The sequence below is a fragment of the Tenrec ecaudatus genome, chromosome 4 (assembly GCF_050624435.1).
Source record: "Tenrec ecaudatus isolate mTenEca1 chromosome 4, mTenEca1.hap1, whole genome shotgun sequence".
In the NCBI taxonomy this organism is placed as follows: Eukaryota; Metazoa; Chordata; class Mammalia; order Afrosoricida; family Tenrecidae; genus Tenrec; species Tenrec ecaudatus.
Genome location: NC_134533.1, coordinates 146,825,510 through 146,969,688, shown reverse-complemented (window position 1 = coordinate 146,969,688; position 144,179 = coordinate 146,825,510). Strand labels below are relative to the sequence as shown.

At 43.1% G+C, this 144,179-nt stretch overlaps 2 protein-coding genes and 1 pseudogene across 3 annotated transcripts; all 3 read right to left on the bottom strand.

The window, feature by feature from the left end:
• Positions 1–25,387: 25,387 nt before the first annotated feature.
• Positions 25,388–133,704, bottom strand: RYK (receptor like tyrosine kinase). Of its 2 annotated transcripts, none has more exons than XM_075546904.1 (15): positions 133,340–133,704; positions 100,308–100,429; positions 88,506–88,605; positions 85,285–85,419; positions 82,853–82,906; positions 78,189–78,333; positions 72,317–72,417; positions 64,742–64,876; positions 62,214–62,300; positions 44,546–44,615; positions 41,319–41,451; positions 39,712–39,821; positions 39,399–39,558; positions 27,587–27,723; positions 25,388–25,831 (listed from the first exon to the last, which is right to left on the bottom strand). In XM_075546904.1, exons 1-15 carry the CDS (start codon positions 133,569–133,571, stop codon positions 25,720–25,722), a joined length of 1,833 nt encoding a protein of 610 aa, XP_075403019.1. In that variant the 5' UTR covers positions 133,572–133,704; the 3' UTR covers positions 25,388–25,719. The 2 variants fall into 2 exon arrangements, with proteins under 2 accessions (XP_075403019.1, XP_075403020.1); XM_075546905.1 differs by having other exon boundaries at positions 64,742–64,867.
• On the bottom strand, positions 55,697–56,370 carry LOC142445248 (myosin light polypeptide 6 pseudogene; annotated as a pseudogene).
• Positions 125,670–126,159, bottom strand: LOC142445247 (large ribosomal subunit protein eL32). Its single transcript, XM_075546903.1, has one exon. The coding sequence runs from the start codon at positions 126,137–126,139 to the stop codon at positions 125,732–125,734; it is 408 nt and encodes a 135-aa protein (XP_075403018.1). The 5' UTR covers positions 126,140–126,159; the 3' UTR covers positions 125,670–125,731.
• Positions 133,705–144,179: the final 10,475 nt, after the last annotated feature.

Here is a 144,179-nt window from a genome sequence, read left to right as displayed (position 1 = left end):
CTGTGCATTTTCAAACTGCCCTGGGCGAGGGATGTTCTGTCCTAACATCCCTTGGCGGATGCTGGTGCGCCCTGCCAGCCAACAGTGTCAGCGCTTCGGAATGACGTTCAGAGGATGTTTGTACTGGTGAACTGGAGCAGGGAGCTGAAACCTACCCAGGTCATGGGCCATTTCCTACCTGAGTCATGGACCATTTCCTTAGTGGCTCACAGCCACGGTTGGCTGCTCAACCCAGAAGCTAGCTGCCCTGTAGGTTCAGGTTTGGGCAGTTGGAGGTCAAGGGTATGGGGGAAATCCTCTCCCCTCCTCGGAAAGGAACGCTGGTGCCTTTGGATAGATCATGCCCGGGCAGAATGTCAGTCGAGTGGACACATGAACATCAAGAAGCAGACGCTGTCTGCTGTGGGGTCACAGGGTGGGAGACACCTCAGGGTCTGCTCACAACGAGGCTCCCCACATGGCAGTCTCCCCCTGAGAGAATGCGATGGGTTGAATAACTCTCCCCTCTCCCCAAGTTCTCCCTCTCTTCCTCTCGGGAGCATGGACGCGCTTATTAGAAGCCAGCCTGCTCTCCTGTGGGAAATTAACACTGAAGGAAATATGACTGGGACTTATTTCCTGACAGTACAGAGGGAATCTGGAAAGCTAGCATTCCACGGTAGGAAAGCTATCACTTTGGAAAGTTAGATAGTCCAGGTACATGTTCCTGCATTAACTATCTTTTCCCTGGTTTCTCCCCTTAGAGCTCGGCTGCTTTAAAGTGAGCACATGATTGAGTCCATCTCCCTGTAGAAGCAGGCATTCTTATTTGCTCTACCTCTCCCGGCCGCGACATCTCACCCCCCTCAGGACTTCCCCCAATAGTAAATAGGCATGGGGGGGGGGCGCTTTATCCCCGACCCTGGATTCAAAATGCTTGCCATAAGCCTGAATTTTTGCCTTGGCTACTTTAATAGTGTCACCAATTTTGTCTTGACGGCTTTCAATGTATAGAAAATAACCATGTAGCCCCTGTAGCTCTTTTGAATTTAATACATAAAACAAAAGACGGAAGTGTGGGATACAGAACGATTTCTCCCAAGTTGTCTCCCCCAAATATATGCCAAACCTAAGACACTGCTTGCTACACCTGGTAAATGACTGTATACTCGGAGGTCATCGAAAGTATGTCACAGGTTATTCTCCATAAGGGTATCAGCCATTTAGAGCAACAAGACTGTATAATCTGACTCACCCTCAGTAGGGCCCCCTCCCTTCTGATAGTGCTCCCTTGAAGAAGTGCCCGAAGGCAAGCCCGGGACCACTCGAGGATGACTCAGGTTAGGCTACTAGATTGAATCTGGGGTCTCCCATCTTGCCACATACGTACTCCTAGTCCCTCCCTTTACTATTGTGTGTACCCCCCTAGGTCATCCCCCTCCTATTGCTTGTATTGCCTATGTTACAACCCCTTCCTATGACGTAGGTCATTACCTGTAATCAGGTAGCTTGCATGCCCCCAAGGATATGCTAAGCTTTGGTTGGAAATAAAACCTCATGACAGCTCTCTCCTCTCCGCTCGTCCCCCACCTCCATGTGCACCACCAAGGGGAGCTGAGGTGGGCATGCTACCATGAAATGTGTCTGACTTCTTTATTTTACTCTCCTATTTCTCTATGACTTTACTATAATCTTTGTATATGTTAACCGTACAATTGCGCCTAGCGAACCAGGGATTAGTTGTGGGGGTTGGTTGCCCCCACCCCTTCCTGCAGGAAATTCTCCAAGTATTTTGAATTTAGTAAGGTTTTCTACCAGGAAGGCCGCATAGAAAAATGAATTCCATATGTGTGTGTTTCTCAGTAGAATTATTTCTTGGTCGGTATATGTCCCTTCTCTCTCCAAGAAATCCTTCTATTGAACACAGCCTGGTTGCCCGAGGGAGCTGCAGGGATGCGGGGCGGGGTGGGCCTTCTCTGCTCCGGTGGCTCACCATCCAAAGGAGGAAGACGTCAGGCCCCCACAAACAAACATGGACCAAATAGTCCATTCGTCTCTGACACCAGCACCATTTCAAGCAGTCACCCTTCTGGGAGGGAAACATTTCTCATGACAAATCTTCAGTGTTTGAAATAAATGCTCGAGTGATTTTTTAAAAGGGTCACAAAAAGAAGGTGAGTCTGGCAGCCAGTATAGGCCCGGGAAGGAGGAGGTCTGGAGCCTTAACCAGGACCTTCTGGCCAGCAGCTGGGAAGCAGCAGAAAGGAAGTGCTGTCACCACCCCCACCCCCACCCCACCCCCCCTGCAGAGGCAGCCTGGTGCAGACACTCCCAGAAGGGTGGGGTTGGGCACTGGGAAGGTTCTGCCAGCAGCTCTTGTGTGGGCCTCCTGTGGGGCTGGAAGGGAAGGGGGAGGAGTTAGGGGTTAGTCACACTGGGTTAGGGAAGGCTGTGTGGTACCCAGATGGGGCTGTCCATGAAGAGGGTCTGGACCAGAGGCAGGGAGTGGGGTACAGGTGGGCCACAAGGTGGTCAGGAGGAAAGAGGATGGTGACAGGGTCCTTTGGGACCCCCACACTGGGGGGAGCTTGCGCAGCACTTGTGAGGAAGAGGACTGTGGAGGAGAGTAGTGTTGAGTTCCAAGCAGGGTGGGGTGGGCGGGTGGCAGGGCTGGAGGCTGAGGGCCGAGGAAGGGCCACTGCATCTGGTGGCCGTGGGGATCTCGGGGCCAACAAACAGGGGCAGGAGTGACACCTTCAGCAATTAGAGGAAGCGGGTCCTGAGAGGAGGGTGGAGAGAAGGCACAGCCCCAGCACGTGGCTGGGGAGGGGGTCAGGGGGCCCTCTCTTCTGGGCACGCTCAGCCCCTTCTTTGGGTGAGTCTGACTACCCAAGAGAGCGGTGTGCTTCCTGCAGCTTCCTCCCTGAGCCACAGCTTCCAGGGGAAGGTCCAGGCCAGGGGGGTCTCCAGCTGTTCTGGAGAATGAAGCGGGGACATACTTGGTCACTGGAAGGACCGGGCAGGCCCTAGGTCAGTAGGGCCCATGATGAAGAAGTCATGGTATGCAGGCCGGGGTGGCCACAGGGTTGGTTGCGGACTGCAGAGAAGTGGGAGGGGCAGGGCATGTTTTGGCCTGAGGATGGGGGTGAGAAGAATCAAGGCTGGCCCCTCCCACCCAATGGCCCTGAGCTCCCCCGCCCTTGGAGCAAGTGACTCTTGAGTAAGGCATGTACAAAATGAGCCTGTGGTGGGCTTTCACCAAGCCTGGGAAGCCTCAGAGCAGTGGGTGGACACCTGTGTGCCTGTGGGATGGAAGCATGAGAGGGGCCATGCTTGTGGCCACTCTGCAGGGCCTTCCCTGAGAGATTCAGGGTCAAAGTCCCGGAGCGCAGCTCTGGGCTGGGGGCGGTCTGCCTTGCTACTACCACCTCAGTACCACCAAGCCCCGCCTTTTTCCCAGAGCGACCAGAGCAGTCCCAGACTGGAGGCTTGGCCAGACTCCCTCATCCTCCTGAGAAGAGAAATCCCCCTTGACCTAATGTGATAGAAGGACAAGTTTGTTTTGCCTTCTTTCATTTTACCTCTGGGAAACAGAGCATTTGTTTTCCAAGAAAGGACAGAAAGAACTGGATTTTGCAATAGAAGTTTCAATAAAAGTAGGGGTATGGGCAGGCTGCCACAGTGGTTTCTTTACTTCCCAGATAAAATTGGGGTGCACGCAGCACTCCCATCACACCCTGTGACTAGTCACCGGGTATAGACTGATAAGGGGAAAAGATGAAGGTCCAGAGGTCTGCACCCTTGGGACCATCAGGAAAACAAACTCAAGAACAGAAGTGACCTACTCTCAGAGAAGGCACCTTGACTTTCAAGGCAGCACACACTCACTAGCACCCTCCTCCTTAGAGCCGGGGGCCAGGCTCCTTCAGGGCCCCTGCCTCTCACGTGCTCCAGCTGCATGTGGGTCACGAGGCCTCTGGGGAGCAATGCAGGCGGGAAGCACAACTTCACCTCTCCTTTCCACATGGGGGCCAAGGCCAGTGTCGGACCAGCCAATGAGCAAGATAAGAGTGGGCTCACTTGTGCTTTCTTTTAATCTGCAGGGAACAATTGCACATCAAAGATCCCAGAGAGCCGATGTTTTGCTTTTAAAATCTTCACCCAATTCACAATGGAAAGAAAGAAGTGAAATTCTGCTTCTAGCTCTGGCTGCCGGGCCTCTCTCCCAAGCCCACAGCACCTTCCTACAGAATCATAGCCTCTTTCCACATTGACAGTCCCTGATGGGGACGGGAAAAGAGCCCTGTGGCATCGTGGTGACGAGTTGGGCTGAGACCTGCAAGGTCAGCATTTCGAAACCACCAGCTGCGTCTCAGGAAAAAGACAGGGCTTTCTATTCTCAGACACAGGGACAGTCTCAGAAACCCACAGGGGCAGTTCTCCCCTGGCCCATAGGGTCGCCACGGGGTCACATCACTGCAGTGAGTTTGGTTTGACAGGGGCCGAATACCCAGTGAGCAAGGCCACCATGGGTTGTGAGGCAGGAATGATCTTAACCTGCACTCCTGGGAGAGCCTCTGCTTGTGCTAGTTGAACGAGCAGACCAGTGACCTTCAACTCGATCATCAACTCCCTTCTGGAACAGCACAAATCTACTGTTCCCGAGTGGTGAGGAGAACCAGCCACTTCCACGGGCCTGAAAACTTTTCTACCTCGACCTGAGTCAGCTCTTGTCCAGCTGGTGGATGCTGACAGGCTAACCACTGAATTGTGTGAAGAGACGTGATGGGCCAGCCCATCTGATTGCCTCTTATGGGGCATCTGACACAAAAGTAACCAAGAAACTTCCAGTCTGCAGAAGATGAAGCTGTAAGACCAATGAAAAATAGTGAATTTAAAAAGCTAAAACTGGCCTACGTAAGTAAGCTTAATTTACAACCTATAAATAAGCCAAGGGAGAGCCAGCTGACAGGGACAAAGGACTTCACAAAGGCCAGGGGTAGCGAGCACATGGGCTTTTGTTTGCGCTGAAATCCTTACTGAAGGCTGCACTCAAGGAGGCCCAAGCCTCACGGGACCAGTCGCTAACGTCACGCAAACGGAGAAATGGCTGACGCTGTCTTGCTTGGAGCCACAAGTAAAGCTCGTGGAAGCACCAGTCAAGAAATCAAACAACACATTAGACTGCGTAAACCTGTCGCACAGACCTCTTTAAAGTGCTGAAAAGCAAGGATGCTCCTTTGAGGACTAAGGTGCGCCTGACCCAAGCCAGGGTATTTTCAACCGCCTCATCTGCATGTGGAAGTTGGGCATTGAATAAGGAAGACTGAAGAAGAATCGATGCCTTTGAGTATGGAGCTGGTGAAGAACACTGAAAGTGCCATGAGCTGCCAAAAGGACCAACGGAACTGCCTGGAAGCACAGCCAGGCTGCTCAGAAGCAAGGGCGAGGAGCCCGCGTCTCTCCTACTGTGGACACAGCGTGGGGAATGAGCAGTCCTGGTGAAAGGCGTCATGCCCGGTGAGGTGGAGGGGCATGTACAAAGAGGAAGCCCCTCTCTGGGGTGGACGGACACAGCAACTGCAACAAGGGCTTCAAACCTAACAGCCACGTGAGGAAGGCACAGGACCAGGCAGTGTTTTGTCCTGTTGTAACTATGGGTCACTGTGAGTCGGAACCCCCAGGAGCCCTGTTTGTGTAGTCATCACACACTGGGTTGTGATCCACATGGTCAGCAGTTCAACATGACTAGCAGTGCCGAGGGAGAAAGGCTGGGATCTCTCCTCCCATAATCAGTTCCGCTCTCAGCAACCCACAGGGGCCGCTGTGAGTCAGCGTGGACTGGCTGGCAGGCAGACTGACTTGACAGCACCTAACAGAAGGAAGCAAGGACCTCTGGGAACTCATGGCCTGTGAGATTCCTTTCACAGGACAAGGGGAGCTGGGTTGATGGGAAACGGGGTCCTGTGCGACATGCTAGGAAGGAGAGAAAAGCGTGTGAACACACAAAGAGTGTGTAAGAGCACGTGTGTAAGAGCAGCTGACTCAGCCTGGCCAGTAGTGGGGGAGGAAGGTGGCTGGGAGTGGGAGAGTCGGGGGCCAGCTGGGACAGGGTGATGTGGGCCAAGGTGTAAAGTGTGACCACTCAGTGACTGCTTCTACCTCACCCTGGCCACCTCCAAGCCATTGGCACCACTAGAGGTGACGTCATCTCCCAGAACTAAGCCCCCTCTGGGCTCAACACTTCAGGACCTAGTCTAACCACCAACCACCAACTTGTATTCCAGCTGCTTTCTGTCTTTGTCCCACATCCGCGCTGCAGCCTACTGCTCTAGCCTGACGGACTCTCTGCCCCTCTGGTTTCTATAGACCTCTCCTGCCTAACTAGCCTGCAGAGCAGGGACTCATGGCTAACTCAACCCCTTGGGCTGCTGCCCTCACTCCCGTCCAGTGGCCGCCTTCTCTTCTGGGACAGATGGCCAGCTGGTCTCCCCAGTCTGCTCTCTTCCTCCATAGCAGTAGCTAAGCTGTAGTTGAGAGCTCGGATGCCTAGCTAGCTACACCCACTCCTGCATGCAGCCCAGAGCCCACGCACCTGCACGTGTGTGAGTGGAAATGAAGGGTACAACCCCTCTGTCCCTCGTGTAGAAGGCAAGGACGGGTCCCCAAGTTTGCTGACTGCAGGCCAGCAGCAGAAGCCTGGTGCGGGGGCCGGAGCGTGGCCCGGGCCGCGTGCTCCCACCCTGACATGGCCAGGGGGAGGGCAGAACAAATGGAAGGAGCCTGGGACTTGGGATCATTCTGGAAGACGCGCCACCCCGAGAGCCTGAGCCCCCCTCCTTCCTTCGGACTTAACTGTGGGGAAGAAACCGCCGTCGTCGTCAGCCCACTCTGCTCCAACAGGATCTGCGCCATCAAATGGACTCCTGAGACCCCATGAGGCGGAGTATAACTGACCTGCTGCCCCCAAGGCTGTACATCTCTACGAAAGAGACGGCCTCCCCTCTCTTGCACAGTGGTTGGTGAGTTCGAAGAGCTGACCGATCTGTTAGCAGTCAAGCGCTTAACTGGCTGTGCCACCAGGGCTCCGAGTCGCTGTGCCACAGCCAAATTCATGTAGAAACATTCCACAACCACTCGGGAGGGTGTTGCTATCGGTTCCTTGTCTCTACACTAACCTGAGTGGCCCTTCATTGACACACACGCCCCGCGTCATCACATGCTTTCTTATGCTGTAACACGTGCGGCAGGCCGAGTGGGACCTTCTCTCGAGCTGCCCACCCTATGACCCTTCCTCTAACCCCAAGAGTATGTGCCCTGTGTGCTCCGGCTAGACTCAAACCCCCAAACCGAACTCACTGTCAGGGAGTCAATGCTGACTCCTAGCGACCCTCCAGCACAGGGCGGCCCTGCCCCTCGCGGGTTTCCTAGACTGTAACTCGTGCCGAAGGGCTGCTGGCTTCAAATTCTGACCTTGTGAATAGCAACCCAACCCATAATCCCCTAGAGCCCTAGTGGAGGTCAATGGCCCGACGTCTTGATTTGGAACGGTATAGTACAGCACCCCCTGTGCCCGCTGAACAGCGGAGCCGCTCACGTCATAGGGTCATCGTGATGAGGACAAAATGAGGTGACAGTGTGAGGACTGGATGGGCACAGCGCCTAGGCATAGAAAGCAGCGGTCACCTGCCACTCCAAACAAACTCTCGGCCATCTCTTCCACTCTGATGCCCAGTGACCCCAAGGGCAGAGTAGAACTGGCCCTACCTACGGTGGGTTTCTGAGACTGAATTCTTCAGGGGAGCAGCCAGCCTGCCCTTTCTCCCACGGAACTGGTGGTGAGCAGCTGGGTGGCCCACTGCGTCAAGGCTCCTTGTTACAAACCTTGCCAAAAGGCCCATCCCCACATAGTACCCGACTATAGGCCTCACCATCTCTCACAAAGTCTGGACCTTCGTACACATGGCCCTCTTGTCTGGCTCTTTTCTGCCTTGAACATGATACTCCAAACTAGCCACAGATAAGAAAATTAAACCAACTTTTACTCATTCAACAGGTATATTCATTCACGGACTCAGAGCAACCAGACAGGACAGAGTAGAGCGGCCCCTGTGGTTTCCAAGAGTGTAAATCTGTACAGGAGCAGAAAGCCTCATCTTTCTCCCGTGGAATGGCTGGTGGTTTCAAACTGCTGACCTTGTGATTAGTAGCCCAATGTATAGCCCACTATGCTACGAGGGCTCCTCAAGAAGTTGATGGAGAGATTTCGTTGCCTTTGAATTCTATTTCTCCGGGAACTTCTTCGAAGGCCCTTGAACAGTAAAGAAATGCCCACTAGTCAAATGTCAATGTAGTCCAAAAATGAATTCCCGTTCCTGAAGAAGGCAACACCCACTTCCTAAAAACAGGCAGCAGCCAAAAAGCACATCTTATCTCGTGTCTGGAAAGGGATACTGAATGGGGGTTCTTCATTTGTAAATTTTATTATTTGTTTAAATATAAATGTAAAGGGTAGCATTATTTGTCATCTAATGCTATGTTGACCAATATGATGGGGATAGGGGATTCTTTTAAATCTGAGATTCTTATTTAAATGCACCTAAAGCCTCGCTCATTGCAAATGGCATGAGGCTGCTCTGCAAGGGCCATCTGATGCTGGAAAGGGCAAATGGCAGGAGGTCACAGGGCCCACAGGAAGAGGGGGGAAGCCCGTGTGGAGGCAGCCACAGGTTTCCAGCAGGACCAGACTGCAGCCCCACTCTTCCATTTCCTGCCTTACCAGAAGAGGCGACAAGGATCCTGGAGAGTACTTACAAGAACACACTGCCTGTTTTGCTGCCCAGGAATGCCAACATGTTCCATAACGTTGCCCCAGCCCTGCCAGTTAAGGAATCCTCTGTGGAGCGTTGAGGGTTATAAACAAGGAAAGGCAGAGCAGTACTCTCAGAGGCAACACACCACCCAGCACAGACACTGCACCTCCTAGCCAGATCACAGAAAGTGATCTCATCCTGGTAGAGCCACCCCCAAACCCAAACCGCCACCATCGAGTCAGTTCTGACTTAGACGGACTCTATGGAGCAAAGAACTGCCCCTGTGGGTTGTGCGTCCTTCAGAGCACAGCCAGCCTCAGCTTTCCCCTGGGGAGCGACTAGTGGAGTCCAATGGCTGACCTTGCAGTTCAGTGACCTCAAGGCTAAATAACAAAAACAAAAAGCCCCATCGTTGTCAAGTAGATGCCAACTCAAGGCAACCCACATGCTACAGTAGAAATGTTCCATCTGACTTTCAGGGCTGTAATTTTAACAGAAGCAGATGGCCAGGCCTTTCTTCTGAGGGACCATTTAGTTTAGTGGATTGCAGCTCTCAGCATTGAGAACAAAACCATTTCAGCCACCGAGAGACCAAATTAATTGCCATCAAGTACACCGCAGCTCAATAGCAACCCTGTAGAACAGAGTGGGTGCCAGTTTCTAAGGCTGGTATCTTCACTGGTGAGTTTAAACTGCTGGCCTGTTACCAGCAAATACCTTAACCAACATGCCACCAGGGCTCTTACAGTCAGGGCTGAAAACAAAGAAAGTCACTTAATGTTGATCCGATTCCAACTCACAGTGACCCTGTTGAACTATCCCACAGGGCTTCCAGACTAATCTCTCCCAAAGTATCTGTCTTATCTTCCTCCTGTAGAATGACAGGTAGGTTCACACCACCAATTGCTTCACCCCTCTGCCACCAGGGCTCCTATGCCAGGTCTAATAAAAAATGGATGGCTATGGAGTGGATTCCCACTCATAGCTACTCTGCACAGGGTTTCTGAACCTGCGAATCTTTATGGGAAAGGCAGGCAGGTGCATCCTTCTCCCAGAGTGGCTGCTAAGGTGACCCACCGACACCTTACTTGACAGTGCCATCAAGCTGCTGTTGGGTGCCACCAAGTAGATTCCAACCCATAGTGACCTTGTGTACAACACAACCAAACACAGCCCGGTCCTTTGCCATCCTCATAATTGTTCCTGTGCTTGAGCCCATTGTTGCAGCCACGGTGCCCATCCATCTTGTTGAAGGAATTGGCTGCCCATGGAGGAAGTGGCCGCTAAAAACCTTATTCACAGCATCGAGATGCTGTTGGAGCCTGAAGGCTACCGGCCCAGAAGATCCTTATTTAGGACATTAATTTATTTAGATTCTTATTTAGGAGATTTACTCTGGGGCCTTTCTAGAGCAAGATGATTCAATCACTTCATCCTGGCATCCACGGAGTCTCAGCACAGCATCCTGAGTTAAGCAGAAAATCTCTAAGGTGTCCTTTAGATATCATTTAAGGGATGAGGGGAAACCTAGCACCAAATAGAAACTTCAAATGTTATCTTAATTCATAGAATCTAAATAATAGCATATATTACATAGTTCCATCAATTAGATATGAAATCATTTCTCATTAAATGAGTGATTTAAGCTCTTCTGATAAGAACTTTTATGGAAAAAACAATCACAATGATCCACATAGAACACCTCCCACCCCCAGGGGGAACAACAGAAACGTGGGTGAAGAGAGGCAGTGGATGATGTAAGATATGAAAATAATAATTTATAGTTTATCAAGAGTTCACGAGGGTGAGGGGAGAGAGAAAAGAAAGAGGAGCTGAAGATGGACATTGGGCCTCAACTCGGATATTCCCTCGATGCAAGAACACTTTGTTTTATTAATTAAACTGCCATTCCATGATGCTCACTTCCTGACACAATCACTAAAGACAAAGGGGGTACATAAGCAAATGTGGTGAAGAAAGCTGATGGAGCCCAGCTATCAAAAGATGTAGTATCTAGAATCTTAAATACCTGAAGGTAAGCTAGTGGCCATCTAGCTCAGAAGCAACAAAGCCCACATAGAAGCACAACAGCCTGTGTGATCATGAGGTGCTGAAAGATTCAGTTATGCGGCATCAAAGAACAAAAATCATTTCATTGTGTGCTCACCTTCCCGATACGATTGCTGAAGACAAATGGGTGCATAAGCAAATGTGGTGAAGAAAGCTGATGGCACCCAGCTATCAAAAGATATAGTGTCAAAAAAAAAAAGATATAGTGTCTGGGGGCTTAAATATTTGAAGGTAAACAAACGGCCATCTAGCTCACAAACAACAAAGCCCACATGGAAGAAGCACACCAGCCTGTGTGATCATGAGGTGTGGAAGGGATGAGGTATCAGGCATCAAAGAACAAAACATCATATCATTGTGAATGAGGGGGAGTGCGGAGTGGGAACCCAAAGCCCATCTGTAGGCAACTGGACACGCTCTTACGGAAGGGTTGCATGGAGGAGACGAGTCAGTCAGGGTGCAGTGTAGCAACAATGAAACATACAACTTTCCTCTAGTTCCTGAATGCTTCCTCCTCCCCCCACTATCATAATCCCAATTCTACCTTACAAATCTGGCTAGACCACAGGATGTATACTGGTACAGATGGGAACTAGAAACACAGGGAATCCAGGATAGATGATTCCTTCAGAACCAGTGTTGAGAGTGGCAATACTGGGAGGGTGGAGGGGAGGTGGGGTACCAAGGGGGAACAGATTACAAGGATCTACATATAACCTCCTCCCTGGGGTACAAACAACAGAAAAGAGGGTGAAGGGAGACATCAGACAGTGTAAGAAATGACAAAATAATAATAATTTATAAATTATCAAGGGTTCACAAGGGAAGGGGGAGTGGGGAGGGAGGGGAAAGATGAGGAACTGATACCAAGGGCTCAAGTAGAAAGCAAATGTTTTGAGAATGATGACAACAAAGGTACAAATGTGCTTGACACAATGGATGGATGTATGGATTGTGATAAGAAGCCCCCAATAAAATGATTTTTTTAATGTGCTGAAAAAAAAGAAGAGCCGATAACAAGGGCTCAAATAGAAAATGTCCTGAAAATGATGGCAACATATGTACAAATGTGCTTGATGCAACTTATGTGTGGATTGTTATGATTTTTTAAAAACAGTATATGAGCGCGCACACACACACACATTTAGGGAGACATAAAGCAAACCAATCTCGGCTTACCTCGAGACACAGGTTGTCAGGTGAAGCCAGAGCAATGGCTAGATGCTGAGAACATGCCTATCCTTGGTTTACATCTACAAAATGGTAGCCGAATTAGGGACTTGTGGGAGAGGGTAGGGCCATAGGCCAAAATAGCAGCAATCACAATGGAACAGCAAGATTTGGGCTGTAACGTTTTAGAGGCTAAAGGGTAGGGAATAACCTCTACCAAGCTGTCTCCTCAAATATTGGTGGTGGTGGCTGTCAGGTACCTGGTCAGTTCTGGCTCACAGCAACCCTTTGTACAGGGACTACTTGGTCCTGCATCCTCCTCAAAATCATTGCTACATTTGAGCCGTTATAGCCACTGGGTCAATCCATCTCATTGAGGGTCATTCTCGTTTGTTAACCTACTTTACCAAGTATGATATCCTCCAGGGACTAATCCCTTCTGATGAGATGTCTGAAGTACATGAGTTTATGTCTCACCATGCTTTTTAGGAGCACTTTGGTAGTACTTCTAAGACAGTCTTGTTCATTCTTCACGCAACCAATGGTATAACCAATACTCTTCACCAACAATCAAATGCATCAATTCTCCACATTTCCTTATTGTTTAGCTTTCCCATGCACAGACGATCAAAATTATCACAGCTTGGAAGTCAACCTTAGTTCTCAAAGTGCTATTGTTGATAAACATTTAAAAGTGATCTCATGCAATAGAATTCCCCAATGCAGTATGCAATAAATTTGAGTATTGCGTTCACGAGCACTGTGGGGTCAAATAAATGAAATCCTTGATAATTCCAAGATTTTGTTCATTTATCATGATGGTTGAGGTAAAGTGTATTGTGCCAAACTGGCCGATAGACATGTGGGGTTAATGGAAGGGCGGTGGGATAAATGGCTCAGTGAGCCTCACCCTTCTAGTTCTCGGGTCTTTTGCTTTGTGAAGGTCGGACCAGAGTGAAGCTGCGTTGGCCAATTCCCTGCTTCAGCTGGCAAGGTTCACTTCCTGTGAGACATCCCTAAGAAGCCAAATGGACCTATCCCCGATGCGGCCCTGGGTGCTGGAGCAGCTGTACGGAGACCCCTGCCAACACTGAGATGCTTACACATTCACTGATTCAGCTTTCCTCCTGCAGTCAGCAACATTGTGTGTTTTGTGAGATGGAGGACTTTGTGGATTGGTGTTGGACATATGGGTTAATGTTGGACTTGTGGGCTTGGGCAGCACTGGGTCAGGATGTTTTCTTGATGTGCACTTACCCTTTATATAAAACTCTCTTACACATGAGTTTCTGTGGATTTATTTCTCCAAAGTACCCAGACTGACACAATGGTATAACTGTGAGTTTTGTTTTGAGGTATACTCTATACCGAAGTCTATAGTCTTTGATTTTCATAATTAAGTGCTTCAAGTCCTAAGGTTGTTAATCAGTTTTCCTCCAATTATGAGCTGCGTTCTGCAAAGAGTCCAGCTTCTTCTATTATTTGCTTAGGACAAAACTGAGAAATTATGGTTTAAGGACACAACCCGAACAAATTCCTCATTTTTAAGCAGATAGTAGCCCTTGTTCGGTTCAAATGAGATTCTTGATCTAGGTAGAGGTTTCATGTGAACATAATTGTTCTGGAATTCCTGATCTTCACAATGTTATCCATAATTTTCACACAGCTATCTTCGTAATCAAGAAAATGCAAACTACCATCTTTCTGGTACCCTCTGGTATCAATAAGCCAAGATCCATCCAACACCAGCAATATTTCTCATTTTCCGTTCTCTTGAATCTGGCTTGGACTTCTGGAAGTTCCCTATTGGTGTACTGTGATGACAACTTTTGAATCATCTTCGATGAAACTTTGTGTGTCAAAGTAATGACATTGATAGTTTCCCCAATCTGTTGGACCACTTTTGGAATGGGTACAAATAAGAATCTCTTTCAGTCGGTGGTCAGGTAGTATCTTCTAAATTTCTTGGGAAGTGAGCACTTCCAGCGTTGATATTCATTTGTTGGAATCCCTCATATTGTTAATTCCTGGAGCCTTTTTCCCAATACCTTCCAGGCCACTTGCACTGCTTCTTTCAACGTCCGACCATGTGGAGGCAGCACAAATGGTTGAACGCTGACCAATTTCTTTCCTTTTTTAGGGGGTGGGGGGCAGGTGTAATAGTGTCTCTGTATATTTTTTCCATCTTGATAGTCTATCCTTAGTTGGTTCCAGCCTGATTTTGACTGATAATGAGCTGCTCCACTACCATTTTCTGTAATTGTAGTCAATTTGATTCTTGTGCATTCCATCTGAAAAGGTCTAGGTGGATAGTCAACCTTTATATTATTGAAAAAAAGTTATTTGTCATGAATAAATCCTTGGTCTTACAAAATTCTATCATTCACTCTGGCATTTCTATCACCACAATCAGAGTTTCCAGCTACTGATCTTTGTTTCCAATTTTACAATCCAATCACCAGTAATTATCAATATATATATTTGATGTTTGATCACTTTCAGAATACAGAAGTTGCTGATAAACTTCAATTTCTTCATCCTTGACATTAATAGTTGATGTGTAAATTTGAATAACATAAACTGGTGTTCCTTATAGATGTATAAGTCTTCTTCTAATATTGACGGCATTGTACTTCAGGGTAGGTCTTAAAATGCTTTTTGCTGATTAACATCAGACCAATCCTGTTCACAATTTGTCATTCCTAGCACAGACCATGGAATTATCCAATTAAAATGGTCAACAACTACACATTTCAGCTCATTAATGCCTAGAGCATCCATCTTCAAGAGTTTCATTTCCTTTCTGGCAACTTCCTTACCATGTTCTGCTGTTACCACTGCAGGTTTCCCTGGCCAGTTTTCTCTTTTTGGCAGATTGGAAGGCTCTTCTTCTTGGTCTATAAGCCTTATTTAAAACCTATCCCTCCACCTTAGGAGACCCCACTGGGGTTTGAAATACCAGTGGTACAGCTTCCAGTATCACAGCAACATGCAAGCAGCAAAGATCGACAAACTGATAGATGATCGACAGTGGCAAATTATGGTGGTCCACAAGCTAAGTCAATAACAAGTGGATTTGGCATTCTTTCTATTCATAGACTTCACACTCACTGCACTTATATCAGACAGTACCTATGTAGCATAATTAGAATTTATTCCTCCTGCAAGGGCAAAATCATTCTTTTCTAGATTTTTTCTCAGCATTTAGTTTCGTCATATAACCAGATGCTCAAACCAACTAGTCATCCTTGATCACTGTCTTTCCTTCAAAACCCTACTCCCTAATAGCCAATGGATCTTGTCTGGTACCTTCAGAAATACAGCTTCCATCAGCCTCTTCTCTATATCCACTTAGACCTTTCTACTCACTGGAAGACAGCTACTTGGCCAATTGACTGGGAAGATCCATTTGTGCCCATTCCAGATAAATGACCCAAAAGAACGCTCAAATTATAGAAGAGTATCACTGATGTTGCATGCAAGAAAAATTTGCTGCAGACCATCTAACAATGATTGCAGCAGTAGTACACTGACAGGGAGCTGTCACGTGGTTCAGGCTGGATTCAGAAGAGGATGTGAAACAAGGATGTCATTGTTGATGTCAGATGGATCTTGGTTCAAAGCAGAGAATGCCAGGAAGATATTTACATATCTTTTATTGATTATGCAAATGCATTTGACCGTGTGGACCATTAGAAACTATGGAAAACCTTGAAAAGAATAGGGATTTTATTCTCTGTTGTGCTCAAGTGGAACTTGCACATGGATTAAGAGGCAGTTGTGCAAACAGAACCAGGGAATACTGCATGGTTCAAAATCAGGTAAGTGTGCATCAGGGTTTATCTTCTCATCATGTTTGCTCAATCCATATGCTGAGCAAATAATCAGAAAAGCTGGATTATATGAATTATGTGGCATCAGGATTGGAGGAAGACATATTAGCCATCTTCAATATGCAGATGACACAACCTTACTTGCTGAGAGTGAGGAAGACTTGACGCACTTGCTGATGAAGATCAAAAATTACATACAGCCTTCAGTGGGGATTATGACTTAATGTCAAGAAGACCAAATTCCTCCTAATTGAGCCAATAAATGGAGAAAAGGTTGCAGTTGACAAGGATTTCATCTCTCTTGGATCCACAATCAACACTCACGGAAGCAGCAGTCAAAAGATGTGTTGCATTAGGTATATCTGTTGCATGGTGTGAGCAAGCGGGGTCAGGGGGAGACCCAAAGCCCATCTGTAGACAATTGGACAACTCCGTACAAATGCAAGGAAGGGATGATCCAGCCATGGTGCAGTATATCACCAACAAAACATACATCTCTCTAGTTCTTTAATGCTTCCTGTCCCCCACAATCATGATCCTTGTTCTACCTTACAAATCTGGCTAGACCACCAGAGCATGTCCACTGGTAGATAAGAGCTCTCGACAAATGGAACCCAGGACAGATAAACCCCTCAGGTACAGTAATGGGAGTAGCGAAACCATAAGGGTTGGGAGTAGGTGGGAGGAGAAAGGGAGAACCAATCACAATGATTGACGTACAACATCCCCACCAGGGTGATGAACAACAGAAACATGGGTGAAGGGAGACAGTGGCTGGTGTAAGATATAATAATAATAATTTATAATTTACCAAGGGTTCATGAGGGTGGGAGGGAGGAAAAAACATGAGGAATCGATACCAAGCACTCAAGTAAAAAGAAAATGTTTTGAAAAGGATGATGGCAACTTATGTACAAAAGTGTTTAACACAGTGATTGTATGCTGTAAGAGCCCCCAATAAATTATTAAAATGATTTTTAAAAAATCTTCTGCCTAAGAACTCTTCAAAGTGTACTGATAAACAAGGATGTTACTTTAAAGACTAGAGTACACCTTCCCCAAACCATGGTATTTTCAATGGTCTCAGATACATGCGAAAGTTGGGCATTGGATAAAGAAGACTGAAAAGAATCGATACATTTGAATTGTGGTGCTGGAAAATACTGAAAGTGCCACGAACTGCTAAAAAGACAAACAAATCTGTCTTGGAAGAAGTATGGCCAGAATGCTCCTTAGAGGCAAGGATGGCAAGATTCCAGCATACATACTTTGGACATATCAGGCGAGAACATCCACGGAGGACATCATGTTTGGTAAAGTGGAGGGACAGCAAAAAAGAGGAAGGCCCTCAATGACATGGACTGACACAGTGGCTGTCACAAGGGGCTAGAGGCAGACACAGTTGGGAGGACGAGGCAGGACCAGGCAGCGTTTCATTCTGCTCTGCACGGGGTCAGCTATGGTTTGCAACAGACTGGATGGCACCAGACAATAATAACTCCCACTGGTCCCCCTGCCATCTTGTCTTTCATGGACTATTTATCAGAGCAGCTTTTAGGAGTTCATCACTTCCACCCTTGTTATCTCTGTAATCACCAAACAGCTGACATCTTTTTAAAATCACAAATCACATCATGTCATTCTTTCATCTAAGAAATCCTGAATTAGACATCAGCCATTGCATGCTGAGAGTCAGGCACACTAAGGGCACTCAAACATATATATACACTGACTAAATAACTCAATATCCCTTGCTTTAAAAAATAACATTCCTTAAAACACACACATAAGATAGAATACATTGTACAATTCTTCTTGAAGTGATTGAGCTATTGAATGTTGTGTGTGCATTACATGCCAATAAAAGTTACAACAGAATATAACGGCACACTCTCCTTCATTAAAGCTAGCTTAGTGTCACAACTTTGCGATTTTTTTTTATGTTTTATAAAATCTGTTCGGTAATATTCACAATCCATGGCAAAACTATCAGAAGGGGACCAACCATGGAATCTAAGTAACTGCTAATTCTTCTACATGACAGACACACACACACACAAACACATTTATTCTTAAATTACTTACTAAGTCAAATATATACATAAAACAAGGAAGTTCAGAAATACAAAAAGTGAAGGAAAAAGAAGGCTAAAGTTGCACATCTTTCCTGTAAACCAGGATCACCTCTGCTTGTTAATTTGGGACAGAAATCAGAAGTCAATGCCTTTTGGGTGGTGTGGGATGTAATGAATCCTATCTGTAGCACTGTGATTGTTAAACAATGCATGCACCTGAACACAAAAAGGCCTTCAATGACTGTTGGCAGGGATGCTAGAGCTGGATCATTTCATGTTTCCGATAACATAGAAAGTGCTAAGTAAATTTAACTGAGTAACTACTAAGAAAGCAAAACATGAACATCTGCAACTTACAAGCTGTTCAAAATGTGTGTATGTTATGTACTTGCCCATTCATTCAGGCAGCATAGTCAATCATTAATTTCAGAAAGTGTGTTTATAATAAATAGCGTACTGAAAACTCATGGACTACATGTGTTGCTGATCTAGAACGCTTTTATAAAAAGCAGAGCAGCGACTTCCGGGAAGATGGCAACGGAGTGACACATACCAGAGGGACTCCACAGAATCCAGCCCAGGAGAGTTACTTAGAGGGAAATTCAACATCTCTGGAACACAGGAGGAGCATCATAGAGATAAATAGGCACAGCCCATGGGGTTTTTAGGGGCTGGGGGCTTTTGGGTTACCTCAGTGGAAGCCAGCTGGGCTTGACCTTGGCCCCGCCACTGTCTCTACATAAATTTAAGCACATTGAAATCATACAGACCTCTCTCTCTCTGACCACTGTGCCATAGGCTGGAAATCAACAAAAGGAAGACAAGGAAAACAAGAGCAAACAATTAGAGGATGAATAACTCTCTACTGCAAAAGGAGTGCGTACTGGCGCAGGTCAGAGATGAACTTAGGAAATTTCTAGAAACCAACGAGAATGAGAATATGACTACCAAAATTTATGGGACACAGCAAAGGCAGTCATCAGGCGACGTTTCATAGCAATACATGCACACCTGAAAAAGGAAGAGACTCATGACTGATATGCTGGCACAAAATTTACAACAACTAGAGCAGGGTAAGGAGGACAATCCTACTAACAGCAAAAGAAAACAAATTATAAAAGTCAGGGCTGAGATTCAGGAGAGGGAAAATAAGAAAAGTATGGAAAAATTAACACTGCTAAAAGTGGTTCTTTGAAAGGATAAAGAGAATCAATAGACCACTGGCAAACCTAACCAAAGAAAGGAGGAAACAAACTTCAATAGCAAGAATAAGGGATGAAAGAGGGGTCATTACAACAGACCCTAATGAAATCAAAAGGATAGTTACACAGTACTACGAAGGATTGTACTCCAATGAAGTCAACAACTTGGAAGACATGGACAAATTCCTGGAAAAACAATCCCTCCCTAGACTATCCTCGAAGGATGTCAAGAATATCAACAGACCCATAGCAATAGAAGAAATAGACGAGGTTATCAAGGGATTACCAACAAATGAATAATCCCCTGGGTCAGATGGCTTCACTGGAGAATTCTACCAAGCATTTAGGGAAGAACTAACACCAATCCTACACAAACTCTTCCAGAACATAGAAAAAGATGGCAAACTCCCAAACTCCTTCTATGAAGCTAGTATAACTCTGATACCCAAACTGGGCAAGGATCCCATAAGAATCGAGAACTACAGACCAATGTCCCTAATGAACATTGATGCAAAAATCCTTAAGAAAATACTAGCCAACAGAATACAAAGGTATATAAAACAAATAATTCACCATGATCAAGTGGGATTCATACCAGGGATACAGGGATGGTTCAACATACGAAAGACCATTAGTATTATTCATCACGTTGACATCAAAAACTGTAAGAACCACATGATATCGATAGATGCAGAAAAAGCATTCGACAACATTCAACACCAATTCCTGTTTAAGACACTTAAGATGGGAATGAAAGGAAAGTTCCTCAAGACAATACAAGCTATATATGAAAAACCAACAGCCAATGTTGTAGTCAATGGAGAAAAGACTAACACAATCCCACTGAAAAAGGGGACCAGACAAGGATGCCCCTTGTCTCCACTCCTCTTTAATATCGTGCTGGAGGTTTTAGCTAACAGCATAAGGCAAAGAAGAGACATCAAAGGTATTCGTCTGGAGAAGATAGAGGTAAAACTCTTCTTATTTGCAGATGATATGATTCTATATATGGAAAATCCCAAAAGTTCCATGAGAGGAGTACTGGAAGCAATAGAGGAGCTTGGCAGAGTAGCAGGATACAAGATCAACAAACAGATACACATCAGATAAGACCACAGAAGAGGAGATAAAAAAGGTGGTACTCTTCACAATAGCGAAATACAAATTGAAATATCTAGAGATATACCTGACTAAAAGAACAAAAGATCTATATGGGGAAAACTACAGAACACTATTACAAGAAACCAAGAGCCACCTCAACAAATGGAAGAATATCTCATGCTCGTGGATTGGAAGACTCAATATAATCAAGATGTCAGTTCTGCCAAAGGCACTATATAAGTTTAATACAATCCCGATACAATTACTCTCATCTTTCTTCAAAGAAAGGAAAAACTGATTACCAACTTCATATAGAGGGGGAAGCCCAGAATTAACAGAAAACTCCTAAAGAAGGAGGACATAGTGGGAGGGTTTGCTTTACCTGACTTTGGCACATACTATACAGCCACAGTTATCAAAACGGCATAGTATTAATACAATGACAGATACTCAGATCAATGGAAAGCAACTGAAAACCCAGAAATAAAATCATCAGCATACAGACAACTGATCTTTGATAAGGGCTCCAAAATATCAAATGGGAAGCAGATGCCCTCTTTAACAAGTGGTGCCAGAAAAATGGATATTTACATGTAGAAAAAGAAGCAAGACCCTTATCTCACTCCATGCACAAGAATAAACTCAAGGTGGATCACAGACCTTGAGGTTAAATGCCAAACTATTAGGGCCATCAATGAGGGAATTGGGACAAACTTGAGAACTTTGGCACAGGGAATACATAGGCTATCAGAAATAGGGAAGGACACAAACACAGAGGAGGCACAAATTGGCAAGGAGATATACTGAAGATAAAACACCTGTGTACATCGAAAGAATTCACCAAGAGAGTAATAAGAGAGCCCACGGACTGGGAAAACATCTTTAGCAATGACACATCAGACAAAGGCCTTATTACTAAAATCTACAATACTCTGTTAGCTTTCAAAAAGAAAAAAAACTAATTGCCCACTTGAGAGGTGGACAAAGGACTTGAACAGAAGTTACACAGGGACAGAAATCCGAATGCCCAACAAACATAGGGGAAACATGTTTCCGATCTTTAGCCATAAGAGAAATGCAAATTAAAACAACAATGAGGTACCATTAACACCCTCAAAGGTAGCCCAATTCAAAAAATCAGAAAGCAACAAGAGTAGGAGGGGCTGTGGGGAGACATGAACACTCATCCAATGCTGGTGGACCTGTAGGTATGTACAGCCATTATGGAAATTGATTTGGCAATATCTAAAACAGATGGAAATAGAGTTACCATATGACCCAGCAATCCCCCTACTGGGCACATACCCTGAAGAGGCAAGAAACAAAGCTAGGCCAGACATCTGTGTTCCAATGTTCATTGCGGCACAGTTCACAATTGCAAGGAGTTGGAGCAACCCAAATTTCCATCAACTGACGATTGGATTAAAAAACTGTGGAATATACATACAAGGGAGTACTACACAATGCTAAAAAGCAGTTCTTCCCATGAAGCACATTGCCGCATGGGAAGAACTGGAGGAAATCATGCTAAGCGAAGTAAATCAGGCACAAAAGGACAAGTAAAACATGTGAGATAAGTATTTAAAAAATGCAAAAGGGACATAGGGAATAAGCTACTGTATACAAACATTCTTGGGGTGAGGACCGTGTAGTATGGCAGGCACTAGATCAAATGCAGGGATGCACATGGTAGACAACTAGGGAGGGGAAGGGAAAGGAAAAAAAATGATGAAAATAAGGAAGAAAAGGGTAGCGGGGGCATGGGGCGCTAACCCACCCAAGGGGAGGGTATTGTTTATATCTCCACAGGGAAAGAGGGACCAGACTTCAACCCAGTGCCGCAAGGTGTGAATGCAACATTCCCACGTGGAGTAGAGAACCAGTGGGGAGGTCTGGGGGGCTGGCCTCAGTACCAAATACTAAGTGGATGGCTGTCCCTCCCCCGAGAAGAATTTATTTCAAAGGATGGCACTGAATCTGCAAGCTCTGGGAAAGGGACATATCTGATTGGAGCACACGGGAGCAGATGAAGGGGGAGGAGGAGAGAGTAGAGCACATCCTGGCCCACCAGGCCTTGAGGACGATGACCCTAATTAGAGCAGCCAGTCCACAGAGAGGACCACATGGCCAACCCCACTATGAGACATGACACCCCTCACTGACTCATGGCCCTGAGGGGGACAGCACCTGAGACACAATGCGGGAATTGCGCCTGACCTGATCCCACCACATCGAGTCAAAGCACTGGGCGAATGCAGTGGAACAGCAAGGGAATGGAGCGACAAGGTCCCCAGGGAATGCTGAAGGTGGACTTTGGGGTCAAGGCTTGGTGCCTCAACAGACTAGACTGGAAAACACTCCTAAAGGCCAACAAATGGATCCTGGAACTAACTACAAGCTTCTCTTTCTTGTTGTGTTTGGTTTTGTTGTCAGTGGTTTGTTGTTGTTTTGTTGTATAATATTGTTTGGTTTTGCTGTCTTGTTTTTATGCATGTTATTATCTCCGTAGGTCTGTCTAAATAAGATAGGCTGGGTGAACAATCTGGAGGAGAAAACAACGGTACCGACAGTTCCAGGGGGGACATGGGACAGGGGGAGGGGGGGGAAAGAAGTGGTGTTAACAAATCCAGGGACAAGGGGACAACAGGTGATCCAAATTGGTGGTGAGGTGGGTGTGGGAGGCCTGGTAGGGCATGACCATGGGTAATGTAAGGAAGAGGTACTGCTGAAACCCAGGTGGTGACGGAGCATGATAGTGGGACAGGAGGAAAAGTCCAAGGAAATAGAGGAAAGAGCTGGGAGGCAAAGGGCATTTATATAGGTCTAGATAAAGACATGTACATATGCAAATATATTTATATATGAGGATGGGGAAATAGATCTATGTGCCTATATTTATAGGTTTAGTATTAAGGTAGTAGATGGACATTTGGGCCTCCACTCAAGAACTCCCTCAATGCAAGAATACTTACTTCTATTAAATTGGCATTTTATGATGCTCACCCTCCCGACACAACCTAGAAGACAAAGCGGGTAAATAAGCAAATGTAGTGAAGAAAGCTGATGGTACCCGGACATCAAAAGCTATAGCATCTGGGGTCTTAAAGGCTTGAAGGTAAACAAGCGGCCATTTATCTGAGAAGCAACAAAGCCCACAGGGAAGAAGCACACCAGCCTGTGCAATCATGAGGTGTCAAAGGGATCAGGCATAAAGCATCATCAGAACAAAAAAAATCTTACCATAGTGAATGAAGTGGGGAGTGCAGAGTGGAGACCCAAAGCCCATTTGTCGGCCACTGGAGATCCCCTTGAAGATGGGGTCTAGCGGAGGAGACGAGCCAGTCAAGGTTTGATGTAGCAACGATGAAAAATACAACTTTCCTCTTGTTCCTAAATGCTTCCCCTCCCCCCGCCCCCCATTATCATGATCCAAATTCTAAGTTGCAAGTCTGGCTCGACCAGAGGATGTACACTGGTACAGATAGGAAACAGATAGGAACTGGAAACACGGAATCCAGGGCGGATGATACCTTCAGGACCAGGGGTGTGCGTGAAGATACTGGGAAGGTAGAGGGAGAGTGGGTTGGAAAGAGGGAAGTGATTATAAGGATCTACATGTGACCTCCTCCCCAGGGGACGGACAGCAGAAAAGGGGGTGAAGGGAGACGCTGGACAGGACAAGATATGACAAAATAATAATTTATAAATTATCAAGGGCTCGTGAGGGAGGGGGGAGCGGGGAGGGAGGGGAAAAATGAGGACCTGATGCCAAGGGCTTAAGTGGAGAGCAACTGTGCTTTATACAATTGATGTATGTATGGATTGTGATAAGTTGTATGAGCCCCTAATAAAACGATTAAAAATAAATAAATAAAATAAAAAGCAGAGCAGCTGCCCATCTGCCATGAATACTCCCTAATTACACTTGTGAGGCGAGGTGAGATGGTCACCTGCAAGCTGCCTGTGCCCAGCCACGAGCCAACTAACACCGAGCATAAATATATAGACGCACACACGTACACACCCTCTGCATTTGGTGGCTCTGGAGAAAACTTTGCGTTTTGCAATAAGTCATCTAGATCAATATCCCAAGTTTTCTAGGAGCCTGGTGGTTTCAGAGTTAACACATGGAGCTGCTAACCACAGGTCAGCAGTTCAAAATCACCAGCTGTTCCACAGAAGAAAAATGGGCTTTCTACTCCCATAAAGAGTGACAGTCTTGGAAATGCACAGGGCAGTCCTACCCTGTCCTACAGGATTGCTGAGTCAGCATCGACTCTATGGCAGTGAGTCTGCAGTAAAGACGAAGCAGAAAGAGTGTGCAGTAAAGGGCAGAGTGTTGCCATGTGAGCTGAAAGACTTTTCAAATGAAACAGGAATATCTGGATCGCATTCTCCAGGACTTACCATACACAACAACCATTTGTGTATGATGAACATGGTTTTTGATACTGTCACAATATAAAAACACAATTCCTTACTTTTTAAAGTTTCGTTTGTAAACAAATTTACTTGTGCCAGCATTAAAGATAACCACAAAAAGTCCTTTTTGTTTGTTTTCTTTACCCAAAACCACGCGAGCACCTTGCCTGCGCACAGCGCTATCCGAGGTGCAACAACGGGATCCTTTGCTGTGAAGACCTTATTTCAGGTGTTGTATTATATCCTTCTTTCCAGGGAGAAAAAATAAATAACATTGTCATTATTACTGACTAGTTCCAATCCCACTTTGGCTCATAGGAAAGTTACTTTCTGGCCAGTGTAAGATGTAATAAACTCAGTTCTTGCTTCCCTCTATGTAGAACAGCAGAAATCCAAGCTAGTAAAAACACACAAAAACGAGCCATTTTCCATTAAGAGTAGTTTTTGTTTCTCTTAAGTATTTTTCAGAATTTAATTGGAGCTTCTCTCTAAGTTTCTCCCTCCAATATTACCTTGTCTGGTCTCGGCAAACGAGGCATCTTTTTGTGTACTTTTCCTTTCCTAAGAGAGGTAATGCATCCTAAAGGCAAGCCATTTCCAGATTAAATGATAAAAATGATAAAACAAAATGAAAATAAGAACAGAAACAAGCTTTATAGGTGATTCACCTACAATTATCTTCATTAAGTAAAAAAATAAAAAAGCAGCTGGCACTAAGGTAGTTATTCCAAATATGTTTAAACAATTTTAAAAACTGTTTATTTATTTTGTAACAATGTTCCCATAGTCCAAAATAACTATGTTTTAAAAATCTTTTGGAAAAAAATTACAAAAAATCTTTCAGTTCAACCTAATAAAAGTGATATCTAGAAAATATCCCACATTATTAAGTGTGTATTAAAAAGTTCAGGTTCTAGAGCATTCCTAAGGCACGGTGTTCTGCAAGACAAGTGAACTTCGGCTGGCGTGGCGTTAGCTTCGAAGGCTCCCTGGCTGGCGGGCTCCCAAGGACCTCCTCGGTGTGTTCCTCCTGGTGGCATGGGCTGTGAGGACGTCAGACGTAGGCGCCCAGGGCTGCGTGGAACTCTGTGAGACACTGTACCAGCTGCTGGAACTTGGGCCTCTCCTCCGGGTCTAAGGCCCAGCAACAGGCCATCACAGCAAATCTGCACAGATAGAGAACATTTGGTTAGTCGTGGCCACAGTCATTTATTAAAAGTAGGTTTGCAGAGGGTTAGAAATAAAACATCGACCAACTCTACTGACAGTTTTGAAGGAAGAGAGGATAAAATGAGTTATCAGGATTATATATGTGGATTTCAATTCTCCACGAGTCCTTTATCAGAACACAGTCCACCAAACACTTAAAACACAGGATGTCAAAAGTAATAAGCTGTGGGGGAAGTGGGCAGGGAGGGGAAAAAAAAAAGAGGACCTGATGCAGAGGGCTTAAGTGGAGAGCAAATGCTTTGAAAATGATGAGGGCAAAGAATGTACGGATGTGCTTTATACAATTGATGTATGTATACGTGTGGATTGTGATAAGAGTTGTATAAGCCCCTAATAAAATGTAAAAAAAAGAAAAGAAAAAAATGATTAGGGCAAAAATGTATGGATGTGCTTTATACAATTGATGTATGTATATGCATGGATTGTGATAAGAGTTGTATGAGCCCCTAATAAAATGTTTTTAAAAAGTAATAAGCTGTAGCTTCTGGGAGCAAGCATCGGATAAGAAGAACATCTTTGTTTTTTTTAATCATTTAACTGGGGGCTCTTACAGCTCTTATCACAGACAATCCATTCATACATCCATTGTGTCAAGCACCTTTGTACATATGTTGCCATCATCATTTTCAAAACATTTTCTTTCTACTTAAGCCCTTGGTATCAGCTCATTTTCCCCCTTGGCCCCCCTCCCTTTCTCATGAACCCCTGATAATTTATCATTTTTTTTCATGTGTTACACCGACTGCTGTCTCCCTTCACCCACTTTTCTGTTATCCATCCCCCTGGGAAGGGATTATATGTTGATCACTGTGATCCCCACTCCCGCTCCCCACCTTCTCCTTACCCTCCTGGGACTGTCTCTCTCATTATTGGTCTGGAGGGGTTTATCTGTCCTGGAATCCCTATTTTGTAAGCTCTTATCTGTATCTGTACCAGTGTGCATGCTCTAGTCTAGCCGGATTTGTAAGGTAAATTGGGGTCATGATAGTGGGGGTTAGGTGGGGTGGGCTGAGCATTAAAGAACTAGAGGAAAGTTGTATGTTTCATCAGTGCTATACTGCACCCTGACTGGCTCGTCTGCTTCTTAGTTCTCAGAAGCCTGGATCTTAATTAGAATCAGTGCAAAAACTGTCACTTCACCATGATACACTGGACGTTCTGAGACTGACCACACACTCACTGTGCATGCAGTTACCCCAAACAGCCTCCGGCCCACCCTCGCTGTGTGAAGAAAACAGGGAGAAACTATCTCCCTCCTGGGCCAAACCATCAGTCTATTTCAGTTGACAGCGATTGACAAAGCAAGAAGACAGTGAGAAAGGCTTTCTTATAGTAACTAATTATATCCTTAAGACTATATAATCAAAGTTCATACCCTCACTCTATATAAAATACCCGACATTGTCTTCATTTTCTCTATACATACAGATACCTCTCAGATTGCACTAAGCATTGTGAATACCAAGTGCAACATGCTTCAAAGAACAAATGAGCTGACCTAACTAGCTCTCTAAAAACCCAAACTTAAACTCTCTGCCACTGAGTCTACAAGAGTCTCTACAAGTCTAATTCATGTCCCCCAAAACTCATTATTTACTAACGGAAGATGGTGTACAAATAATAAAACGTTTCTTCTTCTCCGATAGAGTAGGCAGAATGAAAATCAGGTCTTCAAACTCATGGAAACTCACAGTTCATCAGGACAGTTGATTGGCTGAGCTATTCGGTAGCCGTCTTTCAGATACGCAGCCATCTCAAAGGGGTCGATGTCCACATATGGTGTCTGGCCCAGCGTCATAAGTTCCCACAGTGTCACTCCGAAGGCCCACTGAGGAGAAGAACAGAAGATGGAGGGCATGCTGACAACAGCTGCCAGTGTGTTCCTGCCTACAGACAACTAAGGGCCAAAAATATCTCAACTCTATAAGAAAAATGCATTATTTTCTACAAAAATAAGTTTCCTTGTTTTCATGCCACTTAGTTTCTCTCGTTGGGACAGAAATGACAGTGCTGACATAAAGACATCCTTTATTGCATTTACATTTAATTGGTCATTATATATTGGTGAGACCTTAGTCACTGTGCCCAGAGTCAAAAACCAAGATCAATGTAAAGCTGCCAAGGGACCAACCACTCCAGAGGATGATGAGATCTCCCACGGAGAGGAATATTATGGTGAGTCCTGATGGAGGAGTGGCAGTCTCTATTGTAAGAGGCGGAGGAATCTCAATCATGTCAGCTATGGCCGTCTCACCTTCAAATAAAAGATGAGGGACTCTAACCACCATGTGCTCAAGTCTGTTCAAGAGAATTTAGAAAGAAAGGTTGGAGAGTACAGTATTGCTATTGTACCCCCAGAGCAGTTCCAGGAAAGGACACAGGGTGCATCTGAGAAAGACACTGTGCACGACGGCTTAGCTTACACCACGGAGCATTTTGCTGGACAAATCCTGTGCACACAGCTGCAGTGTGCAACCTGGGGTGGGAGCTGAGAAACACTGCCCACGTCAAGCCCACTGAAAAGGTCTTCAAAGTGTATAATGCAGCCACTGGTTGATCTTCACACAGATGGATCACAGCTGCCTTCTCTACCACCCTCTCCACCTGTAACATCTGCAAACCTATCACAAGTTTACTGTAACCACAGAAATTTCTCATTCATTACTTATAATGAGCACCATTCTTAACAAGTCGATCCAGATAAAGAATGAAATCATCTTCATAACTGCGGATGAAAGAGGTTGTTTTTGTTAAGACTATATCTGAGTTTGCTAACTCTAATTATGACACAGTCCAAAGAAAGCAGTAGCCACCTTATCATGTTAATCAATTTTTCTTTTAAGGATCAGTCATGTTGTCGAACTGAATAAATAATTCAAGTAGATTTTCCCAGAAAAATACACACTCAATCGCCCTTTATGGAGTGCTTCTGACAGCTGAGTATCTGAATAGTGCCCGTTTTGCGGCCCTCTTCTCTCAGAGGTCGAACACTCTGCCCACAGACATAATTAACAAAGTCTGACTATGAGCAACGTTGGCTTGGCTGTTGTGAGTTAGCTGGCTAGGATCGTTTGAAAAGCAGTGTCTCAATGAAGCGCTAGCCATTATTTATGTAATGATTGTCTTTTTCTAACGAAATTGCCCTTTCAGAAATTTCTAACTACTTGAAACAGTATGGCTAACCTGGTGATAAAGCAGCTATTAAAAGTCTTCCTTTTGCAAAATAAACGAATAAAGGTATCCTTTACTGTTAATATCAGTAGTGTATACTTTAAGGTAACTAGACTGTTAGAAGAAATGGTTGATTACAAGCTTCATCACCTGAAACCATTAACTATATTAACTCAAACTCCAGTGACCTTAGAGGGCAGACTAGGACAGCCCCTGTGGGTTACCAAGGTTGTAAGTCTTTATGAGAGCAAACAGCCTCCTCTTTCTCCTGAGGAGGGGCCGGTGGATTCTAACTGCTGACTTTTCAATTAAGAGCCCAATGCCTACCCAATACACTATCAGGTTCTTTAACCATATCAAGGGTTTTCCTAAGCAAACTTGTTAACTTTAAATATTGTAGCTTTTCTGCATATTTGATAATTAAAAAATGAATATAACTTTCACTTAACTAGAGGATGGGTGGGAAAGCAGTGTTCTTTTTATTAACTAGAGAGAAAAACATCCTGAACTAGTAAACTATTATTTATAATACACACAAAAAATCATGGATTTTTACAATATTCAAATTAACAACTTAAAAAAAAAGCCCACTGCCATCAATTCAGTGCAGACTCATAGCAACCCTACATAGCGCTCCCAGATGGTAGAGCTTTACGGACCAGACACGTGGCAGGTGCTCGAGCTGCCAGCCTTGTGTTCAGTACCTGACAGCACCCCACAAACCCCTCTAGATGTCCTGCCAACCATGCTTGAATAAAAGAGCAGATTTTCTTGTGACCAATATGTGAATTGTGAGGGAGTCCCCCCAAAAACTGGAATTTTTTTTCCAAAGCTATGTATTTAAATTTTTTTTACAAAATAACCCTGTCACCTTCAAAGTACTCTCCATTACACTTAATACATTTGTCCATCTGCATTCCATTCTTGGAAATTTTTCAAATTAATTAATTAGAATTAATTAATTGGATGATTTCAAAGTAATACAAGTTCATTGAAGGTGCATTTGTCTACCTTAAAATCCATTATAAATGAACTTTTAATGATAACAGTGATTCAAATATTTAATGTCGTTTTTTAAATTTTTTATTGTGTCCAATTTCCATAGAAAGGAATTCACTGCTAGATGAAACAGAGCTCAAGGAAGTGACGTTGGTGAAAAGTCTGTTCCCGTGATTTCTCCCTGAAGTAAATTGGGCCTATTCTTACTCGCGGACTGTGGTGCAGCAGTGGGGAAGAAATGATCATCTAAGCTGGATTTGGAGGAAGAATTGACGAACACCAGCAACCAAGTGGACACTACCACTAGGTGCACAGACCCTTGGTGGGAGAACCCCACTCGTGGACATGGGAGGTACAGTACGACAGCATCTGCGAGTCATGTTGTTGACACTGAGAGGCAGAACTACCATGGTGCAACAGTGGCGCCACTGGTTAACACACTTGGCTGCCCAGTGCAAGGTTGGAGGTTGCCATCTACCCAGAGACACCTTGCAGAAAAGCTAGTGATTTACTGCTTTAAAAATTAAGTATTGAAAACCTATAGAGCCTTCTGTTGTCACAGAGTTGCAATGAGTTGAAATTAATTCAATGGCAACTGGTTTTATTATAACAGAACACCCTAATCTAATACAATATTTATAAGCCGGCATCTAAAATTTCCTTGTTTGATAGAGTTTTTAAAGAAAATCATTTTATTGGGGGCTCATACGCTTATAGCAATTCACACATATACCCACTGTGTCAAGCACATGTGTACATATGTTGCCATCATCATTTTCAAAACATTTTCTTTCTACTTGAGCCCTTGGTATAAGCTCTTCTTTGTTCCCCTCCCTCATGAACCCTTGGTAATTTATAAATTATTATTATTATTTCATGTCTTACACTGACTGATGTCTCCCTGTACCCACTTTTCTGTTGTCGGTCTCCCTAGGAGGGGGTTATATGTAGATCACTGTAATCAGCCCCCTTTCTCCCACCTCTCCTAGTATCACTACTCTCATTATTGGTCCTCGGCGGTTTATCTGTCTTGGATTCCCTGTGTTTCCAGCTCTGATCTGTACCCATGTACTTGCTCTGGTCGAGCCGGATTAGTAAGGTAAAATTGGGGTCATGAAGGGGGGGGGGAGCATTAAAGAACTAGTTGAATGCTTCATCAGTGCTATACTGCACCCTGACTGGCTTGTCTCTTCTTGTGACCCTTCTGTAAGGGGATGTCCAATTGTCTAAGGATGGGCTTTGGGCCTTTACTCCGTACTCCCCGTTCGAGACAGCTTCTGTCCAAAATGTCATCACTAGGGACTCAGTATTTTCTTTCAGTATTCACCAAAGGTTCTCATATTACATACGCAACACTGATAAACACTATATAAAACGAACAATCAACCCAAAAGGGTACATTGCAGATTCATTTCCTGAAAAGCCAACAAAAGTGATTAATTATATGTTGGCTAACCAACCTTAAAAAAACACCCACATCAAATGGCACTGGGATGGATTGTGGAAATGTGCTCCCCAGGGTGCTCTGATAGCTGAACCATTGAAAAGTGAGACAGATTTATTCTGTGATTGTCTTTTGTTTGACGTCTTTGGAAAGAGGGCAGTAAGGTCAAGTTGTTTTTTCCAGAGTTTTATGGAAGGCTGCCGCCGCTTTCACTTGAAGAACATTTAGAGACCAACAGTGTTCCTCTAAGTCGGCTGAGTCCTGTCCCCTCCTATACGCTTGCTCGGAGCCTTCGAATGCATCGTATGTAAAACACATTTTTAAAAGAACACCAGACGCTGGTGTGACTTGTCAAAAATGCATTACTGAATTTCTTTTGTTCTTTTAACTAAGTTAATGAGCGTTGGGGCTACTGAATCGTGAAATTTCCATCCTGTTACTGCAGGAAATTATAATACAAATTGGCTTTTTATCAACACAAATTATTTTTTAAATGTTAAAAACTTTAATTTTACACTTTCACACCTTTTATACTGATAAGAATTTCTTTTCAATTCTAAATGATTTCATCTGAAGTAGTAAAAGGTCAACCAGAGGTCGGTCCTACATGCACGCCTTTCTGTTAATACTGAAAATGCAGCACTGCTTTCTCGTGCATAAAAATGGACTTAGTCTGTCAGCTCGAGTGCTTTTAAAGCTTGACTAAGGATACGGAGGCCTGGTGGGCCAGTGGATAGTATTTAATACCGGAAACATTGGTGACTCCTACCCACCAGCTGCACTGTGAGAGAAAAGACCTGGAAATCTACTTCCACTAAGATCAGTCTTGGAAGCTCTTTGAGGCAGTTGTACTCCATCTTACATAGTTGCTAGGAGTTGTAGTCCACTCAACAGCACATAACAATAAGAATCATCTAGTTTCCCTTATGATCCCTTTAAATTTATTATATTTTTTAGTATTTTCTGCTTTCTTTTTAAGGTTTTTATCTATTTTGTTATTCTTGTTAGGTTTTGTTTTTGAATATTTTTCTGTAAATGAAATTCACGATAGGTGAATCTGTAACTGGATTAGTTAATTCCTTGGGGATATGGCTATGGGGTTGGGGGAAATGGGGGCTATTAACAATGAGTACAAGAATGAAGAAAATGCCCTAAAATTGATTGTGCTGGTGATTGTACGATTCTTCTTGATGTGACTGAATTCTTGAACTGTCGGATAGGTGAATTATAATTATATGCCAATAAAATTGTTGGGGGGAGGGGGAAAGAATCATCTGGATGCTGACTAAAAGTACAGATTTCCTTGCCCTGACCTATTAATTCTGAAGTCTAGAACTCAGAATTTTTAATGCTACTGATGGATACAGCACTTTGTTCATCTACTCACTTGTAAATGGGCATTTGGATCATTTATAGGTTTGGTTATTAAAAATAAAACTGCTATCCCTCCAAGGGGTATGGGCTACAGAAAAGTGGGTGAGGGGAGACATCAGTCAGTGTTTAAGGCATGAAAAAATAATAATAATTTATAAATTATCAAGAGTTCACAAGGGAGGGAAAGTGGAGAAGGGAAGGGGGAAAATGAGGAGCTGATACCAAAGGCTCAAGCAGAGAGAAAATGTTTTCAAAATGATGATGGCAACATATGTTCAAGGGTGCTTGACACAAGGTTGTATGTATGGATAGTGAAGAGGTGTCTGAGCTCTCAATAAAATGATTTTTAAAAACTGCTATCAATATCAACATACAAGTAAAATCTGCAACTGTAATACAAATAACTACTGGGATCTAAGTTTAACTTTAAAATGAACAATGAAAATATAAAGAAGTTTTCTTTAAAAAGAGCAGGTATTAATGCCACAATTTGTAAGAGTAATAGCCGTAAAGGTTCTCTCCTAGTCACTGTGCCCTTTGACACCACAGTGGCTCCGCGCCCACCTTCCAGGAGTATACTGTAAATGCCGGCTTGCAGTCATTCTTAGGGGCTGCTGCGTTGGCTCTGACCCATAATGACCCTAGGGAGGAAACACTGCCTCGTCCCTAGTCCCTTGCCATCCTCACAATTGTTCCTACGTTGGAGCCCACGATTGCAGCCAGTCTGTCAATCCATTTGTCAAGGGCTTTCCTCTTTCCCACTGCCCCTCTACTTTCCCAACATCCATGCACTTTGGACATGTCCTCAGTAGAGACCAGTCCCTGAAAAAGAACACCATGCTTGGTAACGACACACTTGCCGCAGGGTCCAACAATGACCCTGCACAGCACTGCACAGTCAGGAGTTAATGATAAGCAACGCAGCACTCTACTCCCAGGCACTTTTTTGGCCATAGACGTTTCCCTCCATCTTCTAAGCAATCTTTAATACTCACAAACCCAATAAGGTAAAAGGACAAGCAATACTTTTTGATTAGCCACATACCCTAAGAACTCTTCACATAACTTAAAAAGGATCTTTTCACTGCCATAAACCCTAATGAAATTAGCATGGAGGACCATTTCCTTGACTTGTTTTTTCCTAATAGAATGCCTTTTAAATACACTGCGATATTATAAAGACAAGACTGCATTTAATAAAACAGAGGTAGTCTCTCACGGCAAAATTATTTCAGCAACTATAGTTAGCTAAATAATTCAAAGAAGACATAAATCAAATTTATTTCGAAATAAAAGTCACACACACATAAAATAAACCCTATGGCTGTAGCCACATCTGATTAAAACAGAATAAAAACATTTTAAAATTCTGAGGAATGTCTATGATGTCATATCTTGGAATAATATTAGAGATGTGACTAGTCATATCTAGCTGGGCTTGTTTCCTTCACAAAGTATAAGTTAAGATTAATATTATAAAAATCTTAACATACTGAATATTGAACCCTTCCGACCTAAAGCACACCCAGATGGTTTCCAAGATAAAAAGCATTAATGTACTTTTAAACAAGTTATGCATACTCTGGTTTCTCTTCAGATCGTATAAATCTTTTGCCTTTTACAAGTCATGCATAATTAATGACTAAACAATGCAAAAATGTTTAAGGTCTTTAAAAGAATGAGAAAGTGTTTCCTTCAAGGAAGAAAAATCATTTGTTGGCTTTTACATTTCCGTCTAAAAATGTACAGTGACCGAAATCATAAGAGACCACGCTTACTGGTTGGGTGGAGTCTGACAGAATCCCCAAGACTATGGCCCTTAGTCACCCTTCAAGTCTGGAACTAAACTCAACCCTTTGAGATTGAAAGGGCAGAATTTACCCAAGGACAAAGTTCACAAGGGTTAGTCAAGAAGAGGGATGGGAATAGGAAACGCAGGGAGGAAGTGGGATAGGTGATCTGACACTGAGGGGACTGCAAGGAACGAGACTCACAACTCTCAAAAGAGACTCAATGCCACAGCGTAGATGCTGGCTCATCGTGCTCCTATAGGATAGGACTTCCCCTGGGAGCTTCTGAGAGTGTATATCTTTTTTAAAAATCATTTTATTAGGGACTCATACAACTCTTATCAAAATCCATACATACATCAATTGTGTAAAGCACATTTGTACATTCATTGCCCTCATCATTCTCAAAACATTTGCTCTCCACTTAAGCCTCTGGCATCAGCAACTTTTTTTCCCTTCCCTCCCTGCGGCCCCCTCCTTCATGAACCCTTGAAAATTTATAAATTATTACTTTGTCATATCGTGCCCTGTCCGACGCCAAGACTGTATATCTTTATGGCACTAGAAAGACTCATCTTTGTCCTGTGGAGCTGGCTGGTTTACAACTGCTGACCTTGCAGTTAGCAGCCCAATGTGTAACCACTATATCATGGGATAAACTACTTATTTCATATGACTTTGTATGAAACTTTTCAGCCTAAAAATAGGCATGTAGTTTGATACCAACTCTTAACCAAAAAGGAAAAATGATAACGAAACATGATTGTGTATTTATTTTTCAATCCAAACATTAAAAGCAGTCTTTTCATTTTTGTCTTAGTATACTTTGAAGAATTAAAAAATGAAATCCCACCATACTGAAAGATGGAATTTTTACACCAGCAATCATATTCTGTAGTCAGAGAAATAGAAGGTGCATTTACTCTCATCAACCCCAACTATTAAAAGATATCAGCCCAAATCCACTGCTACTAAGTCGATTCCAACTCACAGGCATGCTATAGCTCCCAGGCCGACGCAGTGTCAGAGCCGACAGCTACATCTTTCTCCTTCAGAGGGGCTTCAAGCTGCTGACCTTTACAATAGCTGCCCAGCAGTTACCCACAGCGGTACCAGGGCTCCTTAAAACATATGTTAAACCCAGGACATTGAACCTATAGGGAAAGCAAATATAACATGGATTTCGGAAGGGGGTGGGGAGAAGATAGAGGGGTGGAGAATGTAAGAGGGAGATGAAGTCAATAAGTACAGGAAGGAAAAGCATGTTTGGAGACTGATTATGGAAGCAATTTTACAATTCCGTTTGCTGTGACTGAATCATAGAATGATGTAACATATGTATTAACTCCCAAGTTACAGCAAATTAAAAGAAAGAAAAGGGGTGTGTGTGTGTGTGTGTGTGTGTGTGTGTGTGTGTGTGTGTGTGCACACAAAGATCCAGGAATAGGTTTTGGGCTCAAACTAAATCCTAGTTCCAACTTAAGAACAATTAAAGTTCTTTCTTATATCATAGCCCTGCTTGACACTCACCTTCAGAAAGGGAACACGGAAGAAACAGTGTTATAGCAAAATGTGGAGTAAAATTAAATGGTGCCCAGCTATCAGATAAAATAGCATCTGGGGTCTTAAAGCCTTGTCTCCAAGCAAGCATTCATCTAAGTGAGATGATGTCAACTAAATCCACATAGAAGAAGCACACCATCATCAGTCACTGAAGACCTGTAAATCATGTAATCCAAAGTGGAAGGAGGGATCAGTATCAGGTCTAATGGTGAGGATTCGGTGTGCAGAAGGCGATGGACGACAGACAGTGGGAGTCCAAGATCCACTTGCGGAACTACCTAGGAAATAGGCCTCTGGAGAACTCCCCCATCTAAAGCTGAGAAGGGAGGGAAGCGGTCACTAAACAGAGTGCTTGGGAGAGAGGAGTACAGAGAGCAGAGGTCCAGACCTGACTTGAATAGGAAAAACATTGTCAGTAGATCCCCCCGATGCATGCTGGGCCTGATCTGATTTTCAACATTTTCTGTATTTTGTTTGTTCATATTAGGGTGCATCTTAGCAGCGTTATGCCATTGGAGGTCACCCTCACGAAGTTGTGTTGTATGTTTTTCTGTGTTTCGGTATATGACACCCAGGATTAATGAACTTATAGGTGACATCAAGTAGAATAAGGGTTTCAGGGAGTGGAGGGTGGGTTACAGTGGTAGTGGGAGTAAAAGGAAAACAATGTCAAGGAATCCAAGAAAAAAAAGAATGTTTGGAAACTGATTGTGGTAGTAATTGTGCATTTTACTTGCCATGATTAAAATTTTGGATGATATATGTATTAAATCTCAACTAATAACTACTGTATATACTCATGTATAAGCTGAGTTTTTCAGCACAAAAAATGTGCTGAAAAACTGGGGTTCAGCTTATACACGGGTCAGTGGTACCCCAGCGAGGTGTAACATCTCGCTGCCCCCCTCTCCCCCCACCCCAGGTAACGGGACTAGCACCCGTTATCTTGCGGTGATTGCCGTTTCTCTGCTGTTCATTCAAAGCCCCGCTGACACGGCAGGGCTTTGATTGTTTGTTTACTCACATCTAACCAATCAGAGCCGTCCTATGACGTGTAGTGTATCTTTGAATAAGCCTTTTAAAGACCAGGTGCAAAGGATGTGGCATGAATGGATGACATCTGGTCAAGCCCGACTAACAAAAGGAGGAAATCTCATGAAGCCTGACGTAGAGTTAATAGCAAAGTGGGTTCGAGATGCATGGGAAGACATTCCAGAAGACATGGTGCGACGTGCCTCCCAGAAATGTAGTATTAGTAATGCTATGGATGGCAGTGAAGACTGCGCTTTGTATGAAAATGACAGCAGTGATGGTGATAACGGCGATCTCAGTGAGGACAGCGTCTATGATGACCTCACACCAGCTGAAGCTCTGCATGGGGATACGGATAGATGATGATGAGGAATCCAGTTTGGGAGGATTTTAACTCTTCACATTTTAGCTTGGTTGCTGATTGAGTTCAGGGAATAGTACTCTTAAGGTATCACTGTTGATACCTTATTGCTTTTGTTGAACCTATTTTCCACTTACTGTGCTGGTTTACTAATGTTAAATGACTTGTTGCCCTTTTATTTAAAATATTTAAATACTTAAAATATTTAAATACATCACCCCACTGATGTCTCAATTTTTAGTAATTTTATTTTCATTTATTTTGATTATTGAAACTCATCAATAGCTTCTGCATTTTCCACCCTAGGTTTATACTCGAGTCAATCAGTTTTTCTGGTTTCCCAGGTAATTAGGTAGCTCGGCTTATACTCGGGTCGGCTTTTATTCGAGTATATATGGTAAATAAATATTTAGTAATCATAGAGTATTTTTTAAAAGATATTTAGGTGCTACATATTTCAGGTGTTTACCATGTTAAATATAATCAATTGGTATCCTCTTACTATCACATGTCAAGTATGGCTCAGGAATTTGAATCCCAGAAGCATTTCATGTATGTGTGTCAAGACATGCTGAGAGTAATTATGATTTTAAAGTAATTCTTCTATTAAGGTTCTCATCATTAAATTCATAGTAATTAAAAAAAATAAAACCATCAAGTGATCAAGCAGCAACAGGACATTTGGTATGACTGAATTCTGATAGAAGGCAGACCTGTTCATAAAACAATGTAAATTCTTTCAAAATTAAATATATAGATATAAATTCTTTAACCAAAGTTAAGTTTTAACAGCTAAAATGGGATAAAATACTTAGTTCCTGCCACCTTGCAGGAGTTAAACATATATCCTAGGACTTCCACAAGAGGAGAAAAACACCCAAACGCTATGATCTCTTCCAAGCCTCAAGAGCATCATCTTTAAAATTGTAGACCAACAGGACCTACTCCCCAGTGCTGGCAGTGCAGGGCAACTGCGAAGGGGGAGAAAAGACTGCGTGTGATGCTGGCCCCAAGTTTGAGCCACAACTGCTCTCCACAAACTAGCTACTTGAAAGCTTATAATGCTCATTTTGGGGGTGAAAACTTTCAAAGAATATTATTCGATACCTAACAATACAAATACAACATTTGGACATCCCCTTACAGAAGAAGGTCCGTGGGGAAGAAATGAGCCAGTCAGGGTGCAGTGTAGCAACAATGAAATATACAACTTTCCTCTAGTTCCTATATGCTTCCTCCCTGTCCCCCCACTATCATGATCCCAATTCTGCCTTACAAGTCTGGCTAGACCAGAGGATGTGCACTGGTACAGATAGGAACTGGAAACACAGGGAATCCAGGACAGATGAACCATTCGGGACCAGTGGTGAGAATGGAGGGAGGGTGGGGTGAAAAGGGGGAACTGATTACAGGGATCTACATATAACCTCCTCCCTGGGGGACGGACAACAGAACAGTGCGTAAAGGGCGACATCGGACAGTGTATGGTATGACAAAATAATAAATTATAAATTATGAAGGGTCCATGAGCAAGCGGGAAGGGAAGGGAAAAAAATGAGGAACTGATGCCAGGGGCTTACATGGAGAGCAAATGTTTTGAGAATGATGAGAGTAATGAATACACAAATGTGCTTTATATAACTGATGTGCGGATTGTGATAAGAGTTGTATGAGCCCCTGATAAAATGATTTTTAAAATAAATAAATAAAACTTTTGAAAATGGAACGCCTCGTCCCCATTCTATTGATACCAGTCTTCTCACACTTACCACATCACTAGCGCTGGAGAACTCATTATTAACTAGACTTTCAAGAGCCATCCACCGAACTGGCCTGTTTTCATTGTCCCCCAGGCAGTGATAGTCCATGGGGAACAAGTCTCTGGAGAGGGCATTGTCTGTGATCTTAACTTGAAGTGTATCATCAATGCTGAAAGGAACAGAAATAAACAACAAATGCAATCAGAGCATTCAAAAGCATAGATCGATGATTACCCTTAACTATAGCACGATCCACTGAAAACAACAACAAATCCTGGGAGCACTAGACGTCAAATGACAATGAAGAGCTCATGGCACCTACACACAGTTCCTAGCAGCCAGATCTTTGTGGATGACCTCCCTTCGGGCCAGATAGCTCATCCCACAGGCAATCTGAATGGCCATGTGCACCAGGTCTTGTTGAGAAATTGCCTGTAGGAAACACAAAGCAACAATGTGTACAATCAACACAAAAATTACAACTCCCAACAGAAATACACATTGATTGTTTATAAAGCCACTTCTTGATCAAGAATATGTTCCCATAGCTCCTTATGCCTTACGTACTTATGCCAACAATGGTCCTAGTACTCTGGAACCAGCACCCCATTTACTTTGACTGTCTCCTCTTTTCCACGAGGTGTACCATCTCCCCAGCCTCCAGCAAGTATAGGAGCTGCCCAACAAATATCTGTTCCATGGATACTGAATTCTCAAGGTAATACAGGCTTACCTGGCAGATACTGTGGGTTCAGATCCAGACTACCGAAATAAAGCAAAGACTGCCAGAAAGTGAGCCACATGGATTTGTTTCCCCGTTCACATAGAATGTTGTACTGTATTCTCTGATAGGATTATGAAAAAGTCTGAAATGCTGTGAGTTACCAAACTGTGATACAGAGACACGAAGTGAGCATGCTGCTGGGCAAATGATGCATGGTTGCGACACACCTTGGATTTACAAAAGTGAAGTATTTGCAAAACACAATAAAGCAAGGTATGCCTGTGTTTCGAATGTTTATTACTCAATAATTTTGTTCTTTTAAAAAACAGTAGTTCTATTTAGGAGAAAGGAAACATTTCCAAATGAATACATGTCTGCAGCCTTCTCCATTGACGCCATTTCTCTTAGATGCGTGCCAGTATTGTGAACGGAGGGAGGAATTCTGCCTCAGGTGACAGGTAAGGGCCACAGACAATAGCCATTTGCTGGGAGCCTCCGCTTTAATCCTGCCAGTTTACAAAGTGTATCACACATACTAAGCCAAATACTCACCCCAGACTTGGAATGCATTTTCTTCTGGCAACTATAATACCTCCATTATTATAAATCCTAAAATCAATGTAACGGGGCTGCAAGATACAGCAAGCAACAAAGCATCCGCTAGGATTTACTCCCATACTCCCCATGAAAGGCTCTGGAAGCTGACCAATGCTTCCCAGCACAGCTGTGATGACAGAGGCCCTCTCAGCTGACTTGAGGCTTACAGTCAAGCATGTTTAGAACATACCCAATTATCCCCCACAAGCTCATCTCTCATTACCAGCGGTTGGTAAGTAAAATACGGGCCACGTTGCTCTGTGAAGTCCATTTTCCAGAAGGAACATCTAGTACCAGTACTCCTCATGACTCATTTTGAAAATCACGGAGATGATGTGACAGAGGTGAGTGATTTCGAATAAATACAAGAATTGAAATATAAGGGGAAACTTCTGCATCAGCAATGTGTAAGCTTCAAAATAACAATTATAAACCATCTTCATTTGCCTCTAAACCAACAGGTCTTAAGCAGCTTGCAGTTCATTTTTTGTTTGAGTCTCCTTCTGCATACTTTTAAACCATTTATGAGTGAGTGTGTTAACGTTGTAACTTTAAAAAATATTATCACAAGTTACCATGATATTGGTATTTTGACAAATTTTCCTTACCTGAGGATTATTTGCCTCTACTAATTTGCACTGCCGTAAAAACAATTTAAGATTCCCCCAATTCATGTAAGGCAGTATCACCATAGGCTTTTCTCCTTCTTCTATACACACGTGTGAAATTGGAAGAAGATTTCTGCGATAATAAGAAATTAGAAGAAAAAAATCAGTGAAATTTAAATCTTTACAGGCTTATTTATAATAAAAAGTAATGAGGAGGCTCTAAAACAAAACAAAAAATTCCAAATATACTTAAAAACACAATTATTGTTTAAAATGCAAAATTATACATGCCATATAGTTTTAAGCCAAAGTACATTGTATGTACTTTCCTGAGAGAGACAAATTATAAACTCAAATTTGTTTCTTAACGACTGGATGCTTCAAGGATGCTTTTAATTAATTATCTTTCCATTCCATTTTCTGTATACTTTTTGAAGTTTCTCTCATAAAACTTAGGCCAAAAGGTCATCAGAGGCGTGTAAGAAGTGACTCTGTTGTGATCTTGAGGTGACAAAATCCCATTTTTTCCATTATCACACTTTCAAACTAAGGATAGAGGCTTACACTTCAGAGGTGGACAATAAGGTCACCCACACGACCCCCAAACTGCCACAGGTGCCCAGAAGCCCTGCACCACAGGAAGGCATACTTTATTACCTTAGATAACTTCCAAATTTAACCTCCGGAAGTTGATGGCCAAAAGCGACAATGTTATTTTTCATGTCATTTAAAAGCTTGGTTAAAGTTACGCAAACATTATCTTCCAAAGTTGGGGGGGGTTTGGTTGGTTTTTTGTTTTGGGGGTGGGAGGTGGTAAGCTAACAATTAGGATGTATGGTACAGAGTTGCATGCAAATGAGGTATGCTAACAGTGTGACAATTTAAACATATTTAAACAAAAACAATAAAAATGAGCAAATGCACAAAATCGCTGCAGCTTAGAACACTGCAGTTTCTATGACCCAATGTCTTATACTAATTTTAAAAAAAGGCCTCAACTGCTTAATGGGATTCAGAATCAGTTTTGAATTCTAGATTTAGTATTGACAATTTCTCTCCTTATATTCTGCTATATAAGCATCTCATAAGTAAATAGTCTTTCAATGTTCAGATTCCTTAATTCAGTATGTTCTGCTTCAAAGGATGTTTAAACATCAAACTATATGAACAAAGATAATTAATGGAATATTAGCAGAAATTAAAATTGAAAAACATTATTCTGACAAATGTCAACAGAAAAAAAGGATTTCAGAATGTTTTAAAGTCTGTCAATATCTTTATAATTCTTATTTAAAATATGTAGGAAATATGCTGAATTACATACTACAACCAGTATAAGAAGGAAAACATAACCTTAAACCAGTTATCATTTCTAGATGCATGTACAGAGTTTGCGTGATAAATTCTGTATGATTTCTCAAGATCATGATTGTACTTTTATACCTACCAGAGTCCCCAGCACAAAACAGGAACTTAATAAATAGTATGAGAGAATGAACAAATGCATACACAAAGCCTAATAGGTTTGCCACCTGAGGTAAAAAATGAATGTGTTGTAGCCCTTGGGCCCTTTAAAAATAAAAATTCACTGGCACAGTGGATAAATGTGAAGAATATGCTTTCTATACACTGAAAACACATTTTTCTCCGTGTAAACCAGGAGTCTTGGTGTCATTTTATTGCCAAGAACAATTAACCATGATCAAGCAGCAATTGTCTTTAGAAGATTTCCCTAAAACAGTAAGTGTGTAGTATTGAAATAACCCAGTTCAGGGTGTCAGTGGATCGCCTGGGGTTGCCAAATGATCCTGGTAAGATATTGAAAAGCCTTACATTAAAGCCACGGAGAAGCAGGACTTGCTCTGAACATTGTTCAGCCAAACCAAGGTAATATTGGCTATAAACCTGTTTCTTGGGCAATTCCTCACTTTGTTCATATCCATGTCTGGTGCCCGCTTCTGGAGCTGCAGTTGGACAGCTCTCTTACCAGGGAAGGAATACTGGAGAAGGTATCTAGAAACTTGGTTACCACTACACACTAGTTATTAAACGTGTTTGCTTCTTCTCTCTAGTCAGCCTACCAGAACACCAAGCTCTGCTAACACTGGCAAAAAGGACATTTCCAACGGACACTCATCCACTTCTTGTCAAAAGCCCAGAGGAAATAAAGTACATTAAAAAAATAATTTAGTCTAAGGGATGAATCATCTATCCATTCCATACAAAATATGAGCTCTATTCTTGAACTAAATCAGGCCATTGAGAGACAGCAGTCCTATAAAGCCTGATTCAACTCTTCAAAGGGACAACTTCCCTGTCCATTGATATTATTCAATCATTTTCTTCAAAGGCCCCTGTAGAAATTTTTTTAATTTTCAAAGAAACTAACTAAAAAGTCTATCTGTTCATCATACTACTAATCATCTTTCCATTACACTAATCCCCATGATAAACCAAATAATCCATCTGTCATGAAACTTAAAACCAGAAAACATTTTCCCCATTGAAGACTAGCCATGTTTCTTTCCTTTCTGATACTGAGATTTACCCATTTTTAAATGTTTCCTTCAACCTTTGTTACCTGAAAGCTGAGAGCTGTTCTATATTTAATGACAGCTAAAGTGTGTGGCCTTGCCTTCACTTTCTCTTCCACCACTATAAGCCCAAAACACTCAGTTTTCATCTTCACTACAATGCCATCATCCTTTTATAAGGCACTCAGATTCTTGAGACTTGCAAAAATTCAAACAAAATTCACAAAGAAATAAAAGTTCATCCTCTATTATTCTTATCTTTGGTGTTTTTTGGTCGAAAAGTTTCACCAAAAGAGTATTTTAATGTATGTATACTATCAATTCATTTGTTTTTTAAAAATGATTGTATTGGGGCTCATACAACTCTTATCACAATCCATTCGTACATCAATTGAGTAAAGCACCCTATACATTCGTTGCCCTCGTCAATTCGTTTTTTAAATGAGTAAAGATGTAAGTAAATACGCATAACGAGTTCTAGAAAATTTAGCTTTGACGATCCAGACATGGGCTTACATGATTTGCTGTTCTTCTTTATACTTTGCTACGTTGTACAATGTTGTACAATGTTGTATGCATTTCACTTTTATATTATAAGAGGAAAAAGAGTAATCTACTCCCAAAGACTTTCAATTCAAAATTCACCATAATGTTCTTCAAATAAGAATGTCGCTCCCCTGGCTCCCCCCTCACCTGTGATGCAGGCCTCGGAGCTTACAGCTTTCCGTGAGCATCATTGTCACTTGGATTTCAGAAGCTTGATCTGCATTTGAAGAAAGACGCGGTCACGAATGATGGTCCTATACACACCTGGTGCTACGGAGCAGATTCCGACTCAGAGAGGCCCTGTAGGATGGAGCAGCACTGCCCCGCACGCGGTCCACACCTGTCTCCTTTACGGAAGCAGACATCTTCTCCTGAGGGCTCAAACTGCTGGTCTTTAAGTTAGTTACTTAAGCTAACAAGTCTCCTTTAATATTATATATAAAACATTAATGTTTTAGGATGTAAGAAAACAATCACCTTGATCTACAAGGCAAATTTCCTTTATAAATTAAAAAAAAAAAAATCAAAACAACCCTCACTGCCAAGTCAATGCTGGCTCATAGCGACCCCTGTGGATTTCTATGACTGGACCTGTTTACAGGAGTAGAAAGCCCAGTATCCTGAGGAGCTGCTGGTAGTTTCGAACTGCTGACCATGCGGTTCACAGTCCGCCACATCGCCACTACACAAGGATTCCCCTTATAAATTATAGCATGGTAAATTGAAAATAGTTTTAGCCTAAAGATCCACTGCAATAGTCTCCTTATATCAGTAAATTTTAACGAAAGTCATTAAATTAAACTGACTACATGAAATTTAGAAATTCAGTAAGATTCCATAAACCAAGTAGAGTGAGCAATGCCCGAATGGTAAAAATAGCTGCTGTAAATATAGCAAATACAAAAAATAGAGCTATTTTTCCTCCCTTTCTTGAAAAATCCCATATATACCAGTGGATACATTGGCAGACTGGCAAGATGAATGGGAGTTAGGTTCACAACCGGATGCAGGTTTGGCAAGTGATAATCCTACATGTGTATGTGTATGTCCTGTAAAGGCATGTAAATTTATTAGAAGCATCTAAACACCTTGAGAGGTAGGATCACTGGGTCTGAAGGCACAGGACCAGAGTCTTGGGGGTGGATGTGGGGAAACGGATACCAAGGTTAACTGGCATAATAGTTTCCAAAGACAAGGTTCTACTTTCTCCTTTGGTGAGTAGCGACTGGGGTCTTAAACGCTGTGAGTAGCTATCTAAGGTGTAACTATTGGTCTGGAGCAAAACAGTGAGGAAAATCAGAGGTGCAGGAAATCTATTAATCCAAAGCACACTCTGACCATCACAGCCCGACACCAGAAGAACTAAAAGATCCTGGCTACCACTGCTGTCTGCTCTGATAGGTATCAGGATAGAGGCTCCTAGGCAGACTAGGAGAAAAATACAGAAACCTGAAAGCCATACAAGAAGCTAGGCTTACTGGTCAGACAGAGGCTAGTGGAACCCTGAGACACTGGCCCTTAGGTGCCCTTCAATTCTGGAAATGAACTCATCTCCATGGATCAACTTTCAAATAAACAAACAACAGGCCTACAAATCAACTCACTGCCATCAAGCTGATGCCAACTGATAGCTATGCTGTGGGACAGAGCGCTGCCCCTGTGAGTTTCCAAGACTAACTCTTTACGGGAACAGAAAGCCCCATCTTTCTTCCTCGGAGCAACTGACAATTCCGAACATCTGGCATTTCAGATCGTAGCCCAACGTGTAACCTCTACACCTCCTAGACAGACATACAGGGTGAGCAATCACCAGGAGAGAGCGCATTCTTTTGAACAATCAATCATATGACACGAGAGGGGCAGCATCTGCCCAGATACAAAGGGCACAAGGCAAAAATGAATAGGGAAGGAGGGCAAATGGACAGAAAACACAGGGGAAAATTTGCAACAGTATTGACTACTTAGGACAGCAATCAATGTCACGAAACTAATGTGTACACATTGTTGAATCAATTTGCTCTGTAAACTTGCAATCAAACCAAATATATTTTTAAAATGCAAAAACAAACTTATTTAACATTTCCCAATAAGGAAAAACGTTAAATAAAAGATGTAAACCTGTGGTTAGGAAACACAAAGGACACAACCCTTTGTACACAACCCAAAAAAACTCAACAAAATTACAAAAAGACGCAACCTCAGAAACGCAAATGAAACCAGGAGATGTTGTTATCTTTCCCCATCAGCTAAGAAGACATGAAAATTTCAACTACCTTTCTGGTGGGCGAAAGTTTGAGAAACAGATGCATCAATAGTACCTTTGGGGTGGGGACAGGAGACAAGCACAAACCAGTACAGTCTTTTATGAAAAATTAAGTAACATCAGCAGGTGGAGTCTGGGCTCCTACTTAACTCTAGATCCAATTCATGAGTAATTAAGTTGTGATAACATGGCTCTGCTTAATACTCACCTTTGATCACTGAAGATAAGAGTGCTACAGCAAAGTGTCGTGAAAAACATAGATGGTACCCAGCTATCAATCAGAATAGTGTCTGGGGTCTTAAAGGCTTGTAATCAAACAAGCAGCCATCTAAGAAAGGAGTCAACTAAGTCCACCGGGAAGAAGCACACCAGCTTGTGTGATCAAAAGAGAACAATTACAAAATTCAAGTATGGTGAAGGAAAAAGTATCTGAGCTAAAATTTTGAACACCCAATTTGTAGAAGGCTATGGATGTCAGTGGGAGCCCAAAAACCATCTGCAGAATAGCTACTAGTATTTACTAGATTGAGCAGCTGGCAGATTCCCTTCTAGCCACAGGCAAGAGTCTCAAACAGCCTTACTATCAGGCAGAAACCATTGTAATCTTGATTATGGATTGAACTCTATACTTGGCAAGTTGACTTCCCTATAGACCAGTGGTTCTTCTCAACCTTCCCAATGCTACGCCCCTTTAATACAGGTCCTCATGTTATAGTGATCCCCCCCAACCATGAAATTACTTTTGTTGCTACTTCAAAACTGTCATTTTGCTACTGTTATGAAATGGTAAACCCCTGTGAAAGGGTCATTCAACCCCCAAAGGGGTCGCGATCCCACAGGTTGAGAACAGCTACATAGATCTTACCTGAATTTTTTCTGGGTACAAATATCCCTTATTTGTTCCATGACAGAAATTTCTCCCGTAGCTTTTTGAATGTTGATGGGGGTCTTTTCTTTCTTACTCATTATTTGTATTTTTGTCTTTTATTATTATTATTTTATCCATACCACCTTATTTTTTATTTTGTGTTATTGTTTCTCTTGGGTTTCCCAGTTTGTGAGCACAAGAGGAGTGGATGAACAGTGATAATAACTGATACAAGGGTTTATACGGGGTATAGGAGTGGAGGAGGGTGATAGGGAGGGAAAGGGGATTTCAAGAGTAAACAATAAAGGCGGTAGGGAGCCCTAGAACTGATTGCTACTTCACAACTCATTTTAAAAGCAATTTAAGCATGGGGGTGGGAATGTCTACAATTGATTGGTAATGATTATACAACTCTTATATGATTGAAAATTGAGCTATTGAATTGTATGATGTAAATTATGTAATAATAAAGCTGCTGGGGATTAAAGAACTAAGCAAAATCTAACAAAATTTAATAAGCAGAGCCTTTGTTTCATTAATTCTACTGTTTAAGACTCTACCCTACAAATAGTCTATAAAAGCTCATCTATATAACAAAGAATTCCAAGTGTAACAGCAAAACTCAAAATAATCAGTCGATTAGCAAAGAATTAGTTTACCAAGGATGTCAGAATACGATATTGTTACTTAACTATATACATCCAAATAGACTCCTAGATGAATGTTGTGGTCAGGTGCCGTGGAGTGGGTTCTGACTCACAGCAACCCTGTGTACACCTGAATGAAACTGCCTGGTCCTCCACCTCTTCACATGGTTCTTGTTTGAGCCCACCAGGCCAATCCCTCTCATCAAGGGCCTCCCTCTTTTGCTGCCCCTTCACTTTACCAAGCATGTTGTCATTCTACAGGGACGCGTCTTTCCTGAAATATGTTCAAAGTATGAGAGCCAACGACTCGCCATTCTTGCCTCTAAGGAGCATTCTGGATGTATGTCAAAGGCAGACTTGTTTGTTCTTTTGGCAGTCCAAAGTACATATAGAACTTTGTCAGCAGCACAGTTCAAATGCACGAATTCTGCTTCCATCTTCCTGATTCCTTATATCAGCTTTCACATGCATATGAGGCAACTGAAAAGACCATGGCTTGGGTCAGGAGCACATTATTCTTCATAGTAACCTCCTTGCTTTTCAACCCTTTAAAGAGGTCTTGTGCATCAAGCACATTTACCCAATGGAATGCATTGTTTGATCTCTAGACTGCTGCTTCCGGGAGCACTGATTGTGATCAAAGCACGATGAAATCCTTGATAACTCTAATCTCCATGTTTCAGGATCTTACCTATTGTTTCCGTTGTGAGGATTTTGTTTTATTAACCATCTATACCAGTAGTTCACAACCTGTGGGTCACGACAACCTTTGGGGGTCAAATGACCCTTTCAGAGGGGTCACCCAATTCTTAAGAGTAGCAAAATGACTGTATTAAAGGGTCATGGCATTAGGAAGGTTGAGAACCACTGATCTATACTGAAGGCTGCAGTTTATCAGCAAGTATGCTTCAAGTTCTCCTCACTTTCAGCAATCATTTTATCATCTGCTAGCACTGGTTACTAATAAGCCTCCCTCCAATTCTGATGCCACATTCTTCTTCACATAATCCAGCTTCTCTGATTCTGTGCTCAGTGTACAGACTGAGTAATTAAGTATGGTGAGAGGACACAGCCGTGATGCACACCCTCTCTGATTTTCCAGCATGTATATGCCCTTTCCTCTGTGCACAGGTACTGCATGAGAGTACAAGCAAATGTTCTGGAACAATCCTTCTCTCCCATGTGATCCATAGTTTGTAATGGTCCACACAGTTGAATGCTTTCACATATCAATAAAACAAAAGTAAACATCTTTCTGGTATTCTCTTTTAGTCAAGATCCATCTGACGCCAGCAGTGAGATCCCTTGTTCCACAAGTTCTTCTGAATCTGGCCCGAACTGGCAGCTCCCTGTCAATGTCCTGCTGCAATGATTACTGGATGATCTTCAGCAAAATTTTGCTTGCATGCCATATCAATGATATTGCTCTACAGTTTGAGCATTCTGTTAGGTCATCTTTCTTTGGAATGGGCACAAATATGGACCTCCTCCAGTCTGTTGGTCAAATAACATCTTTCAAATTTCTTGACATAGATCAATGTGCATCCAGTGCTTCTTCAGTTTGTTGAAACATTTCAATTAATATTCTTGTTTACACTTTTTAACCTTATAAATGCACAAGTAGAAAAAAAATGACTACAGGGGTTCTGACTGGATATTAATCTACTTATCACATTCTTCTACTTACCTACGTGCAGTTAAAAACAAAGAAAAAAGAGAATATAATTGGTAACAAAGCCAGAACTAATTTCTGTTTGATATTCTGAGGAAAACAAACAAAAAACAACTTAGTCATACAATTTACCCAATATCTTTTCTGCTTGTTTGTTTTTTTACCCAATATCTTGAATCTTCATTCAAAAATAACTTTTTATGCTATCAAATATTTGCACAAATCCCTAAGTGTGTTAGGCAGGGTTCGCTAGAGAAACGAGACCAGGGCACCTATAATTATATATGGGTAGGTTTACACAGCAAGAAGGAATATAACAGTGAATTAGTCCACACAGCAGTACAGAGGGCTCAGTTCCACTCACTTCCGTGGAACAGTTAATATACTGGAAGTCCTTCAACTCACTGGGCTGCTGTGTTCCAGGTCAGGGAAACAAGATAGCAGAGTCCACCCAGAGGCAAGGCAAGCAGAGTCGGCCCACGGGCAACAACCAGCAGGGTGGGTGACCAACAGCTAGTAGTGTGGGAGCTTAGTGCAGCAGGCACAGATAGGATGTCAAAAGCAAAAGAGCAAGCAAAGCAAGGCAACAGTATTCACCAGCCTTGAGTTTAACTGATGTACGAAGTAGGCACCAGCAGCGCAGCGAAGCAGGTCTCAAAGGAGCCTCAAGCTCTAGCTATTTGATCCATCGGCTGGCCTGGACCACAGGTGGTGTGGCTCTCAAGTGGAGGAAGATAACTTAGCCACGGCAGTAGAACCACAAACACTCCTGCATGCTCGTCCCAGGACCAGAGAGCAAGAGATATGGGGCAGGCCTTGCAGAGTCATTTCTCTTTGCCCCTCCAAACTGCAACCTGATTAATCACACATGCTCCTGTTGGCCAGGTTGGCATAATAAACCTTAACTACCACACTAAGGATTCATCACTGTATAGGAAGGGCTATCTTAATCGTAAAAAGGTGACCCATAGCCCTACAGGGGCCAACACTGGAGACATTATGTGGGAATTGCGCCCGATCTGACCCCACACCGAGGCAAAACACTAAGGGCGTGCTACAGAGCAGCAAGGAGAACAGAGCAACGAAGTCCCCAGGGAATACCAAAAAGAGACTTTGGGGCCAGGGCATGGCACCCCATCAGACTAAACAGGAAAACACTCCTAAAGGCAACAAACAGTCCTTGAACTCAGTACAAGCTTTTCTTTGTTATTGTTGTTATCATTGGCTTTTGTTTTCTTTTGTTGCTCTGTTTTGCTCTGTCTTGTTTTTGTGCATGTCATTATCTCCGCAGGTCTGTTTAAATGAGATAGGATGGATGAACAATCTGGAGGAGAAAACAATGACTCTGATACCTACAGCAGGCAAGGATCCCACATGAATCAAGAACTACAGACCAAGATCCCCAATGAACATTGATGCAAAAATCCTTAACAAAATACTGGCCGACAGCCAGTCCACAAAGAGAACAACATGGCTGGCCCCACTATGAGACATGATGCCAATCAGTGACTAAGGGCGATACAGGGGACTGCACCGGAGACACAGTGTGGGAATTGCACCTGACCTGATCCCACCACACCGAGGCAAATCACTGGGGGAGTGCAGCGGAACAGCAAGGGGATGGAGTGGCAAGGTCCCCAGGGAATGCTGAAAGTGGACTTTGGGGCCAGGGTGTGGCGCCACAACAGACTGGACTGGAAAACGCTCCTAAGGGCCAGCAAACGATCCCTGAACTAACTACAAGCTTTTCCCTTGTGAACTGTTTTGTTCTGTTCTTTGTCAGTGGTTTGTTTTTGTTGTTTTGTTGTCTGGTTGCATACTGTTGCTTTGTTTTCCTCTGTCTTGTTTTCGTGCATGTTAGTGTCTCCACAGGTCTGTCTGAATAGAACAGGCTGGATGAACTATCTGGAGGAAAAACAACCGTACCGACAGTCCTGGGGGGACTTGGGGTGGGGGGATAAGGGGGGGTAAGGAAGTGGTGTTAACAAACCCAGGGACAAGGGAAAAACATGGGACCCCAAATGGTAGAGAAGGGGGAGTGGCAGGCCTGGTGGGAAATGATCAAGGGTAAGGTTGCTTAGAGAAGAGGTATACTCTAGCGCAGGTGGCGACGAAGCATGGTAGTAGGGCAGGAGGAAAGTCAAGGGAGATGGCGGAAAGAGCTAGGAGTCAAAGGGCATTCATGGAGGTCTAGACAAAGACATATACATGCAAATATATATAGGAGGATGGGGAAATAGATCTATGTGTCTATATTTATAGGTCAAGTATTAAGATGGCGGAAGGACCTTGGGCCTCTACTCAAACACTCCCTCAATGCATGAATACCTTCTTTTATTAAATTGGAACTCTATGATGCTCACTCTCCCGACACAACTGCTGAAGCCAAAGTGGGTGAACAAGTAAATGTGGTGAAGAAAGCTGATGGTGCCCGGCTATCAAAAGAGATAGTGACTGGGGTCTTAAAGGCTTGAAGATAAACAAGCGGCCATCTAGCTCAGAAGCAACAAAGTCCACATGGAAGAACATACCAGCCTGTGTGATCGAGTGATCCCGAAGGGATCAGTTACCAGGCATCAAAGAACAAAAAATCATATCATTGACTGCACACCTCCATGATAGGATCGCTGAAGACAAATGGGTGCATAAGCAAATGTGGTGAAGAAAGTTGATGGTGCCCGGCTATCAAAAGAGATAGTGTCTGGGGTCTTAAAGGCTTGAAGGTGAACAAGTGGCCATCTAGCTCAGAAGCAAAAAAGCCCATATGGAAGAAGCACACCGGCCAGTGCGATCACGAGGTGCCAAGGTACCAGGTATAAGGCATCATGCAAAAAAAAAAAAAAGATATAAGTGTGTGTATGTATGTGTATATGTGTATATATGTATATGTATATATATATGTATATATATATATATATATATATATATATATATATATATATATATATATATATACCATATTGAATGAAGGGGGAAGTGCAGAGTGGAGACCCAAGGCCCAAGTGCCGGCCAATGGAGATCCCCTCATAGAGGGGTTTAGGAGAGGAGATGGGTCAGTCAGGGTGCAAGTTAGTACCGATGAAGAACACATCTTTCCCCCAGATCCTGGATGCTTCCTCCCCCCAACTACCATGATCCAAATTCTACCTTGCAGGGCTGGATAGGGCAGAGGTTGTACACTGGTACATATGAGGGCTGGAGGCACAGGGAATCCAGGGTGGATGATACCTTCAGGACCAAGGGTGTGAGGGACGATGCTGGGAGAGTGGAGGGTGAGTGGGTTGGAAAGGGGGAACTGATTACAAGGATCCACATGTGACCTCTTCCCTGGGAGAGGGACAGCAGAGAAGGGGGGGAAGGGAGACTCTGGATAGGGCAAGATATGACAAAATAACGATGTATAAATTACTAAGGGCACATGAGGGATGGGGGAAAGGGGAGGGAGGGAAAAAAAAGAGAGGACCTGATGCAAGGGGCTTAAGTGGAGAGCAAATGCCTTGAGAATGATTGGGGCAGGGAATGTATGGATGTGCTTGATACAATTGATGTATGTATATGTAAGGATTGTGATAAGAGTTGTATGAGTCCCTAATAAAATGTAAAAAAAGAAAAGAGGAGAAAAAAATGATTAGGGCAAAGACTGTACAGATGTGCTTTATACAATTGATGTATGTATATGTATGAACTGTGATAAGAATTGTATGAGCCCCAATAAATTGTTAAAAAAAAGAAATTCAGGTAGTATAAATTCAAAAAAAAAAAAAGAAAAGATCATCCTCCCAAGGGGGAGGAACAACAGAAATGTGGTGTAAGATATGAAAATAATTTATAATTTTTCAAGGGTTCATGAGGATGGAACGGTAGAGGAGGAAGGATGAAAAAGAGGAGCTGATACTAAGGGTTCAAGCAGAAAAATGTTTTGCAAATAATGATGGCAACATATGTACAAATGTGATTGATACAATTGATGTTATAAGAGCTATAAGAGTCCCCAATAAATTATTTATATACAAAAAAAATACTGGCCGATAAAATAATACAAAAGTATATAAAGCAAACAATTCACCGTGACTAAGTGGGATTTATACCAGGGATGCAGGGATGGTTCAACAAACAAAAGACCATCAGCATTATTCGCAATATTGGCAGGAAAAATTATAAGATCCACATGACAATATCGATGGATCTGGAAAAAGCATTCAACAACGCATTCACGTATAAGACACTCAAGAAGACAGGAGTCGAAGGAAAATTCCTGAATATTATACAAGCCACATATGAAAAACCAATAGCCAACGTGGTAGTTAACGGAGAAGACGAAAACAATTCCACTGAAAGAGGGTGACCAGACAAGGATGCCCCTTGTCCCTATTCCTATTTAACATGGTACTGGAGGTCCTAGCTAACAACATAAGACAAAGGAAAGATATTAAAGGTATTCAGCTGGGGAAGTAAGTGGCGAAATGATCATTATTCACAGACGATATGATCGAAGATCCCTTAAACTCCACAAGGGGAGTGTTGGAAGCAATAGAGGAACATGGCAGAGTGGCAGGATACAAAATCAACAAACAGAAATCTATTGGACTCCTCTACACATCAGACAAGACCACAGAAGGGATGATTAAAAAGGTAGTACCCTTTACAATAGCCAAGCACAAGTTGAAATACCTGGAGATATACCTGGCTAAAAAAATGAAAGATTTGTATGAGAAAAATTATAAAACACTACTAAAAAAAATCAAGAGTGACCTCAACAAATGGAAGACTATCCCATGCTCGTGGAGTGACAGACTCAGTATAATAAAGATATCAGTTCTTCCCAAGGCACTATATAAGTTCAATGCTATGCCAATACGAATACCACTACCCTTCTTCAAAGAATTGGAAAAACAGAATACCAACTTCATATGGAGGGGGAATAAGCCGAGAATTAGCAGAGAACTCCTCAAGAAGGACCAGGTAGGAGCGCTTGCTCTACCTGACTTTAGCACGTACTATACGGCCACAGTAGTCAAAACAGTGTGGTACTGGTATAGCAACAGATTCAGACCTATGGGAAAGAGCTGAAGACCCAGAAATAAAAACATCAGCATACAGGCAACTGATCTTTGACAAGGGCCCATAAAACATTAAATGGGAAGCAGATGCCATCTTCAATAAATGGTGCTGGAAAAAATGGATATCTACCTACAGAAAAATGAAGCAAGACCCTTACCTCACTCCATGCACAAGAATAAACTCACGGTGGATCACAGACCTTGAGATAAAACCCCAAATAATTAGGGCCATTTAAGGAGGGAATTGGGACAAACCTGAAAACCTTGGCACGGGGAATACATAGGCTATCAGAAACAGGAAAGGACACAAACACAGAGGAGTCACAAATAGACAAGTGGGATACACTGAAGATAAGACACCTGTGAACATCAAAAGAATTCACCAAGAGAGTAATAAATAAGAGAGTCCACCGACTGAGAAAACATCGTTAGCAATGACACATTAGGCAAAGGCCTTATTACTAAAAATCGACAATACTTTGCAAGCTTACAATAAGAGAAAAACTAATTGCCCACTGAGGAGGTGGGCAAAGGACCTGAACAGAAGTTTCACAGAATCTGAAATCCGAATGGCCAATAAACATATGAGAAAATGTTCCCGTTCATTAGCCATAAGACAAATGCAAATAAAAACAACTATGAGACACCACCTACCACCCTCAAAGGTAGCCCAATTCAAAAAATCAGAAAGCAACAAGTGTTGGATGTGCTGTGGTGAGATAGGAAATCTCATCCACTGCTGGTGGACCTGTAGGTATGTATAGCTACTATAGAAATTGATTTGGCGATTTTTTTTTTTTGAGCGCAGAGAGCAAGTTTATTTGGTGACTGCTGCTGCAACGTGATCCGAGACAGGGCGAGGTGCTGTGACAGTGAGGAGGAGCCCTTCGGACTGCACACAGTCAGTCTCACACGGGAAAGGCACAGGGCTCTGGGGACACAACACGGGAAGGGCTGCCCTCAGCCGTTCAGCACCATGCGGACGAGCTCTTCATAGTTGATGCAGCCATTGCTGTCCTCGTGCCCGGCCACCAGCATCTCTACTTCTTCCTCCGTCATCTTCTCGCCCAGTGTGACAAGGACATGCCGGATCTCGGCCCCCATGACGGTGCCGTTCCCTTCCTTGTCAAACACCCGGAGGCCCTCAACATAGTCCTCGTAGGTGCCCTGGTCCTTGTTCTTGGCCACAGTCTGCAGCCTGGGCAGGAAGTGCTCAAAGTCCAGCACCTTCACATTCATCTCATCACTCTTGGGGTTCCCCAGGACCTTGAGCACCTCGGCGTTGGTGGGGTTCTGGCCCAGGGCCCTCATCACGTCCCCACACTGGCTGTACAGGATCTTGCCATCCCCGGTTCGGGCGAACAGCTGGAAGGCCTCCTTGAACTCCGCGGTCTGGTCCTCGGTGAAGTCACATATCTTGCCCGCTCAGGCTCCGGGACCTCTGTTGGCGATTTCTTAAACAGATGGAAATTGAGCTACCATACGACCCAGCAATCCCCCTACTGAGCATACACCCAGATGAGGCAAGAAACAAACCATGGCCAGACATCTATGCTCCAATGTTCATTGTGGCACAGTTCACAATCATTAGGAGATGGAAACAACCCAAATTCCCATCAACAGACGAATGGGTTAAAAAACTGTGGTACATACATACAATGGAGTATTATGCATCGCTGAAAAGCAGTGAACACATGAAGCGTATAGCCGCATGGGAAGAACTGGAGGAAATTATGCTAAGTGAAGTAAGCCAAGCACAAAAGGACAAGTACAACATGAGTCCGTTGAGGTGAGTTTATATATAAAAAAGAAAGAGCAGAACGGTAAGTGCAAAAGGGGCACAGGGAAAAGCTACTGTACGCAAACACTCCAGGGGTGAGGTCCAAGTAGTTTGGCAGGGGCCAGAACAAATCCAGGGGTACATATGGTAGCCAACTAAAAGGGGGGTGGGGGAAGGGGAAAAGGGGGGGGAAGATGTGTGGTGGGGGAATAGGGCACTGACTCACCCAAGGGAAAAGTATTGTTTGTATCTTCACAGGAAAAGAGGGACTAGACTTAATGCCAGTAACAGATGAAAGCAGCGTGTCGGCAAGGAGTGGGGAGCCTGTGGAGGGGCCCGAGGGCTTGGACCCCATACCAGCTATGTGGACAACTGCCCCTCCCTCCAGAAGAATATGCTTTAGAGGACGGCACAGAAGCTGCAACTAGGGGAGAGGGGCATGTTTGATCAGAGCAAATGGAAGCTAGTGAAGGGGGAGGAAGAGAGAGTAGAGCACATCCTGCACAGAGTGGACCATATGACTGATCCCACTACGAGACATGCCGTCCCTTGCTGGCCCAGGGACCTTAGGGGGACAACACTGGAGACTCAGTGTTGGGACTGGCCCAGACTGACCCCGTGACACCGAGGCAAACTACTAAAAGCATGCAGCAGAGCAACCGTGGGAGCAGAGGAGGGAACCCCCGAGGGAGTGCAAAGGATAGACTCTGGGGCCAGAGCATGGCACCCCATCGGATCTGACTGAAGGACATGCCTAGAGATCAAAAATCAGACCTTGATCTATTTACAGGTTTTTCTTTCTTTTTAAAATGTATTTTGTCTTTTAATTAATTTATTCTTTTATGGGTCATTGGTTTTTCTTTTTGTTATCATCGCTGTGTTCTCATTTGTCGCCTATCTTGCTATGGCTTGGATTTTGATGCATATTATTATCTCTACAGATCTATCTAGATAAGATAGGCTGGATAAAAAGTCTGGAGGAGAAAACAATGGGACCAATGGATCCGGGCGGACATGGGAGAGGGGGAGGCGGGGAAAGGAGGTGGTGCTGACCAACCCAAGGGAGCAACAAGTGATCCAAAATCAGTGGCAAGGAGGGTGTGAGAGGTCTGGTAGGGATTTGGCAAGGGCAATGTAACCAAGAGAAATTACTGAAACCCAAACGAAGACTGAGCATGATAGTGGGGCAAGAGCAAAGTAAAAGGAAATAGAGGAAAGAAGTAGGTGACAAAGGGTATTTAGAGAGGTCTAAATACTGGCATTTACATATGTAAATATGTTTATATAGGAGGCTGTGGAAATAGATCTAAGTGCATATGTTTATAGGTTTAGTATTAAGACAGCAGATGGATATTGGGCATCCACTCAAGTACCTACTCAATGCAAGAACACGTTGTTGTATTAAATTGGCATTCCATGATACACACCTTCCCGACATGATTGCTGAAGAAAAATGTGTGCATAAGCAACTGTAGTGAAGAAAGCTTATGGTGCCTGGCTATCAAAAGATATCGTGTCTGGGGTCTTAAAGGCTTGAAGATAAGCCAGCGGTCATCTAGCTGAGAAGCATCAAAGCCCACATGAAAGAAGCACACCAGCTTGTCTGACCACGAGGTGTAGAAGGGACCAGTTATCAGACATCAAAGAACTAAAAATCATATCAGTGGTGCCCACCTTCCCTATACTATCACTGAAGACAAACGTTTGCATAAACAAATGTGGTGAAGAAAGCTGATGGTGCCTGGCTACCAAAAGATATAGCATCTGGTGTCTTAGAGGCCTGACGATAAACAAGGGGACATCTAGTTCAGAAGCAACAAAGCCCACTTGGAAGAAGCACACCTATGTGACCACAAGCTGTCGAAGGGAACAGGTTGCAAGCATCATAGAACTAAAACACCATATCATTGTAAATGAGTGTGAGTGCAGAGTGGAGACTCAAAGCCCATCGATAGGCAACTGGACACCCCCTTACTGAAGGGTTGTGCGGAGAAGATGAGCCAGTCAGGGTGCAGGGTAGCAATGATGAAACATAACTTTCCTCTAGTTCTTAAATGCTTCCTCCCCTACACAATCATGATCCCAATTCTACTTTACAAATCTGGCTAGACCAGAGGATGTACACTGGTACAGATAGGAACTGGAAACACAGTGAATCTAGGACAGATGACTCCTTCAGGACCAGTGGAGAGAGTGGCGAAGCCTGGAGGGTGGAGGGAATGTGGGGTGGAAAGGGGGAACCGATTACAAGAATCTACGTATAGCCTCTTCCCTGGGGGATGGACAGTAGAGAAGAGGGTGGGGGAGAAGTTGGACAGTGTAACATATGACAAAATATAGATATATTTTAGATATTAAAAACAAATTGTAGGGTTATGAATCCTTAAGAGTATTGTAGTAGAAACCAATCGTACCTTAACAGCTTCTGACAGATGCTAGAAAAGGTGGGAATAGGTTGGCAAAGTCAAACCCCACAGGTCCCGCCTCTCCTAGTAAGATGCGTCGCACCAATGAAACCCAGTGGTGCTCTGAACTCTGCGCCTGCAGCTACATGTCCCTCTAACTTCCTGGAAGCGGTGCTCTCAAAGCCCAGAAAGCCATGTGCTTCCCGGGCTAAGCTGTGCAACCGCCCTCCTTTCCTCTCCCTCCTCATCACTGGCTCCTCCTCAGACAACTCTCTCTAATTAAGACCTCTGTAGGAATCTAAAATGGGAGAGCAACCATTAAAGATGAAACATTACATGCTGGCACTTCTTTGGAAATAGAGCTTTAAAATTCAACAACTGCTTGAACAAACTCTAGTTGTCTAAATATTACTTAAGATGTGAAAACAATTAAAGAAATAGCAGAATATGTCTTTATTACTCTTCTGTAACCTAAAAATTTTAATAAACTTATGGCCTGGGGTAATATTGACAATGAGTATTGGTGCAAATTCCAGCCAGTTAGTAGTTTTTCCCCCACAGCTGGAAGTGAGACCAACAAATAATAAAAGGTAAATCCAGGATATATCATTTTAGGCATAACATACATCGGCTTTAACTTTGATAAACGTGTTCTATTAAGAAAGGGAAAACTCAGCCAGATGATAATCTATGGAAATGTGCAACTGCAGGAAAAAAATGTTATCTAGCTAGTAATAAAATTCACTTTCCCTGGTTCCTTGTCTAGTCCAAATTTTTAGTCCGTGTGCTGCCAAAGCAAGCACTAGTCCTAATTTTTAAATAGTGAAAAGTCCACTTTCAAGATGTATGCATATGGGAATACTATAATTCACATTCTAAAATTTACAAGGCTAGACAAGATGATTTTAAAAACCGAACACCTTCATATTTTTAAAAATGTACAAAATTCAGTACCTATATTAGAAAAAAAACTTAATACCTGTAGCCCAAAGTTGACTATTTTATGAAATCCAATTTCACCAGCTTACAATGTATTTAGATTTCTAATTTCAATTCTGGAAAAGTATGTGGAAAATCCATTAAGTAGCTATACAAATGCTGTAAAATTTTTAAAATGTCACATTCTAATGCCCTGCCATGTATTAAGACAAATCAATATTTTTTTTCCAAATAACTTGGGGTTTTTTTTGTATTCTAAACTACACTTGTGACATGGTTTTTCTTGTGACACATAGGTTTATCAAAGAAATTTGTCTGCTCTATGAAGCTTCCAATCAATAAAGAAATAACATCCAAAAGAATGGATTCCAGAGAGAATCATGCAGCATAGTCTAACAATGATGAGGCAACTACAGGGCAGAATAGTCAATGCACTGCCTTTTGGTCTCCCATGCAAATCCTATCTTACCAAAGGACTCCTTGTGCATTCTCTTACTCCCATGAAGCTCACAGAGAACATTCCAAATAGAGTGTAAGCATGGAACCCACTGAACAAGTGCGCTTCGAGTGTGCATGGGAAGAGAAAGCTCATCCTGTGGAACAAGCCCTTGCAGCCGCATTTGCTTTCTGTATCAACAGTCCCTCCTTTCTGCCTCCGCTTCCAACTTAAATCAGCCCAAATTTGTACAGAAACCTCTCTTGTTAAATCAAGATTCATTCAGAACAAATTAAGTCATAGCCCAGTTTGAAACTGTCCATAGAATATTTATAACCTCAGAAATATTAGATATAAGGAAAAAACATTTCCTGTTAAAAATGGGGAAAGGAAAAAAATAAAAATGGGGAAAGATCAAGACAATTTCATTTTTTAAATTTATGGCTCAAATTTTATATTTACAAAATGTAGTCTGTAAAATATTCCTCAAAAATGGCCAGAAAATTAAGACCCATCTTAAAACACTAGCCACGTAAGAGTGTTTTCAGACCAGCGAGGGTGGGAAACGAAGCCAAAGACTAGAAGGTTGACAGGTGTTGCCTTGGGTACAAGGGAGGATAGAGTCAATCAGAGGGAGAAGAGAAATCAGGTGAGAGGGTGAGATAGAATGAGTGGGTCAGGGTGGTTGCCGATGAGTGATTTGAACTACTGAATGCAGAACTCGTGATCTGAAATATAAACCACCACCTCCACCACCACCCCAATTCACACAAAAAACGCCCTGGTGTTGTGGTGGGTTATGTACCGGACTGCTAACTACAGGGTGAGTGATCCAAAACTAGCAGCTTCTCCTTCGGAGAAAGATAAGACTTTCTACTTATGTGAAGGTTTCTCATCTCAGAAACCCCAGTTCTACTCAGTCCTACAGAGTTGCTATGAGTAGGAAATGACATGAGGGCAGTGAGTTTGGTTTGAACTAATTCACAATAAAAATGCATTTATTAAAAAAATGTTTTGGGGGTTGGCAAAGGAGAGAGTGAATATAATGCATATTTAAAGATATAGAAGTTAAACCATTTGTCTAGAAAAGTGTGTGTGGTGTGTGTGTGTGTGTGTGTGTGTGTGTGTGTAAGTTTGTTGTATCCATACGCAAGCTATTTTGCTGAAGTAATTACTGTGGGTCTGGTCATTTCTAGTATTAACAGTCATCAATTTGGGGGAGTAACAGTGTTTCTTAAGAGGGAAAACAAGATGGTATCAAGGAATCTCAACCTAGGAAAAACGCAAAATTAGATACAGCAGCAAAGAAGTGGATGCAAAATTTAACTGTACACCTGCGTGATACCTAATAAATGTTCAGTATCGTAATTTATCAGACAACTATTTTCTATATCTAATTAGAAGAGTCTAAATTAAAACTGACTAGTTTAAAGGTCAGGTCCCTAGTGACATCGTGGGTTAAGCTTTCAGCTACTAACCACAAAGTCAGCAGTTTAAATCCACAAGCTGCTCCTTGGGAGAAAGACAGCTTTCTACTCCCATCAAGTTACAGTCTCGGAAGCTCACAGGGGCAGTTCTGGCAGGTCTACTCTATCTTACCTGGTTCACCCTGAGTCAGAATCCATGAGTTTTTTTGAGTTAAGGTCTGGTGTACACTGGGAATCTGAGTCAGGCTCTTGATGGCCTGGGCCGCCTTAGAGAGGAAAGCATTATGGAGTGAGATGGGCCGGGGGAATGCATCCTACCTTTAACTGTTTTCACAAATGCTTCTTTTTCCTTGTTTGGATCTTTTTCATCTATGAGAATCCCATGGAAAATACGTCCAAAAGTACCTAGAAAAAAAATTAATGAGGTCATAAAATTCTAAGTACAAAACTTTTTGGTACAATATAAATGAAAACACACGCACGGACATCTGTGATCAACAACATTGCTTGTGTTAGTCCGTAATCTAAAAAAAACACACAAACCCAAGTCTTTGGTTTCTATAATGATGTCCAGCAACTTTTTTTGTTGCTGTGAAATATCACTAGTTTTTCGAAATATCATGCCTGTAACTAAGTATACGAGAATTCTTTCTGTATTGCCCCAAATGAAGTCATGACAGAATCGGGAACACTGGAGCTTGGTAATGGGGTACCTAGAGGCATGCCTGTTTCCAAGCTTAGCCCAAAGCAACGGTGAAAGGAATAAATGCGCTGCTCTCTGCTGCTGCACGGTTAAAGAGCAGCTTTCGGAGACGGCCGAGGGGTCATCTAGATTCACACAGCCAGCCCTTCTTTCCAGCCCAGCCTCTACGGGGCCACCGGTAAGCTGCCCAGGTCACTCTCCCCCATTTGTCAAAGGAATTCTGAAAACCTACAATGAGGAAGGGCAGCTAAGACCTTTTTTATTTGGGGTGTGTGGGGTGGGGGGGGGGGAAGTAGCTAAAAGTGAACTATGAAAATCTTTACTGATTTTATTTTGTAATGGTTAAAATACTCCAAAAAGGAGCTCTGGTGGTGCAGTGGGTTATGTGTGGGGATGCTAACTACAAGGTCAGCTCAAGCCCACAAGCTGTTCTGCAGGAGAAAGTAGAGGCTGCCTGCCTGTAATGATTGACAGCCTTGGAAACCCAAGCCAAACTCTAACCGGTAAGGAGGCTATGAACTGGAACTGACTCAGGGGCAGTGAGTTAGCTTTTGGGACTGAACAGATGATCACTGAGGTTACTGTCATTTTACTAATCTTCTCAATAGGAACTCTGCCTTCCTTCCTTCACAATTTGAAAGACAGACATGAAAATGTTTTGTTTTGCTGTAGGTGTCACACATGTGAAGGGGCTGACACCAACATCTTTCACTCTGACTCAGAGTTGTTGATGCCCATCTCTCAGGTTTCTTTGGGGCCCAAAGGAACAGTAACTTGGCTGCTTGAGGGAGCAAAAGCTTTGAGTCTTCTATGTAAGGCAGTAGGCTTAGAGTTGGGTACATATCAGCAAACACTCTTAGTCAGAGCTATAGATCCTGACAGTCTGACAGATGAAAACAGTCTTGAAACTATTGTTCTGATTTGCATTTATCAGCTCTCCAATGAACTTGACCACTTGTTTTAAAAAAAATATTAGCTACTGCGGTTCCTTTTCTGAAATCAACAACAACAACAACAAAACTATTCTGGGTCTCAAAATATCAAAGAAAACACTACTAAGCGTGGTGTTTCCTTTTCCTCACATTATGCCACCTCAACAAAATGTTTATTCCTTTTAGAGACCAAAAAGAAAGCATAAATGTAACATAGTCTTCATTAGCTCTCATTCCTTTCCAGGCTTTGGGAAATGTACATGGTGCATTAATTCTGTTTCAGACCCGCAGGAAGACAAGCCACCAGTGGTGTTTCTATCTTCAAAACCGGGTGCAAATTTTGCCCCTAGCATTTATCATTTGCCTCCCAGGACATTTTCAGTCCCTCATTTAACCATGATTACCTACAAGCATCCTAACCAACAGGTGAATACAGAATGGCTCATGTGCATCTACCACATTCCAAATTGAATTATACCCGCAGTAAAAAAAGTAATTTCATAATTTACAGATTTGGTGAAACATTTTATTATTAATTTCCATCTTTTTCAATAACTTCCCAACCAACACCCACAAACTCAAAACAGTTCCACAGGGAAAAGGCAGAGAAGGGCAGTAATATTTACTGAACACCTATTATGTGCACGGGTAACTATTATAGAGCACTTTGTCTGATCTTGAAGAAGAGGCATTATAGTTCAAATTCATGTAAGAGGCAAAGGACTTTGAAGACAAGCTGCTTTCTCCAAAGCCATAGAAATAATAAATCATGGGGTCAGGATTAGAACTTGGATTCAATTCCAAACTCCATGCAATGCTCCTGTGAAAACTCCCATATTGTCAAAGAGAAAATGGCCTGGGATATTTCAAAAAAGATTTGCTAGGTAGTGATGAACTTTAACTAAAAATTAAATCTAAAATGTACTTTTAAGCTAACAAACACTAATATATATGCTTTTACAGAGCTGTATTAAGGTAAACAGTGCTTTCCACAAGGTAGAATCTTATCTTCTTTCCTTGTTTCAGAACAGATGCAGAAAGGTTTAAAAATACTAGAAATTATTAAAAAAAACCATTCCATATGATGTGATTGAACTATTGAAATGCATGATATGTGAATTATACACCAATAAAACTGTTTTAAAAAAAGCATTCCATATTGGTCACATTGTTAAGTCTTCCCTGAAGATGGATTTCCACAGAATAAATACCTTCTTGGAGCACCTCTTTTAGGGTCAGCCTCTCCCTGCAGATGGCGATGTCCTTCACCTTGGCTTTGGCCTCCAGAAGAGTGACGCTTCGCAAGTCGTTCTTCTCTATCCGCAAGGTGGGGTAACCTGAGGAGCCAACAAAGCCAAACCAAGCCATATGAATACCTCATCACAGCCTCAGGGCAGCCATTCATGGCTGAAGTCACAGGAAAGTGAGTGTGGGCGTCATACAAGCAAAGAGGCCCTGACAGGACTCAAGAGAGCCACCGAGGAAGCCCATTCTCATATGCTTCCCACAATCCTACCTCAGAAAAATGTGAAAGCATGGAGCTAAACATGATTCAATGGCCTTCTCGCCAACTGAAATTGGCTAGCTTTGACTTATGAAACTTAATTATACATTTCTTTTGGATAGTTTTTCTTCTAAAAGATTTTCTAGTCTCACAAAAATAGAGTTTTTTCATTCTTTTTTTAAAGGTATGTGAAAAATGAAAATTTCTAACACGACTGTGGCAATGTTGGCTTTCCTCTGCTTTCCTAAGTGTCCTTTGCTGAGCACTTTGAGAAGAAGCGGGAGGGCAGGCTGGGAAGGACGAGTGTTTGCACCCAGAAACGGGCATGCCTCCGTCAGGTCTGCAGTGGCAGGGACTGGTCCAGTTATTCTGGTCAGTACTGGAGCGAGGCCGAGCTCTGCTGCTGCTCGTAGCACACTACACTTCACAGTCCTCCCGTCGTGCACTGCTGCTACCTGTGGAGTCCGGGTAGAGAAGGCTTTTCTCAGTGCTTGTAGCTCCTCCGCTTTCAAAAGCCGGCCGGTCTGTCTCCATGTTCTCGCCTCTCCGCAGAAGGTAAACGGCTGCTGCTCATTACGCAGTGAGACGCTCACAGGGAAGCCTCAGTCTTTGGCATACCACTTTATGCACCTAGACCTCAGGATGGGTTTTTCAGTACTTCTGTCCCCTTCCCTACCCCACAGCTTCCAAAGCCTGACTGCTATCTGGGAGCAGTCTTGGATGGGACAGTGCGTCTGACTCCTCTCCTCCCACTGCTGGCCTAGGCACCACAAGGATTTCTGCCCCACACCAGGCTTTTCCTACCTTCCATGACTAAAGTCAGAAACCCATTAACATCATCACAAGTAGAAAAACCAAAGGCTATGTTCCCTACTCTGGTTCCAGTCAAGCTTCTAGAGCTGACTTTCAGATTTACAGATAATATGACGGTGAAGAGAAGTAGAATGGAACGCCACCCCAAGGACCTAATCCATTAAATCTGAGTGTGAGAGACGTAAATACAGCAAGCGAATGAGTAGGCAGGCTCCTTCACAAATGATGGGGGGAAAACAACCCCCCAACACTGTGAGAACTGTTCAAGTAAAAAGATAATTAGGATACACAAATAAGTAGACTTTGCTTGGATCATCGTTTAGTAAACTATTTTTGAGATGTTCAAAAAGTTTCACTAAGACACGACTGATTGATTTCATTTGGTGTGACCACTGCTGTGAGTTATGTGCTGCTGCTTTGTGTTTGGTTTGGCTCAGAGAGTCTATTCAGTAGGAAGACAAACAGAACTTCCCAGTGAAGTCATGTTGGCAATTCGCTTTAAAACACTCCAGCAGGCAGGGGGTTGGGTATAACAGGCTTTTCTAATTGGTAAAATATCCATTAATTATTGGACCTGAGTGATACATACATGTGAAAGTTCATATTACCTATTATGTATATATAAAACTTACACAATGAAATTAGTAACCGTACTTAGGAAAGCAGGCCAGGCATTTGTCAGAATTGACACACGGTCATTTTTGAAGGCCCAGTCATCACTGTCCTGTCTGGTGCTGGCCCCATGGATGTCTGTACTGCCACTGTTCGTCCAAACGGACTAAACAAACACTGTTGGCTGAGAAAAGCTGTGACTTCAGGACTCCCCGCTTGCCCTAAGCATGCTGATTGTACTCAGGATAAGTGCAGAGCGAGAGCAAGCTGAGAAGTCATGGAATGCTCCCTTTGCATGTGTAAGACCTCCTCCTGGCCTAATCCTACATTCTCTTACTTTCTCTTTGCTTCAATTTCCTTACCTAGCTTACATTTCTCTTGTCATATTATTATTATTTCTGCCAAAAAAATCCTCATATTTTTAGATTTCTTCTGGAATATTGCAGGGTATACAGAAATAAAATCGTACAGGCTATTAAAGAGATGGTTGGAATACTTCAAAGCAAAATTATCAGTGGATTGATGCCATGCCTTGCTGACTGCCAGATGTATAATTACAGCGCATTGTTTTCAAAAGGAAATGAGAAAAATATGAAAACAGGTTTTCTAATTCAAACTAATTTCTATCACGCAGGCAGCCTCATCGAGTCCCTCTGAAAGAGAAGGGGGTCAAAGCAGTGACTCTTCATACCATAGTTTGTACCAGGCCTGCCAACCACCCAGCAGGAAAGCACTTAATCCAAACACCTCCGACAAGGCTGTGTGGGAGGCCTACCCGCATCTCAACCGTGGGCCGAGGGCTCTGCAGAATCACATTCTTGGAAGTCTTATGATTTGTAAACATCCCATACAAAACCAACACTTAAAATTAGATTTGTGCTTCCAGATATCGGCTATCAGAGATCGGGAGGTGAGAAGCGAGGCAGAGTCTGTGTTCAAAAGACACAAACTTGCATGTTAAAAATAAAACGTGAAAAGATACTGCATATTTAGAGAATATGCCTAGAGCGATTGAGAAGGGACATGTTTCATTCTTAAGCAATTTAAAAAACCTATTAAGTATTTCCTGTTACCCAGAGTTCTTTTTCCCTGTGTGCCGCCATCAAGACTTACAGTCTTGGGAACCCCAGGGCAGTTCTATCCTGACCTACAGAGCTACTGTCAGTCGGACCCACTTAGTGGCAGTGACAGTATCAAAAGGTGCTAGTGCCTATCTGAGGGGCTTCAAAAATGCTCGTGGAAAAATGTCATTAAAAGAAAATGCAATTTTTCCATGAGCTTTCTGAGGCTCCATTGTTTGATTGCAAATGAAAGAAATGGGAAACAAGCTTTTTTCCACTTTCATTTGTGTGGAATTATTATCAATATGGGAACCTAAGTATTTAATGCAAGTCAGAAACATTTCAGTGATCAATTTTTAGCAATTCAATTTCATAATAACTGTAAATTAACTTGTAAAGATTCTGGAAAATGCCAAGATTTGAGTTTCAAAAAAATAAGTGAACCTATTAATAGTAAAGAAGCTATAAACACATTTCCATTGGATTAAAGAGTACTTTGCTGTGAAGGGAGGGCGGAGTGGAAAGGGGGAACCGATGACAGGAATCTACAGATAACCTCCTGCCTGGGGGACAGACAACAGAAAAGTGAGTGAAGGGAGACGTCAGATAGTGTAAGATAAGACAAAATAATAATGTATAAATTATCAAGGGTTCATGAGGGAGAAGGGAACGGGGAGGGAGGCGGGGAATGAGGAGCTGATGCCAAGGGCTTAAGTGGAGAGCAAATGTTTTGAGAATGATGAGGGCAATGAATGTACAAATGTGCTTTACACAACTGATGTATGTATGCATTGTGATAAGAATTGTATGAGCCCCCAATAAAATAATTTTTTAAATAAATAAAAACAAACAGTACTTTGCTTTTAGCCTACATGGCAAATGATGTATCTGTTTAAGGCAGTAGTTCTCAACCTTCCTAATGCTAGGACTCTTTAATACAGTTCCTCATGTTGTGGTGACTCCCAACCACAAAATTATTTTCATTGCTACTTCATAACTGTAATTTTGCTACACTTATGAATCATTTACTCAACCTGTGAAAGGGTCCTTCAACCCCCTCGAAGGGGTAGCAACCTACAAGTTGAGAACTGCTACTTTAAGGTGACGTCTACAATTAGAAACAATTTATCATTGATAGTAACTGAAATTTTCCTAAAGAAATAAATAAACCCACTCCTTACTTATCAACAAGTTTAGTTTCTAAAGGACCTACCAAGTCATTAAGCCAAACTGGTGTTATAAGAAAGTTTGGGACCAGCCTGTCTTTGCGGATGGTGTCCCCAGCTCCCCGCCAAAAGTTCACTGCCCACCAAAACCCCTCAGTATGTTTTGGGATGCAGGCCTCCCTTCCTACTACCTCTTCTCTACCATCAGAGCCTGCAGGGGGGTTGGGGATGGTGGCGGTCAGGCATTGCCCATGGCTTTCTGGCAACTGCTCTGGGTGAGGACCCCAAAGTCACAGGAGGCCCTAATCCTCCCCATCCCCATTCTTCCCTTACCCCATCAACCTCTCTCAACATTTCCAGGTCCCTTGCCAAGCATCCCGCTGCCCGCCTCAGCCATAAGTGTAAGCTATCCCACAAGGGCCCTGCATCCATAGTAGGTAGCCATATCAGCCAGTGTGCCAAACCCTAATTCCTTCTACAATCCAGTGGTCACTGAAGGCTTCAAGCCTGTGTTTGAGATGGCCCACAGAGGGCGCTCTAGGCTCAGCAGCCCACAAGAGGTGTTGCATGAGAATATTTTTCAAAGTTATTATCAATACAAAATGTCAGCTAATAAGATAGTAACTAAGGAATAGGTATGTGTGCTTTTTTATTTTATAGCATTTAACTATTTAATCATTTTATTGGGGGCTTATACAGCGCATCACAGTCCATACATCAACTGTATAAAGAACATTAGTACATTCGTTACCCTCATAATTCTCAAAACATTTGCTCTCCACGACGATGCTGCTTTTTAAAAAAATCTGTTTTGCCACTCTGTGCCTTTTTTTTTTTTTTAGCACATTTGTACATTCATTGCCCTCATCATTCTCAAAACATTTGCTCTCCACTTAAGCCCCTGGCATCAGCTCATTTTCCCCCTTCCTCCCCGTGCCCCCTCTCATGAACCCTTGATAATTTATAAATTATTATTTTGTCATATCTTGCCCTGTCCAGCGTCTCCCTTCACCCACTTCTTCTGTTGTCCGTCCCCCAGGGAGGTTACATGTAGATCCTTATAATCAGTTCCCCCTTTCCAACACACCCTCCCTCCACCCTCCCAGTAGGTATACGTGTTTGTATTGACCTTTTAAATTTTTAATTTAGCACATATTTGAAATGAATTACCACAATCAAGAATAGATCCTACTAAGCAAAGCTTGAAATCTCAACATCAAAAGCAAGGGAGTGTCTTTTCTGAACTACTTTCTTTCATTTAAAAATCATTTTATTGGGGCTCATACTCATCACAATCCACACATACATCCATTGTGTCGAGCACATCTGTAGTCATCATCATTCTCAAAACACTCTCTTTCTACTTGAGCCCTTGGTATCAGCTCATATTTCTCCCTCCCTCCTTATCATAACCCTCCCTCCCGAATCCTTGATAATTTATAAATTATTGTTTTGTCATGTCTTACACTGTCTGACTTCTCCCTTCACCCATTTTTTTGTTGTCTGTCCCCCAGGGAGGGGGTTATATATAGATGCTTGTGATCGGTTTCCCCTTTCTACCCCATCTTCCCTGCACCCTCCTGGTATCATCACTCTCACCACTGGTTCTGAGGAGTTCATCTGTCCTGAATTTCCTGTTTCCAGTTCCTCTATGTAACAGTGCACATCCTCTGGTCTAGCCCGATTTGTAAGGTAGAATTGGGATCATGATAGTGGGGGTGGGGGGGAGCATTTAAGAACTAGAGGAAAGTTGTATGTTTCATCATTGCTACCCTGCAGCCTGACTGGCTCGTCTCCTCCCCATGAGCCCCCTGCAATGGGGTGTCCAGTTGTCTACAGATGGGTTTTGGGTCTCCACTCTGCACTGCCCCTCATTCTCAATGATAGGACTTTTTGTTCTTTGATGCCTGATGCCTGATCCCTTCAACACCTCGTGATCGCCCAGGCTGGTGTGCTTGTTCCATGTGGGCTTTGATGCTTCTCAGCTAGATGGCCACTTGCTTATCTTCAAGCCTTTAAGACCCCAGACGCTTCATCTTTCAATAGCTGGGCACGATCAGCTTTCTTCATCACATTTGCTTATGCACCCGCTTGTCTTCAACAATTGTGTCGGGAAGGTGAGCCTCATGGAATGCCAGTTTAATATTCTTGCTTTGAGGGAGTACTTAAGTGGAGGCCAAATGTACATCTGCTACCTTAATACTAAACCTATACATATATGCACAAAGACTTCCCCATCATCATATGTAAATATATTTACACATGTACATGCCTGTATTTAGACCTCTCTGAATGCCCTTTGCCTGCTAGTTCTTTCCTCTATTTCCTTTTACTTTCCTCTCATCCCACGATCATGCTCAGCCTTCATTTGGGTTTCAGTAATTCCTCTCTGTTACACTGCCTTTGGTCAAGCCCTGCCAGGCCTCTTACAACCTCCTCGCCACCAATTTTGGATCACTTGTTCCGTTGTCCCTGGGTTTGTTAACACCACTTCCTTTCCCCCACCTTCCTTTCTCCCATGTCCCCCTAGAATCATGGGTCCCGTTGTTTTCTCCTCCGGATTGTTTACCCCGCCTATATTATCTCCCCCGTAGGGCTATGGGTCCTGAACTACTTTCATGTCTATCACCAAATTTTCTTTCTTTTTTATCTTTTGTTGGTGGTTAATCCATTGTAGTCATTATTCTTTTTGATGTACAAAGTATCCATCTTTAGTCAGTGGGAGCTCTTGAAGTGCCTGGGTTTGTCTGGCTTAGCAACATGTCCTAGGCTTACCTTTTAGAAATTCATCTTATACATTTCCTGCTCCAGACTTGGAATTGGAATCAGCTTTTCTCAAAGATATCCTCGTTCTTTTTAATGGGCAACGGTCTTAAAAGTCACAATAGGATACAGTAAGGAGAGTAGGTATTCTTAATCTTATTTTAATAAAGAATCAATGCCAACCCAGGAAAGACAGCCAACTGTCTTCTTAGGAACTGTTACTTGCCTAAGAAGCCTGATTCAACATCAATGGCACAACTGACTTCTAGCCCCACCTCGGGCTCTCTGTTTATCCTGTGTCTTATTTCTACAGTAACGAATTTTTTTCATTATACCTGAAGTATAGCTACATGTGTTACAGTGTGCAAAAGCTTGTTGAGCCTGTTTCCAAAAGGAAACCAGATCCCATGTTCTCACGACCCGATGGTCCCTAGCTTCCTAGGCCAGAGGAAACAACAGCAAGCCCTTACCATGGCCCACAGACCACAAAAAAGAAATCTTATGAAAATAGTCTCCGTTTTCACAGAGCTTAGTGGCTTATTCCATATAACTACTTGAAAACTTCCTTTTTCAATTTCTACAGCAGTGGTGTAGTAATCCTTTAAAAATTCATCTATTAGGAATTTTCTCAAGACAAATTGTAGCTATTCAAATGATTATTTTTAATGTCTCAATTTTATGCCATTTCATTCTAAATTCTATACAACACCCTGAAGTTCAAGCCTTTGTTTACACATATTAGATACTAAGTACACAGTATGATGCATGTGTCCCCACAAATACAGTAGCCATGCCAGACCACTGACAGACAGGTGTCTGCTGACCTGAAACACCTTCAATCAGCTTGAGGATTAAATTAACTCTTACTGGTGATGGGCGTTGCATTGTTGGGTGTGTCGGCTCTCAGGTACTGAGTCGTCTGGGTGGACGGCTGAGACAGCCCCTGGGAACTACTGCTGGCACTGACACTGCAAACAATTCAGAGGAAGAAACCTGACAATTAGCTCCAATGGAAAAAAATTAGTTTAAAGCATACAAAACACAGAGGCATTTTAACCAGCCTAAATTCCTGATGGACTTGCAATACATGGACTCCCCTTCGTCAATATTTCATATTCAAACTATAATGTGTCTCCTAATGAAGAGCGTTATCATTTCTATCTCCAGGGTCAGGGCAGATCCATGCTATCAAACGCACTTGTCCTCAGACATCTGCCGTAAACCTCACACCATACCACCATGTAGTAGGGTCTATGGCTCTCTTCTAGGGAAAGGTATCCTTGCCACTTCAATGAGATGATGTTTTAGAAAAGGACTAAGACTCATCTCTTTTAACAACTGTCTAAAACCAAAGGGGCCTACAGATGGGCAACAGCTATCAAGGCAACCCCATCTACCAACATGCACAAAGCGTGAAGAATATTACATTGTGTCCATGTTTGTTTACTTTGCTTCTTCTACTCCCACAATCCTTTATAAATAGAAATTATGGAACTTCTCAGAAATTCCTAGTACTTGAAGCATTCTATTAGACCATATTATCTAAATACAGGTGACCCAGAAGATGGTAGGTTCTTAGCATTACTAACCCTGGTTCCAGATTCCTACAAATTAGTGGCTCTCAAGCATGTACTTTTGTCCCTGCAAAGCAGTGGATCTCCACCTTCCTAATGCCGCGACCCTTTCATACAGTTCCTCATGTTGTGGTGACCCCCTAAACCATAAAATTATCTCCGTTGCTACTTTATGACTGTAATTTTGCCACTGTTATGAATCATAATGTAAATGTCTGATATGCAGGATGTATTTTCATTGTTACAAATTGAACATAATTAAAGCATAGTGATTAATCACAAATGATCTGCAATTACATATTGTGAAATACTTGTGTTTTCTGATGGTCTTAGGAGACCCCTGTGAACGGGTCGTTTGAGGTAAAGTGGCTTTTCTCACTCAGATCCTCCATGGGAGCTTTCCAGTCTCGGCACCCAGCCCGTGTTTCTGCAGCAGCACCGAAGTGAGTGAAGCAGAAACTCTGCATCAGGAGTACAGCAAGCAGTGGAAGGCATTACAGGGTCAGTGGAGCTTAATCAGAGGCTGCCACCTTCTCTAAATAGGAACTATCTTCCTCTAACTGATCAATTGCAGCATGGCTAATAGCTGGAATCAAATTAACGGCAGTAATGTTTAAGTTTGGGTTTCCCATGATAGCTCCATATTTTTAAAACAAATGAGAAAATGCATTATGAAAGTACATGACAGCAACATTTGTGAAGGGATACCCCCCAAAAAACAGATGTGATGTGAGGGGTGTGTGTGTGGCAGTTACACAATCTCCTGTCAATTTGAAGGGGTAGAATCTAGCATGTCAATCAGGTCATACCCAATGAGGTCTCTTTATGGGCATGGCCTTCTCCTGAGGATTCTGGGAACTCCTGTCTTCCTCCCTGGAGGCAGGACACATACTCTTTTTTTTGAAAAAACAATCTATAATTCCCTATATAGCCATCCACCACTTATATTATGTTCCAAACTTTTGTCTTCCAGTCTTTTATTTACATTTTTTCTTTTTTTTTTTTTGCAGTTAGTCAACACACATACTCTTTTTGCTTTGTTTTCCTGCTGACAAGACACATGGGAGCCACTCTGACCCCAGCCAGAGCCCTGGAGCTAGCGGAGCCACGTGTAGACCCACACCAGCACTGAGATGCTTCCATCACCACTGGATCCACAAGATTTTCCACCCACAGGCCCGTGATCTTTCTGTATTTGGCAGTATTGCTTGTGTTGTGTGATCCTGAAGAGGAATTTATAGACTTGTCTTGGACATGTGGGCTAATTTCGGACGTATGGATTTGAACTGGACTGGGCTAGGATGTTTCCTCAATATACAATTGTTCTTTTATATAAAGCTCTTTCTTATATACATATGAGTGTCCATGAATTTATTTCTCTGGTCAACCTTGACAAACACAGGGGGATAGTGCATTTGGAGTTCGTTCCACCAGGTCAGACTGCTAATCAAGCTTTCTATTTAGAGGTTCTGAAAATATCGTTTAACAATGCGCGACAAAAAAAGGCCTAGTTTATGGCAGACGGGGACTGGTTTTGCCACCATGACAATGTACCTGCTCACACAGCCATCTCAGTGCCAGTTTTTGAGGAAAAAAACAAACAAACAAAACAGCATGCCTCTCCTGTCCAACACACTTTACTCACTTCACCTTGCCCTGTGCAACTTTGTTACTGTGAATGAAGAGGGACATGAAAGGACAGTGATGTGACAAAGTAGAAGAGGTGAAGTGAAAACAAGGGAGGTGCTGTTTGCCATCCAAACAGATGAGCTTGAAAAATGTTTCCAAGGATGGAATCACAGATTTGGCAAAAGTATTAAGTGTATTGGAGAGTACTTTGAAGGTGATAAGGTTGTTTTGTGAAAAAATTTAAATGCATAGCTTTGAAAAAAATTCCAGTTTGGGGGGGGGATACCCCGTACATGAATTTCTATGTTGCTAATTTCACAAGCCTATGTAAATATGTTTTAAACTGTAACTACGTAACACCCGAGGCAATGAGCAATACAAATCCCTATGTTGCCCTATATTTCTAACATGACAATATCAACTAGTCCTGGTGGTGCTATGGGGTAAGCACTGAACTGCTAACCACAAGGTCAGTGGTTCAAGCCCACCAGCTGCTCCATAGGAGAAAGATGAGGGTCTCTGCTTCCATAAACATGTAACCCTATAAAGGGTCTCTATGAGTCTGAATCAATTTAATCAAAGGCAGTGGGTTTATGGTAACCAAAGCATGCTTGACGAGTCACGGTAACCACTCAGACAGAAACTCCCGAAATAAACACCAGAGAAACACTTGACGAAGACGCGTTTGTCTGATGAGTCTTCTCAGCATGCACGTGTCACCATCATTTGAGGCTGCCTCCCGCTTCTGGAGTCTAGACAGCCCTGTTTCTACAGCATCGCTGGCTGAAGATGCCTTTCAGCTCGCAGAGAATGTCCCATGGACTCATCAGTCTGTCATCTCAGAAGAGTTGTGGAAAAGCAGGAGTTGAAGTACATAAACGTACACACTTAGTGGGCCTGACACAGGGCAGTGCAGAAGTAGAGAAACCAGCAGTATCGGGTCCCCAGACGGGGAGCACAAACGGTGACACCTGGGAGGGCAAGAACTCAGCGGGCCGCCTGGCTCTCCTGGGTCTCCCAGGTTTCCTGCTTTTGACATGTGCAGTCTGACCACTTTTCTATCACTCTCGTTATAAGTGGGAAATATTTTAGTTTTCATTCTTGCGTTTCCACCTTTCAGTTTCCAGATTTGGGGGTTTTATTGCATACCTCCTGGGAAGGTTGCAAAAACAATGCATGAGAAAAATATACATAAAGAAGGTGTGCCACAGTGTCGCAACACAGACTTACAAGTGATCCTTCCTAAGGCTTTCATTTCGACTGTCATGATATATCGCCAACCTCAGGGTGATATGGCCCTTACGGCGGCTGGCTGCTTCCGTGGTTCTGACCACTACTCAACCATCAGCTAGAGTACCACCTTCAACCAACGGGGAAATAAAGGGTTTTAGTTTATTTACCTTAACTAATTGTATTAAGAAAATCTCCCTCCCAGGGGTTTGGGGTGTTTTTCTTTTTTAGTTTAAATTACATGACATCAATGAAAGTACTACTTACATGTCACTTGCAACCAATATAGTTGAATAAAAAAATTCATAGACCTCAAAAGCATTACTAGTCATGTGTGTTTCTCTACCCAACTGAACAGTAGGTGGCAGTCTGGTTCCACCTTCAAAGCAAACCCACTGCCATGGAGATGGCAAACTCACCAGCACCCAGTCCGTTCTAGCTCACAAATCAGGCAAGGTCTAACTGACAGGGACCCTAGAAAAGGTTTCTGTGGCTCTCATCTTTTCAGAAGCAGGTAGCCTCATCTTACTCCCAGGGAGCAGCTGGGAGGTTTGAACTTCCAACCTCGTAGTTAGTTAGCATTCCACTGGTTGCCCTACAGTAAGCACCACCAGGACGCTTTATAGATCCGAATTCTTGAAGACTTGTGGGCACACAATCAAAAGTATTATGGGTACAGTCATGTCAATTTTTAATCTATTCAACAGATATCCAGGGCCCCCTAAAATGAGCAAAGCATAAACAAAGCAGTCACAACAAGCCTTCTTTGGAAGCCACGATTTACTGTTACCAGGGAAGCAGGAGCAGTCAGTTTCCTGCCCCTGATGCCTGCTAAAGTAGAAACCTAAGCAGCTACTTCACAACCACCACCCACTGACGTTGCGTTGCTCGACTCACAGTGATCCTATAGGGCAGCCAAGGTAAAAACGCCTGGCTGTAAAATGTACACATGCGAGCACTGACATTTCAATTTTCATTCTCTGACATGTTTAAATGATCACATTTGATTTTCATCAACAAGTGAAATTAGCCATGGACATTTTATTAGTCCTGCTTTTAGGATAAAGTTATGACTTTTGGCTCCCTGGTCTACAAGAACTTTCATTCTAGTTGGTGGGATTGGTTCACAAAAACAGGATCGCAAGGAAAAATGTGTGTGTGTGTGTTTAAATTGCCCTCTAAAAGAGACACAAGATGAGGAGGGGTAAATTGATGGTTGTGAGGCTTACAAAGGAATTTTGTGAGCAATACGGAAGCATGAATTGAAGTTCTGAAGGGCCAGGTGTGGGGCAAATGTGAAGAACAAGTAATCACTAGACTGGGGGATAAGGTAAGATGGGGAGGAAAGGCTCAGAGTATATGACAGATATGTGTTCTACATAAGGAGGGCTTTGAAAGCCAAGGCATGAAGCTGGGAACAGGTTCAGCCAGCAACTGGAAATCAATGAAAAGAAAATGAGAATTGAGTATTGGGAAAAGCAATCTGTCTCCCATTTCATTTTGGCCTGGCTAGCTCATCTTTTCACCTCCTTGTCTCTTAACTCACCCAGGCTGGACCAGTACCTTGTGTGTTCCCACGCTCTACTAGGCCTATCACAGCCATTGATTTTGCATATCTTAATAATTATGGGTTAATGTCAAAGATGGAATCTTTGAAGTCATAAGTATATCATTAATTTTTTTTAAATTTCTCTCCCTCAGCATGTATCTAACCCATTTTATCTCCAACCAGTATACACAAGAACCATCTGGGAAGCTTTAAGCAAAATACCAATGTCAGAACACCCCCCCCAGACCCTTACATCAAAATCTCCGGAAGGTGGGACCCAAGTGCTGACATGTTGTAAAAGCTTCCACCATGGTTCTACTGTGCAATTACATAGAGAAACATTCATTTAACTCAACAGCAGGTATTCAATAAATGTCTACTTGGCAGACTGGTTGTTATGGACGAAGGGGAGGAAAACAAGGGAGGGAGGAACCTAAGTAGGGGGTGGCTATTCTTCAAAGGTAAGAGGAGTTTGGAATAGTCGTGTCAAAGGAGGTGACAAAAAATATCTTTACCTCCACTGCTCACCAACAACTAAGAAACTGTAATGATGAACTTCACAGATTCTTTTTAAAGCATTGTCAGAGACACACAAGAAGGTCAACTGGTAAATTTCCATCCCCCTTGGACCTGCTCGCTCTGCCTCCTTCCCCGTGATCAGCGTACAGCTGTGTGTGCATGGGCATGTGTGGGATTCCTGGGGCGAAGCAAGGACCGCTTTCATTATTTTTTTCCATTCCCAAATTGTGTACAATACCTGTCATCCAGTTCAATCCTTTTCATACTATGGAGGTGCAAAACAGCTAAAATTATTGCTACAAGAAATATTACTGCACAGCAAACTCCTACACTGATATAAAACACACGCGTGGAAGTGGTTGGTGCTGCATGTACAGGATCATCTGAAAAGAAAGTGAAAAGCTCATTAAGCTTCTTAGACACATAGCAATGGTTTGGGGACTCAAAATACACAATGAGTGTCCTTTAAAAAAGGGGGGAGCTCAGTTGCCCATTCTTTAACTAGGAACTTAGCAGTGAGAGTGTTGGGGTACGTTCGTAACAATTTTTCTATTTGTACAGTAGCTATCAAAAAAGTTAATACAACTCTTGGTTAATGATATTAACAGTCACTCAAAAGTACTGTATGTAAAAAATAAGTCGACAACAGTGCTGTCCAACAGAGCTTTCTGCAGTGAAAAAAAAGTTGTATTTTTTTTCTTTTTGATGTATCATCAGTTTTTATTTAAAAACCTGCTAAACACAAGGTGTTCAGAAAAGCTAGGACCAGGAAGGAGGCACACAAGTCAGTGCTGCAAACACCAAAGTGCATATAAGGCCCACTAGCATGTTCCCCTGTTCTGCCTTGGTGTGGGCAAGCAGGTACAGGGAGGGTCCCTCAGGACCCCACTCTTTTTTTTTTTAATTGAAAGATCATTTTATTGGGGGCTCTCATGATTCTTATCACAATCCATACATCGATTCCATCAGACATGTTTTTACCTATGTTGCCATCATTCTTTTCTAGACATTTACTTTCTATTAAGCCCTCAGTATCGGCTCCTTCTCCCCTCCGCCCTCGGCCCCCTCGACAGACTAGCAATTCTTATTTATAATAATTTCATATCTCACACCAACCACTGTCTCCCTTCCCCTATGTTTTTTGTTGCTCTTCCCCCTGGAGTGGGGTGTATGGTTATATGTCGATCATTGCCATCGGTTCCTGCTTTCTCCCATCCTCTCCCCCCATCTCCCTACCCTTCTGGTATCACTATTCCCATTCCTGTTCCTGGATTGCATGTGTCGTGAGCTCCCAGGACCCAAGTCTTGATGAATGCTTCTCTTCAAGGACAGAGGGAGATGGGCAAATGAGAGGTCCAGGGGTCTGGCGGGTTCTGAAGAACTGAGGGGCACAGTGGCCCTATTGCACTGCCACAGCCCTGCTGGCCAGCACACCACGGTCGCGGAAAGGATGGAGGAGTTCAACAGAAGTCTGAAATGAGGCTGGAGAACTGAGCAGCAATCAGACCAAGCAGAATTTCAAAACACAGGCTAAGTGGGTATTTTCAAATGACAGTTTCTTTTGTTTAGACTACAATCCATGGAATTTGGGTTTTATCCTAAATGTGATAAGAAATCTTTGCAAAGTTTCAAGGAAAGGAAGGACATAGTCGCACTTAGCGTGAAAAGACACGGAGGAACCAAAGACTGGGTGTATAGAGACTGGGTGTATAGAGACTGGGTGTATAGAGACTGGGTGTATAGAGACTGGGTGTATAGAGACTGGGTGTATAGAGACTGGGTGTATAGAGACTGGGTGAATAGAGACTGGGTGAATAGAGACTGGGTGTATAGAGACTGGGTGTATAGAGACTGGGTGTATAGAGACTGGGTATATAGAGACTGGGTGTATAGAGACTGGGTGTATAGAGACTGGGTGTATAGAGACTGGGTGTATAGAGACTGGGTGTATAGAGACTGGGTGTATAAAGACTAGGTGTATAAAGGCACCTTCACCAAAGAGAAGAGCAGCAGATGAAGGACAAAGAACATCAAGCTCTATTTGATCCGCATAACTCTGAAATACCTACTCCACCTAGAGAAACGCCCCATAGTTAAATGTACACATCTAGAGCTCTCAGAAGAAAGTCAAGACAAAAGATCAGTTCTAGATTTCAAATACGTGCAAGAGAGAGAAATAAGGGTGCTTTCTAAAATTAAACTTTGAATCAATAAGCCATCCACAAATAGTACAGTCATCTAGACTTGACAGTCTGGCTTAAAACACTGTTTTCTTTTAGAATGACTGTGTTCAAAGGAGGGCTGTGTAGTCTTAAGAGTGACAGGAACGGAAAAGCTTGGAGGTAAAGGCTGAGCCTGCCCATTCCAGCCCTGTCCAGGGCAGAGAGGAGACCTGCAGAGTAGACCCCCTGCAAATGCACCCTGCTTACCTCCCAAACCCAGGCCTATGTACCCACTAGCCACCATGTGACCATTGCCAATTCCCTTGCACAAACCCCTTACTCCACTGTAAGTGCTGAAGCACGGTCTGCTCTGCTTGTATTTTAATGCTTTTCTCAGTCATCTACCTGGCCCCTCAGCGACAGCAAATTGTGGAGGACGCGAAAGGCAGGCAGAAGTTAAGATTGCATGATGCCACTGCTCTGTGGGAAATATGCCCTGGGACCCAAAAGCAGACCGGTAGAATTGTTAAAGTAAGATATGGGAGCAGTGATTTTAATTCCCCATCCCCCCTTTAGGAGATAAATCCAAGTGAGCTATTTTCTTTAAAGGGGCAATATCCCACATTATTTTATCTTCAGAAAAGTCTTCTTTGGAATAACTGCCTCCTGAACTGATGGAAAGATGGAAAAGGCAGCACACAGCACCGCAGCTATTCGCTGAAAGCCGACCAAGAACCGAGCATGAATCAGCTACTAGTTTACAGGAAAACTGTGCTAGAGGACATCACAAGGACACAGTCAGCCTAATGCACACTGTGGGTGATTCTGTAGCATAGATGACCCCATTTTTTCCAACAAATGACTAACAGTAGTAAAAAGATAACACTAAAATACAAAGCTACCCAATACAGTAGGCTTTATCTAGATCCTTTATTCTCTTCAGGGGAGAAAAAGCTAAGGCATTTTCAGAGAAATGTGAGTGCAGACTAGTTATTAGAAGACATAAAAAAATCACTGCTAATTTTGTTAAGTATGATATTTTATAAGCTTTATAGGTCTTAGGTGATTTTTTTTAAAGACCTTACGTTTTTGGAGATCATGCTGAAATATTCAAGAAGTGATAAATCCCTGAGACATGCCTTAAAATACTCTACCACCAACCACCCTCCTTATCCCAGGACCCAGAAAAGGAGATGCCGAAGCAGGACTGGGAACGTGCTGGTTTCACTGATGTGCAGTGACGGTCCCAGGGTTCATGGGCACTGTCTTCCTTAGTATCTTAAAGTTAAAGACAGACACACCACCACCGTTTTCAAGTCTGCTCCCCTGAGGAATTTAGTAACTCTTAAAAATAATGCTATTAAGAGAAGCAACAAGCCTACATGGAAGAAGTATACCAGCCTACGCGATCATGAGGTGTCAACAGAATAGGGTAATAGGCACCAGAAGACCCCAAACAAATAAAAAACATATTGTTGAGAACAAGGAGGGGTAGGAGCAGAGACCCAAAACTCATCTGTAGACAATAGGACATTCCTTCACAGAAGGGTCACAAGAAAGGGATAAGTCAACCAGGACGTGGTATAGCACCGAAGAAACACACAATACTCCTCGGTCCTTTGAGGCTTCCTCACCACCACCACCACTGTCATGACCCCAGTCCTGCCTTTCACTTCGGGCGAGGCCAGAACATGCACAAAGATACAGATAAGAGCTCCCAACACACGGAATCCAGGTCAGATAAACCCCTAAGGTACAGAAATACGAGTAGTGAGAACAGGAGGGTAGAGGGAAAGTAGGGGCAGGAGGGGAGGAAGGGGGGAACCAATCACAAATATCAGCACATAACGAACTCCCCAGGGTACAAACAACAGAAACTGTGGGGGAATCGGTGTAAGATATGAAAATAATTATTTATCAAGGGGTCATGAGGGTAAGAGGATGGGAGGGAGGGAAAAAAGAGGAGCTGATACCAAGAGCTCAAATAGAAAGTAAATGTTTAGAAAATGATGGCAACCTGTGTACACATATGCTCGATACAACTGATGTATGGATTGTTATCAGAGCTGTAAGAGCTCCCAGTAAAATGATTAAACAAAAAACTGCTATTAAAACTACCTTCGGAAAAACAGTGAGAGCTCTGGTTTGGGTCATGAAGAACCAAACTCAAAGACAGGCGCAAAGCCATGCAGCCATTAACTGAAAGAGAAAACAACCAAAACCTACGTGCAGTTTCCGCTCTTTAAGCTTGCGTTTTTACACCTGAATGAAATTAACTTCGCAAACCAGACTTCCCAACTCTCTTCCAATCGCTAAAACTCTTGTGTTAGTGAGGTCATGTTCCTACTTTAATTACAAGTAAAAAAGATGTGATAAAAAAAAAAGAGGACCTGATGCAAAGGGCTTAAGTGGAGAGCAAATGCTTTGAAAATGATGAGGGCAAAGAATGTACAGATGTGTTTTATACAATTGATGTATGTATAAGCCCCTAATAAAATGTAAAAAAAAATTCTTGATTAGGAAATTTTCAGATTGTTATATACACAAATTTCACTCCTCAAAATATTCAATAATCTAATACTGTCATTTAACTGATAAAGCGATCTGCAAAATACCAGTGAAATAAAGAGCAGAGCAAAACCACGAGAGGCTTCAAGCGTTGTAGCTTCCAACTGTGTTCCTGAGCAATCATTCACGTCTCACCCCAAATAATGGAGCAAGAGAAGACAGCAACACTTACAAATAGTTCTGCTAGTGTTTTTGTCCAGGGCTGAAGTTTTAACTTCTTCAAATTCTGGATTAAAAGAGGAGAGAAAAGATGCTTTAGGAATTCTAGTTTCTTTTCAGTGAAAATCTTCCAATACTCTTAATTACATTTTCTCTAGCACAGTTTGTATTCACTGGGGACCCTGCCTGAACTAAGAAAGGAAGTATTTGTTGCAAGATAATAAAGCTGCACTACTCTTCTGAAAAGCATTACTGCCATCATCACCCTGGAGACTGCGCCAGCACTAACCAAAGACTTCTGTAAACGCTTGACGCAAACAGGGCACAACTGTGGCCCAAGGAGTCTGAGAAAAGACAGACTCTATCGCCTGGCTGGAGGACAGCAGTGCACATTAACAGAGTACAAACGTTCTACGGAGTTTGAGGTGAGTATGTCTAATCCAGTAATTCCAACACTCATCTGAAGAAGGAACGTTTTTGTCCCTGAATTAACATTTATTAACATCCTAATATAGCTATATCCTCAGGCAGACAATGAGCCTATCTCTGAGCACATTCCCTCTAATTTATAATTTTTGAAATGTAGTGAACTGGAAAATCAGATTAATAATTATATTCATATCGCATAAAAGCTATCTGCTATCTGCTCCCATAAAGATGTACGGTCGTGGGAGCCCATTAGGATTGCTCACCAAGAGTCGGATGGACTCCAGGACAGTGAGTTATAGTAAAGTAAGAGGCATGAGTATGTACTGCATGATTGCTGTGACCAGAAATCTGACCACCAACTAAGCAATAGCGGCACTCCAATAAACTTCAGAATGAAACAGACTCCAAGATGACATCAGCATATACTTTTATGTGTAAATGTTTGCCTATATATTAAGAAGGGACAGGCTCATTATGGACACTAACATCAGAAAATGCACCCCCCCCCCCACTGTGCCTGGTCATCGCACTGTCGTTCAGCACGAACAGATGGAGCGCCATTGGAAGAGGAACTGGGTGTGCTACACTCTGACTGACTGTAGGAGCCTGGGTGGCCTCTCTAGGCCTCAGGCTTCTGGTACCATTTATGGAATGATTTAGCTGGACTAGAGAATCCCTAAAGTCCCTGCTGGCTTTAAAGTTACATGAAAGCAAGTATATAACACTAGGCCTGGAACACTAATCAAAACACTGAAGCTGGTCACGGCTGCTCAGGGCCCCAGGGAGTCAATTCTGACTCACAGTACACCCGCCCGGACACAGTGGAATAGGCCTTAGGGTTTTCCTGGCTGTAATCTTTACGAAAGGAGATTGCCAGGTCTTTCTCCGCAGAGCCACTCCGTGAGGTCACACTGACAAATAAGCTAACTTTTAATTTTTTTAATTTCAATTCCTATGCAGTATAGATAGTGTCTTTGCTGGGATATCTGGACATTAGTCATTATTACTCATTTGCTACTCATGTATTTTCATAAAATTCAGCAATAATTTCCATTCAGACATTTACTGAGAAACAGTTTAACGAAGAGGCTACGGCATGGGTTTGCATCCCAGCGTAAACCCGTTGGCTGGCTCTTAGTCAATGGCCTCAGTCTCAGCTTCCTCATCTGAAGATGGGAGACGGTGAGAGCCTTGGTGTCTCAAGTTGTTGTTTTAAGGGTTACACGGGTTTAATGCATAAAAGAGACTACTAAGAACACAGTAAGCCCCAGAAGATGAGGAGCTTCCCCCGACTCTGAGTACTAGTCAGTTCTAGCTTCATGAACTTACAATGCAGGGTACTTTACCTCTCTGGAATTTAAAAATAGTGGCTTCAAACCCTTGAGTTTCTTTGATTTATTACCCAACATACTTTAACTCTTTGATGTTCCTTGTAATTTCTTGAACAACAATTAATTCAAAACCCCAAACTATTAGCATTTATCAAGTGCCTATTTCATGCATTAAGCTAGATTCAGAAACCTTTTTAAAAAATAACTCTGAAGAAATAAATATATTCTATAGATAAAAAATTGGGGGCAGAGAGGTTAAATACTTTGTCCCAACATCCTGCCGAAAGCAGAGGTGGTGAGTCCGACCCAGATCCACCTGGCTGCCTGGCAGGCTCCTGCGTGCAGGTTTACTTCATTAAGGAAATGCAGTTAACATTCAGAAATCTACAGATTCACCTGATGTTTCACCTCTGCAGTCATTGGGGCTAGTTTACAATCCTAATGTAAAACATCCTCACACTTCTGCTACCAGATTTTAAGAAAAGCAAGAACTAAGTGAGATCCCTGGCTACAACCACTGGGGATTGTCTAGGAATTTTATCTGTTAGCGTAGCCTCCCCCTCCCCCTCACTGGAAGCTACAATCAAGATGTGAGTATAATTAAATCTGTACAAAGACAGCAAAACCTATTTTTAACCTTCTTGCATCTATGAAAAACATGTATTTAGATCAATAAATTTCTTACTTTTGTAGCACATTTTCCTTCGTTTAAAATTTAAGACTGTAAAATTTTTTGAAGAGTTTACTGTCAAGTTGAGCTGCATTAGTATCATAACCTCAGAATCTACTTTGCCAGTACAGGAGAGTTCGACCCGAAACACTGTTTAAAAGAGAAGTAAAAACACTTTAAGACATTTTCTAAAACAGCAATATTCAAGTCCAAAAATAGTTCTAAATACTTTAGAACCAAATTTGCATAAATAACAAAACAAAATTTATCTTCAGACTAGCACAGCTCGGACATTGTTTCATTCGTTATATGTAGAAGTGAGTTAAAGGACAAATAACGACATAAATGGAAAGCTCACTCCTGCTCAATGTTTGCTCATAAGTCTTGCTTGTCTAAGTCTTTAGTGTTACAGAATCGGAAGGGAAACCCTGCTTGAACAATCGTAATCAAAATTACTAACAAAATGGAAAGTTCACCACCGAAATGCCATTGTGTACTGTTTATAACAAGAAAATTAAATAGAAACTCACAAGCAAATCTCATAAATGCTCATACATGAATACAAAATAATACTTTTCTAAATGGAAACTGGTTTTGTTGGTATCCTGGGAACGAGACAGCAGATGTTGCTATGTTCCACTGAGTTGACTTCAACTCATAGCCACCTGGTAAGAAAAAGCGCTGTAACCTTTCTACTCTGTAACCTTCATGCGAGCAGATTGCCAGGTCCTTTCTCCCGCAGAAGGTACACTCACTGCCACGGAGTTGATTCCGGCTCATGGAGACCCTAACGGACAGGGCAGGGCAGGGCCTCGGTTTCCAACAGACACCCAAATGACCCACTACACCACTATGACTCCTTGCAGAGTTGTTGGTAGGTTTGCACTGAATCCCAAACTGCCCATCACCCGAGTGCTTACCCATTGGTGAGTTTGAACTGAACCCCAAACTTCTCGGTTAGCACCTGAGTGCATATCTACCTACTGCATCCCCAGGGCTCCTGGAAAGACCTTAGTACACACCATGAGTTCTTTGTCAGTCATTTGGTTTCAGGTTTAGTTTTCTATACATTTAGAATAAATCGCATGGATATGACTAATGGGGGTATTTCTGAATTTCTTTACTGAGCCATAAAAATGAATTAACCAGATTGCCTATGTTTTCTTACAGCTAAGGTTGACTAATAACAGTGGAAAAGTCCCAGAACAACAATTACAGCTTGTACTTCCAATTGTATTTCTCCACGAGCCTGTTCAGAAGATTAGCTGTAAGAGTGGTCCCCCTGGCGCAAGTGTGGCACTTGATCCTTGACTGACACGGACTGAGGTGCCCGTTCCTCCCCGGCACCGTGTCAGACTCTGGTTGAGGGCCTAGCACCACAAGTGGCCAGAGTCACTCCTGCTTCGTGGGGATGACGTGCCATCAGAGCAGGGCGTCTCCCCAGGGTCTCCAGTGGCTGAGCTATCAAGGGTGTACTGCTCGGTCTTTCTCCCACGGTGCTTCTAGGTAGACTCAAGTCCTCCACCTTTTGGTTAGCACCACACGTATTCAGTTTGCACCAGCCAGGGGCTCCGGACACTGAAGACAGAACTCACTGCCATCAAGTCAATGCCCAACTCACAGCGAGCTGAGAGGGCAGAGAACTGTCCCCATGGGTTTCTGAGGCTGTAACTCTTCAGGGAAGTAGAATGCCTCATCATTCTCCCTGGAAGCAGCGGGTGGTTTTGAAATGTATAACCCACTATGCCGCCAGGGTTCCTCACTGAAAAAGGCAGAGCTCCTGCCCTCGGAGTGCCCACACGCCAGCAGGGATAGAAAACCCTAACCCTGAATGACAGTATGAAATCTGCTCAAAAAGCTAAGTCCAAGGAAGTTGGTCGTTTCAGTCCGCTCAGAGGCACTCTTCCAATCTATTTCCCCAAAATCAGCCCCTGAAACCCCTACAGAGCCCAGGTCTACTGGCATGCACAAGGTTGCCAGGAGGCAGAATGACTGGTCAGCAGCTGGCCAGCGCATGGAGAAGAAAGAGTTGTCATCAGGGAGAGCTAACTAACTCCCAAGAGGGAGGAGGAGACAGGAAAAAGATGATATAGACTGTGAGGTGTTGCCAGGCAAGCAGGATCAATGCGAGTTCAGAAGTGAACAAGGTAAGATGGTTCCTGAGATCACCGCATGCGCAGGGTGGCTATCTGACTGCATGCAACATTGATCGCTTGGACACTGAGAGGATCAGGCAAGTGCAGCAGTCAGGTTAAGAGCAGCAGACAGAGAGTAAAGGAGAGTCTGGCCGGTATACAGCTGATGGGGCAGAGAGCCTTGACAGACTAACACGGCCCACTGTGCATGTGCAATGCTCATCCAGGCCAGTGTGGGAGTTAGTCAATGGGAAGCAAAACCAAACATAGTGATCCACATGAAGGCCAGCGCCAGCAATGCAGAAATGGAGACAGGAAGGAATTCAACACAGGCAGTTCTAGCAGGGGTGGAGTGGAAGGAAAGGTTTAAGAACATGTAACATTTACAAAATTAACTTTCAGAGTACTTATACACCTGTTGATCAGATAAGACACACAAAGAAACAACTGAAGTTGTCGAGAATTTTATTTACTTGGATCCACAATCAACACTCATGGAAGCAACAGCTGAGAAATCACACGGCATATTGCACTGGGCAACTACAAAAGATCTCTTGAAGTGTTCAAGAGCAAAGATGTCACACTTTGAGGACTAAGGAGGGTCACATGCAAGCCATGGCATTTTCTATCACCTCATATTCATGTGAAAACCTGACAAAGAACTGAGGAATCTGAATCATGGTCCTGGTGAAGAGTCCTGAATATAACTTGGACTACCGGAAGAGCAAATAATCTGTCTTGGAAGAAGTACAACCAAAAAACTTTGCCTCAGAAGCAAAGATGGCAACACTTTGTCTCATGTCTCATGTATTTTTGACAGGAGGGAGCCAGCAAAAATGAGGAAGCTCCTTAATGAGATAAATCAATATGGTTGCAACCATGGGCTCAAACATAGCAACGAGTGTGAGGACAGCCCTGGACTGGGTGGTGTTTCGTTCTGAGGTCCATACGATCACTGTGAGTCAGAACCAACCTGACAGCACCTAACCACATCACACGGAAGACACACTAGCTCAGTAGTTCAAAGTGCTATTTTGTAGTATGAGGGGGCATGGTTAGAAGCAGTTAAGTTAGCTCTCCCGTTGAAGACTCAATACTCACCCGATAAAGTACGTGGAACTTCCCCTTGAGCAGAAATGTTGACCTGGGGCATGTCCATAGCCACAAAGTTGTCTACTTGAAATCCCAGCTTATACTCAACCTGCAAAACAAAGAGACATAAACTGGATCTTGAACAACAAAAAGAGCATGAACAGCTCATTAATTAATCAGTGGATAAACAGTTCACATGCACAAAGACTCTAGCCATAAATAAGAGAAATCCAAAATGCCAGAAACAACCTCGGGAATGTTCAATGGGATAAACAAACACTCAACCCAGTGAGCCTCTTTCAACCTTACTTATAGTAAAGTACTGCATGCTGCTGTGAACCCTGTCACTTAGAATTTAGAGATCCAGCTGAGGACCTGAGAGCCAGACACGGAGAGCCGAGGAATGGAAACCTGGAATTTACAGACAATGACTGGCGATCCTGGTCTTCTTCAGTAGATGAAAGCCAGAGCCTCTGGGAAGCTGGCGTGTGGAGGTCAGCACTGCAGACCCACTCTTAGAGTAAGAGACATCCACGCAACATTTGCCAGTCCAGTTTTCCACCACTACCAAGACTTACATTTATTTGGGTCCCTAACCAGCCGCTTGGTCTATTTCTCAGGTGACCCAGAATTTAGAATGGGTAGAAGTAACCAATATGACATTCCTAAAATACCATTATTACCATGGCTAAGAAGAGTCCAAGCCGAGTGGGTGGGGCTCCCCCTCAAGGTTTTTCCGTTCACATTCTCTACATAAAATCCCACTGTCAGGGTCACTGTGAGTCAGTTAAGATACATAAACAAGTATTAAAGACTGTACTTGGTAAGTGCTATGTTCACAACAGAAGAAATGCTTTTGTAACCCATCAGCACCTTAGTGGTACCCTGACTGGAAAGCATTCACTCTCACCTCTAGAAAATTACCTGCCATCAATCTGACCTCCATTCATGGAGACCCAAAGTGTGTCTTAAGCAGAACTGTGCTCTCTAGGTTTCCAATGGCTGCGTTTCTCAGAATAGGGTGCCAGGCCTTTTTTTCCAAGGCAGCTATGGGTACACTTGAACCACCACCCTTCAGAGAGCAGCCAAACACATTAGGCATGCACACTACCCAGGGATCTACCAGTCTCATCTTACAGTGCCACAGTGCTGTAATTGCCACCAGGTGGGGCCAGAGAGCTGTAATAAGAAGCCTGGTCCAGGACTACGCAGGATTTCGAACAAGGCGCAATTGATTAACATCAAGAGAGCACCAAAATCCATGCTAGCTCTCAATAGAAGAGTTCTTGAAGGGTACGTCCACAAAATAGGTTAGCACAGTCGATGAGAACTGAGTTTTTCAACTTTTCTGAGATTCAGTTCACATACAACAGGTGGGGAATCTCACCAAGGGCCATAAGGATATTTACAACATCATTCTTGGCCCATACAAAAACATCCATTTAAAAAATCAGCCTGCTCTATTTAGTCAACACTTAATTAATTCACCCCTAATATGACGGCTGCAACTGCTGCTCTTTGGTCAGGTGTGTGTTGTTAGCTGGTGTTGATGACTCAGGGCCTTAAATTCCACCACTGGACCTTCCCCGCCCCTGCTGTAAAATGTGACCAGGATCAACTATGAGGACACAACAGTTACCCTACTGCCATGATGCACTTCCCAGCATCATCAGCCCACTGCCAACACTGGTGTGCCTGGCCCAAGCCCTTCAGGGCCCTGCCAAGAAAACTGCTGCAGTCCCCACTAGAATAGGAACCTCACTATTCTAAACAGCCTCTCACCCTCTGACTCTCCTCACAAATGTCTTCCTCACCTTGTTGCCCATCCACCGGCCCTTTCCCCCACCTATCCTTTAGTTCTTCACACCACCTAAACCTGAGGGTCCGGACAGCAGGCAGCACGCGATGCCCCTTCCTCAAGCAGAACCTCTATACTCTAGGGCTTACGACTTTGATCCATACTGGCCATTTCTCATCCGGTCACCATTAAAGACACAGCACTTTGCATAGATGACCTGAGGCCCTGGGTTCCTCTGTCTCCTGCCATCTTCCGAGTGGCTTTAATACTCAGTATCCAATATCCCGGTACCCACTCTCCCACCACCTCAAGTCGCTTCTGACTTACAGCAACCCTATCCACGGCTTCCGTGATGTGAATCTTTCTAAGAACAGAAATTCTCATCTTTCTCTTTCAGAGTGCTCAGTGGGTTGGAACCACTCATTTTATAGTTAGCAGGCCAGCACTTACGCCTCAGCACCACCAAGACTCCTTCCCAATGTACCTACACACCCTTAACAACTGCTTCATACCCAAACAAATGCAAACACCCCACCACAACCTCCGGCCTCCTGCTTTTGTGACTCCTACAAGACCACCAGCTTTCACCAGCTCAAGTCAATCTCAGGAATTACTATGAGCCATGGACAGGGCTAATTTCCGGGAAGCAGTGGCCAATCAAGCCCTTTCACTCCTCTTTCACTATAAGCTACTATCTGGTGTGTACCTCCCCAAACATTGTATTGACACAGTTCTATCAATACCCTCAAATGGGTGTTTCCCTCCTATGCAGCTTTAGGGGGGGGGGTGTCCAGCCTCTGGTTGGCTCCTTGCTGTCCCGCACCGCTGCTAGAGAAAGGCTGCTCTTGTACTATAAAGGCCCCAGTCCAAGTGATGCCCTCACTCTTGCTCAGCAAGCCCCTCCTCTCCAACCCTTCTCTCAAGGCTTCTCCCTCCAGTCGCCACAGGCCCTCATCCTTCCCCATCTGCTGCCCTTTCCATTTCCTCCCTCACAGACAATGCACTTGACCCCCTAGGCTTGCACACAGGAACCTCTTACTGTCTTTCCTTTTCAGAACCCACTTATCTGTCAGAACACCCATCTTTTTACTTACGCTCTACTCCCAAGGAAGGGCCCATTCCACATGCCAAATGATAAATTACTACTACATGATATTCTGACCCATTTCCCACTGATGGGATCTTATACTATCTATCAGCTGTCTCTCTCTCCCCCTGTATCTTCAACCTCTCCTATATATCCAATTACCTGATAATATTACAGACGTCAAACTTAACAGATTCAAAGTCAGACTTATTATCTCTCCTCTAACTACACTGCCTTTTTAACTCTGAGCCTGCTATTGGTGAAGTAATCTGCCCAATCTCCCATGGATTACCTATGGATTACCCCATTCCTTCTTCCCTTCACAGTCAAATGACTAATAAAACTGGACATTTGATTTCAGAAAGTCTCTATGCTCATGAATCCAAGACCACTGTCTTAGGCCAGACTCTTTTTCTCTTCCACTGACCATCATTATCAGCTTCTCAATATGTTCTCTATCTCTAGTCTCACCTCATTCAGCACATCTCTGCCCCTCCTCATCTGCCCTGGACACTGTCATCTTCCTGACTCGAAAGCAGCTTAAAAACCTCACAGTAACTGGTTGTTTTTGCCAGAACACATTACTTTTATATATTATTATATATTATCATTCCTGACCTTAACATAAAGTTCCAAATTGTCTCTATTTCCCCCCATTTACTGTGCAGAAATGAAAGTGGTTGGAGGGTTCATGGCCCTAACTGCATCGCTAGTGGGAGGAGAGACAAGGCTGGCAGCCAAGTATTTTGGTGTGACGAGGAGGAGAGGAGAGGGTGGGAGGGAGAGAATTGAGCTGGTGAATGGAGCCAGGTAGAGCTAGTCACATGGGGAGAAGTGGTGAAATAGCTGATTAAGAGGCTTGAGAAGGAAAAGCCTGGAGGCATAAAAAAATGAAAATATGGACGCCTCCCCTTTCTGATGGACTGTCTAAGCTGGGGAGGCATCCAAAATTCCTCCTCCCTCTGGAATTTTTAAGACAAATTTGTTCTTAATTGCAGCTTCTGAGGTCAGAGAAGAAATGACCAATTATGAAAGTCCAAGTTTCCCTACTTTTTGATTTTAAGATCAATCTCTACGTGTATTGATCTGTAAGGAATATCACTTGCCAATCACGCCTTGAAGAAACAAATTTGTTCAAAAGAAAACATTTATAATCAACTGGAACAAAGGAAATTTGACCACCACTTTTTTGCCAGAAAATAGAGTGAGACAAAGTAGTTCAGAGATAAAATATAAATATTTGAATAAGCTAAAAAATAAACATTTTTGGTACTCTGCCTTTACTTGGAAAAAAGTGACAACTGCAAATAGCCAGCTGATGAGGGAAGCCATTCACTTCTAGAGCAGCGGTTCTCAACCTGTGGGTCTTGACCCCTTGGGGGTCAAATGACCCTTTGACAGGGGTCACCTAAGACCATCAGAAAACACAAATATTTTACAATATATAATTACATATTGTTTGGTGATTAATCACTATGCTTTAATTATGTTTACCTATTTACTCTACTATAAGCTGAGTTTTTCAGCATATTTTTTATGTAGTTTCTGTGGTAAAATTAGGTGCCTCGGCTGATATTTGGGTGGGCTTACACTTGTGTATATATGGTAATTATGTTCAATTTGTAAGGATGAAAATCCAGCCTGCATCAGATATTTACATTATGATTCACAACAGTAGAAAATTTTGTTATGAAGTAGCAACAAAAATAATTTTCTGGTTGAGGGTCACCACCACATGAGGAACTGTATGAAAGGGTGGCGGCATGAGGAAGGTTGAAAACCGCTGCTCTAGAGCATGGACAGTAGAGACTAAAGTGGATACACTTGACTACAGCCAAACTAGCTTTTAAATTTCTCTGGAATTACCAGAAGCACTGCCTTTGGCACAGAAACCTCATAAACAGGCTGTGTCCCCAGAGGCTGCTGTAAGGACTCTGGACATGTTCCCTGCAACCCACCTGACAATAATGTATTCCTAAAATCAAAGAAAGCTATTGGGGGGCGTGGGGGATGACAGGAAAAGGATCTTACTACATCTCATTCTGTTTCTGCCTCTCACCTATCTGAACTAGCTATTGATAATACGATCAATATGATGTGGCAGTGGCAGATGTTCTAAAGTGCAGAGAAACTAGCTGTAAAGCCACCCAGTTGTCTGTCCTTTGGCGTGTGCGGTCTGGTGAACGGGAAGCAGGAGATGCCAGAGTTCTCACATCTCGAAAGGCAATTAACACAGTGGAAGATGAGGACTCAGGAAAGTACGTGTGACATACATGTCAAGAACATGACAACCCCAGCCTCTGAGAAGCCTGCTTCCTATTTGGGAAGACAAAACAAAACCATGTAAATATTGGAAAGCAAATACTATGAGCTGGCATTTTGATGTATAAAAACTAATGCTAAACATTCACAATGAAGTAAAATGCCAGATAGCTTGTGGATCTTTGGAAGAATATAATTTATCTTCTGGTGAAGTCTTTTTTAAAAAAAACAAGAGCTGATAAGTTTCTGGGAAAGAGTTAGAGCTGAGCAGTCATGGCTCTCCTTCACTGGGAGACGTGCTCAGATGAAAAGAATTCCTTACACACATATCCCCTGCCCCTTTGGGTAGGCCTTAAGTTACCTCTGTTTCCTGCTTCCTCTGGCCCTACTAGACTATCTTAAGCAAGACCCTTCCCATACTGCCCCTTGGTTTCCTTTCACAGTAACTCAGCAATAAGCCAAAGGCTACCACACACAAAAAATAATATAAGACACAGCCATTTACTAGGGAAGAAAATGGGGGTGGTTAGATATGAAGTGACAGACAACCTTTACCAGAATACATGGTTCACTTGTTTGTTGGAGAAGCCCTGGTGGTGCAAGGGTTATGCACTTAGCTGCTAAATAAAAAGCAGGCCATTCGTATCCACCAGCTACTCACCCACCAGCCATTCTTTGGGGAAAAGACGTGGCAATCCACTTCCACCAATACTTGCAGCCTTGGAAACCTTGCTCTGTAGGATTGCTGAAGAGTCAGAGCCTAGTTGATCACAATGGGCTTTTGGCTTGGTATGGTGTTTGTTTAAACTGTACATCAATATATAGGCAGGTAGATCCAATTTCCTATTCTTACTTTCCAACCATGATTGTTGTTGCTGACTGCTGTCACCTCGCCCTGACTCACAGCAAACCCAGGTGACAGGGGAGAACAGCAATCTAGGGCTGTCACCTCTACAGACAGACCAGGTCATCGGCTCTTTCTCCCCAGAGCTGCTGAGGAGGTTGCAAACACCAGCCTTTCTGTGAGCAGTGAGTGCTTAACTATTGAACTACCAGGATTCTTTTGTAAATGCCCCCAAACTCAAACCCGCTGCTGCTAACTGGATTCTGATTCATAGTGAATCTACAGGGCACAGTACCTATTTTCAGAGTAAGACTGCTCCAAGTGGGTTTCCAAGACTTTATGGGAACAGGTAGCCTTGTTTTTCCCCCATGAAGCAGCCGGTGGGAGTGAACCACTAACCCTGACATTAAGAGTCTGATGCGTAATGCCCTGTACCACCAGGGCTCTGATATCTATTCAAGAAGGCTTGGAAAAGTTTATGAGAAAATTCAGGTTTGGGATGTCCTCTCATATATGTACATACATGAGAATAAAGTATAAAATAAGTAGTGCACACGGTATGAATTATGTATTCATGTTACAGATGCACAGAATGTCTCTAAAAGGAAGGACAGGCATTAGCTAATAGTGCCTGCCTCAGGGAAAAGAACTAGGCAGTTGGGTTGTGGGAGATGATAGTAGGGAGGTCCAAGGACCCTCTATCACCACTGTGGTTTTTCCCATGTGTATATATTCCTACTAAAAAGGGTAACCTTTAAAAGAAACTCAATCAACTGTGCTAAAATCCCCAACAAATCAAACTCATTGCCTTGAGTTGATTGAGACTCACAAGACCCTAGGGGACAAAGTAGAAGTGCACCATGGGTTTGTCCACCAGGGTCGCCACAAGGCCTGGTTAGACAGCACAGGTCTGGTGAAAGGAAAATTCGTTAGCCTCCATGACAGCAATTACCGAAAAGTGACACCCAATTTCAAACGTAGGTGCTTAAACTAGTTTGGGAAACTAAAGTGTGATGAGGAGTAGGATTTAAAATATATACACTACCTCAAATTATCTCCCCACAAATCCCTTACTAAGTATGAAATAAAAATTGTACAGTGGAGATGTGGTGAACCAAGTGATCAGAAAGCACATTAGCAGAAATGGGACAAACTGACATTAAGGGCACTTGGGACAGCAATCCTATGGTATTAGTGCCTAGACACATTCCTGAGACTAGCCATGAGCCCCACGACTCAAACTGAGGAAAGGACCACAAACGCAACTGGTCTGCATGCCTCGAAACGCACGCTATGGTGGTGCTGTGTTTACGGTATCCGATGCTAACCAAAAGGTCTGCCTTTTTAATCTACCAGGCCCTCCTCGGGGGAAAGATGTGGAGGTTTGCTTCCATCAAGACTGCAGCTATGGAAACCCTATGGGCAGTTCTGCTGTGTTCTTAGTTAGAGTCGTTACGAGTTGGAATTGACTTGACAGTGGTGGGTCTGAGGCTGTGAGTGACCTGGCAATCTGCTTACAGAAAGATTACAGCCCCAAAGGCCTAGGGTCAACGCTAGTCTGCACCTGATCAGTCTGAATCTGCCCAACAGCACACAAAAACATGTTTACATGATGTTTGTTCATCTGACAAGTAAAAACACGTCTAACTAAGGTGTTTCGAGCTAAAGGTGACATAGTGGGATATGCACTGAGCTGCTAACCACAAAGCCAGCAGTTCGAACCTACTAGGCGTTCCTCAGGAGAAAGATGAGCTGTCTGCTTCCATAAAGTTTAACAGCCGTGGAAAACCTAAAGGACAGTTCTAATCATTTGGAATTGGCTTGATGGTAATGAGTTTGTTTGGGGTTTGAGTATTCAGAGTTAGGAATCAAAAACAAAATATAAGCACCATACCTAATTCACTTGTGTAAGAAATGTGGATTTATTGGTACCATTTTAGAAAACAGAAGGAAGAAACAAACTGGGCAATGCCCAAGAAAAATGTCAACATGCATACGCTGTGACACAGCCATCTCTTGTCTAAGTGATATTGTGCTATTGGGAAATAATCCTACTAGCAACAAATGTCTGAGCAAACTGTTCTTAATGTTTGTATCCACATACATATGAGGGGGTACCCCCAAAAAACAGAATCCCTCCCAAAGCAAAATATTTAAATACTTTTGCCAAAAAACCTTATCACCTTCAAAGTGCTCTCCATTACACTTAATACATTTGTCAAATCTGCTCAATGCTCACCTGGGGGGGGGGGGATGTATACTACGAAAGCTCTGCCCTACCTAGCCCAATTCTGGTTTGGAGGGTACCCCTGGTATATAGTTATTAGGTGGCATCAAGTCAGTTCTGACTCACAGCGACCCTCAAAACTCACTGCCCTCACATCACTGACAATTTGTGGTGACCATTTAGAAAGGGTGGAACTGCCCTTATAACTTTCTGACTGTAACTATTTAGGGGAGAAGAAAACTCTGTCTTTCTCCTATGGAGTTAGCTGGTGGTTTTGGACTACAGACCTTGCAGATCACACAGCCCAACACGTAATCACTATGCCACCAGGATTCCTCCACAGTGACCCTATGGTACAACAAGATGAAACACTGCCCAGCTCAAGTGCTGCATCAATTTGCTGACATTTCCATTGGTGTTCTGGCAATTCCTGGACCCTTGTTTTTAGCTAATTCTTCAGTGCAGCTTGGATGTCTTCCTTCAACACTATTGGTTCTTGATCATATATTTAAAATAACTGAAAGCTGACCAACTCATTTGCTACACTGAGTTTGTGTATTTCTTTAATCTTCTATTGATGCATCATTAAATATTTTCCCCCACAGAATCCTAGAATATTGCAACTCAGAGCCTGACTTCTTTTTTAAACATTTTATTGGGGACTCATACAGTTCTTATCACAATACATACATACATCCATTGTGTCAAGCCCATTTGTTTCCATCATCATTTTCAAAACATTTTCTTTCTACTTTAGCCCTTGGTATCAATTCCTCCTTTTTCCCTTCCCTCCCCCATGTCTCCCTTCACCTACTTTTCTGTTGTCAGTCCCCCAGAGAGGGGGTTATATGTACATCATTGTGATCGGTTTCCCCTTTCTCTCCCTACCTTTCCATTACCCTCCTGATATTGCTACTCTCATTGTTGGTCCTAAGGCAGCGGTTCTCAACCTGTGGGTCATGACCTCTTTGGCGGTTGAACGATCCTTTCACAGTGGTCGCCTAAGACCACTGGAAAACACATATTTCCAATAGTCTTAGGAACCGAGACACCACTCCTCTATCCGTCTCCAGGTGGGTCCACCCACATACGAATACCCGGCATGAAGACTGTTACCCATGCTACACCATGCTTCAAGACAAAATGTCATTTATTTGTAATTAGAAATAAATATTTCACAATATATAATTATGTATTGTATTTGTTATTAATCACTATGCTTTCATTATGTTCAATTTGCAACAATGAAAATACATCCTGCATATCAGATATTTACATGATGATTCATAGCAAAATTACAGTTATGAAATAGCAACAAAAATAATTTTATGGTTGGGGATCACTACATGAGGAACTGTATTAAAGGGTGCGGCATTAGGAAGGTTGAGAACCACTGTCCTAAGGGGTTTATCTGTCCTGGATTCCCTGTGTGTCCAGTTCTTATCTGTACCCATGTAGATGCTCTGGTCTAGCCAGATTTGTAAAGCAGAACTGGGATCATGATAGTGGGGGGAGGGGGAGCATTAAAGAACCAGAGGAAAGTTGTATGCTTCATCGGTGCTATACTGCACCCTGACTGGCTTCTCTCTCCCTTGTGATCCTTCTGTAAGGGGATGTCCAGTTGTCCAGATAGGCTTTGGGTCTCCACTCTGCACGCCCCCCCCACCCCCATCATTCACCTTGCTATTTTCTGGGTCTTTGATACTTGATCCCATTGACACCTCATGATCACACAGGCTGGTGTTCTTCTTCCACGTGGGCTTTGTTGCTTCTCAGCTAGATGGCCGCTTGTTTATCTTCAAGCCTTTAGGACCCCAGACACTATATCTTGCAATAGCCCGACACTATATCTTTCAATAGACCAGGGACCCCAGACACTATATCTTTCAATAGCCAGGGACCATCAGCTTTCTTCACCACATTTGCTTTGCACCCATTTTATCTTCCACAATCGTTTTGGGAAGGTGAGTATTAGAGAATTCCAGGTTATTAGAACAAAGTGTTCTTGTGTTGAGGGAAGACTTGAGTAGAGGCCCAATGTCCATCTGCTACTTTGATATTTGCCATATATGTACATAGATCTATTTCACTATCATATTTAAATGTTTACCTATGTACATGGCTTTATTCAGACCCTCTAAACAGCCTTTGCCTGCTAGTTCTTTCCTCTATTTCCTTTTATTTTCCTCTTGTCCCATTACCATGTTCAACCTTCATTCGGGTTTCAGTAATTCCTCGCTGTTACATTGCCCTTGATCCAGTCCTACTAGGCATCCTATGTCCTCCTTGCCATTGATTTTAGATCACTTGTTGTTCCCTTGCCCCTGGGGTTATTAACACCCACTTCCTTCCCCATCCTCCCACCCACCTCCCCTTCTCCTGTGTCCTCCTGGAACCATTAGTCCCACTGTTTTCTACCCTGATTGCTTATTCCACCTATCTTATCTAGATAGACATGCCTGACTTTTTCTTCAGGTCTTTCAACTTGAAATACATATACACACACACATACATATATGTATATACATTCATTTGTCTCCATGAATAACAAGGTAGAAATGACAACTAAGAAGGAACTGCTAATTGTTTTTATCACTCTCTTACCGTAGGTTTTGATTGCCAAATGAAGGAACCTGTGTTTAACAATAACAGAGAGCACTAAGTAGTTAAATGCTATTAAAGGGTCATATGTCCATCAGTGAGACACTGGATAAATAATAATATATCATATATCCATGCAGTATTATAGAATAAAGCCACTAAAAAGAATTACTGTAATGTATTAATTTTCCCAACTTATTTTCTAAGTATAAGAAAAAGATATGAAGACAAGGACTGTATTAAATTCCTCAAATCTTAAAAATTTGTTACCACATAGCTAGACAGATACCACTTTACAATACTTAAAGCAAAACAAATCTCTATGGAAGTTTTTTAAAACTCATTTTGGGCAGCAAAACGATTCTCATTTTCCAAGTAAAATCCTACTCAGAAGTCTACAGGAACTAAAGTTGGTTGAGCTAAAGCTGATAGGATCTAAAGCTGGTTGGGGGCAAACCTCCCACTCTAGCCCACATGAAAAGTCATCATGCTGGACTTCAGTCAGGCTGAGGGACAGGTGAAGAACTCAGCAACAAGTCAGCCAAGTAAAAGGGCCCTCCAACATCTTGTGTTCATCCCCAACTTCCACACAGTATGCATGGATGTCTGTGTCTGTCACACCAACTGTTCAGTGTTCCTCCATACACAGGAGAATTGTACGCATTTTTATCAAACATGTTTAATACAACTGTCTCGCTACCCACCCGCAATATCACATCTGGGCCATAAGAGCACCCCCATGATCACTGCGGGACAGGTTCCTTCTGAAAGTAGATCAGCAGTCCTATTTGAAAAGCCTTACGGTTGCAAGCGCTCTAATCTCATGTGTTTTAAGTGTTCCAGTGTGCTAGTCACCTAGACGCTGACGACCTGGAAAGGAACAAACGCAAACCTGCAGGAGTTCACAGCCCCCTCACCTACAGCCTTGCCTGCCTTGGTCTCTGGGGCCTCAGTGACCCTGTCACGGCAGCGGTGCTTAACCACTCTCTTACCTTGGATTTTGCATGCCAAGTGAAGTGCAGGAAATTGGTCTCACTGGGTACTAACAGGTTAAAGGACAGAGCATAATGACTAATAAGGTCATTCCTCACATAATAAAGTTCTGCATCGAGACCTGGGGGGAAAAAATAGGGGAAAGGTCAGAAGGAAGCAATTAAACACCTAAAATTCCCTGAAAATCATTATTCTTTGGCATTCCAAAAATTACTGAAAGTGAAAATATTATAAAACTTCTATCACAATCGGCTCACCTGTCTACCCCATGAAGCAGGATGAACACTAGTTGCATCATCGGCAACAAGGATGAAGAAAGTGGGACTCAAACAGTTTAAGTCCTTATGCAGCTAAAATCAGGTGTGCTGGGATCAGAACTCTGAGAGCCATCCTGTCTGTGGAGTGCACTCACTGTGATTCTTCCTCCCAGAGCAATGGTTCCCAGAGTGGTCAGATGGCCACCTGGGGACGCTAGAATGGTTGAGGGGTGGGAGGCTGCAAAAGCAGATACCTACATTTCACCCTGGCAATGGGCTACAGTACAAAAGATTTTCACTGCTGAGAGTAGGGTGGGTGCTAAGTTTTTTGTTTTGTTTTTTTAAAGCATGGAAAGCCAAATAAGCTTGGAAATTGTGTTCTGACAATATTTTAGCGAGGTAAAAAATCAAACAAGTATCCCACATGATAAGCCAGAAAAACTGAGAAAATAAAAGCGGGAAACAGTTTACTTTTTAAGTGATTTACTGTTATTTAATGTGGAAAGCCCTAGTAACACGGTAGGATATATGTTAGCTGCAAGTTAAGCAGTTCAAATATACCACTTGCTCCAAGGGACAAAGACAAGGCGTTCTGCTCCCAGACGAATTTACAGCCTCAGAAGACATCAGGGCTAATTCTGGATCCCTAGGAGTCGGAATCAACTATGAGTCAGAGAGGTTTTGGTTGAAGACTGCTTTAAGTCAGAATCAACTTGATGGCTAACAACAGCAAGTATAGAGCTGCATAATAGGAAGACAGAATCCAGGCGTTCTAAATGTTGGAACTGGGGGCGGGTGGGCTAGGGAGACAAACTGGTAAAGCTTGTCAACATTACTGATTTCATCAAATTTATTGATCCTGCACTATGGGTATGAGATGTGGTATGCAAAGAGGTCAGGATGGGATCTTGTATTCATAAGGAAAAAAAATATATAGGAACAAATAACTTTACTAAGAAAGTCCTTTAACACAAATTCCTCATTTCCAGATAGAATATAACACAATCATTAGCTAAGTAAGGATGAGACTTGAGGCTGACCTTGGGGAAAAGCTGCTACACTGGTTAGCCGACACCACACTTTAATGATCCTACAGCCAACTGACATGGACTTGATTCCAACTCAGGGCAACCCCAAGTGTGTCAAGTTAGAATTATGCTCCGCAGGGTTATGAATGGCTGATTTTTTAGACTTTTCTTCCGAAGCACCTGTGGGTAGATTCCAACTTCCAATCTTTAGATAACAACCCTGCATTATACTTTTTGCACCACCCAAGAGCTCCAATTATCCTATACTCAAAACTCACTGCCATCGAGTCAATGCTGACTCATAGCGACCCTATAGGGCAGGGTAGATCTGCCCCTATGGGTTTCTAACTATAACTCTTTATGGGACCAAATTTAAGGGGAGAAAGTTAGCAGCCTTCTGGAAATGGCTCTCCCAACAGTGAGGACAGGAAGTACTAACAAACATCTGGAAAAGCAGGAAACAGAAAAGGAAGAAGGGTAAACAAGGGGGGGGGAGGGAGCAGAGAAAGCAAAAGTTGAGAGGAAAATATTGAAGAGAAACAGAATAACCTGCAATCACAGTTGAAAATAACATCTTGGGATCAGAGAGGCTCAAAAAAACCCAACAACCTTAGTATAGGCATTGATGATTTTAGCAATATTAATTATGAAAATGAAAGAGGATAAGACTTAGGGAAATGAACATACATTAGGTCATACATTAAGAGAGATTCTAAAGTGAAATCATACAAACTACCTTTTCTGATCAAAAAGCATTTTACAGAAATTAACTATGATAAAGCCAAGGAAAAATTAATAAACTAGTTAAACTCCTGACCCAAAAAAAGGATAGAATTATTAATAGTAGGAATGAAAAAGAGAAAGAAAACAAAAAGACTATTAAGAATAACTGATTATAAATTCAACAACCTAGATGAAATAGGAGCCCTGGTGGTATAGTGGTTATACATTGGACGGAGATACTAGGGCCACCACCTGGCTCTGTGGGAGAAAGAGGAGACTTTCTATTCCTGTAAAGAGTAATAGTCTCAGAAATCCACAGGACAGTTCTACCCTGTCCTACAGGCTCACTGTGAGTTGGCATTGAGTCGATGGCAGAGTGCTCCATACTTGCCTTAACGAAGAAGTCACTGAAGGTGTAAGTGTTATGTAGCAAGTGTGATGAAGAAATTAGATAGTGCCTGGCTATCAGAAGAATAGCATCTGGAACCACTGTCTTTAAACCAAACTGCCTTTTAAGTGAGGCGTCAACTAAATCCACGTGGAAGAAACACACCAGCCTGTGTGATCTAAGGACTGGAAATAATAAAATCCAAATCCAAAGGAGGGAACTGTATCAGAACTTAGATTATCACCATCCAGTTGGCAGAAGTCCATGGATGACAATAAAAGCCCAAAACCAATTTTCAGGGTCCCTCCATGGATTAAGAGTCCAATGAATTCCCTTGGATCATAGTCCAGGGCTATAACAGCCTTGCTCTCAGACAAAGAACACTGTTAAATTGATTATGACAAATGTAGCTAGATTAAAATATAAAAACATCCATTTGATCTCCTTTTGGACTCATTTTAAAGTTGTTTCTGTTTTTAATATTTTCTACTTCCTTTTCAATTTAGGTTTTGTTTTGTTTTCTTTTGTCATGATTATAGGGTTTTGTGTGTGTTCCTTGTTTTTGTTTTGTACAATTTTCTATATATGAAATCCAGGAGAAGTAAATCTATAAAGACAGTAACTGGATTAATAATCACCTAGGTAAATAGCAGGGGAGGTTGGGGGGAAATGGGACCTAACAATGAGTTCAAGAAAGAAGAAAATGTTCTGGATTTGATTATGGTGATGATTGCCCAACTCTTCTTAACAAATCTGAACGGTTAAATTTTATGATATGTGCATTATATGCCAATAAAACTATTTTAAAATGAAAAGCATAAATTGCCAAAACAGTAAAAGAAGCCAAAACCAAAAGAAATGAAAAATTACAATAATTAAAAACTTTCCACCTCCCCCACTAAAAAAAAAATCTCAAGGTCTAGATGACTTTATTAGTGAATTATTTCATTTAGAAAGGTGAGGTAATAAACATACTCAGAAAATGTCAAAGAAAATACTTTCCCCCAAAAAATTTTTTAAAATACTTCCCAACTTATTTTTATAAAGCCATCAGTATAAAGATATCAGAATGCAAGGTCAATATACACAAATTGATTACATATTAACATTAATTGGAATAAAGAAAATCTTCCATAAAAATAAGGGAAACTATAAAATATGGAAAAGAATAATTAGAGAAGACTCAAATAAGCAAAGGGAGAAGCCATGCTGAAATAATAGTTCATTTTTTAATAGTTCATCTAGATAAACCTCAATATTGTCAAAATGTCAAGTATACCCAAATTCACCTGATTGAAAGAAATTCTAACAAAATCACACTAGACTTTTTGAAGAACTAAACAAGTTGGTCTCATAATGAAATAAAAATGCCAAAACAATCTTGAAAAAGTAGAACTCATGTTGGAGATCTCACATTACCTGATCTCAGAACATAATGGAAAAAAAAAAACTATTGTCATCAAAACCTTGTGGCTTTGACACAAAAGTAGACATACCCATGGAACTGAATAGATTCCAAAAACATAAAGCCAATTGAAGTCTAACAAAGGCATATGCAATTCAATAGAAAAGTATTGCTGACAAGTAATGAAATGAGATAAATGCATCGAAAAGAAGCCTTCTCTCCTACCTCATGTTTCACACAAAACTTGACTTGAGATAGGTTGTAGACCGTAATGTAAAAGACAGCTATAAGGCTTCTAGAAGAAATGTAGTGAATATTCTTGCAACCTGGGATAAGTAACAACAGTTTTGCTTACCAGAAAGGGGGCCAAAAAAAGATACACTGAACTTTATTATATTAAAAACCCACTCAGAGGAGGGAGGAGAGGGGAGGACTGGTAGGGAGTGACCAAGAGTAAGGTAACTGAGAGGAATTACTGAAACCAGAATGAAGGCTAAACATGGTAATGGGATGGGAGGAAAGCGAAAGGAAATAGAGGAAAGGAGTAGGAGGCAAAGTGCATACAGAGAAGCCTAAATACAGACATGTACATATGTAAATATATTTATGATTATCGGGGCAATAGACTTATGTGCATATATTTATAGGTTCAGTAGTAGGGTAGCAGATGGACATTGGGCCTCCTCATGCATAATCCCCCAATACAATAGCACCTCGCCCTGCTAAACAGTCATTGCAGGATACCCACCTTCCCGACATGATCACTGAAGACAGATGTGTGTATAAGCAAACGTGGTGAAGAAAGCTGATGATGCCCGGCTATCAAAAAGATATAGCGTCTGGGGTCTTAAAGGCTTGAAGGCAAATAAGCGGTCATCTAGCTCAGAAGCAACAAAGCCCAGAGAAGAAGCACACGGCCTAAGCGAATACAAGGTGTTGAATGGACCATGTAGCAGACACCAAGGAACAAAAACAATCGTTGTGTGATCACCTTCCTCATGTAATCGCTGAAGACGAAAGTGTGCATAAGCTAGTGTGGTGAAGAAGGCTGATGGTGCCCGGCTACTGAGAGATATAGCGTCTGGGGACTTAAAGGCTTAGAAGCAAACAAGCAGCCACCTAGCCCAGAAGCAGTCAAGCCCACATGGAAGCAGCACACCAACATAGGTGATTGTGAAGGGCAGAGGAGACCAGGTCTCCAACAACAAAGGTGGGGTGGTGGTGAGAATCACATCACCGTGAAAGAGGGGGAGTACATGATGGGGACCCAATGCCCATCTGTAGACAGCTGGACATCCCATCCAGAGGGGTAGTGGGGAGGAGATGAGTCACTCAGAGTTCAGTGTAGCAACAATGAAACTAAAAACCTTCCTCTGGTTCCTGAACGCTTCCTCCCCTCCCAATCATCATAACCCCAATTCTACCTTGCCTTGCGGACCTGTTTATACCAGAGGATGCACAGCGGTGCAGTAGGGATCTGGAAACACAGGGAATCTAGGACAGACGAACCCCTCAACACCAGCGGTGGGAGTGGCGACACCAGGAGGGAAGGGGGTGTAGAAAGGGAGAACCGATCTCGGAGATCTATGTGTAACCTCCTCTCTGGGGGATGGGCAATTCGGAGGCGGGTGAGGGAAGACGCCGGGGAGTGTAAGATAAGATATAATAATTATTTATAAACTATCAAGGGACCAGGGGTGAGATCGGGATGGGGGAAAAAAGGGAAACCGAGCTGATTCCAGGAACCCAAGTGGAAGGTGAATTATGAGAATGACGAGTGCAACGAATGTGTAAGGGTGCTTTGCTTAATTGATGTATGTACAGATTGTGATAAGAGCCTTATGAGCCCCAATAAAAAGATTTTTTAAAAAAAACCCACTCAAAATAACTTAAGAAAATGAAATTCCAGTCACAGCAGGAAAAAATAGTCACAACACATCCAAAAAAAAGCTCCCTAGATCCAAATATAAAAAGACAACCCAATTAAGTGGGCAAAAGATGTAAAAAGACATTTCACAAGATACATAAATAGCCAGTATGCTCATGAAGAGGTGCTAAACACAATTAGTCATCTGAGAAATGCAAGCTAAAACCGCACTGTGGTACCACTCTAACCAAGAGAACGACCGAAATTAAATGTTGGCAAAGATGAGAAACAACTGCCCTTCTCTCTCATACACTGCTGGCAGTGCAAATACGCTCAGTCCTGGAAAACTGGCAATGTCTTAGAAAGTTAAACATGCACCTACTCTATGACTCAGCAATTCCACTTCTAGTAATTATCCAAAAGAAATGAAAACACATGTTACAAAAAAAGATTTAAACATGAATGTCCATAGCAATTTTGTTCACAACAGCCCAAATAAAAAATGTCCATAACAAATGAATGGATAATCAACTGTAATACATTGGTAGAGTGGAATACTACTAAGCAATAAAAATAAACTAAAGTGAGACTTTTTAACAACTGGAGCTAGTATCAGACACCAGGCTGAATGAAAGAGGGCAGGCACAAAAGAATAGTGTGTTAGACAAGGTTCTCTAGAGAAACAAAACCAGAACACTTATGATTTTATATACATAGATATGGATAGATATATATAACACAATGAGATAAACAGCTAATTAGTCCACAGAGCAGTACAGAGGGCCCAGTTCAACTCACTTCCGTGAGACAGTTAATACACTGGCAGTTCTTCAACTCATGAGGGCTGCTACGGGTGCAAGTCAAGGAAGCAGACAGCCGAGTCTTCTGTAGAGCAAGACAGGCAGTCTGGCCACAGACATCAAACAGCGAGGCAGGTCGCCAACAATCAGCCAGATGACAGGGTCCGACAGTCCCCCAGCTCAAGTGATATATTTACCAGTGTGGCGACGCAGGTCTCAAAGGAACTTTAAACTCGGTCCATGGGCTGAGTGTCCCACAGGTAGTGTAGCTTGCAGGTAGAGGCAGAGAACCAGCTAAGGCAGCCGCACCCACTGGTCCGATCATGGGAGCAAGAGACAGAAAGGCGAGTCTGCCAAGCCATTTCTCTCTTTGCTCTTCAATTAAACTGAATAAACCTATTACAAATACATAATATGTAACTTCATATACATGATGTTCTAGTATAAGTAAAACTGAAAGACCAGAGGGGGTTAGTGATTGACTGCAAAGACACAACACTAGAGAACTTCCAGGAGTGATGGAGACGTTCTATAGGGGGTTCAAAAGTTGGTGGAAAAAGGAAATGAAAATTTTCCAGGAACTTTTTTAAGCCCCGTGAGACACTTTCCATTAGGGTGGTGACTGCATATGTGGCACTATGCTTAAGTGCCTGGCCGCTAACCAAAAGGTCAGTAGTTGCTAAAGCCGAAAGCCATCAGTTGCTCTGTAATAAAAAAGTTCTAGAGATCTGCTCCACTAAAGACTGTTTAGGAAATCCTCCAGGGCATCTACTCCATCTTATGGGGTGGCGATGAGTCAGAATCAACTCAACTACATACAACAACATACATTAAAAAAACTCAAATCAACTGACTATTTAAAATCTGTGATTTTTGTGTGTAAAGTTTATCTGAAGTTTTAAATGGGGGGGGTAAAGGAATTTACATGTAATTTCATATCTCAAAAAGCTAGCAAACCTTACATCTCTACTGCCACTAAGAAAAATTTTTAGAAAAAAAATTATCAACAACTTCCTCATTTAAACTTAAATCTATCTTTCACAAAGAAATAATGAATTATTTTCCTACTAAGTAACACTTGGTTGCCAGCCGTTAACAATCAATTTGATGACAACAGGTTAGGTTATCTGGTTTTATAGTGTCATTATTGGTGATAGCAACAATAAATAAGTTTTCCATGCACTTTCAAAATATCAAGAATATCTAGGGGTTCTGAAAACTCAATTTCAGACTACATGAAAGAGAGGTATATAAAGCACTTAGGAAATAAAGAACAAAAAGACAAATATCCTCAAGCCATGCATGTGTAGACATCTGATAATTTGTGTGTTCGGGCTTACTGAAAAATTCTCTAAATGATTACCTTTCCCTGAACTGCTCAAGGTCTCTCTAGTTCCACCAATTCAAACTGTAGGCAGAAGTTACAGCTCTTAACTAGAGAATACTTCCTTAAAACCCACCAGTAGTTTCTCTATAATAAGCCAGTTGCAAGCTGGGCAAAGAAAACAGTATGCTTTCTCAGGATTCTTTTGCCCACCTGGCTCTCAGCTTGTGCGGACATGCTTCTCACAGTGGCGATCTCCATCTCTGCCCACCCTTTGTAATGACCCTTTTCTGTACTGTCATCTTCTCCTCACTTTCCTAAAGCACAATTCTTCTCAATCCTTCCCAATAATTCAGTAAGCTCAGGGAGTATTCGAAAATCAGTTTATGCAATGTCGATCTCTCCTTCCAATCCTCCTTTTCTGATTAATTATAACAGATTCCCAATATTCTTGAAACCAACCCACTCTCAACCTGCCCTTCAATATTCCCTTTATTCTTCAACCCCAGCACTCTGCATTTATACTAAAGCAATCCATCTTCGAGAACAGTAGCAGTACCTTCAAAATATTAAACTGTAGTACTTTCATAGCTAAAAGCTTTTCAGCTTTTGCCTTGTATTGTTACAACAGCTCTTCTCTGGGTTAATTAATATCACCAGTATCTTTTTTGTTTTTGTTAATAAATCATTTTGCTGGGGGCTCTAACAGTTCTTGTAACAATCCATATACTAATTATAAAAAGCACATTTTTACATATGTTGCCAGTATCAATTTCAAAACATTTTCTTTCTATTTGAGCCCTTGGAATCAGCTCCTCTTTTCCCCCCTCCCTCCCTAAACCTCTCACCCTAGTGAACCCTTGATAACTTATAAATTATTTTTATATCTTACACTGACCACTGTCTGCCTTCACCCACATTCCTGCTCATCCCCCTGGGGAGTAGGGGGGGGGGTTATACATTGATCATTGGGATCCGTTCCCCCTTTCTCCCCCACTTTCCCCCTACCCTCATGGGATCACTAGCGTGCTTCTTCCTTGTGGACTTTGTTGCTTCCCTGCTAGATGACAGCCTGCTTGACTTCAACTCTTTAAGACTCCGGCGCTATATCTTGTAATAGCCAGGCACCATCAGCTTTCTTCGCCACATTAGTTTATGTGCCCATTTTGTCATCAGTGATCGATCGTGTCAGGAAGGTATCACCAATATCTTAACACTCTTATTTCTTTGTCCATTATACTAACCATTTCCTCACCTTCTTACAGAGCCTCAACTCCAATTACTGAACTTCCTTACTCTGACCTTCAATCTGCTCCACAGGCTTAGCTCACACAAGCCTGAAGGACCTAAGCTGAAGCAGACTCCCAGACAGTTATCCCTTTTCTTTTCTTTCTTAAATCATTTTACTGGGAGCTCATACAGCTCTTATCACAATCCATACATACATTCATTCTGTCAAGCACCTTTGCACATTTGTTGCCATCATCATTTTCAAAACATGTTTTACTTGAGCCCTTGGTATCAGCTCAACCCCCTCCCCCCCCACCCCATGATTTTTTTCATATCTTACACCAACTGCTGTCTCCCTTCACCCACTTTTCTGTTTTCTGTCCCCCAGGGAGGAGGTCACATGTAGATCCTTGTAATCGGTTCCCCGTTTCTCCCCACACCTTCTCCTTAACCTCCTTGTATCGCTACTCTCATTACTAGTCCTGAAGGGTTTATCTGTCCTGGAATTCCCCATGTTGCCAGCTCTTATTTGTCCCAGTGTATGTGCTCTTGGTCTAGCCTGATTTGTAAGGCAGAATTGGGGTGATAGTGGGGGGAGGAAGCATTAAAGAACTAGAGGACAGTTGTATGTTTCATTGGTGCTATACTGCACCCTGACTGGCTTGTCTCTTCCTTGTAACCCTTCTGTAAGGGGATGTCCAATTGTCTACAGAAGGGCTTTGAGTTTCCACTCTGCACTCCCCCACAATCACATTGATATAATTTTTTGTTCTGGGTCTTTGGTGCCTGCTACCTGATCCCATCGACACCTCAAGATCTCACAGGCTGGCGTGTTTCTTCCACGTGGGTTTTGTTGCTTCTCAGCCAGGTAGTCACTTGTTTATTAAGCCTTTAAAGACCCCAGACTCTTTATCTTTTGATAGCTGGGCACCACTAGCTTTCTTCGCATTTACTTATGCACCCATTTTGTCTTCAGCGATCATGTCGGGAAGGTGAGCATCATGGAATGCCAGGTCATTAGAACAGTGTTCTTGCGTTGAGGGAGTACTTGAATAGAGGCCCTATGTCTGTCTGCTACCTGTATACTTAACATATAAATATATGTCCATAGATCTATTTCCCTATCACTATGTATAAATATATTTATCTATGTACATACCTGTATTTAGACCTCTATAAATGTCTTTTGCTTCCTAGTTTTTTCCTCTATTTCCTTTTCTTTCCTCTTGTCCTACTCTCATGTTCAGCCTTCATTCAGGTTTCAGTAATTCTCAGCTATATTGCCCTTGATAAAACCCCACCAGGCATCCTACACCCGCCTCACCATCGATTTTAGATCACTTGTTGTTCCCTTGTCCTTGGGTTTGTTCACAAACCTCTTCCTTTCTCCTTCCTCCCCCTCTGCCATGACCCCTTCCCTCTACCCAACTGTCCCTGTTATTTTCTCCTCCACATGGTTTATCCTGACTATCCTATCTAGACAGACATGCAGAGATGTTTCTTTTGTTGTTTGATTGTGTTTTGCTCTGTACCTTATTTTTCTAACTCCTTAACTGAATGCTAGATAAAGTCATCCCTACAAATGAGAGTCATTGCAAAAAATGGGTTCTATCAACAAGATTATTATGCTGACAGCTCGCAGCTGGCCTAATACATTTATGTTCCTATTCTACTTCCTACTCTAATATGTCCTGGAAGCAAAGTGGCCAACAAAGGCATAATCGGTCTCTAAGCTTAAAGAGCAATACAGGAAGGTGAGTCAAGGGCAGGATGACAGAATGGGTGTTGCTGAGCTACCACTACTGAACATTTTCAGCAACAATAGGAAAACCCTGATCAAAAGAGGGAACTGCAGAATAAAACTTCAAATTCCCATGGACTCCTGACATCTCCTGAAATCTTCTTAAAAATCAAACAATAGGTCAGCTTACTAGTTTTAAAAAAAGTCTTAATCTTTATTCTTTGTTTATTTATTTAAAATCATTTTACTGGGGGCTTTTACAGCTCTTATCACAATCCATACGTACATCCTGTCAAACACATTTGTACATATGTTGCCATCATTACTATCAAAACATTTTCTTTCTACTTGAGCCCTTGGTATCAGCACCTAATTTTCCCCCCTCATCCACCCTCTCTCCCTCATGAATCCTTGATAACCCATAATTATTTTTTCATGTTTTATACCAACCACTGACTCCCTTTACCCCCTTTTCTGCTGGTTTTATTATGAAAAATGGATTTTGTCCATTAACTTTTGCTAATTAACACTAACCTTAAACATAAATAGCTCAAAATAACCAACAGAGTTCTCACAGTTTTGTGGGAGGTCTTGTAGACAGCTGGGCAGCTCTTCTATTCTGAGCTTGCTCAATGAGGCTACAAGGTCTAGGATGGCCTCAGTCACATCATCAGAAACCACAGCCACATGGCTACGGCCTCTCGCCATGTGTTCACATGATGGCAAAGGAGTCCTAGCAATGGCAAAAAGCAAGTCTTTTGATGACTCTGCTTGCAGAAAGCTCCACCTTTGTTGCTGACCTGAGATACATTGCCAGGCCCAGAACCAGGTAAAAATGAACTAGCTAAAACTCAAAACAACACTCATTGCCATCAAGTTGATTCTGATTCACAGTAGCCCTGCATAGGGTTTCCAAGGCTGTCCATCTTTACAGAAGAAGAACGTCTCAGTGGTTTTCCTGGAACAGCAGCATAAGCCTGCACAGCTGACTCTGCAGTCAGCAATCCAATGATCATCCACCAGGGCTGCCAACAACATCCTGTACGTACACTGAGAAAATTATGGTGACTGCTCTAACCACCCAGCCCAGAGGATAAAAGTCAATGAGCTGTGAGTTCAACTAAACTGAATAAAGAACCAAAGAGAGAGCGCATAAGGAACAAATGAGAAAAGAACTAAAAAAGATAGGGTCAGGAATTAATGACTCAGAAAACAGAAAAATCACAGAATCCAAGAGATTCGTTGGAAAAAAGAAATGAATAAAATAAACAAGTCTCTAAGCATGGTGTTACCTTATAAATAACATCATGATAGGCAGTAAAAAGATTGAAGTTGTCAAGGATTTCATCTTGCCTAGATCTACAATCAATGCTCATGGAAGCAGCAATCACGAAATCAAACAGTGCACTGCAATAGGTAAATCTGTCGCACCAGACATTTTAAGGTGTTGAAAATCAAAGGTGTTACTTTTAGGACTTAAGGTGCGCCTGGCCCAAGCCATGGTATTTTCTTTCTTTTTTTTAAATCATTTTTATTGGCAGCTCTTATAGATATAACATTCCACAGTTCAATCATGACAAGCAGTATTGTATAATTGCTACCAGTTTCCTTTTTTAAAAAATCGTTTTATTAGGGGCTCATACACTCTTATTGCAATCCATACATACATCAATTGTGTAAAGCACATTTGTACGTTCATTGCCCTCATCATTCTCAAAACATTTGCTCTCCACCTAAGCCTAAACTCATTTTTCCCTCCCTCCCCGCACCCCCTCCAAGTCATGGTATTTTCAATTAATTCATATGCATGTGAAAGTTGGACACCAAATATGAAAGACTAAAGAAGAATCAATGCATTTAAATTATGGTGCCAGCAAAGAACCTTGAAAGTACTGTGGACCACCAAAAGAACCAACAAATCTTTTAGCAAGTAGTACAGCCAGGCGGTTCCTTAGAGACAAGGATGGCAAGACTTGGTCTCACATGTTTTGGACATGTTGTCAAGAGAGACAAGTCCTTGGAGAAGGGCCTCATGTTTGGTAAAGTAGAGGGGCAGTGGGGAAAATGGGCCATCAAATGAGATGGATTGACAAGTGGTCTCAACAAAGGGCTCAAACATAGGAACAATTGTGATGGTAGCACAGGAAATGTTTTGCTCTGTTGTGTTAAGAACCAAGTCATTCCATAGAACAGTGAAATTAGGCTCCTAACAACTTTTTCTAAAAGGTAGCAATAATTCATACTCCTTCCGAAATGTATACTTCCCCAATATGCTTCCCCCACTGGGTGTTGTATGTTTCCATTTCTCCCAACTCTGGTGGTGTAGTGGATTACACATTGTGCTGCAAGATTAGCAGTTCAAAACCACCAGCCACTTCTCAGTGGCTTGCTCACTGATAGAGTTACAGTCTCAAAAACCCACAAGGACTGTTCTATCCTGTGCTATAGGGTCACTATGAGTCAGAACTGACTTGATGGCCATGAGTTTTTATTTCATTTTTAATTTCTCGACAGCAGTGAAATTAGGCATTGTTTTGGGGTCTTTATTGGCCATTTGGGATCCTTCTATTAAACGCCTACCCACAGCTTTTCCTATGTACGTATCGCCTTTTTTGTTCTTTAACATTGTGGAAGACTGACTAGTGGTCCCCCACAAACAGCTCCTCGTCCACTGAATCTGTGAATGTTTATATGGTAAGGACTTCGCAGATGGGACTGAAGTAGGATCCTGAGATGGGGACAGAAGATTATACTAGGGCTCTAAATGCTCAGTCACAAATGCTCTCAGAGGAGGAGGCAGATGAAGATCAGACGAAACGGCAATGCAACAGAACCATGGAAGCAGAAGTGGAGTAGTGAGGGCTCAACCCACGGAATGTCAACAGTCACCAGAAGCTGGGAGAGGAGAGACATAGACTTCCCAATTAAAAAAAACCACTCTTTTATTTCTTTTCTCTTTTTTCGTAATTATTTTATAGTTTTCTTTTTTTATTAATCATTTTATTGGGGGGGTTCTTACATAACAATCCATAGATCAACTATATTAAGCACACTTGTACATGTTGCAATAATTGTTTCCAAAACATCTTCTACTTGAGCCCCTGATATCAACTCTTCTCCCCTCCCTTCCTCCACCCTAGTGAATCCTTGAACAATTACATAGTATTATGGTTTTTTCATTATCTTACACAGTCCGTTGTCTCCCTTCACCCACATTTCTATTATTCGACCCCATTGGGGAATGGGTTATACATCCAACCTTGCTATCAGTTTCCTCTTCTCCCCCCTCCCACTGCCCCATCCTCAGTATCACTACTCCCCCTATTGTTCCTAAGGGGTTTTATGACCTCAATTCCATGTGTCCAGAGTTCTGATATGTACAATGTACACACTCTGGTCAAGCCAGATTTGTAAGGTAGAACTGGGTCATGATGGTGGAGGTCGGGATGGAAGCATTCAGAAACTAGAAGAATGTGTGTGTCTCATCAATGCTATACTACACCTTGGTTGAACCATCCCTTCCTTGTAACCCTTCTGTGAGAGGAAGTCCAATTGTCTATAGATGGGTCTCCATTCTGACACCCTCACTTGTATCCTCCCAAACTTTTGACCTCCCAATCGGTGACAACAAATTTCAAAGTCACCAAGTTTGTGATAATTTATTTTAACAGTCACAGCAAGTAAATATAATCATTTTGGAGACAATCTTCATATTTTGGCACTATGAACCTATTTATTTCAGAGAGACTTCAACTACTTTATAAAGAATAAAAAGATCATGGAAAAATATTTACTTCAAACTGTCAATATACAGTTAAAATAATGCATATTTTTCTTCTTTATGGTCATATCTGTTTTCCTAATGATCTATAATAAGTATGCTTCACCTTGATCATTGGAAAATAAAGCAATAAATTAAATACATAACTTGGTTTATCAGAAGAAGGTGACAGCTATCAAGGTTGTACTCTATTTCTTTCCTTTTACTTTCCTTTCACATCATATACTCAAAATATTTTAAACCAAACACAAATTAGAGGATACAGAAAATCTCTGTAGCTGTTAGTCATCATTAGTATTTTCAATATGACACTGAGGGTGACATGCAGGGGCAGTGGAGACAGGGTAAGGTTATCAGTAGGAGTGTGGTGGAGGTGGATCACGGCAGTGAGGAAAACATTTAGTCAGTACAGCTTCTTACTGACAAGTCAGCAGGAAAGAGCCTGGTTTCCATATAGGAGAGTGAGGAGGAGGCATGTTGGGGGTCTATGCTTAGGAAAAGGAAGCTCCAATGGCTACTACAAGGAGGACAAGTCTAAGGCAGTGCAGTGGCTTCTTTGAGAAAGCGAGTGGGCCTAAGTTAAATGCAGCCTGACCGGAGGATGTCCACGGTACAGATAGGCACTGAAAACACAGGGAATCCAGGACAGATGAACCCCTCAGGACCAGGGGTGAGAGTAGTAATACCAATAGGGTAAGGGGAAGGTAAGGTAGAAAGGGGGAACTGACCACAAGGATCTACATATAACTCCCTCTCTGGGGGACAGACAACAGAAAAGCGGGTGAAGGGAGATGTCAGACAATGTAAGACATGACAAATTAATAATTATTTATAAATTATCAAGGGATCATAAAGGAGGAGGGGCAGGGAGGGAGGGGGGAAATGAGGAGCTGATACCAAGCGCTCAAGTAGAAAGCAAATGTTTTGAGAATGATGATGGCAACAAATGTACGTATGGATTATGATAAGAGTTGCACAAGTCCCCAATAAATTTTTTTTTTTTTTAAAGAAAGAAAAAGTGACCTAGGATACCAGAATGGTCAAGAGGAAAAGCTGAGAGAGAAAGACCGGGCAGAGGAATAAAGGGAAAGAAGCCATGAAAACTAGAGTGAGGTGATGATGTCATAAAGAGCTATCTTGCAATGTTCATATACTTGAATATCACAGACATCAAAGAGAAGAGGGTGCCTCATCACCGTCCTGGGACAAAACAAAGTGGGAGAAGAAAGTTACATAATGCATAACAACAAACTGGTCCCTCTCCCAGAACGCTGAGGGAGTTGACTTTCAGGGACTGGAGAGGATCACATACGAGGAAACGATCACTGACAAGGAAAATGGAGCTTCAGTTACGCTACAGCAGCACTAGAAACATGTCAGAGGAGTCCCCAAACCAAACTGGAGCTCCCCAGGGCAACACTGATGAGGCCAGAAGACAAGATGGAGCAGACAAAGGAGAGAAGTAGGGGCTGGAGGCAGCCTCTGTGGAAGGTGGACGTGAGTGAACACCAGTGGACAGCCAAAGACATTTTCTATTCTAATTTAGGAGGAAAAACACTTGTTAAATTGATGTCACTCTCTTGTGAGGGAAAAAGAAGGCATTTGCTCATAATTCTAAACAACCCAAATGTCAAGCTAAAAAGCAAAAGTTATTAGTGCAAAACTATCAGCACCTATTAAGAAAAATTCATTTCCACTAGACAGTCCTAAGTTCAAACTCGTTTTCTTCATGACCTGGCCTGTCTAGCTCAATTTCAAATAGTTCAATATGTAGTTCAATTTTTTCCCCAAATTATTTTTCTAAGTTAACTATTGGTTTCCCAATGCCATAACACCAGCATAATAGTGTCAAACCCTTCAATACATCTCTTTATTCAGAGAGGTATTTTTATAGCTCTTTAAAAAATTTTGTTTAGGGAGTTTTCCACATTTATGTTCCCCACTACTGGGCACACCACATGAGTAGGGCTGGTATTTCAGGTATTTGTAGCTGCTCAAATTTTAGATGCGTGACTGAACGTACGCTGACAAAACACAGCTATTATCAAAGGCAGGTTGAAGAGAGAGGGTATTTTAAAAAGCCAGGAATCTATTAAAGGCAACAATGACAACTTCAAGAAATGTGTCCTGGAAGCAGAATGTTGCTTTAGTTCTGACTTCTCCTCTTGGCCTTGCTACTAACTAGCTCACCACCCTCTCTAGGCATCAATTTTCTCAACTAGAAAAACACTAGGTGATGCTAGTGTCTTTCCTCAGCTGTAAAACTCTATGATTTTATGGTGTCATCCACAGGTTGCAAATGGCAGTCAGAACCTCCATGAATAATACATATAGTCAAGAGAATCTTCTAAGGTTTTGAGAACAGGGTGGTATGTGAGTTATTCACCAGAAAGGGGGTGGGGAGGAGCCAAAACCACCTTTATAACTCTACATACTCTGATGTTTTAATCAGCACTGAGAGAAACAAAGACGACAATTTTTAAAATCTAAGTAAGTGGTTCTTTTTTCTTTATAATTCTCTTGGAACATACTTTTAAGAGAAAATATAACTACTATACTTATGCCTCATAGTTGCTGTTAATATTTTAGTGAAATTCAATGAAGCTACTTCAAATTTTCTTAGTTGACACCAATTGAAATAGTTGTAATGAGTTAATCATCATATCTAATAAATGAAGCTACAAAGATTACACCACCATCAGCCAAAAAAGAACCAATGCAGATCTACTTCATAAGGCAGGGAAACGAGGGTTTTATGGTAGAAATGGAGCATCCTTTCCTTATAGTTTAAAAAAAGGAAATACATTTTTAATTTCCATAGCTGTTCAAACAATAACATATTATTTTCCCTGTAATCTTCTACCACACTGAGCATTTCCTCATGTACTTTTGTCTTTTAGTTCCATTTGTCTCCTAAAGCCCAATCGTATTTCTTCTGCAACCTTGTCTTGAAACGAGTTGATATTGTGTACGCACATACACATAGCATACATGGATTAGAGAGAGCTTTTAAGAGAAAAGAAGATGTGAGTGATCAACAATTGAAGAAAATATACAAGGTGACTTCAAAAAGTTTGTGGAAAATGGAATTCAAATACTAAAATTAAAAATACAGATTTTATTTCTCAAAATAAGCTCCATCAAGGTCAGAAACATTTGTAAAGGATAACAGTCATTTAGGTCATCCTTAAAGAACTGGGGGCCCTGGAAATTCAATGCAGACTTTTTTAATATTAACTAATAAAAATGGGTGCACTTAAAGGACTTTTTATGATTAAGAAACAAAAAGATAGATGCCTAATGATTTCACATAGAAACTCTTGCAAAACTGTTTTTGTGTGATAAGAATGAGCAGGAGCATTGATGTGGTGAAGCCTTCGCTAACGTTCCCAAAACAGTCTTATAAAGTAGATGTTACCGAAACAGAACTGAAACTGATGTACCGAACTGCACTTTTGCTTTCACAGGACTGCTTTCAACCCTGACAGGCAATGCTTGGATTGTGTTCGTCTCTAGGTGAATATTGGTAGACATGTTTCAGAATTTTGATCCCACCTGTTCAAGATGTTCACCAAAAACTCTGCTCTTGTCTGTAGCTGATCTAGGCACTAGTTTTGGCACACATGGAGCCAAAATTCTGCTCAACTTTAATTTTTCAGTCAGAATGATGTAGGTCTGAACTGTTATGATGATGATGTTGGCTATTGTTTCTGCTGTTGTTTACCGTTCATTCTCATTAACTGGGGCAGGGACAAGACTGTTTTCTGACAAACGGATATGACTAAAAAGCAAGTGGGAGGTCAACTGTGACTTCATCTTTAACCTCACTTAGTCTCTCAAACAAGTTACATATTTGTAAACTGCATTGTCCCCATAACTTTTCGTAACACATCAATGATTCCACAATTCTTTGCCCCAAGCTTCACCATAAATTTAATATTGATCTTGCTTCAATTTTAGCAGAATTCATATTGCTCTAATAGGAGTTTTTTAGTTTCTTTTTTTAATCAGAGCTTTTTTCAAATGGATGTCTTATCCCCTTCTTATATCCTATTCAAATATATTGTTAACGAGTAGGAATTTATTTTGGTGCAAATTTTTTTAAATCCATGCATACTTTCTTCATAATACGTTTTTGAAGTTTATACATCCATGAAGTTTTTGAAGACGCCTCCTCTATGTCCTCACCCTCTTATTTCCTTGACCGTTTCTTCGACCCTAACCTTCCTCTAAGGAAAGGTAGCTGGGCCCACTCTTAGTCTCTGAGTGGCTTAGCAGTCAATTTCGAGAAGAGGTGGAAGGGAATTTCCTGAGCCTCCAAAGGAGAAGACAGGAAGCAATTGCAGTCCTAAGTACCTGTCCTAACTTTGCTGCTTTAAGAAGAAAGCATGCTATGTGGTTGAAATCGAATAGCCCACTTAAACCAATACAGTGGTGTGACTGTCAGTTGGCACTGTTTTTAAGTAGACGAGGCTACATGCAGATTGCAAAATTCTACTTACTAAGTACCTTCTCTCCTTCAAGCTCTAAAAATTCCAACATTTCCAATGGAATAATTAACTATTATTGTACTACTACGATATCTGAAGAGGTTTTTCTTTTTTGGGGGGGAAGACAACGCTGTCTCTAGAACAGTGGTTCTCAACCTTCCCAATGCCGCGACCCTATAATACAGTTCCTCATGTTGTGGTGACCCCCAACCATAACATTATTTTCATTGCCACTTCATAACTGCTACTGTTATGAATCGGGCGACTCCTGTGAAAGGGTCGTTCGACTCCCAAAGGGGTTGCGACCCACAGGTTGAAAACTGCTGTTCTAGCACTTGGGATTATCACCTTTAGGAGAACCTGCGTGAACGCAAGGTTATTTTGATTTCAAATGGTTGACTACTTCACTCTCACCTTCCCCTATGGTCAACAAGGGGATCTTGTTGTGGGAAAATTCCATTATCTTTTCATTCCAGTTTCCTATGAACTTTCTGAAGTCTCCTTGTTGATGATAATAGATGGGCATGGGGCTATAAAGCAGACCAGACATTAAAATATAAAGTGCAGGAATAAGAGTTAGTATCCAATGGGTACATATAATCTAAAAATAAATTCATAAATGAATTCTCCCAAATATATGATTTGTAGCCACAGGCACAGAAATGTTAAGCGTTTTTCCCAAATCCTATCCAAAGAGACTATGTAACAGAAACATAACATGCGGTCTCTAGGGGTACACAACATAAAATATGGAGCATGCTCCACCACATCAGCAATCCTGGTGGTGTAGTGCTGACCCAAGGGCAGCAGTCTGAAGTCACCAGCGCTCCCAGGGAGAAAGATGAGGCTTTCGACACCCGTAACGAGTCAGAGTCTCAGAGTTGCCAGGGGCAGTTCTACCCTGTCTCAGAAGGTTGCTATGGGTCAGAAATGACTTGAGGGCAGTGAGTTCGAGTTTTGCATATGCTCTGCAACAGTGCCAGAAGGTTCCGGTATCTGGTCAAATACGCTGCCACTGATTCCTGCTCAGGCCAAAGAAGAAAACCTGACCAAATTATACAGTTAGTATAAACACCGCCCTCTATGAGAGACGGCGTAATTTACTCAGTTTGACGTCAGCATCCCTTAATATAATTCAACCACTTTGTAGTCAACACAGTGTTCATTTACTAACAAGTCTATTATATTTTGCTGGCTTTCCTGAGAGGTTTCTTAAGCAAAAATCAGTCACTCACCTAGTTCTCCCAGTATGCTTGAGCATGATACATTAGGATCTTTAGCCACACTCTAGTTTCTCAAGTCTTCAAAAACCAAGTTCTCAAAAGTATGGCACTAACTTCTAATAGAAGTAGACTTTGATCAGTCTTGTAGGACATGCTAATAACCCCAGTTCCATGGAGGCACAGGGATCCGGGGCGGATGGCCCCTCAGGACTAGGGGTGAGAGTGGCGATGCTGGGAGGGCATAGGGAGGGTGGGTTGGAAAGGGGGAACCGATTTCAAGGACTTGCATTTGACCGCCTCCCTGGGGGACATACAACAGAAAAGTGGGGAAAGGGAGATGTGGGACAGAGCAAGATATGACAAAATAATTTATAAATTATCAGGGGTTCATGAGGGAGGGGGGAATGGGGAGGGAGGGGAAAAATGCCAGGGGCTTGGGTGGAGAGCAAATGTTTTGAGAATGATGAGGGCAACAAATGTACAAATCTGCTTTACACAATTGATGTATGTATGGATCGAGATGGGTGGTGTATGAGTCCCTAATAAAATGATTTAAAATAAATGAATAAATAAGTAACTAAGTAAAGATCTCCAGTTCCAAAGCTCGCTGAAGAGCCACTTTGATGAGGGCTATTGTTAGATGCCATAAAGTTGGTTCCAACTCAGTGGCCCCACGGGAAAAAGTACAACTGACCCCAGTCCAACTGCTCCTGGTTGCAGTCTTGGCAGAGGCAGAGCGCCTGGTCTCTCTCGCATGGAGCTGTGCTTGCATGGGTGGAAACCACCAGAGTTTCGGTTAGCAGTCAAGAGCACAGTCGTTTGTCCCACAATATGTTTTACTCACCCAAATAATGGCAGAGATACTGACTCGGGAAAACTAGACAAATTTTTTAAAATTGTAAGAAATGTATTTAAACTTTTATGCATAAATAGATGCTCGATCTAATTGGTCTTTTCATAACTTGTAGGGAATGGGAATTATGACCCCAGTAAGGCGCAATGTGGTGAACCCAAAAACGAAGAAAGGCATGATTTATTCATTTATTCAACTACTAAGCACCTACTACATTATAGGTGCTGCAGATACTAAAACAGAAAAATAAGCTAAGTCCCTATTTAAACGATTAATTATCCTACATAGGACACCAGACGGACAGATAAACAAGAAGGCATCACATGCTATAAGAAAAATCCAACAAGGTGGTGCACTAGGGGGTACTGGGAATCAGAGCTAGAGGGGTAGTGGGACCTCTCTGAGCACATGGAATTTAAGCTGAGACCTAGAAGCCATGACCACTCCAGCCATGTAAAGCGCTCAGACAAGCATGTAAGACAGGCCAACACTCATTGAAAGCAGACCTTGGGGTGAGAAAGGAATGAAATAAGTGATGTGTCAGGAGACAGGGATAAGAGAAGAACCAGAGAGCAAACAAGTCTCAAAACATACATTTATTTACAAACTGAGAAAACCTAGACAGTATTTATGAATTGTTGTTAATTTCTTAGGCTCAATAATGGTTACTATTACAAGTTGTCAGAGAGTCGTTAGACACTGAAATACTTGAGGATAAAATTAATGATGTCTGGGTTTGCTCCAAAATTAGTAGTAAGCATACAACCAAAAACTCACCGCTGTGTCAAGTCAATTCTGACTCATCTAGACCCTACAGGGCAGACCGGAACTGCCCCACGGGGCTTCTGAGACTGAGAATCCTTTTGGGAGCAAACAGCTTCATCTCCCTCCTGTGCAACCACTAGTGAGTTTGCACCTCTAGCCTTGCAGTTAACAACCATAGCTCCATAGATGGGGTGTTGGGGTTGGGGTGGGGATTCACTGCCACTGAGTCAATTTCAACTCATAGAAACCCTACATATTACCTGTGTGTTTGCTGGAGGGGAGGGGGTAATTTAAATGAAATAAGATTGGCCATGAAGTGTCAACTGCTAAAGTTGGATGGTGGGTACATGATGGTCCATTATATGATTCTATCTACTTTTGACTGTTTGAAATTTTCTATAATAAATATATTTTTAAAGCATACTTGTTTAAAATATTCGGGAAGGTTTTATTTAGAAATATAAAGGTCTCCCTCACAGGATTTTAAAACTATTCTGTAAGAGACTATGGCTAATACATGACACTATGAATTTTTCAAAACCCCTATAACTGTACGGCACAGGGGTGAAGTTGAACACATGCAATTTAAAAATCAGTTTAGGTGGTCCAGGATTCCAAGATGAAATAGACAATGTGGCAAATGCCCCCTTCCAGAATCATCCTTTCTAGGATTCAGATGCAGCCCTAAATTTCACAAAAGTCTGAGAGCCCTGATACACCTTTGTGTCCATGCCCCCATCCAAGCAAAGGCTGAGAACCACTGACATGCCTCCTTGCCAGCAACTCCCTAGCTGAAAACAGAATTGCTATTGCTCTGAACTTGATCTAGGATCCAACTGCTATTAGATGGCTTTTCGGCAAGGACTACACAAACAAGCAAATAATCACCACCAGCAGCGACTTTCACAACTGTTGGCATAGCACGCTGCGCTCTAAACTGTTAACGACAAAGTCAGCAGTTTGAACCGACTCGACTCACTGTTCCTCAGGAGAATGAAGAGGCTGTCTTTTCCTGTCACAACGTAAAATCTCTGAAACCTAAAAGGAAAAGTCCACCTGGTCCTATAGGATTGCTATGAGTTGGAATAGATTCAACAGCAATTTGGAAGTCCAGAAATAAAATTTGCAAGACATAAAGAAAAAGGGGGTTAAGAAAGGTGGGAAAGTATGCCTAAGTCTCCTGTACAATATCACCTGTTAACCTCAAGCGGACTGTTATTATCTAATGGGCCACTAAGCAAGGAGGGAGGGAGGGAGGGAGGGAGGGAAGGGGGAGAAAGCGAGGAAAGAAAAGCTGTCCGGATGGGGACAGAAGAATTCAACTTCAGAGATACTCAAATGTAGGGGAAATGTCCATCTTATAATCAATGAAATATGGTGCTCAGAAGATTCTTTTAGCTGGGTTCCATCTCAGAGCTACTAAAAAAATTGCTCAGGGTAGGTGTAGGAACCTGGGTTTTGTTTAAATTCCTTAGACGATTCTGGTTAACACTTCAGTAAACTGCTGCAAGAAAGCATGCGCTCAGGGGCCACCCCCTCAGTGACCTCAGCAAATGCTGCCGGTTCCTAGTCTGGCTCTTTTTGTTTCCTGTAAAGAATAGTCAGTACCACCTACATCCCACAGTTGGCTAAATAAAATTGAGCACATGGGAGACTTGTGGGTCCTAACGAGAGGTGCCCACCCTGCTCTGTTTCTAAGAGATCTGTGCACTGTCTACTCCAACATAATCGTGCACAGGAACCAGAATGGGAATTGTGGAATTATTTTCCAGATATATGCTACCATTCAACATTATCATTTGCTGGGCATTGTAAAAACCTATGATTCAATCTGCATTTTATTTAATTCAGCAATATTCACACATGTGCTTTGGCACATAACATTTTAAAGAGTCCTACACCAATGAAAATGATTTAATAAAATATTACTTTGACCTGAAAATGTGTCCGATTTACATCAACAAAAATCACACACATAAAAAGGATTCATTTAAGTGTAGTATACTGTCAGAGCAGCTAATGACTGTTTCATGTCCTAGCTTTTTGTTTTGCTTTTTTCATTTTAGTATCGCTGGCAGTTTGGATTTTTTATTCTTCAGAACAACTGCAGCAAAACCCCAAAGAGCAATACTATGGACTGTCTCAATTCAAGCTGCACAGATACACGTCTCAGCCGGTTCTGAAGACGCTCTCTAAACCCAAACAGCATTTTATGCAGCACCTTCAGAACTGACTAGTCCACTCAGGATGTGACTCATCAGAGAAAGGTTTAGCCATAATTGGATAGAGTTCTCCCACATGTGTAGCATGAAAAAAAAAAACTCAAAACCCACAATCGTGCAAGGCCTCGGTCTTGCTTTTCCAATGAGGAACACATGGGCTCAAATTAATGCTGTGTCAATACCACCAACCCCACCCAAAACTCCCAGAGGGAGGGTTTGCTGCAGAGTGCTAATCCCACCTCTCAGTCCCTCCCCCCTCACCATCTGGGCACTGTGGCAGGTTATGCTGGATGGTGAGGATGCCTTCTCCACCCTCCCTACCATGCACTTGCCCTGAAATTTAAGGAGGCTGAAGAAGGGAGGAATGCAGAGTTCAGCTAATTTTCCTTTTTCTGAACTTCTCCCAAAGGGAAGGATCCTTCAGTTCAGCTGTGCGGGCATGAAACCCTGGTTTCTTCTACGATGGCTCCCTTTTCTTTAACCTTCAGACTTTCCCCACCGAGTCTTCTCTGACTCGCTACACATCCCTCATAAATTCATCCCACCCCTTCAACCACCCTGCGTGACCTGGCTCAGTCCCCAGCTGACCAGCCCATTTCTCAGATCTGCTGTCTCCACCGCCATACCACCCTGCTCAGTGGAGCCCACTTTGTTTTCTGTGCCCACACTTGGCTATGCACTCCTTTCCTAAATTCTTCCACAGCTCTTCATTGCCCATAAAAGTTCAAACTCTCGTCCAACGTGGACTCCCTTGCTCACTTTGTCATCTGCCACTCTGATTTGCCAGTTCTCATCTTGGCCGCAATAGCCCTTTCCTCTCCCTGACTTCACACCCATCTGCTTCTATACTTTATGCCTTTGGACATCTAATTTCCCTGCCTTTTTTCTTGCCTATCAAACCTATCTCTAAAATAAGGCTCTCTCCTTTTCTGGGAGGAATTCCCTACCCTCTTCAAGCTTCTGTCCCCTCCTACCCCCATGGAAAGTAATCACTCTTGGAGCACCTTCCTTACATCAATTAGTAATAAACTCTTGCCTTGGGGCTATAGGCACTGACAGAACTGGTTTCCCCCACAAGATAGAAGAATCTACTCATTGGGAATTGGCGCTTTCTACCACATTTGACTTCAACATTTTTTACAAGATTAATTTGGAAAGCAATGGTATCAACTAGCATGTTTGATTTTAAATGATAAAACAAGAATATGCTTTAATGCATCCTGAGGATGTTTATTTTAACAAAGAAGCAAGTTATCCAAAGTGATTTTCTTTTTTTTTTTCATTTATGGTTTTATTTAGCACAAATAAAACTCGAAAATGGGCCATCTACTCATTTTCTTCACTGCGCAGCCTGGCGTTGGGATTGGTGACTCTGATGGCCAGCTGGGCTGCTCTTTCTACAATGGCTTTGCGATTCTTGGAGGAAACGTTGTGAGCAATCTCTGCACAATACGACTTGTTGCACATCAGCAGCACTTCCAGCTCCTTGACGTTGTGGACCAGAAACTTGCGGAAGCCACTGGGCAGCATGTGCTTGGTTTTCTTGTTGCTCCCATAACCAATGTTGGGCATCAAGATCTGGCCCTTGAATCTTCTCCGAACCCTGTTGTCAATGCCTCTGGGCTTGCGCCAGTTGCGCTTAATCTTGACATAGCGGTCGGACTGGTGCCGGATGAACTTCTTGGTCCTCTTTTTTACAATTTTAGGCTTCACCAAGGGTCTGAGGGCAGCCATGAAGCCTGGGAAAATGAATGTACTACAAACGGTGGGAGATCCCAAAGTGATTTTCTAATGTGGCGGAAGAGTCTATTCTCTTCAATCCCCGAACCTTGCAGATGCGTATCACCATCACCAGGATCAGTGTATACAGACCCCTACCCACCAGCAGCTTATTCCCCACCCTGGGCACTGCCCAGTCACAAACCACTTGCACATGCTCTGGCCCTCCAGGGGTCAGCCCTATGGAAATGACCAATTAGATTGAGACCATGGGTGGATGACGATAATCAGCAAGACCACAAAATAAGCACATGTGGAGTGTGGAGGCAGGCTTGCCCAGGCTAACCCTGGGGTGTTTTGGTTAATCGCAGCCTCCCACCCGACCCCCAGGCTGACAAAGAGACATGTGGATTCTGGACTCAGGCAGGACTGAGTCAAAACCAGGTCTTCTGCTATTCACTGTCCAAAGGACCCCAAAACAGTCCCAGTTGTCGACCCTAACAATAAACAAGAGGACCTGAGAGTGCCAGGAAGCCACATAGAGATGACAAACCCTGGGAGCTTCAGGACAAGTCTCTAGTAGCCGACAAGGTTCAGAAGCAGTTCAAATCACCAGAGAGACAGTAGAAGAAAGGCCTGGCTCTCTGAGGGCACAGCCCTGAAGACCCAATGGGGCTGTTCTACTCTAACACACCAAAGGCTGGTCTAATGCTCAGGCCTAACAATACACCCTTGAAAAAATGTATTCAAGGCAGTTGGGACTCCAGGTACAGCAAAAAAGCTAGTGTTATTTCTGAAGCATGAAGACTGGAAATGGGAGCAGTCAAAGTGTAAAATAGTGGCGCCCAACATCCACATCCCGCCCCAGCTAGGCAACCCAAAGTCCAGCTGCCGCCATACCTATCATCACACTAATGGCAGGCGATGGGTGGTTTCTTCTCTGCAGACACTTGCTCCAAGGACAAGGTAAAGGCCTTGGTACTTAGGATAGTAAAGTCCACCTGGTCACCCTAAGAGAAAGCTGATGGTGCCGGTTATCAAAAGATATAGCATCTGGGGTCTTAAAGGCTTGAAGATAAACAAGCAGCCATCTAGCTCAAAAGCAACAAAGCCCACATGGAAGAACACACCAGCCTGTGTGATCATGTGGTTCCGAAGGGATCAGTTATCAGGCATCAAAGAACAAAAAAATCATATCATTGGTTGTACACCTCCATGATACAATCGCTGAGGACAAACGGGTGCATAAGCAAATGTGGCGAAGAAAGATGATGGTGCCCGACTATCAAAAGAGATAGTGTCTGGGGTCTTAAAGGCTTGAAGGTAAACAAGCGGCCATCTAGCTCAGAAGCAACAAAGCCCACATGGAAGAAGCACACCAGCCTGTGCAATCACGAGGTGTCGAAGGGATCAGGTATAAGGCATCATCAGAAAAAAAAAATCTTACCACAGTGAATGAAGGGGGAAGTGTAGAGTGGAGACCCAAAGCCCATTTGTCCGCCACTGGAGATCCCCTTGCAGAGGGGTCTAGGGGAGATGAGTCAGTTAGGGTGCAATGTAGCACTGATGAAGAATACAGCTTTCCTCCAGTTCCTAAATGCTTCCTTGCCCCCAACTATCAAGATCCAAATTCTACCTTGCAAGACTGGATAGAGCAGAGGATGTACATGGGTGCAGATAAGAGCTGGAGGCACAGGGAATCCAGGGCGGATGATACCTTCAGGACCAGGGGTATGAGGGGTGATACTGGGAAGGTAGAGGGAGTGTGAGTTGGAAAGAGGGAACCGATTATAAGGATCTATATGTGACCTCCTCCCTGGGGGATGGACAACAGAAAAGGGGGTGAAGGGAGACATCGGACAGGGCAAGATATGACTAAATAATAATTTATAAATTATCAAGGGCTCATGAGGGAGAGGGGAGCAAGGAGGGAGGGGGAAAAAAAGAGGACCTGAAAAAAAAAAAGAAAAAAAGAGGACCTGATGCAAAGGGCTTAAGTGGAGAGCAAATCCTTTGACCATGATAAAGCCAAAGAATGTACAGATGGTGCTTCACACAACTGATATATGTATGGATTGTGATAAGAGTTATATGAATCCCTAATAAAATGTTTTAAAATATATATTTTAAAATACATATATAGCTTGGAGAGAGGTGGAGTTATTACATACAAAAGATGTGATATAAAATGGAAACAGAACCGAAATCAGTCCTGAAAATGTTAAACATGACACTTTTCAAAATGAAAGACTGAAAGGGAAAAGTGCAAAAAAAGCTGATGGAGCCCGGCTATCAAAAGATACAGCATCTAGGGGCTTGAAGGTAAACAAGTGGCCATCTGGCTCAGAAGCAACAAAGCCCACATGGAAGAAGCACACCAGCCTGTGTGATCACGAGGTGCCAAAGGAATCAGTTATCAGGCATCAAAGAACAAAAAAATCATATCATTACACACTCACCTCCCAGATACGATCACTGAAGACAAATGCGTGCATAAGCAAATGTGGTGAAGAAAGCTGACGGTGCCCAGCTATCAAAAGTTATAGTGTCTGGGGTCCAAGGCTTGCAGGGTAACAAGCAGCCATTTAGCTCAGAAGCAACAAAGCCCACATGAAAAAAGCACACCAGCCTGTGCGATCATGAGGTGTGGAAGGGATGAGGTATCCGGCATCAAAGAACAAAACATCATATCTTTGTGAATGAGGGGGAGTACAGAGTGGGGACCCAAAGCCCATCTGTAGGCAACTGGACACCCCCTTACGGAAGGGCTGCTTGGAGACCAGTCAGTCAGGGTGCAGTGTAGCAACAATGAAACATACAACTTTCCTCTAGTTCCTAAATGCTTCCTCCTCCACCCCCACCATCATGATCTCAATACTACCTTACAAATCTGGCTAGACCAGAGAATGCACACTGGTACAGATAGGAACTGGAAACACATGGAATCCAAGGCGGATGATCTCTTCAGGACCAGTAGTGAAAGTGGTGTTACCGGGCGGGTAGGGTAGAAAGAGGGAACAGATTATAAGGATCTACATATAGCCTCCTCCCTGAGGGACAGACACCAGAGAGGTGGGTGAGGGGAGTCGTTGGACAGTGTAAGATTTGACAAAATAATAATTTGTAAATTATCAAGGGTTCATGATGGAGGGGGTAGTGGGGAGGGAGGGGAGAAATGAAGAACTTACGTGAAGAGCGAATGTTTTGAGGATGAGGGTAACGAATATACAAATGTACTTTATACAATTGATGTATGTATGGAATGTGATAAGAGTTGTATGGGTCCCCAATAAAATGATTTTTAAATTTTTTAAAAAGGGAAAAGTGCAAAATCGTGCCCCCCTCTCCAGGAATAAACTGAAAGAATAATCCCAGGGGAGTCAGCAACCAAACTAACAGAAGAAAGAGCAGGGAAAAAATGAAGGATAGGAAATTGTAAAATCACAGAAATTTCTGGAAACTGAAAAATACAAGTCTCTTGGTTTAATAGGCCCATTAAGCCAGGAATGGGGGATAGAGGGAGAAACCACGCAAATTTCAGAATGCCAGAGAAAAGGACAGGACGGCTCCTGCTGTTAGCTGCTGCCATGTCAACTTGTACCACAAACAACAGGAATGAGTCACTGTAATCTATACTTTCCATTGGCTGGCTTTCTGGAAGTAGGTCACCAAGCCTATCTTCCTAGTCTGTCTCAGGCTGGCAGCTCCGCTGAAGGCTGTTCAGGACCACTGCATCACACACCCTCTCCTAAGGAGAGACGGGTACGGATGTGCTGCAGATGCGCTAGTTGGTAACTGAACCCAGGTCTTCTACCCGAAAGGTGAAAATTCTACCAGAAACCATTACTGTCCCTGAAAGCACCCTAAGCCTCAATAACAACTGTATAAAAGGAAGTGTGTGTGGGGGGGGGGGGGGAGAATGGCTTTGGATTTTTCATCAAAATTTTATGAAAATACATTATTCTCACCTTAATATTGGAAATACAACCAAGCCATCTATAAAGTAAAAAGATAAGATAGATATCTTCAGAGATACAATATAATGTATCAATCATTCTTTCTTAGGAAGCTACTGAGGATAGATTTCATCAAAATAAAGAAGTAAATCAAGAAAACAGAAGACAGGCGATCCATGAATAGTCTCCTAGGCAGGAGGAGGAAAGAAGACAAAAATTCCTGGAAAAACAACTCAACTGTCCAGATGAGAGCCAACTGGAAGGAAGGCTTCCAAGTGAGGAGTCTCCACGTGGAGTTGACCAACGATTTGATGCGTTGGATGAAATGTATGAAAGACTATTGATATATCTATGGAGACATGTGAGGGGCTGTAGCCAATTAAAACATTTAAGGTAACTGTTTATTCTCAGAAAAACAGAAAATGCATGAGCAGCATTAACATAACCATAGGTTTCTATTTATTTAAAATAAATGTATACATAATAATGTGAACACTGCTGCTTTTACAAAAAAAATTGGTAACAATGTTGGTGTGGGAATGAGAAGAGGATCAGCATTCAATGATTTTACTAAGAAGGGAAATGACTACGTGGTTTTAGAAACATGAAAGAAAAAGAAGGGTTGAAACTTTATCCAATAGAGCCTGGGAGACACAAAGGTCAAAAGCGGGAGACCGTTTGTGTTTTAAGTTTTTTTTCTGTATCACACATTTTGAAGCATTAATGTGATTATAACAACTTATTTTCAGATTGTGGGCATTCAGTCCATGTCAATTTCATTTCTAAGTTTCTGGCTTATAATTAATGCATTTTATTTTAGAAACATTATAAAATGATGGTTGGTCTTCCACATCAGCTTTCAGAAAGGATTTACCCTATATGACACAGAAATATGGTGCAGAAGTACTATTTCTTACACATCCTAGCGGCTTCTGTGGGAAGTTGGATTTTGAGCACTCCTGATATACTTCTCAACCATATTCAGCAGCTTTCCCCCATTCACAAGCAGCCAAGGAAATCCTTTAAAGGCAGAGCATGTGGGGGCCAGGGGTGGGGGGGGACCTGGATCTGGCGAGATGAATTTGCATTAGAGAAGTGCCTCCTGCCTCAGAGGTGGGAGGTGACCAAAGCTCTCTCCCTTCCCATGATTCCTGGCTAGAAACTATATGTTCATAATTCAAAGGCTTCTTCTAAGAATATTGCTTAGAAAATTAGTTCTCAGTCTACCTCTAAATGAGGTATATATACATGTGCAAATCACTGCCATCAAGTCAATTTAACTCACAGTGATCCTGTAGGACAGGGTAGAATGCCCTTGTGGTTTTCCAAGACTGTGACTCTTTATGGGAGTAGAAAGCCTCCTCTTTTTCCCACGATGTGTATGTGTGTGTGTGTATACATATATATGTGTACATATGTATGTAATTTCAAGTACTAATTAATTTTCCACCATGTTATAAACAAACTTCTATATACATAAGAATTTCCATTCTTTAAAGAAAACTTTGCCATCTACATTAACACTACGTTTAATTTTTTTTAAAAGACTGTTACCTAAATCTTGCCTTCCACGTCTCTAAAATGAGGCAATGATGCTGATTTCGCTGGCTCACAGAATAGAGGAAATAATCAAAGTTAAGCACTTAGGGGCAGATTCTGCTCTGCCCGATCTGGTTCTCTATCAAACACAACAGTCTATTTCACTCCCACTTGGGTCCCCCGGAAGAACGCGGATGGCACCCTGGGTAAACTGGCAGTTCGCAGAAAGTTCAGTGGTTCAAATCCACCCACTGCTCTTCTTTCTACAGCCATGGAAACCTCACGTGGCAGACTCTACTTTGTCCTATGCAGTCGCTATGAGTCAGAATTTGACTACCCGGCAATGGGTGTGCTGAAAAGGGCAAAGAACTGAAACATGTACACAATATCTCAAATTATATAAATGCTTTTAGCCCAAAGATCTTTACGAAACCACGCATAATAACCTTTTTAAATTATATGTGCTATGAGTTGATTTACAAGCATTCATTATGTTCCAAGACTTTTAAAAGGGGATTAAGAACTGTGCTACATTATAAAAACATAGCATTCTACTTCGTCAAAAGAATAGAAAGCTATATATGCAACAATATCAAAACAGTCTGCTAAAAGCAATTCCATTTCAACACTGAGTCGATGGCAACAGGCCTCATGAAATTCCTTTAAAACAGAGACTGACGTGGATGCTTGAGAGACTAATTCCTTGCCCCTCCATCACTCAGATGCACCACTACCTGAGAGAAATCAGGAGGCTGCAATGCACAAAAGAAAGCCAGGGCAGAAAAGCCTAGGGATCTAGCTGCAACCAACAAAAACTTCCCTTTGGGGGCCATTTCTGTCAGTCCATCCTCTTAAGGAGTCATTTCCGGAATCCACAAAGTCCCAACATGAGGACACCATTATTTTTCAAATCCATTCCCCCCAAATGACAAAGCTAATTAAGAAGACCAGAACCACCAACTGACCTACAGCCAATTCTCCTTTCCCTTCAAGTTATTCAAATTGGGCGAATGGCCCAGAACAACAGGATCACACCAAACTCCAAGACAGGGAGAATCAAAAACTCATAGAAGCGAAAAAGCCGGTTATCTCATGATTCATTCACAATTTTAAAATATGCTTCTCGGTTCCAAGATGTAAGGGCTCCTGCCACAGATGGAAGGCTTTTTTTTTTTTAAGGGATGATCAGCGTGGTCTGCGACAGGCCTTTGCTGGGTATCAAAACCAAAGTCAAGGGTTTGCAGAGTCAGTCCAAAGCGCTTTACTCAACGCCAACGCCAGGACCCTGGGGTGACACGCGCAGGAAGGTGGAAGAAACTTTGCGCAGGCACGGGGGAGGAAAAGTGGCAGGGCGCTTGGCTCTCGGGAATAATGGGAAGGGCTGGCGGGGCTGCGCGGAGGATGAAGGGAGGAACGGGGGGTTCCCGCCGCGGCGGCCGAGGGATCCCCGCGGAGGCCGGACAGCGAGGGGGAAGGACGGGGCGCGAAGGCTGCGCGGGGCGGGCGGGCGGGGGCCGGCAGCGACCACACCTCCCGGCCAGCACGGCAGGCAGGCAGGCAGGCCGGCCGGCCGGCGGAGGCCGGGGCCCGGAGGCGCGCCCGGGCGCGGGGGCGGGGAGGGGGCTCGTGGGCGCGCGGGGAGCGCAGACCCCGCCGGCGGCGGCCGGAAGCTGCCGGGCCGGGCCCGACCTGCCGCCCCCGCCGAGTTGGCCCCACTCACCGAGGAGCCGGCGCACCTCGTCCTCGCTCAGGTAGAGGCTCACGCTGGGCCCCGCGGCCGCGGCCGGCAGCGCCGGAGGCCGCGGGGCCGGGGCGGCAGCGCCGGGCGCGGGCAGCAGCGGCAGCAGCGCGAGCAGGAGCAGCAGCGGTGGCGGCGGCGGCGGCGGCGGGGCCCTCAGGCCGCTGCTCCCCGGGGGGAGGCGGCCCCGGCCCGGCGGCCCGGGTCGCACCATCCCGCGCACTGCCACCACCGCCGCCGCCCAGGAGAAATGTCGGCCACCCGCCGCGCCGCCGCCGCCCACCCCCGGCCCCGAGCCCCTCACAGCCCCGAGCCGGGGGCGGCCGCCCAGCTCATCGCGCCGCCGGCCCGTGGCAGCCGGCCGCCGCTTCAGACCGCCGGAGCGCGCCGCCGCCGCCGCCTTCCCGGCGGCATCGTCCACGGCGGAGGGGGGGGGGAGGCTCCCGGGGGCGCGCCCGTGCGCGTCGCCGTCGCCCTCGAGCGCGCGCACGCACGCCTTGCTCACTCCTTGTGGGCCGGAACCGAGCGACCTCTCCTGTCGGTGCGCTGTTATTTTTAAGCGCCTTCCCGGGTGGCAGAGGGGCTCCGCGGTCACCCTCTGTAAGAGTCCCCGCCCCCTCGTTGTCAACATCGTCTGTTTACTTGTCCATTGTTTCCACCCTGGTGCAGCCCCGTGGGCACCCCAGATCGACAGCAATGGTTGGATGGCAACGCTCTGGTTGGGAGCAGAAAGAACAAACAAACAAACAAAAACGGGCTTTTTTTTTTGTTTGATCAGAAAATGAAGACAAGTCGCTAGCTCCCATTAGCTCATTACTTGGAGATCAATCTTTAACATGCCCGTGCCTTTTCTCATGGCTATATGCTGGAACATTTCCAAAAAACTGATACTCAGCAAACTTTCCTAACCTTGTTTTATCGCTCTATCCATTTACATTTGTTCTAATCATTCTGCGTCGCAGTAATAAACCTGCCTGTGGGGTTCCTCACCTGTGCTCTATGGCTGCTCTGACAGCTCTCCAGTGATCTGAAATCGTGCGTACTTTCTGTGTCTCCATGTCTGTAAGGAGCACGCGCAGAGACGTGGTTGTATGTCTTATAATTTATTCTAGGGAGCCCCTGACTCCAAATGAGGGTAAGAATCACAGAGACACCTCGTTTTTATTAAAAGACTCTAACCTTGTGTTGCATTTGTGTCCGTTGCCCACCAGGGTGATCAGTCAGGCCCTAGAAGCGCCCTTTTCTAGAGGGGCCAACTGTTCCTATCTCACTAGTGTTGGGTGGCCCTGCCCAGACCCCAGGCTTGTGCCTCAGCAGGGCATGGGGGTCCAAGCAGCTCCTTCACCACACCTCCCTCCACCTTTCAGCTACAGTTGCCTGACTCACCAGGGCGGTGAGGACCAAGATCTCAGCTATGTTTATCACCTGGGGAAGGCAGGGAAAAGAGAGGCCTGTGGACCGAAAGTCCTGGAGCTTGATTTTCTCCCTCTCTACTGAAAGGGATGGATTTGTTTTAGGGTTAAGTCACTTAAGTGGCTTTGATTTGTCAAGAGTCAGCCTAGGGACATTATGCCTTTCATCCACTAGGAAGAAGCTGGGAAGAGAATCAGCATTAAGCACAAAAGCCGGCAAAAGCTCTTGTATTTGGACCAGCCACTGCTACTTGCTAAGCCCGGGCCCTGTTGAGAAAGACTTCCATCTGGAAATGCGCTCTGGACAGGGCTCTGGATCGCCCTTCAGACAGGAAGCGTTTTGAAAAGGATGGCATATTCCCTACACCCTTTTCTATGGCTTGCCGCCCACCTCCTTTTCTTGGTTGTAAAAAGAGGGTGGTGATGCCTGAGTTAGTGAGTTTATTGTGCCAACCTGGCCGATAAACACATGTGGTGTTCATTGAAGGGTGGAGGGATAAATAGCTCAGTGAACCTCGCCTTTCGAGTTCTCGGGTCTCTTGCTTTGTGATGGTCAGACCAGGGTGCAGTTGCCTCAGCCAGTTCCCTGCTTCAACTGGCAAGGCTCACTTCCTGCAGGACATCCCCGAGGAGAAGCCACATGGACCTACCCTGATGCAGCCCTGGGTGCTGGAGCAGCCAGGTGGAAACCCCTGCCAGCACTGAGATGCTTGCACGTTCACTGACGAGGCTTTCCTCCTGCAGTCGGCATCATTATGTGTGTTTTGTGAGATGGAGGAGGACTCTGTGGATTGGTGTTGGAATTTTGGGTTAATGTTGGACTTGTAGGCTTGGGCAGCACTGGGTTGCAATGTTTTCCTAATGTGAACTTAACCTTTATGTAAAACTCTCTCTTATACATGATTTTCTGTGGATTTGTTTCTCTAAAGTACCCAGACTAACACAATGCCTGACTCAAAGGACTTTTGCAGGATTTAATCAAAAGATGTAAGTGACCTGATAAGACGCTGGGTAGGTATCACACCTGTTAGTATTGTTAGGGTGATGGCGCCCCTCCCTCTAATGATCACTTCCTGTGAAAGTTTCATCACCCATCTCCGCCACCAGTTACCTCCCCACAGTTCAAACTGGGGATCCTCAAGGACTTCTTTTCGCTGGGCCTGGCCCAAAGCCAGAGCTGGATAAACACTGATGTCTTTCCATGGACAACTACTTACATTCTTACATTATGCCTACTGCATGCCAGGTCTGCTAGGTACTGGGGACACGGCTGAACAAGGCCGCTCTAGTGAGGATTCACAGTAAACACATGTTTGTTGCCAGCTGTCTTCAGTGCTGCAGGATGGTTCTCAAAGTGTGGACCTAGGACCAGCAAGGTCAGTAACAATGAATACTGGTCTCACCCCAGATTTACAGGGTTTAGCAATCTGTGTTTTCACAGGCCCTGCAGGTAGAGGTGGTGAAAACTGCACATTCAACTGCTAACCTCACGGTTGGAGATTCAAGCAATACAGAAGAAAGGCTTGCTTCCTTCTGTTGAACGTTACGTGTCTGGCCAAGAAAAGCCTAAGGAGTAGTGTAACACAGCACAGAGTCGCCTCATGTCAGGTGCTGGCTAACTTGGCCAAGGTCATCTTGCGTACCTCTCTTCTTTGGCATAAAGGAGTAGCCCCCTCATTGGCCTCTGCTTTCACCCTCCTGCCTTCAGTCCCCCTCAACACAGCAGCTACAGCCATCCTGTTAAACTGCATACCACACCTTAGCCCTGAGACGTCCAATGGCTCCCCAGTTCATCTACAATAAAAGCCCAAGTCCATACAAAGTGTCAAGGCAGTGCTCGCCTTCCTCCCTTCCTTTCGGGCTTCACCTGTTTCTCGGAGCCTCTCCCTGGCCCCTGCGCCCTGAACTCCAGCCACAGTGACCCCCTTCCTGTTCTGCCTGGAATGCAGTTCCCTCTAGAGCCACCCGGTTTTGTCTCTCACCTCATTCAAATCTCTACTCATGTTAACATCTGAATAAGAGAAAAATTGCAAACTTCCCAACACTCTAAGTCCCCAGAGAAAGGACTGGTTCCCAGTCACCTCTCGCCTGACTGCGGGGGCCCTTTGGTTCACACAAAGGCCTATCCAGTCCCTCCACTCCCACCCATTCCTGGAGAGGAACTTTCCCCCACCTCCCATGGCCAAGGTGTGGGTGGCAGCTAAAGTTCCCAGTAAGCCTCAGCGTGAAAATGCTGGGAAGTCCTGACCTCAGCCTCCTGAGGTTTCTTTGCCTGGGGGAATTGAAGACTGCAGTCACCACAGTCCACACACCACCCCCGCTCTCGACTTTGTTTGTCACAGCGGTTGACCCTACTCTCCTCCTCCAAGAGAAAAATTTCAGCATTTCAGAAGGCCCAGAAAATAACATCGTTAGAACTTGTTGTTTCACTACTCCTAAAAAAAAGTCTAGCCTTGGACTTGAGATGCTTTGAGGAAGGCAGCTGGTTGAGTGGGAGGAAGAACTGGGCTTATGGGGGCACTGAGTACCCTGCACAGGTTGGGGGCAGGGGGGCTGCTGATGTAGAGGATGGTCAGACACAGGAGATGGCAGTGCGGTCCATGAGGGAGCACCGCTGGCTCAGAGTACCACGCTGGCTCAGAGAGCTGCACCCACTCAGCTGGGAGGAGAGGTTGGAAAGGGGTGTGGAAACTTTGCCAAAGCAGATGAGAACAACTGTTCTGGCATAGTGCTTATGCACGGGGCTGCTAACTGCAAGGTCAGCTGTTCTTCAGGAGAAAGAAGGAATATTCTACTGCCATAAACTGACCCTCTCAGAAACTTGTAGGGGCAATTCTACCCTGTCCTATAGGCTCGCTATGAGTCGGCATTGACTGACAGCAGGGAGTTTGGTTTGGTTTTGAGCGCAGTTTACTTTTGCAAACCTCTTTTCACAAATAACATATTGATCACTGTGTCATAAGAAAGAAATGGCATGGAATGATATGGAGTAAAGTGTGAGGACACCCTTCATACACCCTCTTCTTTCCCCACATCAGTCTGCTTTAAGCTCTTAGAACTCTCAACACGTTTGCCCACAAATGCCGTGGGAAGTCAGCAAGTATTCTAACAAGGCAAGAAAGAAACTCTCACAAACACACTGCCATCCAGCTCATTGAGACTCACAGTGCCTCTACAGGACAGGGTAGAACTGCGCCGGTGGCTTTCTGAGACCCTAACAGTTCACCGGAGTGGAGAGCCTCCCCTTGCTCCCTTCCAGTTCTTGGTGGTTTTGAACTGCTGATCCTGTGGTTAGTAGTCAACATGTAACCACAGTACCACCAGGGCTCCTCTGCAAAATAATGGGCATCTTTATTTAAAGAAAAAGATTCAACCTGGGACAGTGCTGTTCCCCAGGATATCCTCTTCTGAGATCAGTACATTCTGAAGGAGGTGTTTCCCTGACAGTGGGCTGTACACAGGAGCTGCTAACTTAGCTGCTTAACCAAGAGGACTCGTCTGCAGCCATTCACAAATCCAGAGACACGCTTCAACATGTCTTGTTTGGAATAAATCCATGCATATAGGAACTGGAATTTTGACCTTCTAGTATGTGTTTTGAAAGACAACTCGGTGAGTTTGGAGGATTCTCTCTCTCTCAAATAGAAATGGATCATACAGAAATTATTAGTCCACACATAATGTGTTGCCGGTTCTGATTCACAGTAACCCCAGTGTGACAGAGTAGAATTACACCACAGGGTTTCCATGGCAATAATCTTTATGGAAGCAGATCGCCCGGCCTTTCTTCTGAAGACGAAACAGTAGCATAGTTAAGAGTCCTTCCCTGATGAACACAGTGAGCAGGATAAATGGATAATGCAAAGGTTGGGGGTTTGATTGCACCCAGAGGTACCTCTGTAGAACTTGTCCATTTACTGCCCCCAAAATCCACCCTTGAAAAGCATGGGTTGGGAGTGATTGTATTGTAGAGCAGCCCGGTGTTATTCACTGTGGGGTTGGCCGTCTACAGCTGTTGTCCAAGCTGCATCACTTTGGAGCGCGGGAGACTGTGCATCTTCAAATGCATTTGTTGCTCATTCAATTTAGTTTTGAAGGAATTGTCCATGTGGGAGAAAGACGCGGCTTTCTGCTCCTAGAAAGAGTGACGGCCACAGAAACCTGCTGGGACAGTTCTATGCTGTGCTGTAGGGGCACGATGAGCTGGCATAGGCTCAAGAACAATGAGTTTGGAGTTTTGTCTGTTTTCCTATCGGATTCTTTGTAGATATTTTCTCTTACTGGGTCCCTGGCCACTAAAATGCTTGTATGCCCTTTGTGGAACTAACATTTTGGATTTTTAGATAAATCTGCCGATCTTTACCTTTATGTCTTCTGCACTTGAGATGGGCCACATAATTAAAAATATGTGTATTTCTCCAAGGTGTTTATAATATTTCTTTCAAAAAGTATTAGCTCCATAATCCATCTGGAATCTATGTTTATATATGGCATGTGACACAATTTTATTTTATTTTTTCCATATGTGTAGCCATATGTCCCGAACACTGTTTACTCTCTTTATTGAATATTTCCCTCTTCATTGGTGTACGCTACATTGAACAGAACAAGAACGTCAGCATGCTTTTGCTTCCTCCCCTCTCACGTACCATCCCATGCCGAGGCGCTCAGTCCACGCTGTGCCGGACAGCATCCACTAGCCGTCTTCTAACTCTGCCATTCCTACTCTATCACTTGACATTTAACCACAAGGGAAGCCATTCCCTTTTTTTCCATTTCGTTATTTCCCCCCACTTATGTATATCATCGATTTTTATTTTATTCAATGAATTATTGTTCAGTTCTATCTGTTTATATGAAATTGTCCCATATTTAGTTAGTCTGGTGCCCCTGAGCTGGTCCTGTGTCCTTTTAATATGTCTCTTGATTGACTCCCTGTGTAGTACAAATGGCTAAGCATTTGGCTACTAGCAGAAGTTGGCCTTTTGAACCCACCCAAGGTACATTGGAAGACAAGCCCATGGAGTCTCATGGAGCCCAGTTCTCTGAACACACAAGTCACCATAAATTAGAGTCAGCTCAATGACAACTAACCAGAGTTATATTTGTTTGTTGAGATGCTTTTGAACCTTATGAAACAACAAAATATTCTTATCTCTTCTTGTACTTTCCGATCCCAGCCCCGGATTGGAGACATCTCACCGAGGCTCCCTGGTTCCTTTAGTGGAGAAGGTATTTATACATCAAGGGAGGTTGGGAACCCAAGTGTGCGTGCTTGTCTATTGCCGCATGCTGTCACATTGATTCCAGCACATAGCAACCTTGGGGGACAGAGTAGAGTTGCCCCACAGGGTTTCCTAGGCTGACATCTTGGAGGATCTGATTGGCAAGGCTTTTCTTCCACAGAGCTGCTAGCTGGGTTTGAACCATCAACCTTTGGGTTAGCAACTGAGAACTTCAACATTTTACCATCAGTGATCCATGGCCATTGCTTACCGAAATATCACTATTTCTAGGTTTTTTCCCCGAGGCTGACCAAGAGAATAAATGTATGTATGTGTGCCTGTTTGTGTGTGTATGTGTACACACACAGATGCACACTGTAGGCTCCATACATGTACTCCATACCCTTGCTGTCAATCCCATACCATGGAATGTATCCAGTCTTTCCTGGTTCCTAATTGACAACGCCTTTCTCTGACACTAAGAAACTTGACTCCCATGATCTTCTTGGGTTGGCTCAGCTCTGCTAACCTTTCACCCAGCACCGTCATGTGCCAGTTTCCTCCTTCCTCCTTAGGGCATGCGGATCAAAAAGCCTTGCCTCCGGGAAGGGGAAACAAGGAAAGGCTAGTGAGATAGCTGTGCCCCTGACATGCCATTCCCTACCTCTTGGGCACACTGGCCAAAACCTTGTCACTAATCACAATAATACATTATATTATTCCAAAACTCTATCATTTGAAAATGTGTTACCAATATGTTTTTAATTTCCAAATTGCTTTTCTATGGCAGCTGGTTCTTGTTTTATAATAATAATAATAAGTAATCATAATAATATCTAATCTTTATTAAGCATTTGTAATTGGCTGGGTACCAAGCTAAAATTTTTTTACATGGGATGAACTCAATTAACTTTCAAATGATTCCTATGAGATTGGTATTATTTCAATTCCCATGTCACAGATTAGGAAACTGAGGCCCAAATTAGATAATATTCCCAATGCTATGTGTCTAGAAAGTAGTAGAACAAGGGATAGAGTTCAGTCAGGGTTTTTAAAATCATTTTATTAGGGATTTATACAACTCTTGTCACAATCCATATATTCATCAATTGTGTAAAGCACATTTGTACATTCATTGCCCGCATCATTCTCCAAACATCCGGTCTCCACCCAAGCCCCCGGCATCAGCTTCTCATTTTCACCCCTCCCTCCCCACTCCCCACTCCCTCATGAACTCTTGATAATTTACCAATTATTATTTTGTCATATCTTTCACTGTCCTACATCTCCCTTCACCCACTTCTCGGTTGTCTGTCCCCCAGAGAGGAGGTTTTATATAAAGATCGTTGTAATTGGTTCCCCCTTTCCACCCCACCTTCTCTCCACCCTCCCAGTGACACCACTCACACCACTGGTTCTGAAGGGATCATCCGCCCTGGATTCTCTGTGTTTCCAGTTTCTATCTTTAGCAGTGTACATCCTCTGGTCTAGCCAGATTTGTAAGGTAGAATTGGGATTATGATAGTGGGGGAGGAGGAAGCATTTAGGAACTAGAGGAAAGTTGTATGTTTCATCGTTGCTGCATCGCACCCTCACTAGCTCGTCTCCTCCCCGAAACCCTTCTGCACGGGGATGTCCAGTGTCCTACAAATGGGCTTTGGGTCTCCATACTGCACTCCCCACCTCATTCACAATTAAATGATTTTTTGTTCTTTGATGCCTTATACTGATCTCTTCAGCACCTTGTGATCACACAGGCTGGTGTGCTTCTTCCATGTGGGCTTTGTTGCTTCTGAGCTAGATGACCACTTGTTTACCTACAAGCCTTCAAGACCCCAGACGCTATATCTTTTAATAGCCGGGCGCCATCAGCTTTCTTCACCACATTTGCTTATGCACCTGCTTTGTCTTTAGCGATTGTATCAGGAAGGTGAGCATCATAGAATTCCAATTTAATAGAACAAAGTATTCTTGCATTGAGGGAGTACTTAAGTGGAGGCCCAATGTCCATCTGCTACCTTAATACTAAACCTATACATATATGCACTTAGATCTATTTCTCCATCCTCATATATAAATATATTTGCATATGTACATGCTGTTATTTAGACCTCCATAAATGCCCTTTGCCTCCTAGCTCTTTCCTCTATTTCCTTTCACTTTCCTCTTGTCCCACTGTCATGCTCAGTCTTCATTTGGGTTTCAGTAATTCCTCTTGGTTACATTACCCTTGATCACGTCCTACCAGTCCTCCTACACCCTCCGCACCACTGATTTGGATCACTTATTCCCTTGTCCCTGGGTTTGTTAACACCACTACTTTTTCCCCCACTTCCCCCTCTCCCATGTCCCCCTAGAACTATCGGTCCTGTTGTTTTCTCCTCAAGATTGTTCATCCAGCCTCTTATTTAGACAGGCCTGTGGAGATAATAACAAGCACAAAAACAGGACAGAGCAAAACCAAACAACAATATACAACAAAACAACAACAAACCAATGACAAAAACAAAAGACAAGAAAGAAAAGCTTGTAGTTAGTTCAAGGACTGTTTGGTGGCCTTTAGGAGTGTTTGCAAGTCCAGTCTGTTGGGGCACCATGCCCTGTCCCCAAAGTCCACCTTTAGCTTTCCCTGGGGACCTTGCCACTCCATTCCCTTGCTGTTCTGTTGCACCCCCTTAGTGTTTTGCCTCAGTGTGGCGGGATCAGATCGGGTGCAATTCCCACACTGTCTCCAGTGTTGTCCCCTGTAGGGCCATGGGTCAGTGAGGGGCGTCATGTCTCATAGTGGGGCCGGCCATGAGGTCCTCTCTGTGGACTGGCTGCTCTAATTGGGAACATCATCCTCAAGGCCAGGTGGGCCAGGATGTGCTCCACTCTCTCCTCCTCCCCCTTCATCTGCTCCCATGTGCTCTGATCAGATATGTCCCTCTCCCGGGGCTGCATATTCAGTGCCGACCTCTGAAATAAATTCTTCTCAGGGGAGGGGCAGGTACCCATGTAGTTGGGTTTGGGGCCGGTCCCCCAGACCTCTCCACTGGTTCCCTACTCCATGCCGCCATACGTACAGTCAGTTTGTTTGTTTGGGTGGTTTTTTCAATCAGTTTTATATCTGATTCCATTCTGCCATTCGGAAGAAATTCATTATCCGTAGTTGAAATCCCCCTTTGCTCTCGTAGTTCTTTCCTCAGAGATCATCCTGTTTGTTGAGTTTGCTCTTCCCTTTTAGGCTTTGGCTTTTCCGTAAGCATTTCCTATGTGAACTTGTGTTTTGACTCAGTGACCTGATGTGGGTTCTGGGTACCTGAGTGGGCCCTGGTGTATGTAGAGAGCCTCGGATCCCCCTCCCTGTTCTGGGGGTTTCTTGTTACTGGGACATCATTCTGCCTCTCTGGCCCGACTGCCAAGTCATTGCTTGACCCTGGGGCAAGCACCACTGCTACCCCCTCAGCACAAGAGCAGCATGGAGAACATCCTAGCAGCCTGGTTGCTTCAAATTAAATATCCTGATGGTTGCCCCAGGATACACTCTGGCTCCCTAGGCCCATTGACTGTACTTGGAGCTGCTCCAGAACCACTCCCACATCCACGGCACAACTTTCCTGGGGGTAGTTTAAGCCCTGGTTTTCTCTGATCTTGCTTTATTGTTAATTGACACCATCTGCTTTCTGTCTTTCAGGGATTTCTTAATTTTTCTGGTCAATTCATAAGAAATAAAACATATCTGTGTGACAAAACCACCATAACAAAGTAAAAAAATGCAAAAGGCAAGGTAAGGAAAGCCTTTGGCACTTCTTACCAGAGTCACAGAACTGTGATATCAGACCAGTCCTTGCCAGCTGCTCACACACAGCCACACCAGCAACAGCCACAAAAATGGGTAAAGAGATGGGTAATGCACAGGAAATCAGAAAGAATTTGAAAATATATTTAAATGCTTAATCTGTCACAATAAGAGAAATCCAAAGAAACATTCCCCTGAGATAAGGTATTTAAAATGTCACATTGGCCCATCTCTACCGGTCTGCAAACATATGGTGTTGGCCACGTAGAGAGAAACAGGCCCTCTCGTACATCATTGACAGGACTGAAAATTAGTCTAGACTCAAAGAGACATATTTCAACATTTATCAAGTTTACAAATGCACATGCTCTTGCCCTAGCAGTTCCACTTCAAAGACATCAGGG

Bases quoted from the DNA above. Each gene is read 5' to 3' on its own strand.
- LOC142445247 (XM_075546903.1), bottom strand. From the start codon at position 126,139: ATGGCTGCCCTCAGACCCTTGGTGAAGCCTAAAATTGTAAAAAAGAGG.
- RYK (XM_075546904.1), bottom strand. From the start codon at position 133,571: ATGGTGCGACCCGGGCCGCCGGGCCGGGGCCGCCTCCCCCCGGGGAGC. The intron at 88,606-100,307 runs GTAAGAGAGTGG...TTTGTTTTGCAG, and splicing joins CTTGGCATGCAAAATCCAAG to GTTGAGTATAAGCTGGGATT. The intron at 72,418-78,188 runs GTATTGTACACA...AATTGTTTGCAG, and splicing joins AGGATTGAACTGGATGACAG to TGTCAGTGCCAGCAGTAGTT.